At 44.1% G+C, this 144,179-nt stretch overlaps 4 protein-coding genes and 1 pseudogene across 6 annotated transcripts in view; 3 read left to right on the top strand and 2 right to left on the bottom strand.

The window, feature by feature from the left end:
• The window catches only part of LOC137676035 (urea transporter 2-like), a 16,589-nt gene extending 5,619 nt beyond the window's left edge, over positions 1-10,970 (top strand). The window contains exons 4-8 of the mRNA XM_068422498.1: positions 592-784; positions 1,635-1,782; positions 7,596-7,730; positions 9,241-9,290; positions 10,701-10,970. Of these exons, the coding sequence (XP_068278599.1) occupies positions 592-784; positions 1,635-1,782; positions 7,596-7,730; positions 9,241-9,290; positions 10,701-10,970 (796 nt within the window). The remainder of the gene's footprint in view (positions 1-591; positions 785-1,634; positions 1,783-7,595; positions 7,731-9,240; positions 9,291-10,700) is intronic.
• Positions 3,354-6,135, bottom strand: LOC137676674 (uncharacterized; annotated as a pseudogene).
• A 13,387-nt stretch (positions 10,971-24,357) lies between the features above and the next one.
• LOC137676036 (urea transporter 2-like) lies at positions 24,358-37,587 on the top strand. The gene is made up of 9 exons (XM_068422499.1): positions 24,358-24,444; positions 30,378-30,540; positions 31,249-31,438; positions 31,796-31,924; positions 32,987-33,179; positions 34,513-34,660; positions 35,262-35,396; positions 36,352-36,401; positions 37,376-37,587. Exons 2-9 carry the CDS (start codon positions 30,387-30,389, stop codon positions 37,550-37,552), a joined length of 1,176 nt encoding a protein of 391 aa, XP_068278600.1. The 5' UTR covers positions 24,358-24,444; positions 30,378-30,386; the 3' UTR covers positions 37,553-37,587.
• Positions 37,588-57,403: 19,816 nt separating this feature from the next.
• Positions 57,404-68,844, top strand: SIGLEC15 (sialic acid binding Ig like lectin 15). The gene is made up of 5 exons (XM_068423971.1): positions 57,404-57,455; positions 60,546-60,929; positions 66,005-66,364; positions 67,391-67,421; positions 68,748-68,844. The coding sequence occupies exons 1-5, from the start codon at positions 57,404-57,406 to the stop codon at positions 68,842-68,844; spliced, it is 924 nt and encodes a 307-aa protein (XP_068280072.1).
• Positions 68,845-73,840: 4,996 nt separating this feature from the next.
• On the bottom strand, positions 73,841-141,004 carry EPG5 (ectopic P-granules 5 autophagy tethering factor). Of its 3 annotated transcripts, none has more exons than XM_068423307.1 (44): positions 140,929-141,004; positions 135,655-136,593; positions 133,339-133,582; positions 132,500-132,636; positions 131,822-131,929; positions 130,728-130,801; positions 128,957-129,065; positions 128,319-128,433; positions 127,228-127,378; positions 126,152-126,307; positions 125,664-125,821; positions 120,399-120,553; positions 119,670-119,810; positions 119,291-119,455; positions 117,941-118,063; positions 116,141-116,400; positions 113,862-114,002; positions 112,974-113,118; positions 111,575-111,772; positions 110,927-111,037; positions 110,028-110,147; positions 108,321-108,487; positions 107,904-108,131; positions 101,394-101,517; positions 100,341-100,482; positions 99,094-99,265; positions 97,951-98,113; positions 97,218-97,360; positions 95,474-95,630; positions 94,313-94,507; positions 93,318-93,531; positions 92,346-92,506; positions 92,016-92,223; positions 91,267-91,342; positions 90,250-90,353; positions 88,173-88,348; positions 87,269-87,454; positions 84,310-84,519; positions 84,033-84,177; positions 80,689-80,931; positions 79,672-79,891; positions 77,950-78,165; positions 76,857-76,971; positions 73,841-75,759 (listed from the first exon to the last, which is right to left on the bottom strand). In XM_068423307.1, exons 1-44 carry the CDS (start codon positions 140,980-140,982, stop codon positions 75,577-75,579), a joined length of 7,752 nt encoding a protein of 2,583 aa, XP_068279408.1. In that variant the 5' UTR covers positions 140,983-141,004; the 3' UTR covers positions 73,841-75,576. The 3 variants fall into 3 exon arrangements, with proteins under 3 accessions (XP_068279408.1, XP_068279409.1, XP_068279410.1); XM_068423308.1 differs by having other exon boundaries at positions 117,941-118,060; XM_068423309.1 differs by lacking the exons at positions 73,841-75,759; positions 76,857-76,971 and having other exon boundaries at positions 77,990-78,160.
• Positions 141,005-144,179: the final 3,175 nt, after the last annotated feature.

Genomic DNA, 144,179 nt, shown 5'->3' with positions numbered 1-144,179 from the left:
TCTGTCAGGCTCCATAGGTCCTAACGACTCCTCATTAACCAAAAATAGTGTCTAACATAGTAAATATTTTACATCTTTCTTAACGGAAGATTTTCCATTCTCTTTGATCACCTCTTCTCCTTTATTTCTCTTCCAGAACCATCTTCTGATAGTCTTCAAACTATTTAAACAAACAAACAAAAAAACACAAAGTAGGTAATTTCCAACTCCCTCTTGCCTCCTCAAGACAGCAGCTCTTTAAGACCATCTGAAGTTCTCCACAGTTCTTCATGTGCCATTCCCAAAATTTGCTCTTCTGTTTCTTGTTAGATTTTTCTACTGAATAAGAAGCCAGACTACCTTTCTCCATCTGTGCCTAAATGCTGTACTGGATGCATTTCTTCATTGACTCCCTGAGCTCAGCATAGCTGGCAGAGCACTTGCACACTAGCCAACTGTCCTGAGGGAAGGGTGTGGAGTTTACACCATCCATGAATGGATGTGGTAGTTGTTGCAAAAAGATGAACATCATTCTGCAACTATTTGTCTGATGCAGGCTAATACATTAAAGGTATTCACTACCTGATGTTTCTCTTCTCCTTCTTTTCTCAGTCCAGTCTTGTCAAGTGCTTTGGGATCCATCTTCAGTAAATGGGACCTTCCTGTTTTCACTCTTCCCTTCAATATTGCCATCACTTTGTACTTGGCAGCCACAGGACACTACAACCCCTTCTTTCCTACAATTCTCATCAAGCCTGTAGCATCAGTGTCCAATATCACCTGGTCTGCAATCAATGTGCCACTGGTAAGCTTCACTCCATGAAGTTTATGCTCCTTCATTAAAAAGGTGAGCGTGAAAGCGGGATGACAATTTCACATGGGCCAGAATGGCTGTATGATAGGTACAGCCAGTAGCAATTCACAGAAATACATGGCTCAGTTCAGTCCATAGAGGACAGTGCCATAAAAGCCCCAGGGGCAGTCCTGGCTGATCCAGCAGAAAGGCTGATCGAGCCTGAGGGAACAGAGCTGCTGAACCTCGCACTTCACCTAAAATTGGACCGCCCCAAAACAAGTTTTGAGTGCTGTCAACACAGAAGCACATCTGGATGTGCACTCCTGCTGTTCAGATGTGGCTAAAAGAACATTTGCAAGATAGTCAGTAACAATATGAGAAGACAGAAGAAACATCGGGATCCCGAAGGGACAGAAACTGGTTTATACTTAGTCCTCTCAGGACTAGATCTAGCTCTGGAGGATCACCTTCCCAAAGTAGAATAAGGGTATCTGATATGCTTCATATAATATATAAAAATTAACCAGGCCCACCATAGTATTATTGCCTAGGAAGGTTACCATTTTTCTTCCTCACTAAAGTCACGTAAAAAAAAAAAAATCACAAAAAAACACCCTCCCCCCCACCTCCACCATATTACCATCTCAAAAGAAATAAAAGTCCATCTTGGACTGCTGAAGTTCAAACCAGTGAACTAAGTTTGGTTCGAAGGTTATGAGTGTCCACTTTTACCCACCAGTCCCACTCAGAGCCAGGGCTGATTCCTTCCTTTCTAACCAATAAGCTTGGACAAAATAACTGCTGTGGCCTTCTGAGTACAGAGATACAATAACATGCCCTTTTCTACTGGCTGCTGCAGCTCTTGCAATCCATCCCAGTTGGTGTTGGTCAAGTGTATGGTTGTGAAAACCCCTGGACTGGAGGCATCTTCCTTGTTGCTTTACTTATCTCCTCCCCACTCATTTGTTTACATGCTGCAATTGGATCGACAGTGGGGATGTTTGCAGGTAAGAACTGTTTACCAAAGTCATTTTTTAACTATGAGAGCCATTATACAACTCTCTCCAGAGTTTAGAGTACCATAGGCTTGGATATACTTGGGACAACCGTCAGGGCCCGAGTTAGATTGCTACTTCGTCTCAGGTCGCTGTCTTCAGGATCCTGTGGTGGTGGGAGAAGAAAAGGATAGTAAAGTAGGAAAAGAGCATTTAAACATACAACTTTTTACAATCAGTTGGCTAGAATCCTAAAATTGTAAACAATCAACCAGTTCAAACAATTTATACAACAGATGGCTTCGGTTGGCATATCCGATGCCACCCGGTGATGAGGTAGGTACAAGTTGCATAGTATTAACAGTGACAATACACAATAAGAACAACAACATTACACAACCGCATAACATATTAAAACAGAATGTGCTTAATCCACTGGGCACTTGGAAGTCATGAAAAGAATACTACACGAAGGTAATGCCTCTTTGTTTCATCATTTAACAACTTAAATATGTCAATCGACAATTTGTCAGAAATAAATTCACACAAAATTAGTCTTCAGACTTTAGTTTAAAATACTGCTTTCTGCTTTTTCAAACAGAAAGTTGTAGGCAAACATAGTATTTATCTCTCTCATGGAAGTTAGTATTGAAAAATGTTGCAGCCCTCATACGGAAATTTGTATTTTAACAATAAAGCAAACTTAAAAATATTGTTTCACCCAACGAATAAAACAGGACATGCTTACATCGCAGGTGGACGTCTTCGTCCACCATCTTGATATGTATCTTAACAGTCTTGGCAAATATTTAACAATATCTTAACAATCTAAAGAGCAACAATCCAAAGAGAACAGAAACTTAACAATATAAACGTATCCCAGGCCATGTTGGAGGTTTTTGACTCTGAGGGATCAGAAGAAGGAGGTGATTGTCCACAATTGCAAATACAAGGCCAATGACAATTACAGGATAAATTATAACCATAAAAAAAAAACAGAAGATCAAGTATTCCAATAATGATTAAAATAATAATTAAAAGGAAGAGTGTGATCAGAATCATAATTGCAGCTCCCGGTGCCAACCACATTCTGTCCTTTTTTTAATTCTTACGATTCGTTTGGCTATTCGCAGATGAGTTCGCTGCCTGCGTCACGACAGGGAGACTGGTGGCCACGCCGCCCTGGTCTGCTGGAGTTGGGGTCTGCATACACAGTAGGAAAATGGATTTCCACACCCCCAGCCCAGTAAGGAATGTTCCAGCACCTTCTCCTGGAAGGGCTGGAAGGCGCATGTGTGGTTTGGGGAAAAAAAAAATCTGTGCAATGAGACCTAACAGATATATTCTTTAGATTTGTCTTTTATGTCTAGCAATGTTACTTTGATCACCAAGGATACCTGCAAGTAAGTATAGGACCCTGACAATCAGGAGGATCTGTATTTTACTAATGTATCCATTTCACTCAAAGCTGTCAACTTGTGGTGCATTTCTTAGTTGGTTTAGCAACACAACAAACAAAAAAAAACCAACCAAACAATTTGGTAAGGTAGTTAATGTTTTTCATAGTATTGGAGAATTAAGCTTCAATATTCACCATTACTAGAAAGTTCAATAATTCCTTGTTTTGATGACAAACTAAAAATTGTCCATAAAGCGGAAGGGTCTTCACAATTATGATGATTCTGCCAATGGTTACAAAGATCCTCTTTTCTTTCAAATAACTGTTTACATAAGATGCAGTTATAGCCTGCTTTGGTTGCCAGCTTTTCGGGCCACCCCGAGAACAATTCCTCTAGCCTGTCTGTGGGTAACCCGTCCCTGAGGTCCCTAGGGACACCTTTCTGCTGTCCCAGAGACCATAAGCCGTTTCGCCTATTTGGTATGCTTCTCCCACTAGAAGATCTAGGGGGAGGGAGCCTTGTGCTGCTGCCGGGGGATTTTATCTATCTCAGTACTCCGCAAGCCCTTTGATTCCGATCTCACCGACGAGGTATTAACTGGGCCATATTTCCACCCATAGTTAATTAATTCCTGGGCGACCTCCCCCCATGTCCACACTTTTTGTCCCAGGGTATAGCGATCTGGGGTTACAGCTCCGGTTAAAGCAGCTGTCACCCGTGCACTCTGAGGGGTATTTCTGATAGTGCCTTGTAATTGAATTCCTAAGGGTTTCAATGAATCAGGCAAACCTCTAATCAGGGGAGTCATCCTCTCGGGATCTACCAGTATCATCATTGGGGATTCCTGCCTAAACTTCAGTTCCCCATCATACATCATCTGCAAACAAGCCGCGTTGTGCACATTCTCCACAAGCTGATCCACCGATCCTGTAAGCACAAGAGGATCTCCCCTTTCCAAGGGATTTAAACCTCCAGCCCAATAAGTTGCTCTCTGGGTGAGAGACCAAGGGTCTCTATGATCACGAGTAGTCAAGAACACTCCAGGTCCCCAATATCCCTCAGCTTCTCTTTCACTCAACATAATCTGATCTCCGCCAGTTAACAACACTCTCTACACATACTCTGTCTCAGACTCCGTCGGATTGCGCGAATATTCTTTTTTCAACTTGGCCAATTCACTTGCTCTATACGGCACCTCCTTAGTGACCATTCGAGGGTTATTGTCCTCACTATGCTCGTAAGCATATCCCACCTTGACCAGCGGCCAAAGGGGTTGCGGAGGACCCTGAAGTAAATCATATCACCTCCTCGCTTCCTCTAGTTCTCCATGGGGGTACAAACCATCCCTTTTGTGACCATCACCCCGGGACAGGGCTGCATCAGTTCCCTGTTGACGATTCCGTCCCCCCTTGCAGTCACAAACAAGTAACTTTTCTACAAAAGCCTTCTGCAAACACTTCACATTCTCTTGTTCGTTCCCTGCTTCATTTTGCAGAGTTTTAACCTGTTCCTCCCATTCCCCGTTTTTTATCTTTAAACCTGCCACCTGCTCCTGCAGCAACTGCACCAAAAGCTTTAGTGCCTGCGGCGTGTGTGGCAGGTCTTCTAGTTCCTGATTTCTAGCTTCAACAGCCGCAGCCAGACTTGCAACCAAGACGACGCAGATCAGGGCTTCCCCCTTCCCAGACCGACATCTCCCATCCTTAAGCAGGACGCGGATTCGGTCGGTGACCGCCTGCGAATGGCACCAATTCTCGCACGCCCACTCGGTACCAGGTACCGAGGGCCGTGTCTCATACCCCTCCAAAAAGTCAAACAATACATTAGTCTCCTCCACGCTCAGAGCATGGCTCTCGACAACAAAAGGAAAAAAAAATCAGCAAGCGTTTTCCAGTACACAAACGGTTTCACTACAAACCCCCCAATCCACACACAAGCTTCCAAAAAAAACCCTAATGCACAAACAGGTTTCACACAAGATCCTCATTATCAAGCGATTTTTCCACACAGAATTCAGATGCACAAGTTACAAAGTTCTGATAAAGTTCTGGTCTACGAACACAACAAGCGGGAGGGTGATCGTCTCAGGGAGGTGGCACGTGAATCTTCACAAGGCTCTGGTTAAACAGGGATTGTCGTCACACAACCCCCACCCCGACCGTCCCCGAGAGGCACACACAGAAACCAAAACTCCACATACAAGAACTCCCACCCCATACGTCCCTGAGAGGTGAACATGTAACACAGACACATGAACAGATCAGACCAATCCGGGGTACACGGGAGAAACGAGGCAAAGTTAAAGCAGACTAGAAGCGTGCGAGACGGAGTTAGAGCAGGCGAAGGGCGTGAGACAAAGGTTAGAGCGGGCTGGAGGGCGACACTGTCGCTGTAAGGGATCCTGCCAACTGCGCCGTTAATGTCAGGGCCCGAGTTAGATTCTGGGCTCTGAGAAGGTTTTTTGCGACCCCAGAGAGCAACATTAAGACACAAACGAGGTCAGATGCTGCCGCTCAGACCACTTTATTGAACGAGAGGGCAGAGAGAAAATGGAGCGATAGGAAAGGTAGGAAGTGAGAGGAGAAAACTAAGCAAAAGAGCGGAGAGAGCAGCAGGGTTAGTCACCACCATGGACCCACCGGTGTGCCCTTGGTCCCCGTTGATTCTCAGCAGTTGGGGGTGGGCACACGTGTGGTGGGGCAAAACGGCCTCTTTTATAGAGAATTTTTGCAGAGTCCTGCTGATGTGGAGCCGCCAGTCACAGTTCGCACCACTCACTGTCCCGAGGGCGGGACAGGTCTGGTTCCCCTGCCGTAGGGTTGTCTCATTGCCAGGCTGTCATCCGATATCCCGGATGGGTCTCTCCGGAGGGGGTGGAGACGTCACTCACCCCTAGTCGGCGACTAACTTCTTGCCTCAGACAATGTCGTACACGATTGCAAACTTTGAGACATTCATCTGCCATTTTGTGGTCCCCCACAACAACACTCTCATTTTTGAAACTGTCTCTAAATTTGGAAGGTTTTACTGAAGGTCACACAACATGGTGAAGGCAAGAACAGAAGCAGATTTTCTTTAAGCTTTGAATTTGTTATTAGATTTGTAACTCAGGCAAGTGGTTTGTTCCACCTTGCTTAATCCTCCTGCCATCGGATGTGATGAATCCCACGGAGATAATGATAAAGAAACCTAGAGAAATTGTTTCAGAACTGATCTCTTGCCACCACAAGTGTTTTAAATTACCACCCCATGCAGATGTCTACCTCAGAGCTGATCAGTCAATGAAAAGAAACAGACTTCTCTGAGATGCAGGTCATTCTATCCTGCTGCAGATTTGTAAAAATAGCTAAATGAATGTCACTCAAAATGGCCTGTCTCACCATTAACGAGAGACACACTCTTAAGTTAAGAGAGACAAACCAGACCTTCGAAGTTAGACAAGATTAATGCCACTTATGTGTCCAACTGTAATAAAAAAATATGATGGAATAAGTGTAGTCTGAGACAACCTTGGAAAAGGCACAGTCATCCAACAATAAGTTCTCTGTGCTCTGAAGCACTTTGTACGAGGTGTGAGCTGCCTTATATTTGTTTTTCTAAACAAAACTATCCACGATTTGTATGGTTAAGAGCAACTGCCAAGATTTGTACAGGTCTGACATTTAATCTAGAAGAGAAAGGTCAGGGGAAAGTATCTGGGAATAAGCATGGCGATGAGACAGCAGAAAAATGAGGACACTATAGCAGAAAATGTATTAATCTTAAGAGTGACATGAAGGTGGCCTGTGCACTACATACTGTGCTCCTTTTTTTACTGGTACTCCTGAAGCCTCTGAGAAATCCTGCAGAAGTACCTATGAGGTCAGGTTTGGAGCAGACACTCAGCTCCCGACCCAGTGGAGAATTTCTACGGCAATGATGGAGTGACTGCATCTAGTATCTAGACCACAGCTAGCAAAGGTCACTAGGAAGAGACGGAAAACCCTGCTTACTTCCACAAAAGATGCTCAGCTGTGCCTCTGATATTCAAGATCAGGGTACATATGAGGTTTAAACAGTACATGTGAGCACGGGTTTCTACAAGAAGGACACCCAGGTGAGAAGGTTCTCCTACGCTCTGGCTCAATCCTCCCTCTCATCATCTGGAGGACTAACAACACATTCAGTGCATATGCAGAAAGCTTTACCTGAAAGAAACCTATGAGACTGGGCCAAATTCCAACTCCAGGGGTATTATCAGAGCTCCAAAATAATGAACTTAATTAGATTTCATCTTTTTCCTGCACATGGGTGTTATGCAGGTGTGAACACAGTTAAATTTGTCTAGATGTCACAGGGAAGAGATGATGCATTTGCAGCAAGTGACAGGTCTTCCTGCAGGTACCTCTCATACCTGACCTCACAGCCCTGCCTTTTGTCTTGCAGCACTGAGCATTGCATCGCCATTTGACGGCATCTACCTTGGCTCACACAATTACAACTGCGCACTCGCGTGCATTGCGATTGGGGGCATGTTCTATGCCTTGACCTGGCAGGCTCATGTGCTGTCACTTGCCTGTGGTATGTATCTTTTACATGAAGGTAAAGCAAAAAATTATGCAAGAGCTATTTCTGTGATGTCATCAGAGTTGAGGTTGGATGTGCAAGCTGCAAGTGCAGAGAGAAGGGCCTTTAGGCCCTGAGAACACAAAAACATCTAGAAAGGGTGTGAGTACTGTTTGTGAAAGGAGCACAAGCTATGCCATGAGCAGAAGTTTAACAAATTAGCAACTCAACAGATTCACAGAAGCAGCCTTTTCATAACTATACAGATCATTAGAGGAAGTGTATCATAAGAAAAAAGCTGTTGCACAAGGTCAGTTTAAAAACTATCTGCCAAAAGACCCCCATCTCCAGCAACAACCAAATACAGACTCTATGGGAAGAGTTTAAGAAGAGTGTAGCATACGTGAAATTCCCATGAAGAATCACCCATCCTCCAACCATTTGCATTTCAGTAGTTTTCTGTCCTAACCACAGTTTGATGATTGCTCAGCAGCTTTCCGTTCCCTAACTTTGCCCTTGGGTGCCTTGTCTCCTGCTTTACCACCTCTGACATCCTGGGGCAAGGAGGCCAACAGCTAACTGCTTGTGGTTTGAGGCCACACGACAGACACTCATGGAGAATTTCACAGAACTATAGAATAGAATCATAGAATTATTTTGGTTGGAAAAGACCTTTAAGATCATCGAGTCCAACTGTAAACCTAACAACACTGCCAAGTCCACCACTAAACCATGTCCCTAAGCACCACATCTACACGGCTTTTAAATCCCTCCAGGGATGGGGACTCCACCACTGCCCTGGGCAGCCTGTTCCAGTGCTTGACAACCCTTTCCATGAAGAAATTGTCCCTGATATCCAATCTAAACCTCCCCTGGCACAACTTGAGGCTGTTTCCTCTCATCCTATTACTTGTTACCTGGGAGAAGAGACCAACACCCACCTCACTACACCCTCCTTTCAGGTAGTTGTAGAGAGTGAGAAGGTCTCCCCTCAGCCTCCTTTTCTCCAGACTAAACACCCCCAGCTCCCTCAGCCGCTCCTCATCACACTTGTGCTCCAGACCCTTCACCAGCTTCGTTGCCCTTCTCTGGACTCACTCCAGCACCTCAAGGTCTTTCTTGTAGTGAGGGGCCCAAAACTGAACACAGGATTCGAGGTGCGGCCTCACCAGTGCTGAGTACAGGGGGATATCTGTAATTTTCCACTGTATACAGGTCAAGTTGTGCCAATTAAAAAGAAAATAAAGATAAAAGAAATACCACCGTCACTTGCTCTTGACAAAATCACATTCTTCATTCACCATCCATCTCTACCGAGCAGATAGGACCAAATGTAGTCCACATGCCCAGATGCAGCATTGGGGCATTTTAACTAATTGTTGAATTTTAACATTAATCCTCACATCAGGTAGCTGGCAGGATACTTTACTGTGCATTTGGACAATATTACTGTTTCTGATTATTTCTTTGGAGAGATGAGCAAGATTTTCCTCATCTTCAGCTGTCTTTGGTCTTCTTTTCTCAGCATTATTTTGTGCCTACTCTGGAGCAGCTCTTGCTAATGCCCTGTCTGTGGTAAGTTTGAGTGTTTTTTAATGAGGTTTTGGTTTGTTTGTTTTAGCTGTATTTTGATTTGTTATGATATAATGCTAAGGAAGTGCCCCAAAATTCTCTATGTCAGTTTTGACAATATTGAAATGAGAATGCTGCAGCCAATGGCAGGTCTTGTACAGATTCTCCATCAGTTAAATTGTGCACTTGCAGACTCTGCAGGTGATAATAAGACTTCAAAGACCTTTGGAGCATGTCATCCACAGCAGGATTGTGCATGCATATGTGAATTCCAGCAACAGACAGTGGTTTGAGATGCAACACTTAGTTGCAGGCAATATTTTTGAACAAGTCCCAGTGGTCTAAATTTTTCCTTGCTGCCTCTGAGATCTTTCTCCCACCTTACCCACAGATACTATTTAAGTTTGATCTGGATATGAGAACTAAAGTGGGAGGGGGACTGTTCTCTTAAAATCAAAAACATTTTATCTGGACAGATCAAGAAAGAGGTGAAGACAGAAATGCCAAGCTTTGTTTCTTCTTTAAGATCTGAGAGATTAAAGCAAAACCTTATTTTAATAAAATTTATTTAGTAACTTTAAAGAAAAAAAAATAGAACTAGCAGCTTCATTCATTAAATGTATTCATCTGTCATCCACTCAGTACCATGTAGGTCCCTGCAGATGGGTTGCTTTGTTAAACACACCTGCTTTTGGGATGCATCAGAAAAAAAGGACATCTACTTTTTCTCCTTGTGAACTTGTTTTTGACAGACCCCAAGTCAGGTCAAGAGGTGGGGTCACAGAGCAGGACTGAGGGTTGGATGTAATGCCAGTAACACATGGGCATTGAGGATGGTGAATATGTGTATAGCACCCTCAGCACATGACATTTTACAGGACAGTGAGGGGAGGATTTGGCTCATTTATTGGAGAATTTAAATGTCTGTGTGTGAGCTGGGTGTCTTGGCTTTCATTACAGTCAGCAGAGCTCTGGAGCCTGGTTCAGTTTCTTCAATATTGGTGCCAAGTGCCATTCAGCATCAACTGCTGCATCACTGAAAGGACTGAGGTCTCCAGTGTGGGATGCCTTACATAGCCCTGTACATTTCAGATAAACTAGATACCTCTGTGTGAGCAGCTGAATTGACACTTGGTAGCAGAGGGGCTTCCCAGACCTCCAGTGACCAGCATGAACCTAGCTCACAAGTAGTGCCCTGCCATGTAGCCACCTCCATCCTCCTCTGGATCTGAATGGGGGACCCTGTATGGGGGAGTTCAGGAAGACATTTCCTCCATCACATTGTCCTCAGGGAAAGCACAGGCTCTCCCAGCTTCTCAAACACAAGAATTTAGCAACAGGTAGAAGTAAGCAAAGGAAACATGCAAAAAGAGGAACCAAAATGCACCATCTGTCTGTCCTTTCCCCCCCTAGCTTGGGCTGCCACTCTGCACCTGGCCTTTTTGTTTCTCTGCACTTCTCTTTTTGCTGATAAATTCAGACAACCCAGCCATCTACAAAATCCCCCTCTGCAAAGTCACCTACCCAGAAGCCAACCGGATCTACTACCTGAGAATGAAGAGAAGAGCATCAGAGAGCAGGAGAGAAGAGCAGAAACGAATGGAGCAGAAACCCTCCGGCGACTCAAAAATAAGCACAGGAGGGACCCCCCTGTGCACCCCCAAAAACCGCCACGCTTACTGATTTCAAATACCCACGACTGTACAGTTTTGGGGCAGTTTTTCAGATGCTAGCCAAGCACACCATAGCCACAAATATCACCTTTGGCAGCAGTCTGTGGGCTGGGGATTCGGCATCCCACTTTCCAAGGGAAACACGATTTGCCCTTGAGCTAAGCTTTCCAAAGAGCCCTCAGGTAACAAAATCAATCCATGTGCTGTTAACTTGAAAGTCACCTCTTAATAATAATTATAAGAACAGGGAGAAGAACACTGACAAGAGGCTGTACTTAATTTCAGATGTGTAATTTAACAAAATAAATATGCTGAGGAGGACTTGGTATCTAATAATAATAAATAATGTAAGAACTACTTCAAGAGCTGCACTTCAAACTAAGAACATATATATTTGAAAGTGGAATAAACAGACTGATCTCTTCCTTTCTTGTGTCCCATCAATGTCTAACACTCTAAATCCCTCTTGACAGCTACAACATACACAGGTAAATATTCTTGCAGAGTGCATATTATTTTTGGTGCCATCTCCTGACTCCTCATCAAGCATCAAGACAGTGAAGGTATGAATATATATGCTTTAATCAGACTAGAAAAGTGACTAGCTAGCAATGATCAAACATTTTTCTTTTCCTTGCATAATATTCTGTCTTACAAATAGAAGATCTCTCTCCTGCTGAATGCAGGATAGCAGGTCTGAGTCCCTACATGCATCCAGTGGGAAATAGGAAAACACGTAAAGAATGAGATAAACATTTACTGCTGGTGGCAGTTACTGCAGTTCTTTCTCTCCCCTTCCTAAGGGAACGGTGCCCTTGCATCAAGCCATGAGCAATGAACAAGTCAAAGGCTCCCCTTGATGTTTGTTGGGTGTCAGACTGGGATCTTCACATGGGTCATCAGTGTCTTGCCTGTCCCAGAGAAACTGCATGAGGCATCATCAGAGTTAGTCATGGGAAACTGAGGACCCTCTCGCTGCTCTTCTCCCCAGGAGGTTGGTTTCTAACAAGCGTAAGGTGCAAGAAGAACACAGCCACTTTATGCTTCCTCCAAGTCCTAACAACAGGGAAGGGCCAAGTGCCCTAAAGAGGACTTTCCTTGGGAACATTTTCCAAAACCTCTGCAAAACAAGTCTGACAGAAAGGCTTCCTCATTCTAAAGTCATTTCACATGATCAGTTAAAAATCACAAACCCAAAGGGCTTGAAGGTTTAAAATGCAAAGAGACTATGCAACCACAAACATTCACATCAGATGGTGTCCTTTCTGCCTCTTGATGCAGGTCTGTTTTGCACATTCATTTGAGGGTCTTTGAGGAGGTGAGAGTCCAGCTCTCACACAGAACTTGGACTGTTTTGAAAGAGGTGAGCCTGGGTGTTGCTCATGGGACCATTTGTGCCTTTATAAGCAAAAGACCAGCAGCATGAGCAACTCCAACTCCTCTAAAAGTCTCCTAGAAGGAGCATCCAAGATTGAAGTCAGTCTGGGAGACAAAAAAATGGTGCTATATAAGCATGTTGAGATGCTTTTTAAACAGCTTAGGCCATCCCAGGAACTTTAGTAAAATTTAGATCCTACTTCCTCCCCTATCTGGATGACAACAGATTTGAGATTCCACCTGGCAGGACAGCCTCATGCATGCAGATGAGTCCAAACTTCAGTAGCTAAGATAACTCTGTCATTGAAAAACGTAGAGATCCAGAGAGCTTTGCAGCCGTTATAACCTGGTCCATCCTCAGACCTGAGCACCTGTGTTATACCTCTGTCCCATTTTAGACCTCAGGCTAACCTCTGAACCTAGCCTTACAAATGCCCTCCAGGAAAGCACCGAGGGAATGAGCTGTCATTCCCACATGCCACAAGTCTTCTGGCACATTAATAAAAGATCAAGCATCCCAGCAGCCTGCCTGACATGTCAGCCGTGGGACTTTTGTTGGCCCAGGGCAAACTGGCCCAGGTTGGATGGGGCTTTGAGCGTCCTGGTCTAGTGGAAGATGTCCCTGCCCGTGGCAGGAGGATGGAACTAGATGGTCTTTAAGGTCCCTTCCAAACCAAACCATTCTGTGATTCTATGATTCTAAATTAAGAGGGATGGGACTGACCACGGCTCAATACCTGACCTATCTCTGTTAGAGGGAGGAAGATCTGACAGATGCACAACTGCAGCAAGCAGGAAAGCAAACACACTATAGTGGTTAAAATCTCCCATGCAAATCCCAGCAGCCTGCTGGAGATGCTGAGCTCTGACAAGCAGCAGGAGCCCAGAGGCACAGATGTATTCCTGTAACACAAGAGCAAGGGATGAAAACCACTAATTTAGGAGAACAGATTGTTTGCAAAAATCAACCCATGACCCAGGCACCGGACAAAGGCAATCGAGCCTTTAAGCTATCACAGAGGGCTTCTGCAGATGGATCTATGATCTCAGCCAGCGTTAAAGGGCGTTTGTAGGCTGCACATGCAGCTGCTTATTCTTGCATGGTGACTCCAGAAAAGGCAACAGGGGACAAAGACACCATCAGGAAAGGTGTCAGCAAGCAAGGAGGAAAGTGGAGAGCTGCAGAAGAACAGGCTGCCAAGCTGCCCTTCGAACCATGATGCCAGCAAACCAATGCTAGTAAAAAAAGCAGTCTGGTGTGGTCAGTACTGACTGCAAGATCAGGGACATCCCAAAGTTTCTGCTTCTGTAGAGAAACAAAGAAAGGCAGAATAACACATGAGGTGATACATAGCTGTCTGAACACCTTCCTTCCATAGCAGTCAATGAAATATTAAGCACATGAAAACTAGCAGGACCCGTTCATCTGCTCTGCACAGTTTAATTTATAGACAATCCAGCATGAGAGAAAGATTTAAATAATAGCAACACAAAGTTACCAAAATGCTATAACAGAGCCAGCTAAAATAATGCTAGAAACTTATTTTTTTAAGAAAACCTCAACTGTGGTTAGCTATGCCAAGCATATTATTTGTTTTCTCAAAAATAAGAATGAAGTCCAACCGCAATGTGGCTATTGGAAAGAATTTGTCATGTAAGAGCCATTGCAGATATTAATTCCTCAGCCACAAGCAAATCCATCCTGAAATCAATTAGTAAAGCAATTTCTAGAGTTGAAGCCATCCATAAAAAATAGGGTATAAACAGCTTTATTAAGTCTCTAGCTAATCAAAAGATTTGAGTAACTATAGCCAGCACTAATAATTCTTGAAAACAGCCAAGACAAATCAAATGTCTCATGGAAGGGAGTAGGAGGCAATAAAAGCTCTATCTGAAGTTATCAGCGATAGCCCCAACAGCCTGCTGTCTATTGAGTTCTGTAGAAAATTTTCATTAAGAGAAATAAAATGTACAGTTTTCAGTGGGACTAATAATTTTTAGACAGTTCCCAGAGAGCTGACATAACACAAATGTCATTTTTCTTACTCTTCTATTTCCTCCTTAACCCCTAAAAAAAAAAAAAACAAAAAACAAAACCAACTTTGCTCTTTGAGAGGACATTCCCAGCTCTTCTCACATAGACATAGGTGCTTCTGTCGATAAGATCGATCACAGAACCTCTTACAGATAAAGCTGAGGCAGGAGCTTTAGATATCCTGGCTTGGGTATTGATGACTCCAGAATGACTTACCTGTTAATTACTCTTCATGAACAATTAGCAAAGCTGCTCTGAGGGAATGTGGAGGGGAGGGGTTTGCCTTCTCAGTGGATATTATTGCAGCAGAGGTCAGAGCCATGCTGCCATCCACACTGGAGCATCCTAGTTGCTGGAGCATGATGTTTACCACCTGATTCCTTCATCGGATAACTGATGAAGGTCTCATCTTTTTTGAGACCCAACAACACCCTCACGTACTACTGGGGTCCAGAGCAGACAGAAAGAGCAGTACAGGGAAGACCACGATAGGAGATGGTGACACCTCTCAGCCCAGGGAGGACACTCAAAGCTGTAGGACTGGAAAATCTGCTGCTGTGCTTTCAAACACTGAGGGGGAGAAGCGGCTGCAGCGCTGTATGGGAAGTAAGAGCCAGGCAAAGCGTGATGGGTTAAAGTCTGCTGCCACCGAGCAGGTGTTCTTGTTGGCCTCCACTCCTAAGCTGCCAGAGCTGCTCGGCAGCAGAGCCTTGGCCCTTCTCTCCCTGCTCCATTCAATACTGCTGTGAGATTAAAATAAATATTGCAGTTTTTTCAGCCCCTCTGCAATGTCAACACCTCTTCTTTCCATACCTGCAACTACAGACCAGTGTCTCTGTGCAAATAGGGGTGTGAAGTGTTCAGATGGGGAGGGCAAATGCCCCCCTCCCAACTCCTAGGCAGCCTGTGCGTGGAGCCAGCCAGCACCCAGGCAGCCACCAGCAAATATCAGGAAGGGCTTTATTCTCCAGAAGGGTACTCCAGCAGCACGGGGCCTCACCACAAGCTGAAAAACCCAAAACTTTACAACGTGTCCAATAAGATAAGCCCCTAAAACTTCCAGCTGCTGGGAAGTTGCTCTGTGCTTTGTCCACATCAGATATCTCTGGTCTGCAATGATAGACATATTCCCCAGCACTGCAGGCTGACTCAGTTTTTTTTGTAGATCACATCTGCCAGGGTTACTGAAATACCACCGCTCTGAGGGTGAGACCTGTTCACCCAACACTGTCCCCTCGCTGTCCCTTCAACAGACGGGTGTGTTTTGGTTTGGAAGATGGAAGGAGTTCAAACAGGAAACAAAGCCTTGACTACAGTTGATTTTACAGTTCTCAGGGGGTCTTTTACAAACCTCTCCAGCTGTTGCCACAGCTGGAATTCACACATCTCTGTGACGGGATGAGAAGACCAGGGATAGCTCCGTGGGAAGCAAAGGTTTCTTCCACCACATTTTCCCTGGGAATGAATTTGGGGACCTCCAACTACAGCTCAGCAGCTCCTGAGCACACTCAATTACCTCGGTGCACTTAGTGGCTTAAGCTGTCGTGGAGCTGCATCCTCACATCCTTCTCCAGGGACAGCCCTTTGCATAGACAGTTGAAGTAGTCCCAAATTCATGCTCCCAAAATGTGCAAGCTTCACTCAGCACAGCAGGGTTGAAGCACCAAGTACGTGCAGGAGCCCTTCCAAAAACATCCAACTACTTCTCCCACCCAAACTGTGCAGGGGTGCAGGCTGCTTAGCACATCTCAGCAGCTGCAAATGAAATTGTGCCGTGTACTGATCTGCAAAAGGCAAAGACACAGAGACATCCCTGACCTGTGCAACTAGGGTGATCTGGAGTCGTCTTCCCTTCACTCCAGGGCACTTCAGCCTGCACCTGACCCCGCTTCTCTGCACTTCCCTCCTTTCAACTAAGTGCTGACAGCTCTGTTGCTCTGTCATCCACAAATCTCTGCTCTGCAAAATCACTCAGCCAGAAACCAGGCAGCAAGTTCCTGGCTGGAGAGAAAACCAGAAAGGCAAAGATGATGACAAACTATCAGCCCGTGGTGGTTTCTTACTGTAGCTGAGTGAGTTTATTATTTCACTTGTGTAAATTAAATCCTGTTTAGGGCATTTTCCATTCCCAGAAATTGAGTTATTCAGCATCCTGTATCCACAATGCTACAGGAGACCAGAAAAAAAAAAAAGCAGACTCAGGGTTCAGACTCGTGGCGTGAAGTGGAGAGGACTAGATGACCCTTACCATTCTGAGAGCTTTGCTTGCCACCAGCTCCTTGATCCCAGAGCAAAGAAAGGAACAGGATCATGCTGAGTGCCAGGCAGAACTGGTACTCCCTCCTCTAAAGCAGATGCACACACAGGGAGAGAGGAGAGGACCTGAAAGTGTCTGAAGCTGAAGACGACCATACCAGAGGTCAGTGTCTTCCAGCAAAAGTGTACATTATCTTGGGAGCCAATTGACCTTAGTAAGTAATTGGAGTTAGGAGCATGATGGTGAAAAGAACGATTTCCAGTGGCAGTACCATGGGTGCTTGTGACTCAGTCTCATTTCCACAGGCATCCAGGCCAGCCTGGAGAAATGGCCATTGCTGATAAGAAAAGTGATAGTGCTGCCTGGAAAAAGGGCAGGGAACACAAGTCCAAACAAGGAGAAAGAGCCAGATGAATGCACTTGGCTTTTCTTTGACCTGCATTTCATTGGGTTTCATAAGAGATATGACTACCTGATCTTTCTTGGCGTCTCAGAGACATTTCCTGTGCTGGACATCACGGCCACCTCTACACTAATGAATGGAATGGTGCGAGGTGGCAGCTCATCATCACCTAGATGCTGAACAACCAGCATAGTCCTTGGCATGTGTTGGTCTTGGCCAGCTAGCTCACTTCCAAGCAATTCTTCACTCCCACTAGCAGCAACGTTTTAAACAAGTATCTTGAAAATTCTGCAGCTACAAGAGATGAGGTGAGTTGTTTGCTAACCCAGCACTCCAGTATTCAGAGCATCAGCCTACAGGAAGAGAGTCTGAACCTCTGCCTGAAGTTGGCACCTAATTGCCATGAGAGCATAGAGCTTTTTACACTTTCCAGTTCTGGGCCCCTCAGTTCAAGAAGGACAGGGAACTGCTAGAGAGAGTCCAGCGCAGAGCCACGAAGATGATTAAGGGAGTGGAACATCTCCCTTATGAGGAGAGGCTGAGGGAGCTGGGTCTCTTTAGCTTAGAGAAGAGGAGACTGAGGGGTGACCTCATTAATGTTTATAAATATGTAAAGGGCAAGTGTCAAGAGGATGGAGCCAGGCTTTTCTCAGTGACATCCCTTGACAGGACAAGGGGCAATGGGTGCAAGCTGGAGCACAGGAGGTTCCACTTAAATTTGAGGAAAAACTTCTTTACTGTAAGGGTGACTGAACACTGGAACAGGCTGCCCAGAGAGGTTGTGGAGTCTCCTTCTCTGGAGACATTCAAAACCCGCCTGAACGCGTTCCTGTGTGATATGGTCTAGGCAATCCTGCCCCGGCAGGGGGATTGGACTAGATGATCTTTCGAGGTCCCTTCCAATCCCTAACATTCTGTGATTCTGTGATTCTGTGACATAAAACATATACAACCAGCTCTTCACAAAGTCATGCCCCACTCCTATTCCAGGAGACAGAGACTATGGATCTTCATCTGTAAGGGGGTTTCCAGATACAAGTCAAGCATTCTTGCAGCTGCATGGACTGAGAAAGTGAGTCCCAGGAGCAGGTCGTGATGGACAGAAAGGCCAGTGTGTCTCCAGAGCAGTGGGCAGAGGAGAGAAGTGATGTGCATGCATCAGGGAAACCATTTATTTTGGGAGTGTACACCAGCAGCAATACCCAGGACCTTACACAAGCTCAGAGCACAGGGAGTTTTGAGTGTGCCAGGGCCAAGGAACTGCTGTTTATGAGCTCTCTAAAAATGCTCTGATTTCTGTAACTGCACATGTGGCTGTGCCGGACACAAACCACGAGAGGGAGCCGGACACCGGAGCCGGACGGCAGGGAAATGCCATCCAGTTGTCACACAGAGGAATGTCAAATAGCAACTTTCTCTAGAGAATTTTTACAGGCCAAAATGAAGGGATAGAAGCTGCCCGCACCAGCTTGGCTTTTGGTCCACTCCGTATAAACCCAAAATTGCTTCCCTGAGCAAACAAGGGCAAGATTGTGACAGACCCCTTGGTGCTCTGTGCTGAAACAAGTTTCCCCACTCCGCATTTGCTCATAAAAACAAGATGACAAAAAGCAACACGGCCACAGATGCCAACAGACTTGCAGATGTTGCTCCTCCAGGAACCCTGCCTCCAGGATGGCTCAGCCCTTACCTGGCCAGAGGAGCTGCCTCCTCAGCCAGGACATGGGCTGAGGATCACCCTCCCTGAACACACCATGTGGTTATCTATCTCCCCCTCCTGTCATACCTTCACTTCCATTGCCACCCCTCCAGAGAAGCCACAGATTGGGAAAAATTCTGAAAGTGAAATGGTGGGTTCGGTCATAGTCAGCCTTACAGCAGGAGGCCAGATGAGCTGCACAAGTCCTTTCCAACCTGAGTTATCATACAGTCTTGAGTAACTGGAGCAGTTTTGGAGCATCATTTGGTTTTGACACTGTCTCCCATAACATCCTCATAGACAAGTTAATGAAGTATGGGCTAGACAAGTGGACAGAGAGGTGGACTGAAAACCAACTGAATGGTTGGGCTTAAAGGGTTGTAATCAGTGGCATAAATTCCAGCCAGTCATTAGTAGTGTAACCCAGGGATTATACTGGAATCAAAACTGTTTAATGTCTTAATTAATGACCAGGGCGATGGGGTAGAGTGCACACTCAGCAAGTTTGGGAAAGACACAAAACCGGGAGTAGTGTCTGATACACCAGAGGGCTGTGCTGCCATCCAGCATGTCCTCAACAGGCTGGAAAAATGGGTTGACAAGAACCTCATGAAGTTCAACAAGGAGAAGAGCAAAGTCCTGCACCTGGGGAGGAACAATTCCATGCACTAGTTAATGCTGGGAGACACCCAGATGGAAAGCACCTTGGTAGAAAAGGCCCTGGGGATCTTGGTGGACACCGAGTTCATCATGATCCAGCAATGTGCCCTTGCAGCAAACAAGGCCAACAGCCTCCCGGGCTGCATTAGGAGGAACATTGCCAGCAGGTCAAGGGAGGCAATCCTTTATTTCCTTCCCCTTTACTATGCACTGGTGAGACACATCTGGGATACTCTGTCCAGTTTGGGGCTCCCCAGTACAGGAGAAATGAGGACATACCAACTGAGGTCAGTAAAGGGACACAAAGATGATTAAAGGATTAGAGTACCTGTCACTTGAGGAGAGGTTGAGAGAGCTGGGACTGTTCAGCCTGGAGAAGAGAAGGCTCAGGGATATCTTCTCAATGTGTACAAATATCTGGTGGGGAGAGAAAAGAAGGCAGAGCCAGACTCTTCTCAGTGGTGCCCAGTGGCAGGAGCTCAGCCCCTAGGAGTGATTTCCCCACCAATGAGGCATGACAAGGAGCCCACAAACATTGGCTACGTTTCACACATTCACAGCCCAATCTAGCAAAGGCAGACCAGGACTTGAGTTTTAGCATACGTCGATTTACGTCAGTTTAAAGCACCTGCTGGAGTCCAAGAGCTGATGCAGCTCCCTGTGCAGACCTAATCCAGCACAACCCGAATCGAGGAGCACAGCCAAAACCAGCAGTATAATGTCAGTCTGCTACCAACTGGTTTTCAGTGCACTCCTTGAAGGCCACTGAGCCTTGAGAGAGGCGTGGAGATAGAGCGTGTGAAGCTGGATTAGGGCCATAAGAGTCTTTCCTGGCAGAGCTGACAGGTTCAAGCACTGTAACCAGCTAACACAGCTAGATAGCTCCTGCTTGGCAAGTTAACACAGTCAGGGGTCGTTCAGGCATTTTTCTGGGACAGCTCAGATATTAAGTCTGGTTGGGATCCAACCACCAACCCATTCTTCCTTAGTAGGAAGAGAGTGGCCAGCAGGTTGAGGGAGGTTATCCTCGGCCCCTACTCTGCCCTGGTGAGGTCACACCTGGAGTAACTGTGTGCAGTTCTGGGCCCCCCAGTTCAAGACAGACAAGGAACTACTGGAGACAGTCCAGCGGAGGGGTACAGAATCACAGAATCACAGAATCACAGAATGTCAGGGATTGGAAGGGACCTCGAAAGATCATCTAGTCCAATCCCCCTGCCGGAGCAGGATTGCCTAGACCATATCACACAGGAACGCGTCCAGGCGGGTTTTGAATGTCTCCAGAGAAGGAGACTCCACAACCTCTCTGGGCAGCCTGTTCCAGTGTTCGGTCACCCTCACCGTAAAGAAGTTTTTCCTCATATTTATGTGGAACCTCCTGTGTTCCAGCTTGCACCCATTGCCCCTTGTCTTGTCAAGGCATGTCACTGAGAAGAGCCTGGCTCCATCCTCATGACACTTGCCCTTTACATATTTATAAACATTCATGAGGTCACCCCTCAGTCTCCTCTTCTCTAAGCTAAAGAGACCCAGCTCCCTCAGCCTCTCCTCATAAGGGAGATGTTCCACTCCCTTAATCAACTTCGTGGCTCTGTGCTGGACTCTCTCTAGCAGTTCCCTGTCCTTCTTGAACTGAGGGGCCCAGAACTCAACACAGTATTCCAGATGCGACCTCACCAGGGCAGAGTAGAGGGGGAGGAGAACCTCTCTTGACCTGCTAACCACACCCCTTCTAATACACCCCAGGGTGCCATTGGCCTTCTTGGCCACAAGGGCACATTGTTGGCTCATGGTCATCCTGCTGTCCACCAGGACCCCCAGGTCCCTTCCCCCTGCGCTGATCTCCAACAGGTCTGTCCCCAACTTGTACTCATACATGGGGTTGTTCTTGCCCAGGTGCAGGACTCTACACTTGCCCTTGTTATATTTCATTAAATTTCTCCCCGCCCAACTCTCCAGCCTGTCCAGGTCTCTCTGAATGGCTGCGCAGCCTTCCGGCGCATCAGCCACTCCTCCCAGTTTTGTGTCATCAGCGAACTTGCTGACAGTGCACTCTATTCCCTCATCCAAGTCATTAATGAATATATTGAATAGAACTGGTCCCAGTACCAACCCTTGAGGGACTCCACTAGATACAGGCCTCCAACTGGACTGTGTCCCATTGACCACCACTCTCTGGCTTCTTTCCTTCAGCCAGTTCACAATCAGAGATGTGAACTGAGCCAGTTCACAATTACAGAGATGATCAGAGGACTGGAGTATCTCTCCCACAAGAAGAGGCTGAGGGAGCTGGGTCTGTTTAGCCTGGAGAAGAGAAGACTGAGGGGGGATCTTATCAATACTTACAAATACCTTAGGGGCAGGTGTCAAAGGGATGAGGCCAGACTCTTCTCAGTGGTGCCCAGTGACAGGACATGGGAAGTTCCACCTCAATATGAGAAAAAACTTCTTTCCTTTGAGGGTGCCAGAGCCCTGGCACAGGCTGCCCAGGGAAGGTGGGGAGTCTCCTTCTCTGGAGATATTCAAAACCTGCCTGGACACGACCCTGTGCAACGTGCTCTGAGTGACCCTGCTTTGGCAGGGGGTTGGACTGGATGATCTCCAGAGGTCGCTTCCAACCCCAGCCAGTCTGTGATTCTTCTGACCCTGCCAATCACTGGGCTCAGTCCAAGGGGCATTCTCAGAGCCACCTTCCCACAGAGCACAGCAGGCAGAAAAAAAAAACGCATCAACCAGCTTCACCAGCAGAGGACTGATGAGTTAAGCCATGGATTCAGCTCTCCTGAGTGATGCACGACTTAGGTGCTAGACACCAAGCCCAGCTGCCTTGTCCTCAGCACCAAGTGGTCTTCACACGTGGCTAAAATCAAGAGGCAACTCACTAGTCACCTGTAAGTGTTACCTGCGTGCTCAGTTTGCACATCATTACATGGTTACCCAAAGCTCACCCAGAGCTGGCGGCCCACTCCCAGGCAGGTGGTACCTGACAGCTACATAACAAGCACATGGCACATCTCAATCCTGTTGATGAGGAATGGCCTCTGCTGTTTCAGTCTCCCTACCTTGAGTCCTAAAGACCAAAAGACAGGAGTAGATACCTACACCGTTGAGTGCTCAGCACTGGAGGTTAGTGGTGGGCATCTGACTTGGCGTGGACTCAGTTACACCTAGGAGGTTTCTACCATTCCCACACTTCTGCACCAGTCCTGTAGGGAATCTCAATACTCAGGCAACCAGGACTGCTATGGCTGGCTAAGGCATACAGTCCTGCACCTGACTCCAGCACCCAGACTGGGATCTGGTCCAGACTTTTGTGAAAGGTAATTGTTGGAGACTTAGGGATTCTCTAAGGCAATTGCTGCAGTAGTTAAACCCTCCCCATAGCTGACTGCACCTATGATCCAATGAACCCATCACATGGCAGGGGAGAACATCACTCCTCTGCCTCTAGTTCAGAGAGCAGGCTGCTGCCAGAGACCTCATTCCCACGTAGACATCAGCAGACTGTGATCGTGTTACTTATTAATCAGCTCTTTGATAAACTAAACAAAGCATCACTCCAAGACATCCATCACAGACCTGCAATCTGGTGGCTTTTTGTGAATCCCCTTCCTAGGTGCCAACCACCTCATTAAAGCACCAGAATCGGACAGGGCAATCCCAAATCTGGTTTCCTGGAGGGGGAAGAAGGCTGCTGAGCCTGCAAAGCCACTCCACTGCCTTGTTCATGCAGCAATGTTCAGCTGACAACTGCTATCAGAAACCCTGCTCTTAGGGGGAAAAAAAATCCAGTCTCCTGTTAAAAACATCTCCATCAAAAGAGAGACACCCTGGGAATGAATAGAGTGAGAATAACATCACTCCAGCTCATGGAGATGCTGAGGGTATTTCCGCAGAGCTGGAGGAAGCAAACCCACAAAGCTAGATGGGTTCTGGTTCAACAACGATTCATTCGCTCCAGCACTCAGGTGAAGTTGCAGGGTTGCTTCTCTAAACCGCCACTATAAAAAGGTCCTAATGTGAATTAAACCATGGTTTAAATTAGCCTAACAGGTTCCTTAGGTTCACTAGCTTTTTCTCTGTCCTTTCTCCTATAATTCACAGAATCAGGGAATGGTTTGGGTTGGAAGGGACCTTAAAGGTCATCTAGTTCCAACCCCCTGCCACGGGCAGGGACACCTTCCACTAGACCAGGTTGCTCCAAGCCCCATCCAACCTGGCCTTGAACACTGCCAGGGAGGGGGCAGCCACAGCTTCTCTGGGCAGCCTGGGCCAGGGTCTCACCACCCTCACAGTACTCTCAAGACTTCCCTCTCCAGCCTCTTCTCTGCCTTTCACAGCAATTTCACAGCCTTATAAACCTCTCAAATACGCCACACTTCTGATATTCCAGATTCCTCCAGCGAGCCAGGGACACAAGATTAAAAAAAGAAGAAGGAAAAGTACCCCTTGAATTTCTCAAATAACTGATAAAAAGCAATTAAACAACGGAAAGTCACCAGGTCCTTCGCTCCAGTGTGTTAACAGAATAGTGCCTCCGAAAACTACCCAGAAACAGGAAAACTTGACAGGCTGCTGAACGCAACACACTGCAATGTGCACTCCTGGGTCAGTGTTTTGAGAGGGAGGGTGCTGAGCTGTCTTGGATAAGGAGGATAACGCTGGAGAGGTTGAGCTCAGGTATACAGAGAGTTCGCTTTGAAGCCTTGAGTCCTTTTAAGTGGTGGAGGAGGAGAAAGGACAGAGTTAAAGGAGAGTTAGTTTAAAAACAATCAAAAAAAAACCAGCAGGGAAGAGGACATTTGGAGAGGCTGTTGGCAAGAGACCACGGACAGAGCAAGAGGAAAGGTGGAGAATTCAGGAGGGAACCTTCTTGACATTTGCTTGGAGCTCACCGAGTGGGAGGAGAAACAAACTAATTAGTAATATCAGGATAGGAGCTGTACTAGCCTATATAAGCTGGTGGGGCATTTTCTTTTTCCCACTCTCTTAGCCCTGCTTTCCTTCCTTCCTAGCCAGCAAAGCAACAGCTGCCCCTCAACTCATCGGAGAGGTAAGAGCACTTTCTTTGTTCCTTTTCATGCACGGCAATAAACGTGCACCGTGTTACTGATTTACTGACTTACCTGGATCTTTCTTCTCCCCAAATTTGAACAGTCCTCTTGAGTGAGAGCAGCAAAGGCTCAAGAGGAACACAGAGGCTGGGGAATGTCACAAGAATTTCAATTATTGAGAATTTTCTAGCAGAGTGAGGATTTATTAGCACTGCTTAGCCTAGTTGGCTGAACCTTTGAGAAAAAGGGAAAAAAAGACCCTGGAACTCTTTAACATCTCCTTTTACTGCCTTTCTATTCTGCAAAATGAGAAATACCCAGGTAGTAATAATATACAGTTAATGTGATAGTATCTCTGTATTTCTCTGTCCCCGAGAGACAGATCTCCAAAAATTGAATTGCGAATGGGCTTAATGAATATATGAATCTGAGGGATGAGCTTTCTTTTGAACTAATGCTTTGAAATGTGTCTTCTATGGGAAAGTGTGAAATTTTTTTTTCAGCGAGAGTCAAGTGCATTATAATCTCTCTGTTTTGAGGAGTGTGCTTGTGCATGTGTGTGTTCCTACACCTAACGCTGTACTTATCCAGCTTTACTAAACCCCTGGTAACATCACACAGGCTATGCTGGAATCAGAGTTGCTGAGAATCTGGCCCTTTCCTCCTATTGTGCTTGGATGCAGGAATTCCTCTAAAAACACAGAGCTGGCTGCCCGCACACTTCACAGCAACAATTCAGAGAATGCAAGATACAATGACTGTAATTGTGCAGTAGCAGTTCCTTGGACAAACAAATTCCACACCGTAATTTAAACCCTCTTGATTTACAGAGTAACTTGAATTTTTGTCAGGGAGAGAGGAAAATTCCCAAAAGAAGAGAAAGTACTAGATAATTTTGCTGCATTTTCAGAGATAGAAACCCAACACCTAGCAACACAGGCACCAGCTTGGCAATCACTATTACCTGGGAGTATTAAAACAATTAGCCAAATAAAAGCCTCCGTTCCTTTCCCAGCTGCAAGCACAGCACCACTCTTACCATGCATAACACATAATGAATGTGTGACCGGGCTCGTCTCGATTTCAGAACGTGAATAAAAAAGTATTTGCAGGCCAGATGTTGCAAGAGCGCAGCACCAGCACGGAGCCTGCTGCGCTGCAGCTTTAACGAGGCATTACTGAGATGCCGTAGGCATGGCGTGACGTGGAAGAAGTGTACACAAGTGGAAGAGAAATTGATTTCGGGAGACATGAAGTTGCATAACATCGGTGCTTTGCTACAGGACATTTATTAACTCTGAAAAGATGATTAAAAAAAACAACAGATTGGCTTCTTGGCCCCGTGATTATTTCATTTTCGTGCAAAAGAAACATCTTTTTTTTTTCTTTTCTATTCTCACGGGTTCCATTTCATAGCTGATACAAAAATATTTGGATACTTTTAGCTACAAAACTTTCCTTCTTGTTTACGTGAGCATTCTTAGCGAGGATAGCAGAGAGATATTATCCAACAGCACGAAGATTTCCAGCCAAGGGGAGGCAGCAAACGTGTTTAAGAAAAGACTGGACACGGCACTTAGTGCCATGGTCTAGTTGCCATGGTGGTGTCAGGGCAATGGTTGGACTCGATGATCCCAGAGGTCTCTTCCAACCTGGTTGATTCTGTGATTCTGTGATCTAGAACAACTGGGGGAAAGCAGCAGTGCCCCAAATCTAGCTCTCACTTTCCACCATGGGAAAATAGTTGTGAATAGTTCCTCTGCACTTACAGCAGAGGAACTTATATATCAGTATATATCAGATATATCAGTACTTGCGCCACAGAGATGAAAATCACATTTCAGACTTGCTCTGCCTGGGTCCTGCTGCTGCTCCTGTATCACACCAGTTACACACCAGCGTCGTGAGCCCACACTGCATCTCCTACCGAACGCACCTCCCCAGAGCGTACACGAGATCAGGCAGCACACTTCAAGCTCTGTGTCCAAGAGCAGCACTGACACAGTCTTTAGTTAAGAATCTGAGATCAAATAACACTTTCTGAGACTAATAGAAATAAGGAATAAAAAAAAACAATTCAAAAATCCTTGGCAGAAGCCAAGCAGTCTGTTCCAGCAGAACAGTCCTTTCACAATTGTTTCCATTTCCCTCCTTCCTGCACTAAGAAAAAAAGCCCACTTTGACTGAAAACCGCATGTTAACTTAACTGCATGTTAACTAAGTCTTTTGAAGACCTGCTGTAGACTGGCCTTCGTGCAATCCCCATCAGAACATGCACACTTCAGCTTGAATTAAAATTCAGACATCACTGTCTTAAAATTCTCTGAGCATCCCCATTATTCTGGGATGAGACACTTTTTGTCTTCTTTCTTAAATAGCTGCTATCGCCTGTTCCCTAAAACAAGGTAATGTGTTAGCAGATCATTAATCTGAGCGTATATGGCAGGTACTGCTTCTTACAAAGCCAAATATTATTAAAAATGCCCCAAAAATTCTATGCTGGTGTTGGTTTCCAAGTGGTTCACTACTTCATTATACTTTCTTTGGATTACTAAGTAGAAGTAGTGCAAGTCCTCCCTGCTCTGCATTTCTGGACAGATGGGACCAGCCTCACGGCTGTGGTGACAGCCGAACCACCGCGCACAGGAGGCAGCCCTCACGTGGCACCTGGGATGTGATTTGGGGTGGCAGTGATGCCAATGGGGCTGGATCTGGGTCTTTACAGTGTCACGAAGATCCCACCTGAAACCAAGGGTGCTCTCAGCCTACCCATTACATTGCAGGCTGCTCTGCAGGTGGTGGGGGCGTTTCGTAATGATTTCCTTCTCCTTCAGCAGATATAAGCTGATAGGAAAGAGGAACCAAAGTTCATGTGATCCCTCTCTAGAGATACACATCACTTGATAAACAGGGACATAATGAACGTGAGTTTGACCAGCGCTGCGGCCAGAAGGTACCTATGATCACCCCCCAGTCACTGTGATTTTCAGTATTCTGGAAGAACAGGTATGCAGGGCACTCGCACAGCCTTCATCAGGGGTGAAGTTCAAGCCAGGTTGGAGGAAATGACTCATCTGGTCACCTGGTCTTTTTGCTGTGCCAAGAGCTTTGAGCTGACTTCATTTGTTGGTTGGACTCGATGATCCCAGAGGTCTCTTCCAACCTGGTTGATTCTGTGATTCCATGATTTCTGGCCATGAAAACCCAGAGCACAGGAGTTCTCCAGTCTCAGACTTGCACAGTGTAGTACTGCCTTACACAGCTGCCGTGCCAGCAGCACAGCCCACACACTGCCAAATAGCCCCAAGAGCACATACAAGGATTCACATCTCACAGTGTCTTACAGCATGTAATTATTATACATCCCAGGGTAAAAACTACCTTACACAAGAATCAAAACTCCACTCAGTTACTCGCTACAGGAGAAGTCTTTTCCCTTTCATCCTGGTCCTGATTCAGCAAAGCACTGGAATCCACATAGCTTCACTGGGAAGTTAAGTATGCACTTAAGTGCCTTCCTATGGCAAAGAAATTCAAGTTTTGATGAATTAGGGCTCCAGCTTGACCCGTTTTCTTCTCCACCACGTGAGTGGGCCAGAAAGTGACTCTGACAAGTCACACGCATGTTACACCCTATGCTGCAGGACATCTTCACACTCCTGTGATGCAAACAGCTCCTCACTCAGCATGCAGGGAAACATATCAGGCATGCTAGCACAGGACACACAGCATCACTCTGCAAATGCAAATGCAACAGTCCTTGACTTTATGGATTAGCAACAGAGAAAGCCTAAGCTGCATAAAGAGGAAGATTCTCTAAATTGAAAATGTAAATGCACTTTCACCAAATGAAGAGCATTTATCTTGGCTGGAAATTTTGATTTAACTGAAAGTGCATCCAATTCACTTACTCCATTATTTCAGAATAAAAGATGAGAAAAGCAAAGGTTAATGAATCAAGGTAATGTATTATAACTGAGCCAGGAAAAAGCCTTCCAGCACCGAGACACCATCCCTAGCAACACTCTCATCCTTTTCTTTTCTTCCTCCTCTTGTTCAGCTCCTTCCCTTTGTGTCCTACACAAAGTCAAATTCAACACTCTTCTATGTACTGGTCTATGTTCAGCCTCTTTAATGTGGAACCTATCCTTGGATTAGCTGAGCCCTTCCAGAAGGCAAAAAAAATATATTTATTATTTGTGCAAATATTTACTACTTCCTGAAATGTCACCATCAGCCCTCCAATAACATAGAGTAAGAAACTGGCCAGGATGTACATTAACCAGCCATTCCCCTACACAGACTCAGAGCTGCTCAACCACGTGTCTGGGGCTGCAAGTGTAATGCCCAGTGGTGAGGCTGCTTTAGCTTAAGTACTCAGCACCTCTGGTTCTGGGGTGTGGATTCTCTTCCCCAGCTGCCAACAAGGCTTTTATTGAAGTTGCAAGTGAGTCAAGGACTAACTCCAACACTTACGTGTTTGGATCATACTATTTGGACTACTAACTCCCAACCTGAATTCCTTACTTCTTGCACAAGCTGCTACTCACCAGTGAGACCTGAAGCAGCTCTGGTTCTGTATTCACTCAACAACGTACCTTGTCTTGTGTTTTCTTTGTCTTGACAATTACCAGGAATTAGTCCTACTCTTCAGGAAACTGAGTGTACTCCAGGGAAAGGTTCGGCTGTTTTTAATTTGCTGATTTCATATTGAGAATTGGCCCTTAGACAAATAATTAATTTGCTATAGGACATAGTTTCTTAAATCCAGTGTTTACAGCTAGGTGTAATTCTCTGATCCATGTGCCTGAACGAAGCTGCCTAGAGCTGTATGAGGTGCCAAAGGGCACTCCAGCAGCTCCTAATCCAAAGTGTATGTCTCCCACAGGGAAACTTGTCTCTGCCAGCCCAGTGTGGATGCCCCAAACACCTTATTCAGGTCTAAACACCTTTGTTTGGTCCATAATGCTCCCCTACCTTATTTAAGTCTTGATATAATGCCTGCTAAACTTAATAAGAGTCTTTTCATTAGTCCCTGAGGGTTTCTTACCACAGATTCCAACACGTGGTCACATATCTCATCTTATGCTGAAGAACAATGGCCAGTGCAGACCATCTAACACCCTACCGGGCAGCTGGCAGAGAGACAAAGGCAACATGACTAAGGCAGGATGGAAAGCAAGCATTCTGAATTTGGCCTTTAATTTCCTAAATTGGTGCTGGGTACTTCTAAAGATGAGGCGGCTAAAAGTAAAATTCAATAGCAAAAAAAATAATGTATGTATGCATGTGAGTAGTGGAGTAAGGCACCATGAACAGCCCTCAGGCTAAGCCCACGCTCATGAGGAAGGTTAAACTGATCCCAACAGGTGACAGTATAGAGAACTATAAACCTAACTTCAGGTACCTATCATTGATGGCTGATGGATAAATTCAAACTGGAAATATGGGTTAAGCAGCAGAGGAAACTTCATCATTGAAGCAGCTTCCTAGATGTGGTGGATCTCTATCAAGTTGAAACTTGAGGTAAGCTTCAACTTCTGTGAAGCTAGTGTCCTCTAATGCTGTTTTGCTTTTCTTGAAGACACCCTCTAAATCAAGAGCTGCTTGATTTCTAGAAAGCATGGTACAGATGAGCAGGGTGTTAAAATCAGGTAAAATACTGTGACACAAGGCTCAGTGGTTCCTTGTGGTGTTCAAATCTATGACTGCATGAAAGTCTGGAAGGACAGCACAGGGTCCCAAGAGCACATGAAGAGGGAATGTGCTCATGGAGACATGAGAATCAGGTATGCAGAACAAGGATTTTCCAGTTTCTGGTTCCAAAATAACACGTGGTGAACAATAATATGTGGTAGAGAGAATAAACAGGCATCAGTAAGAGGCATTATAATGAACTGTCTTTTTTTTTCCCCCTTGAATTTCACCGAAGGATCAGAACATGAACATGGAAAACAGTGCTGATGTCAAGATAGAAACCAAGGGGGAAAGGAAGCCAATAAAGCAGAATGCATTGAACAAAGCTGGGAAGAGGGTCTGCAGAGCTGTTGGGTACATCACTGGAGACATGAAGGAATTTGGAGCCTGGCTAAAAGGTAAAGCTACTTCATCATGACTAATTAGGGGATTCCAAGAAGAATTATATCAAAGGAGTAATAACTAACTTCTCAGTAATGTGATTCAAGCTAGAGTAGTACACAAACTACCTCTGCCCTGATTTATTTCTGTTTTGTAGGGAAAAAATCAGCTTTGTGCAGAAATCCACATAAATCTTGAGGATGACTGAGATGACATTTACCGCCCAACATGCCATGTACAAAGCGAATTTAGTCCCACAGAACATAGCCCGGGATGGTTATTCTGTGCTCTGCCATTCTTCATAACACTCCTTGTCCTTTCAGCTGAGCAGTTTCTGTCAAGCCTAATGCCACTGTGAAGTTAAATTACACATAGGTAGGTGTGTTTGGTCCCCATAATAAATCAGCAATGGGATACACATATAATTTGCCATCTGAGGCACAGACATCATAAATTAGCTGGTTCATACGAAACCATTCCAGGGTACTTTATAACAGGGGACTCTGGCAACCACACTGTTCATCTCAGCTTTCCAGCTGTAAGACTTCAGTATAGACCATAATAAATCCCAGTCAAGTTTTATGGTCTTGTTGATTCATTGCTTCGGTTGTGCTGCCAAGTTCCGCTGCCAAAACTCTTCCTGAGTTTCAAAAACCCCGTCCCAAATCAGTAACATCTGCATATTTGGCGGGGGGGGGGATATTATTTACTTTGATCCCTTCCAGATAAACCTCTCATGATCCAGTTTATTGACTGGGTGCTGCGTGGGATATCCCAGGTGATGTTCGTCAACAATCCCCTCAGTGGGCTTATCGTAGTTGCTGGCTTCCTGGTGCAGAACCCATGGTGGACACTCACAGGCTGTTTAGGAACAGTTGTCTCAACTTTAACAGCACTTATTCTGGGTCAAGACAGGTAAGTCCATCCTTTCCCCCTTCAAAACCAGACTATCACTTCAATGCTGACATGTGTTAAACAAGCAACATGGATGAAAAGCATATATCTAGCCTTCTGTGGCTATGTATCTGCTCTGGTAGGGCCAGACAAATCTTCCCACCACCTGCATCTGGTGCAAAGGGACACTGGATGTAACTGCAGCAAGGGTAGTTGCTGGGAGGACATGGGACTCAAGCATGTGAAATTGAAGGTTGATGAGTGAGCCTTGGCAGGTCTTCATCACACAGATTCACAACTGCATGGGGAGGGAGGCGGTGATGTGAGCTAAGCACCTGCAGGGGAGAAGATTTCAAGATGGTTGTTTCCTTCACACAGATCAGCCATAGCAGCAGGCCTGTACGGCTATAACGGAGTTTTGGTGGGATTGCTCATGGCCGTCTTCTCTGCCAAGGGAGACTACCACTGGTGGCTTCTACAGCCGGTAGCACTGGTGTCTATGATGTGGTAAGCCAGATGGCTCCTCTGCTTCTTTTTCCAGCCCCAGTGTCCCCACATTGAGACTGAGCCGTTGTATTTTTATGCACTATACAGACTACAGTGGGAAAGAAACACAACTGGCACATATGTGCTACTAAGTCTGTGTCATTATTTCCACTTTTAAACTCAAATGTAATCCCAAAACAAATAAAATACCCACACAATCACAAATAAACCCAATGGGCAAAAGGAAAATCGATCGTTGATCGTATGTAATTCAATGCTCTAAATGTTAGCCGTATTGCTGTGATGCATCAATCCATTTTTGTCTCAAGAGGAACATTATTTTCATCATTCCCCACCACCATCAACCACAAGTGTTTCATCTATTTAAGTCATCATATAAAAACGTCAAGAAAATTTACCTCTCCAGGCACAGAAGCTGTTCAGTGGTCTCAAGACGTGATGGTTGATGCTAATGAAAACAAACAATAATACTTTACTCATATATATGACACCATAATCTCCTAGGTATTTGGACAGCAAAAATTTTGAAAGCTGGTCTTTGGCCCCTAAATGTCTAGTTGGAGATTGCTAAAACCACGCATATCATCTGTCTGCCTGAAGTTCATGCAGTGTTATACTCACTTTAATAAGCACAACGTTGATGTCAGCCTTTACTTCTGATCCATAAGCTTGAACAAGGACACAGCCACCCTCAGAGTTCACTCAGACCTGGCACAGGTGTCTTAAATTCAGTCCACTTCAAGTACTAAAAAGAAAAGAGTAAACACTGAGACTGAGCTGGAGAATAACTCCATTAAATCACAGCTCCTTCATGGTCACCAAATTCACCACATATATTGCACAACACAACAGGAATCTATACATTGTTAACTGCCCTGGAAAGGGTAGGAAATGTACTGAGTGACCCTAGCATATCTCTGATTTTATCAGAAAGATTGAAGAAATTAAACAGCTTTCTTTAAAAAATAGAGTGAATTCCTGCAGTTGTTTTTTTTTTGTTGGGTTTGGGTATTTTTTCCTAGCTGACAAGCTCCTGGTGAGACCATTTTGTTCTTCTTTCAGCCCTGTCTTCACCAGCGCTTTAGGCTCAGTCTTCTGTAAGTGGGATCTGCCTGTTTTCACCTTGCCTTTCAACCTGGCCTTGACCTTCTATATGGCTGCATCAGGACCCCATAACCTCTTCTTCCCTACAACTGTCATTCAGCCTGCAACAGCAACACCAAACATCACCTGGACAGATGCTGAAATGCCAATGGTAGGATACCTTGAATATAACAACCTTCTCAATTTACAAAGAAAACCACTCTAGAATCATATTATCTTCCTTTATGTTACTGCATGATGGCCTGGTAACACAAAATTGCATTTATAAGACAGCTGTAATCCAAAACGCAAAGGTTTACTCTAGGAATTGACATTTTTGATAGCTTTAAAATTAGGATCTTTTCGGTATCTTTTATTTGCAGTTGTATCTAAATGTATATATTATAATCTTCAAAGCATCTCTAAAATCTAATTAGCCATTACTATGCATATACTGGTCAGCGCCCCTTAGCTAATGTTGTGCTGAGACTGTCAGCTAACTCACAGGTTAATTTCAGTTTTCCAGGTACAGAGTTCTGTGTTTTTAAAATTGCATCTTTTTGATTAGAATTGAGCAAGCAGATACTACTATGGAAGAATGACTACAAATTTGGGTGTAGGCACATGCTCGCTTATTTTTAGTTAATATTCAAGTGGGACCTTTCCAAAGAAACATTTAATTCTCCTGCACAGAGCCGTAAACAATATAGATACTAGTGTAATAACTTCCCCTAAGGCTCAGTGGACTATTTTGAGGGGTTCCCAGGGAATCATTAAGGAAGTTAATTGACACTAAATAGCAATCCACACAAGTGATTAATTCCTCCAAAATATTTACCATTGCATAATTTTATAGGGACCTTAAATGGACTGTTCCATGTTGAGGAACACAACATTTTGAGGAAAAGTGTCTCAAAACCATCTCTAAGCTGTGACCAAGTTGGGCTCTGTCCCACCAGCTCTCATTCGTATTCCTAGTAAATCCCAAGGGAATTTCAGGTACATATAGATCAGGGATACAACCTTACCTGAGTAAAGTCTTGTAATTCTGGCCAAGACATTACTGGCTATTTCACCTTTGGGTCTGCCCACTCAGAGGCGAATATCTTCTCAAAAGCATCATCAGCCTGAGCACTTCCATTTCCTAGATTCACTGTCATGGTCCATAACAGCATGCAAAAATGGCCAAGTCAGCAGCACGTGTAAAGATGATGAGCAAACCCTTTCTCAAAAGACATTTACCTTTGATATTAGAGCAAAAAACCTGGCAGAGGAGCTCATGGCTAGGGAACAAGGCATGACTCTAATTCATTGAAGGGGAAACCCTATGGAAATGCCCTTCTCTCTCCCAAGAAGTGTCCAAACTTTCCACTTACAGTCTAGAATGAGAGACTGCATCCAACAAATGCTGAACACGAACCTGACCAAGAAAAATAGGTTTAAAAAAAATGAAATTACAAAGCCAATAACAAATTGGGCTTTTTTTTTTTTTTAAATTTCTGCAGCTCCTGCAATCCATTCCAGTTGGGGTGGGTCAGGTTTATGGCTGTGATAACCCCTGGACTGGGGGAATTTTCCTGATTGCTTTATTTATCTCCTCTCCGCTCATTTGTCTGCATGCAGCAATTGGATCAGCGGTGGGAATGCTGGCAGGTAAGGATTTGACTTGTGTCATAGATTTATATAAAAGCATGGAGAATAAAAGGGGAACCACAAGGAGTGGAGCACCTACAGTCACAAATGTTTCTTCCATCGGAGAATGACTGCTTGAAAAAAAATACACATACACTTCTGTTTTAAGGATTCTTTTGATTGACTTCCCCATTCTCTTACCTCATTTTATGATGGTGGAAATCTTTAGAAGAGAGAAGCATATTTTTGACTGCAATGAATTTTTATCACGAAATACTTCGTTTCTGGATATATTCTGATGGGTTTAGGAGCGGCTTAATAAAAGTCATAGCCATCAGTCTGAATGTGCAGGCCTCAGGGATGCATTTAAGGTTCACACGTACACTCATTCACTCATATATCTTCTTCTTAAATCACATGGCCAAAATCAGCTCAGCAGCACCAGGACAATTCTGCCGCAATTGCATTAGATTAAAGTGGCTTTAGACTTAGACCATAACAACACAATTACAAATAGGAACTCTGTGTACATACGCAGGCTAAAGCCCTTAAAAAGCTGTTTTTCTCAGCTGCTTTTATCTCTTTGGCCAAGGAATGACACATCTTTGACTTTTTTTTCCAGCACTGAGCTTAGCAACACCTTTTAGCAAAATCTACTCCGGCTTGTGGGGCTACAACAGCTCCCTCTCATGCGTTGCGATTGGAGGCATGTTCTACGCTTTCACCTGGCAGACACATTTGCTGGCAATTGCCTGTGGTACGTACCCTATGGATTTTCACTACTGCCACGTTTCCTTTTGAAGTGAGACAAGATGCATTTATACAGGAGGTGGGCTGAAGCCAGGTGGCCATCTCTAGACAGGCAGGTGGATTTAAGCAAGACTGACGAATGATTGAGCCCAATGTTGGAGACATTGCTCTAATGTACCCTAACAAAATAAAAGCAGTGCTTTCACTTTCAGACAAGAATTGTGTTCAAAACAAGAGATGTGATCAGTGGACGCTGATTAACTAAGGTATCTGAAATTAGATGCTTAGTTTTGAGGCATTAATTGTGTTTGTTCAACACTGCTGGATGAATCATTGTTCCAATCATAGATACCAGCTTAAATTTCTTCTTTGGAGAAGGACATATCTGAACTTTGAGAAAACTGGAGCTCAGGATCAGTCTGCACCTGTAGTTAGACAGTACAGTTTCCCCGGTCCGTTGAAATGGATACCAAAGGCATGAGCTATGCAATACAGAATGATTGAAGAATTATTTATAAGGCAATTCCATATGAAATTTCAATATCACAGTGAGCTGGGAGTGAAACTATTGCTCATTCAGTGCTCATATAAAAAAGATTTAGCTTTGCATCTCATTGACCCACCTTCAAGCCCTAGAGGCAGGAGAGACGGGGGTGGAAGGGTTATTTTCCTATTTAACCCCATCCATCAAGCTACATACTTTCCACATCAATGCATTTTTCAAAGGCCCCTGTTTCCACAGTCATATTTTTCATCACTCCACTTCTTTTTTTGTTTTGCCCTTTCCATGAGGTCGAGGTTAGAGGGGGGACAGTGCAAAGGAAAGAGCTTTAAGAGAGGGGTGTCCAGGCATGTCCACAAACATTGGTTGAGCTACCCAAGGCAGTGTGAGAGATGTTTGTCCTTGCTGGTCTCTTCCGTGAGCAACTGAACTCACCAGGAATTACCTTTCTTTTTCACAGCGCTCTTCAGTGCCTACCTGGGAGCTACAATGACTAACATGTTGGCTGTGGTAAGTAGTGTATTAGATAAGGCCTTTTTTCCCAAGACAGTTTTGAACACTATTTTCCTGGCTTGTGAAGCAAAACACCAAGACTCAGAGAACAATTCAGCCAAAGGCAGAATTGGTCTAGGAAAGGAGACACAGTCCGGCCAGGGGGTTGGTGTGGTTCCCACTGAAACAGTCCACTTTTACAATCATTACCATGTTTCATGCCTTGAGCTTGCGTGAACTTCCACAGCTCAGCACTCAACACCTCTGAGGTAATTACATGTCTACACTTCATGCCTGAAGCAATTGAGAAAAGGGCCCTGTGCACATATAAAGAAACCTCAAATTTGGTTTAATTGCTTCCCCCGAGTGCCAAAAGGCAGTCAATACAACAGCCCAGGGAAAAGCTGAATGCTTCTGGTATCCATTCCTGTCTCATCTCCATCCACTCCTTTCTCAACTGCATGCAAGACCACTGCAGATGCACAAAGAGAATCACAGAATCAATCAGGTTGGAAGAGACCTCTGGGATCATCGAGTCCAACCATTGCCCCGACACCACCATGTCAACTAGATCATGGCACTAAGTGCCATGTCCAGTCTTTTCTTAAACACATCCAGAGATGGTGACTCCACCACCTCCCTGGGCAGCCCATTCCAGTGTCTAATGACCCTTTCTGAGAAGAAATGCTTCCTAATGTCTAACCTGAACCCCCCGGTGAAGCTTGAGGCTGTGTCCTCTTGTCCTATCGCTAGTTGCCTGGGAGAAGGCAGCTTTCTCACCAGAGCTGGTAGATGTTGCAGGTTAATGCACAATGTCAAGATCTCATAAAGAAATTCTGCCTCTCCAGGGAGAGACTCCATGCAAAACCAAGTCAAGACTTCATTGAGAAAGATTGTTCCAAGCTGCTTGGCTCTGAGTTTTATTCAAGGGCTGGGGGATCAAATGAAAGAAAGACACACAGTAAATAGGTGGTTTGTATTTTTCTTTGCAGTTTGGGGTGCCATCAGGAACCTGGTCTTTTTGCTTGTCTGCGCTGACCTTCCTGTTAATAAGCACGAACAACTGTGCCATCTACAAGCTGCCACTCTCCAAAGTCACCTATCCAGAAGCCAACCGAGCTTATTATCTGAAGATGAAGAAACACCAGAGGTCTTGCTGTGATGTATGAAGACCCAAGAAGAGAGATACTTTGCAGATATTAAGGCAAGAGCACAAGGTGTTTCCCCGAAAATCATTATTTGTGTGCTACAAAGTCAAAAGACCAAAAAAAATTGCCACCTTCTGAGTGGAGAGACTTTTTCCACCACATTCATTTTTCTATCCTGATTAGATAGGACTGGGCTGTGTTGGAAGAGCCTTTCCCAATACCAATCTATAATGATTTAAAAGCACATATACCTGAAAAGACACTTGAATTTTAAGTAGTGGGGAAATGACTTAGAAGTTGAAGAGAAAAAACTGTTTGTGAAATCCAAGTCACAGCAATCGGACGTAACGCAATAAAGAGCAGAGCATCTCTCAGCATCTGATGGGACTCCTAATTATTGGCAAAAACATGCTTACAACAGCAATAGAATATATCCTAGAGAGCTTCATAGCAGCTGAGAAGTGGAATAAAGAGTACCCTTTGCTAAGCAGAAAATAGGTGGAGAAGAATTCTACCTGGAGGATCTCTCAAAGCCGGTGGAGAGAGATGTGCGTTAGCAATCATTACACACAAGATGAACACAGATAAATTGCAGGCAGCATTGCTAACACTTGCAAGACCTGTGGTAAAAATCACAATAATGGCAGGGAGGGGGTGCCTGTCAGCCGCAGCTTCTGGGTGTTTTAGTTTGCACTGGGCTCTAACATTTCATGAAAAAAAAATGTTTCAGGTCTATCCAGCTGCAGAGAAAAGTCTGTAAACCCAAGGCCAAGAAAGAAAATGCCAGTGAAAACAATCCTTTTCTACCAAAAAAAAAAAAAGTAATGTTTCATGATTTTATGCTAATCTCATTATTTTTTCTTAATACTTGAACTTGGTCATGGGTTAGCAAAGGAGGGGGGAGCAGCTAAGTCATTGCTGTTCCTTTCCTATGCAATAAAATGGCTCTGTTCAGTCTGCGTACAAGTAGAACTAATTTGAGCTGATCTTCTTGACCTCTCTCCCTACACCGTCCCACTCAGCCCACAAATACCAAGCAGCAAAATGCTGCACTGTCCCAGCCTCCTGCTGAAGCCTGCTCTGCCATTTCACTCCACCTTGCGATGGGAAGGGGATGGTTGGGGGACTGGTGGATGTAGCAGACCTCTGCAGCAGACCAGCCTTGTGCCACCTCTGCACAGGCTCCCAGGGTCTGCAGGTAGGGAAGGAGGAAGCTGACCTTGCACCCAACAGGCTGGTCACCTCTGTGGGTGTTAACTCAGCCATGTTTCTGTCTGGTTTATTGAGATACATCATCTCATGATGAAGCTGACATCTTCACCACAAATACTCCATATGCTCAGGTCCTTGGTGTTAACCTATGTGCAGTAATGTCATAGAATGATTTGGGCGGGAAGGGACCTTTAAAGGTCGTCTAGTCCAACCCCCCTGCCATGAGCGGGGACATCTTCAACAAGATCAGGTTGTTGCTCGTGGGAAAATAGATCAAAACCTGCTCCTCTTGTGACACAGGAAATAAAAAGTAGCCTGTGAATGGTGCTGCTGTTGATTTTTGAGGTTGGGGGAAAAAAACATGCCTTTTTACAATGACCAAAAAAAGATCTGAGTGAAAAATATTTGGGATAAACTGCTGGCAGGGTTTTCTGGTGAAGTGTTAGGTTTTCAGATGTTTGACAGTATTTCTGTATGACTGACACTCCAGAGATCGCTTGTAAAATGTACCATTTGTTGTGCTATACTTGGTAAATATCTTCATAGTATTGTGTGGAGTTGATTTTTAAAACAAATATTCATACTTTTTTGACTTTGGTATATATTTTCCTCTATTTGTCACCACTAAGCTCTTCCAAAGACAGGTTGTGTCTTAAATAAGTAGTCTAGAAGACATTGGAAAATAAAATAATGAAATCAGTGTATAGGGGATATTTGGGAAACTTCTAGCTTCTGCTCTTTGTACTTCTGGAGTTTTGCTACATCAATAACTTATTAAATGTGCAAGTGAAAAGTCTGCTTCTCTACAGGAGGCACGATCAGCCGAAAGCACAGTGTTGTGCCTGCAGAGCTACAGTTGGAGCTGGAAAACTTCTCGAGACCAGATGAGGACTTCTTCCTAGGGGAGATGCTGGATGGGCCCCCAATATGGGGTTAGACGAGGTCATATTCTGTCCAGAGGATGCACCTCTCCGTTTGTCAAACTGTGATCGAAAAGGATATCTTCTGGTGTCGGAACTGACTTCTCCCCACCCAGGGCTATGTGTACCCAAGAGAGGCAAATCTAGAAAGGCTAGGTTTCGCTCTCACATCAAAATCTGTACTCAGGTAAAAGCACACACTTTATGACCTGTGTAAATCAGCAGATTTCCTCCGACTGGTGCTATTTCAGCTTTCTGTTGCTGAGCAACAGGGACATTTTGGCAGTACCGTAAAGAAACCATATACACAGAACAGAAAAACAACAAACGATGAAGGCCATATCTCAGCCATTAGAAAGACTTTGCACATCATTCAGAATGAATTCTTCATTTTATGCTACCCAGAGAGTTCATTCTTCCCATCACCCCACGCAAAACAACAGTTATTTGGTAGCTTGACATGTGTATCAGTCAGAATATGCATATCATGCTTTTTGCCATTATCATTCGTAATGCAGTCTTTGCTAACAGGACTAATTTATATTATTATTGAAACTGTTCTTTTTTCTTTTTTTTTTTTCTCTTTACATCAAATAAATGTTATTAAAGCCAGAAACTTTTTTAAAGCACACTTCTTCCATTCTTGTGTTTGGCACACAGGTGGTATCAGACTCATAAGAAACGTTTATGCAGGGCAGGAGTTTTGGGACTCTTTCCTGGACTACTTCCCTCCCAGCGCCAGCATAACATAGCAAAAGAGATGTCACTGCATTTACGTTTCTAAAATTAAAATAAAATAAAATAAAATAAAATAAAATAAAATAAAATAAAATAAAATAAAATTTAGAACAAAAAAAACACCACTACAACACCAAACCACTTGAAAACAATGACATCTGCTTGGAAAACAGGTTTCATCCTAAAGTCTAACTCAAATGAACTGCCTCACTGCCATTCCCTAAGCCACTCTCATTGCTTCTGTCTGACGGGCATAATTCTCTCCAAGGCTCCCAGTTCCATGTCAGGCAACTGCCTCAGTCTCCACCACTTGACACTGGCATGTCTCCTGCCACCAGTACCCTCTGCTGTGGTTCAGCTGCCCGCTAGCCCTGGCTGCAGCCACACCCCTCGCAGTCCTGCGTGGGGTTTGCTGTTGGGGGTCAGGGGAGGGAAAGCATGAATGACAATTTAAGACAAGAAATCGCTGGATGCTGAGCATGGAGCCACAGATTTTTGTCAGCAGAGCCTGCTCCTCTCCCTTCCCAAAGCAGTGCTGCTTCCTCAGAGCCCGAGGCATGCTGGCAACACCAACAGTGGTACCAAGATGTGGACTACAGCCTTCATTTCCCTTTCCCCCAACAAACCAGTATCTGGGCAAGTGCAGAAGAGGCCAATATTTAGTTGTGCAGCGAAGACAATACATCGTTGGTGGTGCTGAATTGGGAGGAGGAAACATCCAGCCCAGGTCACCTGAGGACCTGGACTCGAGTCAGTTGCAGAAGCAGGACCAAAAGCAGAAGGTATGAGTGCAGCACAGCAGCATTCTAGATGCTCAAATGTGGGGACATGCAACAATACAATCTCCTTTATCTTATCCTCCAGGACTGTTGAGGGGTTGGTTTGGTTTTACCGTGTTGTACATGAAATATGAACAGTATAAAGAATGCTCGTGTTGATAATTATTTAATCTAATTTCTTGTTACCAGTAGTTCAGCTTATGATTTTGAATAAGATGGGGAAGCAGTATAACTCTCAAATCAAAAACACCCCAATGACTCAAGACCCTCACTCTGCTTATTCTCAAAGGCACAGATAGACCATGGTAATGAGTTTCCCATGTATAGAAATTGAAAGTGTTTAAGCAGGAGTTGGAAGCCTTAATATCTCCTAGAACCAGGCCAGAAGACTTGGCCTTATGTCCCAAAGGCTACGTCCATACTGGTAAATTAAAAGGATCAGGTGCTGGCACACAGACATTCACCCTGCTTGACTGAGCACACACACCCTGGCACAGTCCCAGCCATTGTCAACCAGTATCCCCCAGACAGTGCCCAGACACAGCTCAGCAGGCAGCATGGACTTCTCTTGGCTCCTCAGCACTTCCTACACCAGCTAATATTTAAAGATGTTTCACTTGCAAAGGGGCTCTGAAGGTTAAATTACCTACTTAAGGCTGAGCCCTCCTGACTTGCTGTTGCATTTCAATGCAAATTAAAACATCTTTGCTGCACAGTGTTCCTTCCTACACTTTTCATCACTGAAACCCCTTTCATGTCTAAATGCTTGCAAGTGCAGCCTCCTGGTCCTGCACAGGCTGGGGTTTAGCTCCTGCGCTGAGGGGCTGCTGCCCACCCTGCCTCGATCACCGCGGCCAAAGACGTCTTTGGCACACATGAGGTGCAGACCATAGGAGACAGTAGAGTTGAAGTCCTGCCCTTTACCTGACACAGAAGCACTCACCTGGGGTAGAAAGAGGAACAGAAATAAAGAGGGAAAGGGAACACAAGTAACTCTGCAACCTGGTGGTTCTGGGCTTCACACAAGGGTGTTGCTGAAGAAGGATGCCACCAAGAAGAGAAGGCTCCAGGGAGACCTTCTAGCACCTTCCAGTACCTGAAGGGGCTACAGGAAAGTGGGAGAGGGACTTTTGACGAGGGCATGGAGTGATAGGATGAGGGGGAATGTTTTAAACTGAAAGAGGGGAGATTTAGATTAGATATTAGGAAGAAATTCTTTGCTGTGAGGGTGGTGAGACACTGGCCCAGGTTGCCCAGAGAAGCTGTGGCTGCCCCCTCCCTGGCAGCGTTCAAGGCCAGGTTGGATGGGGCTCTGAGCAACCTGGTCTAGTGGAAGGTGTCCCTGCCCATGGCAGGGGGGTTGGAACTGAATGGTCTTTAAGGACCCTTCCAACCCAAACCATTCTGTGATTCTATGAGAATCAGCAAAAGGGAGGCTGGAAGAACAGACATGTGACAGAGGAGCTCATGTTGCTTCATGTGCTACGGCAAGGGCCTCAGATACTGGGGCAATGAGACCCAGTCTGAGACCAGATGAAATCCTGCCAACAATACCAGTATTTCAAACTGCCCTAAGGAGCGAGGCAGCTTGAAAGCTCGCCCCAAACGCGGAGCATATTCAACTGCCATGAGAAGGATTTCTCGCAACAAATTCAAATGGCTAGAAGTGAGCAAAGAAATCAATCCTTATGATCACGCAGAAGTACCTGTGTGGGAAAATGTTGTTCAGTTGCACTTGTGACATCGGAGCAGTTGCTTCCACTTTTAGGCCCTGTGAGGTCAATGAGATTATTTTTTTTGAGTAAAATAAAACTGCATGTGCACATGATTGCAAATTGAGAGTTCAAATGCAAACTCTTTCTAGGAAAATATATGTTTTCCTTTCTTTTGCCTCCCATGAAAATATATAGGTTAGACAATGGATGGGAACCATGGGCTTGGAAAATTGACAAATTACACAACCCTCCACTTTAGATTAAACATTCTTGGATCGATCATCAGTTTAATTGGATAAGGCTAAAAGATCCGTGGGAGGTTAAGGATCAGATTTGCTAATTAGTATAATTAAAGAAATAATACTAGGAAAAGCACACACCTGGCATGGCGCACTGGGGAGGAAAATAGGGAAACGTCCCGGTGCCTCAGCCATAAAGCAGATATAAAACACATTGCAGTATATAGTTTTCGTGGGGGAGGATGTGATACTCTATAGGAAAATCAGCCACTCTGGACTCCATCACTGCACAAAGGATTTGCTACAGGTGAAGGCACTATTCACAGCGTCATACTGCACTGACTGTGCTCTCTTACCACATAGACATGACAAAGTGTAGGACAACCTAGAAGAGTAGTTTCCAACTTTATAGAAAAATCTTTTGATGGTTTCCTAACAATAGATTATTATTTTTACTTTAAAACAAATTAAATGAACGGAAGTAAGGGTCATGTCTCTAACAGAAAAGGAAGTTCAAGGATAAAGCGGCCATTCTAATAATCTCATGCTACTTTCCCTTTCCATATTTACTGCTTGTGAGACACAGAAAGAGCAGGTTATTTTAAGAGATAAGAAAACTCGAATACAGCTTCTAAGAAACAGAGAGGGAAGTTACAAGCTGATGTGAGTAGGAGTAACCTCCCTGGTCCCTTCCTGCACTGTCATTGCAAGTTGTGCTAGAATTCACTCTTGTACATAGGGTGTGATGTTCTGCCCTGTTGTCAGGTTACGTTCTGCATGTGTATTGCAGAGGCTGCAATGTGTATGAAAGGCTCTACACTTGCCGATCAAATGTGCAGGGCAAGACAATTACACACATCTAGGAAAAAGACCAGGGAAGAGCAGATACATCCCTAGATTGCAGAAAAAATGGTTCAGAACACTAGTGAGCTACAAATTTAACAGCCTGACTATCATTAAGGATCTGTGCATAAAGCTCTTGGTACTTATACTGAAAAAAATGAGGATGGAAACATGACTTTGTACTGAACACCCTGCATAAGAATCTAACATATGTGCCTCTGACTACACACTTACTGGGAAAACCCTGTGTGTTTTTCGTTCTCATGTCTAAAAGGAAGATATATCAACCTCTTTTTTAACTTGCTTTGCCTGTCTTTACCCTTTAGATTTCTCTGTAGTCAGGTGGCGCTTCAATCCTGCTGTGCCCCCTGTGATAACAGTGCCTGGCACTCACCACACACTGCCCCAGTAAGGCCCAGACGCGTCCTGTTTAACTCCAGAGACTCTCTCCAAACTTTGGAGTCTGGTAGTCACAAACACGTCATACAATTCATGTAGAGAGAGAGGGGGAGAGAGATGTTCAAGGCAGAGAGAAGCACTTCAGTAAAATAATACAACCCTTTCTGAAATAGCTAGCTAAGCAGGAGCAGCTTATCTTTCTCTATTGACCACAGAAGGGGCTGAGAGCAACTAGACACCCACTTTCATGACAACCAGGTTAGGTGGGACAAATTTGGGCTGTAAGTGTAGATCCATAAATGGTCTAGGCCCACAACGAAACAGCTCCTAAGAGTTACCTCAGGACTCTGTATTGGCTAACAGCCAGCTTAAGCCTAAACTCAAGATTAGATCCTCAAAACCCCTGCCTAACTGTGCTTTACCCATAAAGTATCCAGAAGACCACATACTAAGAAAACTAAATTGAGGTGTCTACCTATTGGCATATCGTATTAAGTGTCCAAGTCCTACTCTAGCCAATGGAGATCAAGTCAATGCAATTCATGGAGTCCAGACAGCAATTCAGCTGGCCAGATGTGGGGGGCAATTTTACGGTATGCTGAATCACCCTCTAGACCCCATGGACAATATTGACTAGAACTACACTGATCCTAACGAAAGCATGGATAACTACTCACATGTAGATAAACCAAGAGTAGGTTTATCATCTTGGGAGATGACCGCACTCCACACGCACAGCTCCTTGCTCTTGGATGTGTCTAGAACCATCTGCATCCTGAGCCACTCATGCCTGGCCAATAACCCTCTTGAATGATGTGCTCCTTCCACTTAACTTGCCTGAAGGGTCTAATCCAGCAAGAAGCATGAGCATCTCAGAGCGTCCTCACAGAGCCACATACACAAGAGGAGGAAGAAGTGGTGATCCTTTCTCTGTCCTGAACTGGTACCTGTATTCAGCATCACACCACGTAGACATATAATACCCTTATCTACCTTGCTATATGCTCTAATTATCTCACATTATGCAGTCATTTGAACAGACTGGAATCTCTACCCTACTGTGTCATGAGTGTTGGAAGATTTTTGAGGAAACACGAAAAAACTTATTGGCCTAATTCTAGATGGGCAAAGTCTCTGAGGGACTTACCTGAATCTTATGCCACATCTTCCACAAAGCCTTCCTACTGGGTAGTCCAGGCAGCTCCCTGCCCATCATGCTGCTCTCTTGGATCCCTGGTCATGCCAGTGAATCGCGAGCAAAGCACTTAGTGGCTAAGAGGTGGACCAGTGAGGATCCCAGAATTTCTGCCCTGCTGGGAACAGAGCCTTCATATGATAAATAGCACCACAATCTAGGGAGTTAGATCCTATGGAGTAGAGCAGAATCCATCTAGTTTTGTTTCTGGTTGCGATTCTGAACCCTGGTTTCTCACACAAGGAAAGAGGGAGGTGAAAAGTCACGTTACTTTGGAGAAAGCAAGAACAACACTTATAGATGGGAAATGCGTATTCTCTAAATAAAAGTGGGTGTGAAAAGGAATGGATCTTTACTACTCTTCAAAAAACCAGACTGGAATTACACACTGAAAATATGACATTTTCTGGGGTTTAACTTTTTGTGGGAGAAGAAAATACAACATTGATATCTTTGTGTTCAGATGCTAAAACACAAATAGGACTCTTGGCAAGTAGCCAGGGTGCATCTGTCTAAGGCCTCTTCACTGCTAGTCTGTGGAAATGCTGTCCCCTCATCTGACAGCCCTAGTGAACTGCTCACTCACCTCATTAGCCATCCTGATGCTGAACACCTTTCCTGTAGGTAAAAAAGGCAGATGAGGTTTTGTTAGAGATGACAAACAGGCCACATAAGTAGCAGCTTGTGTTACATTACCTGAACCTTCTCTCTTCTGCAGGACAAGAAAATAAGAACATTTCTTGTATCTGGAATCACTATATATTTTTCATTACACATTCCCAGCTCATCCCCATCTTCCCTTTGCTCTCTGTTGTTTTCCTCTACTCACATGACAAAGAACACCTACAGCAAGTGGCAGCATCTGACAGCAAATGCAGGATCCTCAGTCACCTCCTGCTGCCTGAAGTGTCCTGGCTTTACTCTCAGCCAGAGGAAGATACAACCCTTCCCCATGTTCATGCACCCCCTGCATACAAAGCAGCAGTTTTCACCTGAATAGGAAGATCCAGGATGATAACCCCCTTGACACATCTCTCCGATTCACTTCGGCATAATCCAAGAGACCACTTATCTTCAACCTACCCTTATCTAAACTGCATAGGTGACTCAACCCTATGTACAGAAGGTCTTAAAAATACAAACTCTCCCTCCCTAGAGAGAGAAATCCCACTTAACAGCAAGTGTTGTGCAGTGGTGGATTGGCAACAAGATGCACTTCTGTGTGTAACTTCTCTGCCAGGCACTGTGAGCAGCTACCAAGCTTGCTTTGTCTAATAAACCCAAGTTTTATCCAAGAGATAAGGAACACAGTAATAATTTGGAAGAACTGCAAGTTCAAAATAATTCCCCTAAGGAGATATTGATCTTTTCTCCTCCACCCCAAGAAACCCCTTCCTATTTTGGACATCCCACCATGAATCGTTCTTTGAGCCCTCACTGCCTTTTCCACTTCCCCATTCCTAGTTTGCTTGCCGTGTGTTGGTGGTGATGGATATCACCACCAGCTCCTCTGGGGAAGTATTCTAGCTTCTCCAGCACCACCAACCACTTTGACTTCACTAACCCTTGAATACCCTCAGCCATAAGCCCCTCCAGTTGCTTCCAGAGCTTGCTCTGGGACTCTCCCTGCACCCACATTCTTGCCACAGCAGTGTCCATCCACAGGCGTCCACAAGCAGGATTCTCGCTGTAGTTCACCCAACTCTTGCTGCCCTCTGCAGCTCATTGGAAAGTACATACCGTTCATTTCTCTCCTGAAACACCTAAAGGCACAGGATTTCACCACTATGGGGTGGAGAATGATGAAAAAAAGTGTGACCTGGCAAGAGAGTCCACAGCACCAGAGGCTTGCTCCATCCAGGTACAAGAGCAGTGCTCCTGGAGGGCTAGGACAGCAACAAAACTATTACAGAGGCATTCAGTTAAGATTTTTGCAGGCAGATTACATGCTATTTGATCCTCCTTCATCCACACGATACAGAAGACACTGTTTGATTACACTAGTTTAACTGGAAAAGACCAAAAAATGGATTCAGGAAAGAGAGGATCCACGCTGCAGTGCAGCAGACAGACCAGCCCATCCAAAACACAGCTGGGACTTTACATAAGGCAGCATGAGATTACATTTAGCCAAAACACCAGTGATACAGCTTTGGGATGAATTTGTCACATTATAATTTTTTATTTTACTAAGCCAAAGCTGAAAGCTGATACAAAGCAGAGAGAAGAACTAGATCAGTTTTGAAAGAGCAAATGTCAACTAACATACCAAATGATAGATGTTGTGAACTGAAAGTCATATTGGGGATTAAGAGCAGAATAGCAGGAACAGAGCAGAAAAGGAGATCTATTGTTATCCCCGAGATATTTGCAGATGTGTTGAAAAGAAGCAGAGGTGTGTCACAGAAATAAGTTACACCAAATGTGTTCAGTTGGATTGAGACATCCAGACTTTCTCCACGGAATACCAAAAGCTTCTTTTTTCCTTTAGTACAAAAATGTTTGTGTTTTATATTTTGTCTGAAATGAAAATTCCAGAAAAAAACCTTTCCCCTGACTGATACCTCCTGGAAGCTGAAGTTGTCTGTCATCTTCAGCCCAAGCAATGCTGAGGAGCAGCAGGTGCCAAAGAAGGGAATCACACAAGAGGGATGAGTATTCATAGCTCCATCCTAAACTCTGCTGGGACTTTGTGGATCAGTCCTTCTCAGCAAGTCAAACCATCCATCAGCTGCTTTCCGTTACAGCTGAAAGTCACAGTTGTAAGCATTTTGCTGCCTCCCAGGGTGGCAATTCTGCAAACAAGCAGGAATCCACAAGACTCGTCTAGACCAGCCAGGCAAAACCAGTGCCACCCTTCAAGCTAGAGCACATGGTAGGCCAAGGACTTCTGGAGCCGACGATAGCAGAGGAGGAATGTCAGCAAGAATGCCGTGCAGGAAAGTCACATTGTCCTTACAACAATCCTTCTTCCAGAGGAGGCAGCTAACCTGCATGCTGCAGACTTACGTAATAAAGCTCAGGAGGGTAACAGAGGCCCTGTTCGCAATGTGACCGATAATCACACTGGCGAGTTTTGCACGTTCATTCGTTCCATTGTCCTTTCAAAGAATGACGGCTGTTTGTAAGACTTGCAGAAACCTGTGCTTTTAGATGAAGCTCTGAGCAAGCCACGAAAGTAATGCATCCAAACAGCTCTGACTTCAGACACGTGGGGTTGTTCATGTGCTCCTCAGATACACATAGCCAGATCTCTCCTGATCACAGGAGAGGTAACCACATACCGGTGCTGGAGAAGACAGCTGCTTTCAGACATGTCACAAAGCCACCCAGGATTGAAGTTCTTCTGGGAACACATCCAAAAGCATTCAAAGGATAGCTGAGAATCGTTTATACACTCAGAGAAAAAGGGCCAAAAGCCTGATTATTCAAAATAATCGAGACTGACAGGCAAATGAGTGATTGTACCTCAGAGAATGCACATGTCTGTGCTTCCTTCCCTGGTTAAATCATGGGCTAATCTTTCTACAGCATAATTGTTTGTAACAAAGTAATGCCTTTTGCCTACAAGAACTTGGCTCTGTTTCATCAACAAGAGCTGGATCAAAACCCGTCTGTATGACAACGCTGGCACGGGTTGCCCAGCGAAGCTGTAGGTGCCCCATCCCCGGAAACATTCCAGCTCAGGTTGGACAGAGCTCTGAGCAACCTGATCTAGTTGAAGATGTCCCTGCTTATGGCAGGGGGTTGGACTAGATGACCTTTAAAGGTCCCTTCCAACCCAAACCATTCTGTGATTCTACAACAGAGTCACCTGCAGTCTATTCCTCAAAAGCCTACCTGTGGATGGCCTTAGTCATCCAGCTCCCTAACAGAGAGAGAAACCTCCTTTCCCCTCCTACTGCTGGAAACTACAACACGGGCAATCTCAGTCACGTATTTTTAACTCTTTACATACTTAAGAACATGCTGCAACAAGGCTAAGTGATTTTCAAACACACCAAGATAAACTCACACCCAATCCAACAGATTGTGTAAACCCCAGGAAGAGTTTGCCTTTGGGGACTGAAGAGCCTCTCTAGTTAGCTAAGGTCTTTGAGGACGTCACGTGAGAAGCAGGGATTTGTGAGAAACCTGCCTGCCAAAAAGTGCCATTAACTGCTCGTTCCATTCATCATGTCCACTCCTAACCAGCACGTTCCCCTCCCCACCTGCTTTACCTGATTCACAGCTTTAGACTACCAGTATTTTATTTACCCTGCAGCATGACCAAATTTCATCTTGCTGATGCCCTGGTTCCATCCTACTGTGCTTTAAGGCAATCTCTTTGCAAAAGGGACCATGACCAAAGGTCACAATCTGTAAAGGGGATTCAAGGTTGGAGAGGACAGAAACGACTGTACGGAAATGTCCACCTCACGGAAGGGCCATCCTCCCCTCATCTCCCAGGCTCTGCTGTTCTCTGACACTGTAGCATCATCTTTGCCCAACGCCAAGTTGCATCTCTTCTTCACCCCAATTTCCCACCATGCTCCCTCAGGTTCCCTCACTTTGCTACCTCTGCGTCAAGCAGCTTCCCTCCTCCTGTTCAACTTTCTAATCCTGCCTGGACAGGAACTCTGAGCTTTCAACAAGGTCCTGCCGGTGAGTCAACAGCCACTTGCACACATGGTTGTGAGCAGGGTATATTGAGTGATGTAAATTGGTCTATTGTTTGCTTCAACCCCATGTGTGGTGAGAACTGATAAGAACAATGCATTCCCCATAACACTTCTCCTCCACATTATCAGCCTCTGATCTTAATCCCAGGAGTCAATGTCATAATCCATCACTGTTAATGAGTGTGAGCTCCCCTAGGCAGGGGCCTTATCTCGCTTGGTATCTAAAGGGCCATATGAGGTTATGGCAATAGTGCAATTAAGTAAAGGTTACCTTGGCCTAAAAGTGTTAGCACTGGCTCTTTGGAAACACTTCTGTGTTATCAGAGACCAGAGGAAGCAAAAGTCAACGCCTTTATATGCTAAAACTCACATGCCTCTTCCTGGCACTTCCATCACTGAGACCTTCCAACCCAGCAGATCCCAGTACCAACAGCACGGAAAGAGAAACTGCCAGCTTTGGGCACCTACAAACAGAGACACGTGCAAGTGTTGTGGTTTGAAGGCAAGATTGAGCACGCTGGAGAAGTGGTGAAAACACTTTGCCATTTGTTGCCACTACATGTTCCATTTACTACCAGAAATGTTTTCTGAGGTGAAGGCAAAGAGTAAAGACACAGGCATCAATCCTTCATCAGTATGTCTTATTTAGCCCTGTTGCCTGCATCAATCAAAATATCACACCCATTGAGCAAACTGAACTCTAGAAGAACAACCCCAAATAAGATAAAACAGCAACACAATCCCATCTTCAACCTGTCTTCTGGGGAACCTCTGCCACGGACAGCAAAAACGATTCCTTCTCCTGGCTCTTCCAGGGACAGATCACTCCATCATGGCAAGGAAAGTTGCTGCCTTCATCTCACCTAATTCCTGTCCCAGCTAGAAAGGAGCTGATCCTACACTGACAGGCTGTCTGTCAAGAATTCAAGTAAAGGTCTCTTATTTCAGTAGTACCTACACAGCCTGGCCTTCATAGAGGTCATGAGTTACCTACAAAAATTATGCGCAGTGGTTTCCTTAAAGGGAAAAGTGTCTACAATGCCCTTAAAACACACTTGCCTCTGCCCATGACTCACCTGCAGATTTAACTGCAACGTAGCCAATCCTGGGACAATCAGATCAAGGCTGTCAAAGAATATTGCCTCTGGACACACTTCATTGGAAAGAGTGATCACTCAGCCTTGCCTCATTTATTACCTCAACAGCTTCACATCTGCAACTCACCTTTCCTCCCATGCTTGCCCAGTGTAGCTGGGCAGGGGCTGTGGGCGCTGTGCCTTCCCTCACTCCTTCCTACTACACATGGTAACTCGGTACCTAGGTCAAATCCAAGTTTGGGAATTCATTTCAGGAGACAATGGATGAAAAAGAAAATCTATTTTACACCAGAAGTTATATATCAGGTCAGATTAGATGGTGCAGTGGTCTCCTCTGGCCATTCAATCCACACTTGAAAGCCATCACTTCCAAACACACGTTGGGCTATATCTAAGATCAAGTATGATGGCAAGATATCCATGCAAGATGGAGAACCTATGGTTGACACTTACAGGTGGGTGAGCTGAGGAGCAATCAAAGCAATTCTGGAGCTGCACAGCAGCAGCTAATGCCAAGAGGAAAAATTCAGCTGAAGTTTGCCAGTGAGCAAGAAGAAATGGCTGAACAGTCCACGCCTTAATCACGTTACAGATGCATGGCAGCTTGGGCACCAAGGTTAAAAAAAAAGACAAAAAAAACCAAAAACCAAACCACCACCAACAGCATTATGGTAACATTTTGCGTTTCAGTCAATGAAACACTATAGGCTATCAGACATTAGGAAGGACAAAGGACAAAGGACAACAGAATGATATGTTTCTTGGTGAAGATACCACACTAAACTTCAGTCAAGAGAGGTTGGGTGCAGGATCTCAGGCAAGGCAGAGTGTGAGTAAAAACAAGAGGTGGAGAGGTATTCTTCAGAGGCACTACCTACCTATTCATTGCTGCAGACCTAAGTCTACTTTTGAATCCGCTTTGAGCCTGTAAAGTAAGACAGCACAGAGGTTGTGGTGGCCAGAGCTCAGACCATGCAACAGCCCCATAGCTTCACTGGCCAAGAGCATTGTGTCATGGGAAAGATCAGGACCTCAGATATCATCTGGACTGATGGATATAATCAGCCCACACTCCTTCCCAAGCTGCAGTGTAAGGGAGTGCATCTCATCCCAGAGAAGGGCTATGAAACCTACAGCTAAAGGAGCATAAAACTCTTAAATCACAAGCTACGCTCATTCGGCAGGGAAAGACACAGCATATAAATCTTCACAGGCTCACTTTCAGTAGGAAGAGTAGGCAGGGACTTCTTTTCTGGTGGCATTTCCAATGCCTTTATTCAGGCACACATTTGGATTAGGCTAAAGGACAGGTTTAGCGTCTCTCTTTTGCCAGCTGGCTCACCCTCCTGCCCAGGTTAATCCCAGGTCACACGGAGACCAGAACTTCAGTACTTATTTGGATGACAGGATGACCAGGGCAGAAGAGGACAGTTGGTGGTTGGTAAGCTTACATGGGTCCAAGGAACATTGGGTTCAGTCCTAAAACTTTCCTTTGCTATCATTAAGCAAGTCCATATACATCCCTTGCGAGTCAAAGGTCTCTTAGGGTTGCCATTCTGAATGGCCGCATCAGGCATTTCAGGGCAAAGCAGTGATGAAATCAGGTGTATCTACACTGTTGGTTAAGCTTGGGACCAAGCCCAGTGCTGAGATAAGACAACCCCACTGTAAACTCTGCAAGCCTATAATAAACTGATGCCCTATCCTGAGCTCTAGTGCTGCCTGGAGAAGGTGGGAACTAGCATTATCATGGCCCCAGGCTCATTTTCTCAATGGCTTTGACCTACCTTGATACGGGCAAAGTTGAGCATACCACATCTCTCCCTGTCCACAGGTGTCCCAAACCCAGTTCTTCCTGCTCAGAGCAGAGGCTTTGTACAGGCAGCAGTAGGGACAGAAACACACGGGTCTGGGAGATCAGACCTGTTCTTCATCTCAATACATGGATGTGACTGCAGAAGTCAACAGACAACAAGCTACTAGAGAGACGCTTCCTTGCAGATTTGGTGACGGAACAGCCCAAGACCTTGCAGCAGGAGAGTTTCCCAGGTCAGGAACATTTGTAAGGGGCTAAGCAAACACCACAGATGAGTGATTGAACCTGCAGACATTCAAATTGGATCAGCAGGAGCTTGATGCAGTGGTGACCGTGTTCTGCAGTGGCACTTGGTGCCAGAAAGCAGTGTCACCTGCAGGAACGGTGTCTGATTTAGACATCCTCCATCCCTCCCATCCCTCTGCTTCCCTTGCACTGTCGGTATGCCTGTTGATTTTTTTCTCCCTACAGCTCGGTGAGGATGAAGTAGACTCACAGGGGAGACTGGCAGCCCACAGCCTCTCCCCAAGAAGCTCAGCGTCACTCAGCTTTCTCCTGCTCAGCTGACAGAGACCAGGCGGAGGGAAAATTCCTCCCAGCTTCACCTCCCAGCTACTTCACAGACCCAGTCCCTTCAGGGAAGAGTGTCAGATTTGACAAAACATAAGGGTTTTGTGTCAAACATGTGCAGACTGGCACACTCGAAGGACTAGGGGCAGGACTTACACATGCCGCTGAAGTAATTGAAGTAGTTGAAGCTGGAATTAAGACCCAAACGAAGGGAGGGGGAACAACCAGCTCTGCTCTGGTCCTTGAATAAGCAGATGCATTATCAGCACAGGTACACACACACAGAAAAGCCTATTGCTTAGGTCCTCAGCAACAAACCTCGGACCAGGAGACACAAGCTCCGTCATGCTCATGTCCAGCTACACGTTGCAACCTGGGTGCACATCACCACCCCCCAGGACCAGAGGGATGCTCAGATCACGGCAGTTTAACACAGTGGTCAGTGGAGAAGCATGCAAGGTGGCATGGAGGAGCTTCTGACAAGTCCAAAGGGCTTAGATAACAAGTTGCTGTCTGCCAATGCATGTGGTGGAAAGGATATCACTGAAGGGATGGCATATCTGCTAAGAAATCATCCTGACATGCTTCTGGGTCGCCCTGCAAATTTGTCAACTCTCCATCACAAAACGCTGTGGGAATTTCTCAGGGAGTTAGGAGAGGTGAACACTCTACAAGAGGCCAAGCTCTACAAGAAGTCAGCCAACTAGGAAAGGTTAAAAGGAGCTGGGAAACGCTGCAGGTCCAGTAAAACAGTCATGTTAGAAAGGTAAAGCCACTGACCACCTTAATTAGTTTATTGCAACATTATTCTCTCCTTCTTCTGTTCTTTCTCCATCAGATCATGCTTTTAAATTGCAACCTATATGATATGGCATATAATTTCTTACAGTGCCACTAACACATAGTTACTGTAGTCAAAGCACCACCCAGACATCATACGTCTCTCGCCTCATGAGTGCCTCATGAGGCCATCACCTGGACTCAGGGCAGACAGAGGAGGTGTTCACGAAGCAAAGGCTTATGTTGGCCTTCAAAACCCCAGCCTGCTATTCACAGGACCAGACGCAGCCAAGAAGGTGATGGGGACATGAGATACTCCCCTTCAGCTGCCAAAGAGCATGCCATGAACTGGCCATACCACTGGCAGGATGGGCAGATGTCTCCCCGTCCTTGGCTGAAAATTTGCCACTGGCCTACACTTGATTGCTACTTACTTGTATTTACAGGTTCCTCTAATTTTTATTTACAGGTTCTTTTTATTTAAATGTGTTCATCTGTTTTCTGAGTGGGAAAACCCACAAATTTCCATTCCCTTCTCTTTCTCCAGATTCCATGTATTTTCATAGCACAAGAAAGCACCAGAACCTGAGGTATCTCTGGGACCAGACCTGTGATTGTTGCTCAGTGTACAAGCACTGAGGGAAGATATTAGTAAAGTAGCATAACAACTGCTGTCATTACCTACAGCCCTTAAAAAAGGTCTACCAGGAAGGAAAAACAGAATTTGATGAATATGGAAGGCATTTTGGTCTTGGTGTTGGACCAGAAGCAGCCTTCCTTACAGAAATCTTAGGTACAATTTAAGCACAGAACTGGGAAAAAAGGTCACAAATAAAAGCGTCTGTGGATCATACAGCCATGGATGGTTTTGTTTATAAAATTTTTTGGCTGATTCAAATAGTTTGCAAACATTTTCAGCCACTCTGCATTTTCAAACATTAAAATGCTTCTTTGCAAATAGCTGTCTCATGGTCTGAAAATAAAATCAGTTTAGAGATAAAACTGGAAGAATTCATACTTCTGCATTGATTTACCAGATATTTGTCTAGGAGATGCTGGAGTAAAACGTTAGAGAGGGAGAGGTTCATATTAACTGTTAACTGCAGCTGTTCTTTACATTGATCATTTGTGCTTCACTGTAACATGTTTTAAGCATGGATTTCACTTTAATCTTTTACTTCAATCCACTGAGACCCGCTGGGCCAAGAAGGGTGAAATGCTTAGAGACAGTCACAACACCAAAAAGTTTACACCACAGATAGGTAAAATTAAACAGTATATGGAGGAAAATGGGGAAGGTACACAGAAAAGACATAACACAGGTGGGATAAGGGTATAGGTCTCTTTTTCACTGTTCCCACCACCCATGCCCTCAGGCTTCTCTGCTGACAATGGCATGTATTATTAAGGACAGTTTACAAAGTAGTTAGAGCACTGGGTCCTGATCCTCATGTTCCAGGAGGACACACATAGGGACTGAGCAGGGCTCTAAGTCATTAGTTGAAATAATACCACACTCTGATGAGTAGCAACAGGTCCAAGCCACCATAAATAATAGCTAGGTACTCTCAGAGCCTCCTCCAAAGAGTCTGGGAAAACAGAAATCCCTCCCTTCCAGACACTTTGACCAGAAGGGGTTTTGACCCAAAGAAAGGCTTTAGAAAGCAGCTAACACAATTAATACTACCAATCTCCAAGTTCCTCCTTTAGGAGCACAGCAAGTTAAGAAGGGAACACATGCGGAGGGTTGAAGGAGAAGAGGTGAGGAGCAAAAGGGAGCCCTGGCATCACTGCTGGGGGAAGGCACTGGCTCTTGGCACAGCGACAGTGGCAGCAGCATCTTATGTTGGCTCTGGGAGCCCTCCAGTGGCTGCACACCCGTCGCTGCCTAAAATTGGAATCGTGTGGGTGCTCCTGTCCCCAAACAAGAGAGAGGCAGCAGGGCCCCATAGCGACATAGCTGCCAAGATGAGAAGAGGGAGCCGGACATCAGCCCTCCCTCTGGCCTGAAGCAAAAGCAGCAAACCTCAAGCTAAGCCCTGACAGGGAATACATGCTCCAAGGTTAAACTTAACAAGGTCACGGGATCACTGTATGGGAGATGACGTGGAGGGGAGCACGGTCAGCTCTCCACAGGCCCTGAGCTCTGCAGGTTAGCATACTGCACGGTCAGTTTGCTAAAGCTAAACCCAGAAGGAAAGAGCAAGAGTTTGTGCAGGGATTCTGGGCAAAAGCTGGAGCTCAGCTGATTTCAAACACAGGTTAACAACAAGGAGGTGAACCACTCATGATTCGTCAGGGTCATGGGAGTCTGGACAGAGGAGGGTACCAGGGGACACCAGAGCACTCTTCCACCACTGAACCTTGGCACAAGGTGCTCAGTTGTTTTTGAAAGAAGAAGGTTGTTTTTTTTTTCTTTTTACACCTAGAAATGACAACAAAAGTGAGCACAAGGGGTAAAGCACAGTTGGCTTGCAGGCTCCAGGTTCAGGAGGATGAACTGCCTCAAGCCAGGAGAGCAAGGGTCTCATTTGTCCACTGCTTAGGCAGATTGCAGGGTCTTCCTCCAGATCAGTGAGCTGGCAGCACTTGAAAGCCGTCCCCCTCTTGCACCATCACACACATGGAATGGATGTTTGCAGCCCCAATCTGCAGTCCTCTTCCTTTAGATGGAAAAATGGTAATACTCTGATTCCCTCTGTTGGATTTTTCACATGACTGACCACAAAACTATTAATATCTGAATCCAGCGCTGCTTCAGCTAGACAACTCATTCCCTCCAGGGAGAGAAAAACCACAACTTCTTCCATCCCTGGAAAAACCTTTTGTGACTGCAAGACTAGCAGCTCAGATGTAGTGGAGACGGCTCTGGTTTGCTGATACACCTCAGTGGAGAACATCAACCAGTATGAGAGAATTCGGTTTCTTTCTTCTGTGCCTCCTTCGCATCTCCAGGAAGGGTGAGTTCCCTATCTGATCAGGGCTTTTCTTCTTGCTCTAGTCAAAGTGCCAGAGGAATTGCCTGGTACAATAAACTCTCCAAGAATTGCACCACCGATCGCATTGCTTAAAAGGATCATGAAATTCCACGTGCATGTGGGAATACTGGAAAAAACTCCAAGGCTTGACTCTGTAATTGTCAGAAGTCTTTAGTTTGGGGTTTTTTGCATTTTTTTGCTTTTTTAATCCTTGCAGGGAGTTCTTCTTCATCTAGCTTTTCCCCTGCATTGTCAGTTGGATGTAGCATGACCATCACCACCCAGAAGCACTGTTTCATGTGCCTTGGAGTTATTATGCAATGGACACAATTTGCTCCAGTTCAACTGAGCACTGAAGTTCACGTTTAACTTCAAGTATGCACTTAAGTTCCATTAAAGTCAATGGGATTTGCTTAGATGTACTGTCAAATAGTGTTTGCTAGAGCAAGGCTAGTGTCTGCAATGGTCTCCAGCTCTTGATCTTATTATCTTCATGACCTTTCCATTGACAATTAGCAGATACACGGTCCTGACAACTCCTTTCAGGAGTTACCTCTTCTAAGATGTGTAGGCTGTTTGCCCATGACCTTCTCTATTGCTTGTGAGAGTTTCAATGCCAGGAATAAATGAAGGCTGGATATTAGCAAGACGAAGCCATGGAAGACCTACCAAGCTGAAGTTTTAAGGTTAAATTATACACAAGATGCTGACAACTCCCTCCACTCATAAGCTAGGCAAACCGTGTTTCCTTAAAAATGGGTGGAGCTGGTAACATTAGAAGCAGTTATTTTTTACATTATTTCCCGTGTGGAAGGCAAGGGGATGTTTATGTGCTAAAGATAATGTTCTTTGCTTATGATTTTAAAAAAAGGCAAACCAAAAAGGTGGCAGAGAAAAGCAAGTCGTACTCAGAAGCACGTGATCTGCAGTTCTCCAAAAGTAAGGGGTTACAGTGACATGCTGTAAAATAAACAAAATAATATCACATAAACTAGAAAGCAATAGCATTTTCTGTTTTCATTGCCAGGTCTTTGTGCTCAAAGGCCATGAGCTTCCTGGAGCTCCTGTGGCCATGTACCCTTGTATTTTAAATTACCTAGACTGCAAAAGGTACTTGTACCATTGTAATGAATGACAAGGCAGCCTGACTCAGATCTCAGTAATCAAAACACTGGCTTGGGCATGATTCCAGATAAAAAATGGCAGAGAACTGGTCCTACGTTGGCCTTTGTCCATTGTGCAGCGCACAATAGATTAATACGAGCTGCACCGCCACTGAGGTATTTGACAAATACTACAGAGAAGAGATATATGAACAAGCAAGAACTCTTCTCTTAGAGTTTACACGAGTTACCCGACAGCTGAATGCCCACAGACCACAGTGAAGTCAGATAGACCAGGGATGGGTGGCAATTATTTACAGGATGCCTTTACATTTTTTGCAGTTTTCTGTTATTGAGCGGAAAGTTCCTGATTTTAATGAAGCCATCAAGTGAGTTTTATAAGACAGGAACATAGACACAGATGTTCCTGAAGCCACAATCTGCTGCCTCAGCTGTTGCAATTAGCAAGACAGTGGATAGTTACACATATCTATATGGAAAGCACTGCCTACAGGTGCTGTTTCTTGATGCTGTTCGTTCCTGGGGAAGGGAAACAGATGAGACGTTGAATTTTCCCTATGTACTTCAGAGGTGGGGAGCAACCAGTCAGGTGAAGGCTGTTTTCGTCACTGGACAGAAATCATAGAATCACAGAATGGTTTGGGTTGGAAGGGACATTAAAGAGCATCTAGCTCCAACCCCCCTGCCACGGGCAGAGACACCTTCCACTAGACCAGGTTGCTCTAAGCCCCATCCAACGTGGCCTTGAGCACTGCCAGGGAGGGGGCAGCCACAGCTTCTCTGGGCAGCCTGGGCCAGGGTCTTACCACCCTCACAGCAAAGAATTTCTTCCCAATATCTAATCTGAATCTCCCCTCTTTCAGTTTAAAACTGTTTCCCCTTGTCCTGTCATTCCATGCCCTTGTCAAAAGTCCCTCTCCAGCTTTCCTGTAGCCCCTTCAGGTACTGGAAGGCTGCTGTAGAGTGATCAGATCAGAGTGATGATCCAAGTGGGTCTGGTGGCAGTGAGGCTCACCTCCCCAGACTGTACTAAGATTTACTGTAATCAAATTTGACCAAGAGAGCAAAATCCCAACCCATTTGTGACATCTCAGCCAGAAAATTCAGGATTTCCCTCACCGTGACACCAGGACAAGGCCTGTCTGGGAAGATACTGGCAGCTAGAGTCCACGTAGTAACAACCTCCTCTGCTAACAGGGAGATGCTTTCTTCACTGTCAAGGGCATCCTCCTTCCTACGACAGGAGGTGATACTGGGAACTTGCCTGTTCTCAACAGCCCGTGTAAGATGAGTATCTCCAAGTCTTTTTTCAGATCCTGTCGTGACTTGCAAACAAGATGCTACTTGGTGGTGATAGCAGCACTGATCGTTAGAGATGTCAGCTGTTACCACCTTCCCCAAGGGTAATGCAACCACCAACCAATTAGTGTAACAAATACTACAATGTACATGGCGGGGGGGTGTGCACGCACTCAGACACAGGGCTGCTGCACTTAACTGCATTTCAGTGACTAAAGCCACCAGATCTCTGAATACAGGCAAAACTCTTTTATTTTTAGCTTTTTTTTTTTAATAAAAAAGAAGTCTGTTCCTCCAAGCACACGAAAGTCTGTTAACTGCAAAAGACTGTGTTAAACAACTTAAGATGCTATTATTCACTTTATAAACAAGAGGCCTACTCAGGAATTAAATCACTTTCAACTTGACCTAGCCAGTACCCTGAGCTCTGCTGCAGACTGGTACCATATCTAGCCACTATAATTGGGCTATGTAATCATAGAATGGTTTGGGTTGGAAGGGACCTCAGCAAGAAGGACAGCCCAGGGCCCACCAACGGAACAGAGCATCCATTTTCTGAGCAACACCACAGCAGGGGCAGGAAGGGTGCCCAATTTCCCTCTTAAACACTCCAGATAAATCAGTCTTGATCATCTCTTTTTGCTTCTAGGTGTGCAGTCCAATAGCTGGTCTGTTCATGTCCCATCTGATGTTACTGGTGAACTTGGGAAGATGGTTATTCTGCCCTGTACTTTCACACACCCCTACAAAACATTTGACCGGACCCTCACTGCCATTTGGAGGATCAAGGAACCTTACAACGGCACGATAGTTTTCAAGTGCATTAGTCAGAGCACCAGCGAGCTCTGTAAGACTGCTGTCAGCTACAAAAACAAATACAAACTGCTTGGCAACCCCCGGCACAAGGACCTTTCCATCAGGATTGACAACCTGACCTGGAGCGACAGCGAGAGATACTTCTGCCGGGTGGAGTTGTCCGGAGATATCCACGACAAGTACGAAAGCAGGAATGGGATAAAGCTGCACTTGGTTGGTAAGAGGGCACGACAGCCAAAAGAGGCAAAGCCACCCTGTAGGGAAGTGAGAGCCACAAGATGTGGAAAGTGATGAGGTGGTAACAGAAAATGACCTGGGATGGTCTTCCAAAGGGTTGGCTATTCCAGTTCTGGGGATAATTTATGACATTTGGGCAGGGAATACTCATGGCCTTCTGCAGCCTTCCAGTATGAGGACATGTGCACAATGCAGGGAAGGGAACAGTAACAAAAGTGGTAAGGACACAGCCAGGCTCTGGCTGCTGGGCTAACAGCTAGTCAAGTCTTCAGCATCCCTTCTCATTGCAAAGAGGTTGGACCAGATGACCTTTAAAGGTTCCTTCCAACTCAAACCATTCTGTGATTCTATGATCCCACTTTGCCCCTGCAGCACAGGATCTGTGCAGACAGCAGAGAGGCAAGCTGGGGTCAGCAGTCCCTGGGGTGGGGTTAAAGATGTCCTTGTTATCAACTTATCCGGGAACTTGTATAGTTCCCGGGTAACTATAGACCAGTCAGCCTCACCTCCATCCCTGGAAAGGTGATGGAGCAACTTGTTCTTGGTGCTGTCTCTAGGCACATCAAGGATAGGGGGATCATTAGGGGCACTCAGCATGGCTTCACCAACGGGAAGTCTTGCTCAACCAACTTGATAGCCTTTTATGAGGATGTTACCCGGTGGATAGATGATGGTAAAGCTGTGGATGTGGTCTATCTCGATTTCAGTAAAGCGTTTGACACGGTCTCCCACAGCATCCTCGCAGCTAAACTGGGGAAGTGTGGTCTGGATGATCGGGTAGTGAGGTGGATTGTGAACTGGCTGAAGGAAAGAAGCCAGAGAGTAGTGGTCAGCGGGACAGAGTCCAGTTGGAGGTCTGTGTCTAGCGGAGTTCCGCAAGGGTCGGTTCTGGGACCAGTTCTATTCAATATATTCATTAATGACTTGGATGAGGGATTAGAGTGCGCTGTCAGCAAGTTCGCTGATGACACAAAACTGGGAGGAGTGGCTGACACACCGGAAGGCTGCGCAGCCATTCAGAGAGACCTGGACAGGCTGGAGAGTTGGGCGGGGAGAAATTTAATGAAATATAACAAGGGCAAGTGTAGAGTCCTGCATCTGGGCAAGAACAACCCCATGTACCAGTACAAGTTGGGGACAGAGCTGTTGGAGAGCAGCGTAGGGGAAAGGGACCTGGGGGTCCTAGTGGACAACAGGATGACCATGAGCCAGCAGTGTGCCCTTGTGGCCAAGAAGGCCAATGGCATCCTGGGGTGTATTAGAAGGGGTGTGGTCAGCAGGTCGAGAGAGGTTCTCCTCCCCCTCTACTCTGCCCTGGTGAGGCCGCATCTGGAGTATTGTGTCCAGTTCTGGGCCCCTCAGTTCAAGAAGGACAGGGAACTGCTAGAGAGAGTCCAGCGCAGAGCCACGAAGATGATTAAGGGAGTGGAACATCTCCCTTATGAGGAGAGGCTGAGGGAGCTGGGTCTCTTTAGCTTAGAGAAGAGGAGACTGAGGGGTGACCTCATTAATGTTTCTAAATATGTAAAGGGCAAGTGTCAAGAGGATGGAGCCAGGCTCTTCTCAGTGACATCCCTTGACAGGACAAGGGGCAATGGGTGCAAGCTGGAGCACAGGAGGTTCCACTTAAATTTGAGGAAAAACTTCTTTACTGTAAGGGTGACCGAACACTGGAACAGGCTGCCCAGAGAGGTTGTGGAGTCTCCTTCTCTGGAGACATTCAAAACCCGCCTGGACGCGTTCCTGTGTGATATGGTCTAGGCAGTCCTGCCCCGGCAGGGGGATTGGACTAGATGATCTTTCGAGGTCCCTTCCAATCCCTAACATTCTGTGATTCTGTGATTCTGTGATCAGGATTTAAACTGGAGAGCCTGACTGCTAAGTACGTGTTAGTGACTGTAAGCACAAGCACGCCTGGATGGTAACAGGGTCTTGGGAAGACAAGATACCCATCTCCCACGTGCCATAGGTCTAAACTCCACTGGAGCAGGAAATGTTAAGCACAAACAGCCTGAAAAACAGCTCTGATCAACAAATGTCAAACCTGGGGAGCTGGCAGTCTCTATTAACCCCTAAAGCTCCTTGGGCTCACCTGACCATTGAGCTGCACCCAGATTAGAGGACACAAGGAGGAGCTTCACAGCTTCTTGAAGGTTCTCACTACCTCCAGCTTGGGCTGAAACACTGTTTTGAATCCTGAGGAAAAAAAAGCCTGAGCTCTTACCCATATCTGGCTAGAAGTAGCATCTCCAGCTGCCATGGTCACACTTAGCTAAGCACACCCAATCCTGTCCCTCTGGAGAGCATGCAGTCCCAGGTTCCTCCAGTCTTTGCCAAAGGGTTACTTAGAAACCATAGGGGCAACAAGCACAAGGCAAAGCAACTTTGAGGCAACACCAGACAACAGTTGCATAAGGCAAGAAGTCCACCCACGGGGTGGATGTCTGCATGGAAGTGACATTTGAATCCCCAAATGAGCTTGGGATCCATTGCGATAGCTGTTGGATGGACGTATGTGGCGCATTGCTCCTTCCTGTGGAGGCTGCAGTCTGAATAGACACAGGGAAGGAGAGAAACACAGAGAGGTGGACCACACAGCAGCCAAAACCTGAGCCTCAAAGTCACACACTGCCCATCAGCTCCCACTGAAGCCCGCACACTGCTCATGGTACAGAAACCCAATGCAGGAGCCCACCACCGCAGCAGGACTCATTTGCTCTGTCAAATGAATAATACAGCTGAAAAACACCTTATTTTAGGGCTGCTCAGCACAGCAGAGACACAGCAGGGCAAGCAGAGGTGAGTCTCCAGCACAGACCACACAGACCCAGCTGTGCCTCTCCATGCCCGGGGCTCCCGCAGCGCCTGTGCCAAACACACCCCAGGCTGCGACGTGCTTTGTTCAGACCCCACGTTCAGTTCTAAGGAGACCTGGTTCAGGAAAGCGCTAATCCCACCTCCCCAGGTACGCTTGCAGATCGATGGAGCTCTAAGAGACCCAGGTGGCCTTGGGAACAGACTCAGACCTTACCTGAAAGTACAGAGGTGCCACGTGTTGGGTGATGTTGCCTGTGAAGTGAAACTGCCTTACACCTGCTATGCTCTATGGGCATCCAGATGGGACTTGAGGATGAGCTCAGTTACTTCTTGGGAACGTCTGGGTAGTTGAGTCACTTGGAGCAGCTCCTAAGCACACACACACAGAGCATGACCAAGGCTCTCCTTCACTTGAAGCAGTTCCTAAGCACACACACAGCATGACCAGGGCACGATGGCAGTAAAATCTGTCTCTCAGGGGCTGTCTGGACCTTAACATCAGAGGAATGATAACATAAGCAGATAAGGTACCCAGGCTGCACCCCGCTTTGGGAGTGGGCCCTGACAGTATGAATGGGAGAGGTTAAATAGCGCTTAGAAGGTTAATTTAAACACCAAAACATGCAGACACATAACAACTAACACAGCTAGCTTTCTTACAGATGAGTCCTCCAGCCTCAAACCCCTCCTGCATTACAAAGGCAAGGGGGAAGACGTGCTGTAGGCAGCTGCAAGCTATGCATTTGCTGTCCAGCCTGACAAAAAATAAGATAAATATTGAACTCCTGTTTTTCCTCCGTGAGGACACTCATTTAGGCCCCTTCAAGTTTTCACAATGACTTTAGGAACCAAATGCACAAAATGGGCCAATGGGTCCAAGAGCAGAGGACCAACGGGTAAGACAAGATTGGTCATATCAGCTATGCTTCCTTGTCAGACTAGATCAAAGATGACACATTCAGCAGCGCCTCTCTTAACATTTTGCATTCCCCAAATGATCTTTACTACTGTTCATTCAGTCACACAGTTTCATATGCTACAAATACAGGATATAAAGTTAGTGGTTCTATCTTGGTATTGGCGTGCTACCCCAAAGCAACCGGGAACCTACACCAGCTATTGGGTGGTCACTACAGAGTTGGAAGAAAACACCAAAACCAGGTTGTAGCAAAGAGTGGAAATGTTCCCTGTCAATAATTCACCAAATCTGGCAAGTTTCAGGCACTGAGCAAAGGGCTCGCACAAACAGATCCCTCCATCTGTGTTCTGGAGTTCGGAGACCAAGGGAACAGCCACAAGATGGTTGCAGGAGAGCACCATGGTTGCCTTGTCCTGGACCACGTGCAGATGCAGTGGGTGCAAAAAGGTCACCAGCAGCACCCATGTTTACATCATGGATGGCACTGGGCTACAATTCACGGCGCAACTGCAGAAACTAACCCATCTTCACGGATGATTGCCCTGCTACAGCACAGTGCCTCTGCCTTCTGCCACCATGGAAGGTCACAGCAGCTGATGTTGGCCAAAGCTCACAGAATCACAGAATCAACCAGGTTGGAAGAGACCTCTGGATCATCGAGTCCAACCGTTGCCCTGACACCACCATGTCAACTAGATCATGGCACTAAGTGCCATGGCCAGTCTTTTCTTAAACACCTCCAGAGATGGTGACTCCACCACCTCCCTGGGCAGCCCCTTCCAATGTCTAATGACCCCTTGTGAGAAGAAAGGCTTCCCAATGTCCAACCTGAACCTCCCCTGGCGAAGCTTGAGGCTGTGTCCTCTTGTCCTATCGCTAGTTGCCCGGGAGAAGAGGCCGACTCCCACTCTGCTACAACCTCCCTTCAGGTAGCTGTAGACTGCAATAAGGTCACCTCTGAGTCTCCTCTTCTCCAGGCTAAACAACCCCAGCTCCCTCAGCCGTTCCTCGCAGGTCAGACCCTACGAGGGTCAGAAAACTGCGCAAGGCATTACAGGGAAAGTACACAAACAGAGTACAGACCCTTGCACCCAGGCTTTGCTGGGTGAAGCCCTTTGCTGCTCTACACAACACAAGCAGGGTGGGGAAATTTAGGGAAAGAAAGTGCCAAGAAAAAGGAGGAAGGGGAGTTTTGATCCCAGTGTCACCCTGATAAAACATGCTGAGGGTCCACCAAGACCAAGCGCTCATTCCAGGTGTTGCGTTAGACTTGCCTTTGAATCCTGACACGCTTTCCCTCCCCGTTGCCATTTCTGCAGCTGCCCCCAGGATCATCAACATCACTGTCAGCTCCAATGGGGACCACGCCTTCCAGGCACGCTGCACCGCCGAGGGGGAGCCAGCGCCCACTCTGACCTGGACTGGCCCACCCTACAGCAACCTCACCTCCATCACCAGCATGAACCACCGTGTCACCAAGGAGCTCCGGTACCTGACCCACGACGGAAAATACACCTGTACCGCTGTCAACAGCCACGGGAGAGCAGAGGGGGCTGTGTACTTCTATAAATTCAAAGCATCCAACAGCTCCTTCTTCCTGATCCTGATCTTTGTGCCACTGGGAATTAAAGCGCTCATTTTGCTGGTGATACTGGGCTTCATGGTTTTCTCGAGAGGAGGTATGTATCGCTGTTTCCCTCAGTAGTCCTCCTCCACCAAACTGGTAACCAGCGATGGGATACAGCAGATAAAGTCAGGCAGGAGGGGCTGGGTTTGGTTTGGGGTTTTTTAAATGATTTTATGATTTTCCACCCTAGGAGAAGGACATTTCTAATGGGAAATCTGAGAGCAAGAGGGACCTCCTGGCTGGCTGGTCGCAGCCTGCAGACAGGAGGTCTCCTTCAGGAAGGGACCTTGGAAAAGACAGAAGGAGCAGGAGTTTCCCTGTGCCCAAGGAGAATGGTTAATAAACCAACAGATGGGCAATTAGCAGAGAACCTGCTGCCTACACAAACAGATTTTTAATTGTTTTTCTTTTCTTGAACCAGACTAATTGCTCTCTCTTCCCACGTAGCCCATGGGCAGGATTTACCTTTGCTGCATTCCACACAACAGCTTAATCTCCTGGGGTGGGCATCCTTGTTTCACAGACCACCCCTCTCGGTCCTTCGGGCCTCGCTACCCCAGTGCTTCCCCATCATCAGTGAAATCCCATCTTCCAGCCACACCAAGGCCATGAGAGCAGGGAAACCCTCCGCTCATAGGAGACAAGCATCAGCTCATGGACTGAGGGATGAGACCTCCCAAGAAGCCTGGAGGCCGCTGGCCCCCAGCCCACCATCCCTGCTGTGCACTGGCATGGGGAGGAGGGGACCAGGAGGGACTCCAGGCTTGGCCTCTCAGGCTGGACGAGGTGTCACATCACCGTGACTCATCTGTAGAGACAGTCTGATGTCAACACCTTGCAAAAGCCACCGCTTGCCTCAAAGTGTCGAGGCTGCAAGACATGCTTTGCTCCTTATATTCCAATCTCAAATTCCCACCCTCGTGAACAGGACCACATGCTTGACAAAAGGTCTTCTCCCCATTTCCTGGGGTGTCACAACCACCCTCCAGTGCAGTTTCCCAACAGCTTTAGGTCAGTCCTGGCTCCCCAGCTCACTCCAACCACATTGCTAACCCATGTCTTCCTTCCCACTTCACAGGTCCCTTCTCTGCCCCATCCAGCCTGGCCCGGTAAGGACATCCTGCCTTCTACTCATGTTATCCAGCAGGAGGGTGGAGATGGCTAAGGAGAAAAATGCAATGTGTCCTTGGTCTTGGCAACAACCTTCTGGCCTATGAGCAGGCTCCTGGGATGAGGACAGGGTTGGGCTGATGGCCAGGCGAACTGGTGTGAGGGACCAAGCCTTGGGCACTACTGGGAGGAAGCTCTGGCTTGGGTACAGCTGAGAAGAGACCCCACTGATGAGAGGACAAGGGAATGGGGCAACAGATTGGAGAGACCATGGCACACGGATGCTGCAGAAGGGGCCAGGAGAAGTTTAGGTAGGCTGTAGGCCCAGAGGGTGGTAGAAAGCCCTGTTAAACTAGCAAAAAAACCACCCACCCAGGGGACAGGTCAGGGGAACAGGCGGGGATAGGGTCTGTGGCAGGCTGATGAATGATGAACAAGAGAGGGAACCTCTGTGCAACAGAAACCTTCCCCCCTCGTCTGCACCCCAGTCTCTAATGGGGCAGAAAAAGGGCCCAGGTCAAAGCTGATGAGCTCTGCCAAGTGTGGAAGAAGGTATGGAGATGCCAAACAGCCCACCATGGAGGCAGCTCGGGTGTGACAGGGCCCGATTCTTTGGCTGGTATCCATACGACGCTCCCACAGTACCCTTGGCATTTCTCATTACCCAGCACACCCCCATCCTTGGACACTCCTGACAGCCATGGTGGCCAAGCTAGAAAGGGATGGGGTAAAAAAACCCAAGTCAAACCCAAAAAGAACCCTTAGGCTAAACCTAAAGAAGCTGCACCTGAGGTCAGTATAATTACATCTGCCTGGGGCTGCTCCCTTGCAACCTGGGTCATCCTCATGCAATGTCTCCTTCCCCCACCTTACCCAAGATGGGCATTTCAGCAGGACAGTCAAGCGTACAGTTAAAATTTGTAACAATTATTTGCAAAAGCATGTTTTTTGCTGATTTAACAGTGTCTAAACCATACTGCACCCTTGGTAATATTTGCATAGATACATACACAGATGAAAGCTTAAAAACCAAGATCCTCCGCGCTCTACACGAGAAGATCCTTCTCAGGAGAGGTTTGCACAATCTCCTGAGGCTCTGAGCAGCAGGACAGAAGTAGGAGTTAATGCTAATGGTGTAGGAGATCAGTCTGGGTGTTTTAAGATGCAACTCAAACACTTAAAAACTACCTGCTGCAGAGGGGAGGATCCGTATCAGAGAGCATTGCACTTACTCTGACACTCCTTAAACCACTAGTTGAAGCCACTTATAAAACCTAGAGCAGCCAGAAATGTGTCTTCACCTCATTCACTTCTTCCACTGCCAGGCCACAGCTGCAAGACTCCACCTACGAGAACTTTGACCGCAGACACGGCGGTGGCCAGACTTTGCCGACAGAAAGAACGGCATCGAGACGGAGCTGAGGCCCTGGGGGGGCTCATCCACACCCGCTTGCACAGGGCAAATCCCCATCTGCTCCGTGCCAGGGTGCCTTTCCCCAGCGAACGCAAGACTGCCCGTTGACTGATGCACAGAAGGTCCAACAGGCCTTGCAGGTGCACGACCCATCCCTGCTGCTGCTTACAAGCAAGAGAAGCACTTAAAGGGAAAACAGAAGAAAGAAAAGAGAGAACAAAGAGGGACGGAGCTGGAAGAGCAGAAGAGGATCTACGTAAGACATCAGTTCTAACCAACCTGTGTGGTTTTAGTCCATATCAGATAGTGTTTAGCAAGCAGATAACAGGCTACCGTTTTCTCGCACCTTTTTGCTTTGGCATTTTTCAAATGGTACTCCACAAAGCAGTTTTCACCACTCCACTTGTCAAACCACACGCAGCTTCCTAGAGCCAGCAAGTGAACTGTTTTCATGTTTCAAATACCAGCTGTGAAAAAAACACTACTGGAATATCTGCTGGCTTCTATTATTATTATTATTATTATTATTATTATTATTATTATTATTAACATTATCACAGAATTACAGAATCAATCAGGTTGGAAGAGACCTCAGGGATCATCGAGTCCAACCGTTGCCCTTACACCACCATGTCAACTAGATCATGGCACTAAGTGCCATGGCCAGTCTTTTCTTAAACACATCCAGAGATGGTGACTCCACCACCTCCCTGGGCAGCCCATTCCAGTGTCTAATAACCCTTTCTGAAAAGAAATTCTTCCTGATGTCCAACCTGAACCTCCCCTGGCGAAGCTTGAGGCTGTGTCCTCTTGTCCTATCGCTAGTTGCCCGGGAGAAGAGGCCAACTCCCATTATCATTATTATTATTCTTTAACTTCCAGAAGAGTTAATTTAAGAGTTTAACAGAAATCTTAACTTTCAAGAGGAGTCCTAGCAAAAAGGTAAAGAGGTTTTCCAAAAGCTAGTAGAGCTGAAAGTCAGACATGTGAAGGGTGCTCTGTACTGTAACTCTATTGCAGCTCCTACTGCCCGTATGCGCACACAAGCAGAACCTCAGAGCTTTGTGATAAATAACCATAGAATGGTTTGGGTTGGAAGGGACCTTAAAGACCATCTAGTTCCAACCCCCCTGCCATGGGCAGGGACACCTTCCACCAGACCAGGTTGCTCCAAGCCCCATCCAGCCTGGCCTTGAACACTGCCAGGGAGGGGGCAGCCACAGCTTCTCTGGGCAGCCTGGGCCAGGGTCTCACCACCCTCACAGCAAAGAATTTCTTCCTAAGATCTCATCTAAATCTCCCCTCTTTCAGTTTAGAACTGTTCCCCCTCATCCTATCACTCCATGCCCTTGTAAAAAGTCCCTCTCCAGCTTTCCTGTAGGCCCTTCAGGTACTGGAAGGCTGCTGGAAGGTCTCCCCAGAGCCTTCTCTTCTCCAGGCTAAAAATATGAAAATGTTCCAATAAACTAAACTGCCATTTTAAGAAAAAAAAATCAAGAAAATTATTTCTAAACCATTTCTACCTCTGTGTTACATGAAAAAGTTCCTTTACGGCCTGACTACTCATCTCAAATTCTTCTGAGATGAAGTCCCTACTACAGAGTCACTAGCCATCCACAGACAAGACTCTAATCCAACTGTGAATGTGCTCAAGACCAGGTGAATAGACCCAGCTTATGGTACAGGATGACACAAGTCAGCCTGGAGTCTTGGTCAGGCAGGCAAAGGTCCAGGAGAGGGCTGTGAAGAGTGACGGGCTGGCGTAGAGGAGGAGAGGAAAGAATGAAAAGTGAAGTGATGAGAACCTGCTTTCAGGTTTATGTCACTAGATTCGATGCTCTGTGCAATGGTTCCAGTGTAGCAGCTCCAAAACTCTTCTCCTAACGATCCTGCTTCTGGTAGCAACCACCACTGGCCAGGAGCCCAAGCTGCTACTGAATTACCATCAGGCCTGTGATCCTGCTTGCAAGCTCACCCCCAGCCTGGGAATCATTAAAGTTCACCTCTTCATAACATCTGTGCTGGGAAAGTAAATGACTTGGCCAGGATAACAAGAGGAAAAAAAAAAAAAGGGGAAAAAAAAAATGCAAGGAAATATTTGAACCTGATTTTTAAATCCCAGTTTAAAACATCAGCAGTGGCAAAGTCAGGTTTCATAAGAATAGGAAAAGATGCAAAGAGAAAAAGGAAGCTAGAGCAGACAATGTAGTCATGGACGAGTAAGCTCAGTTTCACAGGAAGAGAGAGATTTCAGAGATATTAACTGGGCAAACTGAATTGAATTTCTGAGCCATTATGATTTATAGACATACATTAGAGTAACGAGAACCCATTTCTACCCATGTATGGGATTCAAGCTTGGCTTACTGGATTTTTCTCTTGGAAACTACTTCTTTACCTCAAGTAGTTTGGGTCCAAATAGAAGTATCAGGCCTCATACCCCAAAACCACCTGGGAATCCACCAAGTGTGCCCTGTTGCGTGTTGTCAGCACCCTACACTCAGAGGGCTGCCAGCAAGTGCATGTCACAAGATCGCTGCAGCAATTTAGATGTGAGGAAACTCACGGATCAGCACTGTTTGACTTTTACTTACTTGGCTTCCAGAGCACAGCCCACATTAGCACAGCAAATGGGAGAACAAGGACATCCAGGTACAGGAACCCACCACACTCCTGGACACCGGGAAAAGCACAGAAATGAGTTTGCCTGAACCCTGGCTCCTCTCCCCAGTGAGGGACCTCTTTAACCCATCCCTGCAAGATTGCTCCTCAATGGGAAGAGTCTGCTCTCAACGTTTCTCTCTTGCTACCTGCTGTTTCATCCTCTGGAAAGCAAAAGGTGTGGGGTGATGTGCAGAGGAGAGACCTCATAATCAACAAAATGAGGTGGAAGGAGCTCACTTCAGTGTACATGCACAATAAAGAGGTACCTACAGGACAATGTTGTGAGGAAAGCTCTCATATCTTTTCTGAGGAATCAGCACAACCAGGTGCCTCTCAAGTGGGAGAACAAGCAGAAGGAATCACAGAATGGTTGTGGTTGGAAGGGACCTCTGGAGATCATCTAGTCCAACCCCTGCCAAAGAAGGGTCACCCACAGCACGTTGCACAGGGTCGTGTCCAGGCGGGTTTGAATATCTCCAGAGAAGGAGACTCCCCACCCTCCCTGGGCAGCCTGTCCCAGGGCTCTGGCACCCTCACAGCAAAGTTGTTTTTCCTCATGCTCAGACGGAAGTTCCCATGTTTCAGTTTGTGCCCATTGCCCCTTGTCCTGTCGCTGGGCACCACTGAGAAGAGTCTGGCCCCCTCCTCTTGACACCCACCCCTAAGCTATTTGTAAGCATTGATAAGATCCCCCCTCAATTTGCTCTTCTCCAGGCTGAACAGACCCAGCTCCCTCAGCCTCTCCTTGTAAGAGAGATGCTCCAGTTCTCTGATCATCTCTGTAGCCCTCCGCTGAAATCTCTCCAGTAGTTCCTTATCTTTCTTGAACTGGGGAGCCCAGAACTGGAGAGCCCAGAACTGGACACAGTTACTCCAGGTGTGGCCTCACCAGGGCAGTGTAGAGGTCCATGTCCTGTTGCAGGGCTACAATCTCACTGAGACCATGGAGATGCAGAAGGATAGCTCACAAGCCTAGAGTGCTGCCATGGATGGATACTGCCTCTTCAGGAAGGACAAGCTGGGACAGCGAGGACAAGGAGTTGTGCTTCATGTGAGAGTGCAGCGGGAACACACAGGGCACTGGCCAGGGGTGGATGATGAGCCAGCTGAGAACTTAGGGCTCAGGATCTAAATCTCCCCTCTTTCAGTTTAAAACCTTTCCCCCTCGTCCTGTCACTACATGCCCTTGCAAAAAGTTCCTCCCCAGCCTTATCCCAAAGGCACACTTGTTATTAAGTAGCTGATATTCCAATTTCAACTCTTTCCACTCCGATCTACAATGCTAAAACAACGCAAAACTGTTTTCCTTCTGAGATTACCTGGTTCCATTTATGATGTGAAAAAGAACATTGCAGTATGAGGTAGGAGGGAGGGCGGGAGATGCTGGGAACATGAAAGTCTTTCCAGGAAAACCAGAAGAAATGAAAAGTCAATCTGTTGAGCACCATTTGTAGAATGAGACTCCAAGCCCTGGAGTGAATATTTGTGACAGAGAACTGCCAGTGGATCTGTTAGTTCATAAAACTGCTCCCTTGTACTTGAGGAAAGCACAGGTTCAGATTTCTACAACTAGCATGCTCACCACAAAGCCAGCAGATGGGTTTGTGGGTGACACGTACAGCAAAAGAAGCAGCTCACGGTGAATTCTCCCTACTCCTTAGGACCTACCACAGCATGAATCAGAGAGTACTTTAACCATGATAAATCAAATCATTTTCATCACAATTTTTAGATTAAGAAATGGGAAAAGAGTCAACAGTACCATTTCTATTACATTTTCATCAGTAAGTTATTAAAGAAGCTGTTTCAATGGTCAGCACAGATGGACATGACGTTGGTGTCCATGGTGTTTGCTGACAGCACTGACCCCAGACTGGTGCTCCCCTGCCACCAGCAAAGCCCTCAGCAAGAACGTTGTACCACGAGCACCAGAGGCATAGTTTTCCCCTACTTCCATCCACACTACCAGCTTTCCCCTCATCTGGGGTAAGTACCATATTCCACAGTCTGGGTCAGTTGTGAGTGCTGAAAGACCTGAACCAGCGCATCATCCTGAGGTCACATTACTACAGAGGTCTGGGGAATTTTGCCAGGACAGAGAAGGGTTATTTCTGTCACTACATACATGAGAGCTTTCTCCTGAGCTCTGGGCATAAAAACAGGCTGTTGTGTCACACACATGTTAAATCCAGGATGTCAAAGAGAAGAGTCTCCAGACCTTCATCAACTGAGCAACTGCGTGGCATTCCCTCATCATATTTTTGTCTCCAAGATCAATTATCTGTTACCTGATGTAGATTCTTCCAGCAACTCGGAAAATATCACGGCATTCGTCACAAATTGATTTTTCATATTTATTTTGCATGGTCTTCGCAGACATAGCACGTTATAAATACAACATTTGTAAAAACTCAACAGGTGAAACATCTCATTTCAAAAGTGCATGTCCAACACACATATTTCTGACTTTTTCACATTTTTATGCAACTGATCAATAACACTGAATCTAACAAAACCAGTGCTTTTAAGTCTTTGGGGGAAAAAAAAGCAGCAGAATGTATTCTTCCAGATGCAAATTTTCCAAAAGAGTCTGTTAAAAAACATGCATCGGTGGTATCTGGTTAATATACAGAGGGATGTACACATGTGTGTATATATATGTATATATATTTATAGGCTCGCAGATAGAGCAAAGAACTCTAAGACCACATTAAGATGAAGGTGATCTACTGACCCAGCTGGCATAGTTAGCAGAATCTGTCAAGAAGAAAATCATGATTTGTTCTCCAGCACTGGAACCACAATTAAGAGCAACACTTCAAAGCATTATTGACCAGACAGTAGGTAGCACATTTCCTTCCCCTAGTGACCAGAACTAATGTTTTAGCATGTAACCATGTTCTAAACATAAAGGCACAATTAATGGAGGAAGAGAAGAAGTGATCATTGTTCCTTTATACAGGTGCACAGATTGGGAGTGCAGGACCTTGGGCCACCTCAAATAGATCAGTGATAAAAGGGACAACGCTAGACAAGCAACTGGGGGAACTCACCTTCTGCCTTCCCTGAACAAAGGTGCATCTTATGATCAGACAAGGCAACAAAACCAGTGATCATTCAGCTGAAACAATAGATTTACAGGCTCACGGTTCATGCTTTGGCAATAGAATTTTAACAAGCGATCACCAAATTTAATACAAGATAAATACCTTTTCACAGTGTCATCTACAATCCTGTCGTGTCATGCCCAGCTAGCAAAAAAAGAATAAACTCAGGTGGTGGGTGTCCACTTGTTAAATCAGTATTTCCTAAAAAAGTAGACTTTCAGAATTAAAGAATCCTATCTAACATGAATATCCCCCTCCCAGACATGTCTGGATTTAAATCACCTGACTTAGAACTTGGCTAGAAATTACTTGCATTTAATCAAGCAATAGGGATGCAGACTCACTAATGCTTCGAAAATAGGAAAAAAACAAAGTTCTTTAGTTCAAATTTTAGTTTGTATTTACAGAAGTGGGAAATGACTACAAGCATGCCTTTCAACTACAGATTTCTGTGCAATATCAAAAAAAGCTCAAAATTTAAAATACTATCTTTCCAAACACAGGGATTTCACAAGTCTCCGGACACACACTCACATAAGACTCAGAGGTATCCTGGTTAAGAAAGTCAAAACCTCTTTTATACACAATCCCCAACTCACTTGGAACTGGCCTGAGCGATGGCACATTGGAAAATAAAAAAGGCACAACGCAAAAACTTAAGATGCTACAGGATGAGCTTTGCTGTCTAATGATTTGTACACCTATTCTCAGGTATCCTCCTCCCAGATGTGCACCATAGACAGGAAGATACTCAAGTGTTTTCAGTCAACAAAAACTAAGCAATTCCACAGGTCTACAAATCAAAAGAAAAGAAAGCAAACCTTAGAGTACAAAACTTGCCAGTGTGCAGTTCCCATTCACACTTCTGACTTAATTACAGGGGAACTCTGAAGGTGAAAATTACTTGTGCGACAACAACATTATATGTAAACCAGAGTAATCAACGTTACGTGATGGTTCTCAGTGCTGCTATCGTATGCTGTCCAAATAATGCACTTCTGGGTACAGAGTGTTAATAAGGAGAGCCAAGAGATTATTGCCATCTCGAAGACAATGTTCTGGATGCTTGATGAACTGAGAAGCCTGGGAGAGCTGCTCTTGATAATCCATATATTGTTTGTTTGATGCCATAGATTCAAGAGCATTCAGCGCCTATAGAGACAAGGGAAAATTCTGTCAGCTGTGTGTACTTCGGTCAGCAACAAACTGGTTCGTGAGCCACCATAGTCAAAATTCCCCTAAAAGATCCTTATTTACTAGAGAACCCAAAATATTTGGAACAAAACATTTGTAAAATACCATCACATAACAGTGTTTGAAGTCAACTCATATTTTTCAAGCTGGTTTCTCCCCGAGATCAACACAACTGTTCTACCAAGGCTTTCTAGGATTCTGTAACCCAAAATATTGTCAAATATTTACTTCATGAGCTCAAGACATGGTTTCAAGGAAATTACACTGAACTACAAACTGCAACACACTTCACTATTCACTTCAGGCTGTTCTTATGAGCATCTTGACTTTCATAGAAGTATTATTTGGCTCCCATTAATAATATTACAGAGACAATGTCAAGTTAGAAATTATATGTAAAAGAGCCTATGCTGGCAGTACCAGCCAGGGAAAATGTTGGAAATATATCTGAACAAGTTTCATTCATTTCTTAGAGAAGAGAAGCAAGTTGTACCAAGTTAAGTTACTTTGCTTTGGTTTCTAATCAACTCCTCCTTTCTCCCCTCATGCACTTACTGAAACAACAACACGGTCAGGGCAGGTGCTAAAGAAGGAACGTTTATTTGTCATGGGGCTTTTAAGCCCTGATCTCACACAACCAAAACGTTAGTGTGAACGCAGTCCTGCTTTATCACTGAAAAGCAGTGCTTTATCACAGTAGCATTTTTTTTCCTGTTTAAATTCCTTCTACCTGTGCTGCACCTGGCCTTGTCTCGGACAAGTTCCAAGATGGTGTTTTGACGTACAACAAAACAGTACACAAGTTTGTTATACACCCCCTCCCCTGAGAAGGCAAATGACAGCAACAAGCTGCTTCTGAAATTCAGCATTTAGATCCAGATGTAAAGCAGTAGCAAAAACAAATTGAGGGCATTCAGCACCAAATAAAATCAACAAATTGAGAGTAGGATTTAGCTTAAAGCAATGCTTGCAGTGACTCTTACAGGCCTCAGCCCACAAACTGAGCAAGCATGCAAAGAGGGCATGTCAAGAAGCCGGCAACTGGCACACATTACCTGCTGGGCCTTCTGCGACAGCTTTGGCTCTGACCCCGCTTTCAGGCGGACTTGACTCTCTGCAGGAATCTGCACCAAGAGGAAGGCAGACAAACTGCGGGCAACCACCCGAAACCTTGCACAGGGAAAAGGATGGAGAGACAAGGTGGTATCAATTTTGCAAGTCCTCAACAGCAAATAAAACTAGAAGTTCTAACCCATGACATATGTCTTGCATGAGGAACATAGTGAAGACTTTAGAGGACCTTTTTCAATGCATTAGAAAAAGAAATCACTTTAATACATACATTATAGTATATCATACATACTAGAGGATAATACAATACTATACATATGAAATGTTACATCTGTTCCAAGCTTAGCTGAAGCCTTGACGTCACATCTGAAATGCCCCTTCATTTCACAGCCTTTGAGAAACATCCTTATCACCCAAATCAAAGAATGAGTTGAACAAGACTAAGATGTCAGAGCAATTTCACAGGATTGCATCCCAGGTGGTCTTTATAATAAACACAACGTTATGTTTAGGTACTGTGTTGAACTGGTGTTCCACAAACATTTACGTATTTTTTCTCGTCATTTGATGACGTCAGGGTGAATTTGATTTTAATACCCAACGGCCAAATCTGGTGTCTCTCTTTAGAAGGGAAAGTGAACACTAAGCAAGCACATATTTATTTGAGCTTCTCTTAACATTTCCAATACCTCAAGGTTAAGATGAAAAAGGCAACAAGATCATGCAAAATTCTTGTGATGTCAACAGGAACGGTCTTCTACAGACCACGTGAAAGTATTTTCCTCTTATGAACAGCCTTCCTACAAACTTCACTGGAGATGGACATTAAGCCAGAATCACAACAGTATTTTCTTTCCTTTTCCACCACAAACTCTGCAGAAGTTCATATTCACTACTTAACCAGACTCAAACACTTCCTACAATTTTTCTGTGGTTGGCCCAAGCAACTTTATAGGTTTAGGGACAGTCTGGATTCAAAACATCTTTTGACATTGCACTGTGCAGACTAGATCCAGGCTGCAGCTTTTTTAACATGATGACTCAAATCAATTGATTTACTGCACCTTCAACTCTTACCTGGGTGACAAAGGAGACCTCCTGCCTAGCCCGATAGCACCAAGTATTCCTGAACTCAGTCTCTCCTCAGCCAGCTGACTCTGCCTGCCCTGGATTGATAGCAGTGTCCGAATGACAGATTCAATCAGAATGGTGTCATCTTGCTCCATCTGGATCAAGGATAACTGCATGGCTTTGTGCCACCAAAGAAACAGCTTTGCCTCTTCCTTTGCTGAGCTTTAGGTAAGATTTAAAGAATAAAACAGAACGAAATATAAATTAAAAAAAGAGTCAGATGCATAGGTTAAGAAGTTTGTATCTCTCCCCATTAGGCCCATGAAGAATTCAGAGGGTTAATTAACGACAGCTAATCTTACTATATGAGGATAGCATAACTATACTACCCCACCAGTTATGATACTGCTGTAACTGCTGTTGTTATAGATTTGATGCAGACATCAGCTAGCAGGTTTTAGAGGCCTGTAAGAGGACAAAGAACAATACTTCCTTTCAAGCTTTACAACTGAGAATAAATGATATTGCAGTCATAAGTGGATTTAAACTTGTCTAGGACTTGGCATAAAAGGAATGAAGCTGTATCTCTACTCTTTTTTTTTTGCTTTACTTACAAATAAAACACTTTAGGAAGCACTAGCTGTTGTTTCCACAACAATTTATACTTTTAATATGATCTTCCAGAAGAGGAAACATTGAAGTTTTTTGTTGAGCAAAGCGCAAAGTGAAGTTCCCCCTATGATATTTTTAATCTTTCCCCAAACAGTTTGCAGTTTAAGTTAACAAGCTCAGATTTTCCACATAAAGCACCAGCACGAGTTTCCTGCACCAGACTACCCTCACATTACTCCACCCAGTCATTTCCCACCCCAGGCACCCTCAGCTTTGATGTTTAGAGCAAGGTTTAATTTACTGTGTATGCTGCCTTTGCTGTCTTCCTTCACATTTTGGCAATCAAATTACTATGGCACCCACAAAAGTGAAAGTATTTTTTGAATTCCAACAGTGGGAACGTGCATTTCCCCAAAATATTCTTTCACAGAAAATATGAACATTATCAACATTAATATGGAAAAAATATTCACCACATTTGCTAAATTCTGGCAATTTCAGCAGCAACTGTAAATACAGTTGTTACATACTTTAAGTACAAAGTATTATTACTTTAATCCCAAAGCTATCCATCCTTTCCCACCAGAACCCCGTTATCTAGTAAGTTATTTTATAGCAATAAGAGGCCACCAACTCTGGGCACCCCACCAGATTCACTGGGTTCAGATTTGGTTCAGAGCTGCTGACAGTCCCCACTGAGCAGCTTTGAACACCAGGTCTCTCAGACCGTCAAATTGAATATTTAGCACACAACTCATCCCATCTAGTGGACATTTTGGAAAGTGGAATCCACAGCAATTTAGGGTTTGCTTAAAGTAATTTTAATTGAGCGCAAATCCAGGCTGCCGTTGAAATCAGGCTTCTCTGACTGAAAACTGACCAAAACTGCACCAGAAGTGTTCAAGTAAATAAAATTCCCTCTTCTGTTTAACCACAACAACTATTAGCGTGGGCACTGGGGTTGGGCAGACTCCATAATAGTGGATATAGAAGGACTGGCCGTTTCATGCAGTAGCCTAGTGAAATTAAATTAACCTGGCCACCTAATTATACCAGCTATACAACTACAGCCTTATTTAAAAGTCAAAGCAGATTCAGAAGCCTTGAGTTTTGTACCTTGGGTACACTTGCTCCAACCATTTGTTGATGGTTAGCAGGATTTTCATTTCATTGGGAAGAGTTTGGTCAGTGTTTAGGCATTGCAGCAGATAGACATAGAGAGTCAAATAGCTTCCTAAAGACAGACACTCCTGCAGGAATTCTTCCATGGTTAGCTCAGGAACTTGAAGGGAGGCAAGTATAGGGCCCCAGCCTAAATCCTGGTGGTGAGGACAATCTATAAAGAAAACAAAATGACAGAATTTGGTTACAGTTACAGAATTTGGGCTGGTTTAGCTGTTTTCCAGGTGATCAGTTTGTCATACAACTCTGACTGAGAGAAAATCTAAACTCCACTATCATAGGGCATCTCCTTGAGGTCAAGGTGAGATATTTTCCCAGCATTCAGTCAGGATTAAATTTGAAAATTTTAGCAATGGAATTTTACATATTTCCTTCAGGTGTACTGAAATCTGATCCACACAGAATGTGGACGGAATCGAAACATAGTTCCACTAGGATTACATACACAGAAAGAAAAAAAACACCACACCAAAAAAACTCCACACCACAGAATTTCACAGTTTTACCGATCGAGAGTATTTTTTCTTAAATTAGCCTACAGAACACTACAGGAGGGGACAAACATCTGGTTTGTTCTCTTGGAATGATTTCTTTTTTTTTTTTTAAAAAAAAAACTCTTTCCCTGTAGCTGGAAAAATGGCAACCACTACACAGAGCAAACTGGTCTTACCAGAGACATATATAGTGCTTGGGAAAACACATGATTAGAGCAGTTGAAAATCCCAAACCACCATGGCTTAACTTTTCTATGTCTAGTTACTACAGCACATACATGTGACAGTTGGGAGCCATCAGATACAAAGAAAGGAGCTCTGATTATGGAAACCAGATTAAAACCCAGTTCCAGTACTGAGCAGCGTGAAGCTGTAAGGATTCCAGACGTTTCGTATTTGATGGGCATCCACGACTGATCAAAGCTTTTGAGACAAGCAGCAGCAGACAGGCTCCTACCTTCATTGAAGTAAGCAGTGATACAGGCTTCTGTTGTCTCTGCCATGTGTCGCACAGAGGCCAGGCTCTGACACGCTGCCGTGAGAAGGGGCATTGCTAGCAACCCGTGCACTTTGCTGTCGATCCACCTTCGTAAGCTCCCCCGTAGCGACTCAGCTGTTGTCACGCTAGAATTGTTCATCATCATCAGTGTTTCTGTAAAGAGACTGCTGAGAGCCATGTGACGGGTTTGCAGACCCATATCTGAAAGTCAGAAATAAGAGAGCCAGTTCAGTAAATAGACGCTACAACCCAAATTCAACTTCATCACTGAACCCCTTCTGTAGGTACTGGGAAAAGCCTCTTGCTCGTTACACTCCTCAGGTCCTTGTCTGTACTTATGACACTGCAGTAAGACCCTGTTCCTCACAGACTCTTCCCTTGATGAGATAGTTCATCATTCATTAAACAGAGAGAAAGCTGATAAGACTGCAGAGCAGAGTACATTGGAGTCCATCTTTCACCTAGGGCCTTTTACCATGACTACAGTGCAAATAAATTGAATGATAAAGCACATTTACAGTCTCCATGAAAACTTAGAATCACAGAATGGTTTGGGTTGGAAGGAACCTTAAAGACCATTCAGTTCCAACACCCCTGCCATGGGCAGGGACACCTTCCACTAGACCAGGTTGCTCCAAGCCCCATCCAACCTGGCCTTGAACACTGCCAGGGAGGGGGCAGCCACAGCTTCTCTGGGCAACCTGGGCCAGTGTCTCACCACCTCACAGGAAAGGATTTCTTCCTAAGATCTCATCTACATCTCCCCTCCTTCCATTTAAAACCATTCCCCCTCATCCTATCACTCCATGCCCTTGTCAAAAGCCCCTCTCCAGCTTTCCTGTAGCCCCTTCAGGTACTGGAAGGTGCTAGAAGGTCTCCCCGGAGCCTTCTCTTCTCCAGGCTGAACAGCCCCAGCTCTCTCAGCCTGTCTCCATAGCAGAGGTGCTCCAGCCCTCGGAGCATCTTCGTGGCCTCCTCTGGACTCACTCCAACAGCTCCATGTCCTTCTCCTGTTGGGGTACCCAGAGCTGGACACAGCACTGCAGGTGGGGTCTCACGAGAGCGGAGCGGAGGGGCAGAATCCCCTCCCTCGCCCTGCTGGCCACGCTGCTGGGGATGCAGCCCAGGACACGGGTGGCTTTCTGGGCTGCCAGCGCACGTTGCCGGCTCATGGTGAGCTTCTCGTCACCCATCACCCCTAAGTCCTTCTCCTTGGGGCTGCTCTCAATCCATTCTCCACCCAGCCTGTGTTTGTGCTTGGGATTGCCCTGACCCACGTGCAGGTCCTTGCACTTGGCCTTGTTGAACTTCATGCGGCTCGCACAGGCCCAGCTCTCAAGCCTGTCAAGGTCCTTGAGTATTAAGAACTTGAGTATTAAAACACAGTTTAAGTACTTTAAGTACTTATAGTGATACAACCAAGATTTTAGATTATTCAATTTGAAATATGACTGAGATGAGCCCTGAAATGTTGCAATCCCCTCATGCATTTCCAGGATTCTAGATTTCCTGCTAATCCCAGTGTTCAGCCCCGCAGTATTTTTTTGAAACCATCTCTTGGCATTGCCTGAACACGTTATCATGGGCCACCTGAACAGTACCCTCAAAGCACAAACTTTTCCTGCGCTTGGCTCTTAGAAGTCTAACTACAAAGTAGACTTTTGCACATATTGATGAAAAAAAGCCACCATTGTTAGAAAAGAAATTTTTCAAGAGTCAGGGATAAGGAAAAGTTTCAACTGGTTATGAAGAAAAGTTGCACACAAAGAGGGACTACTCACTGGAAAAACATCAACCAAAGAGGCTGAGACCTCTACACTTGCAGATACTTGGAAGCTCACTGGACAAGGCCCTGAACAACCTGGTTTGACTTGGAAGCTAGCCCTATTTTGACGAGGAGGTTGGACTACAGGCCTCCAGAGGTCCCTTCCAAAGTAAGCTATTCTTTAAGATGTTTGTATCATCTACCTACTAAGAAAAAAAAAAAGAAAAAAAAAGCCCCAAAAGTCATCTGTCATGGCACAGCTCCCCAGTAAGGTAAACACCTTATCACAGACAAATGAGAAAGACAATGCCAGGAGGTTAACTGACTCATCTCAGGTCAAAACTAGTTTTACAGCCAAGTCCCACTTCACAAGGCTGCAGACCACTGAGCAGGACCACCACCAGACACGTGACACCTGGGCCCATCAGATCCCCTGGGACAAGTCCAGCTTCCTCCTCTCCAGCTGTTGTCAACAGAAGGCGATGCCCCAGAGGCTCTTCCAAAAAGTTCTGCCAGCCCCCTCCTAACCTCAGAGAAGCTAAATCTGATACACACCATCCCTTTCCTGCCACTCTGCATGAGTGACCCTCTTGTACTTCACAGCCTGGTTGAGCAACATGGAGCATTTTCTCTTTCAGCCCTTTAACACATACGAGCATGCACAGGGGTTCATAAAACAGAGCTACTCCTCTTACACTGGAGCTCCTGTCTCCTCCAAAATTTCTCAGCTACAAGGAGTGACAGCAGCAACAAGCAAGCCTTCACTTCTCTTCAACTCACAAAGAATTCTGCTGACTATGGGGCTGTCCTACAGAGCTTCCCCAAGCAGCAATACAAGTACTGAGAGACATTTATCACTCTCAGTGTCTTTCAGACACTTTCTGTTCACTCTTGCTAACACATCTGTGCAGGTCATGGACAGGAAGAGACACAACTCCTGACAAGTATTTCTGTGTAGTACAGTGAGATGACTGATTTCACCTGAAGTTTCAGTTTGAGAGAGGAAGCTCAGGATGGTACTAGTGCTAAAACTGAGATCAATACAAATGCTGAGGGTATGGGCACACAGTACTACTAGCGTACACCATGTAATTCCCTTACTTCAATATAGTCATTTTTCCCAATTGCACAACAGTTCAGAATCCTTTCTTAGAACCCAATCACTCAGGACCAAGGGAGTGTATTTGTGTCATCCTTGCTTTTGAAAAACATAAAAGCCAAGTAAAATAAAAAAAAATATTAAAAAACTAGACAGCAAAGAAAATAATCCCTTAAGTTCCTGTACATTGGCCAGTTTTACTCACAACATAACCCCTGTTTGTTTCTGTTGGTCCTGTCGCTCTTGACAGCTCTTTGGGGTAATGTTCATATTTTTGTTTTATGCTAATAAACCACCCATATATACATCACCAAACCAACATGCCCTGCTGCCCATAATGGAGACTTTATAGTAATGAAAGTAATTACAGAGTCACAGTCTTCATTCTAGAAGTATCTTGACAGCTTTGAAGTAATTTGCCACTTCATTAACACAAACCTGGAGGATTAAAGATGACTACATCATCTAGCAACTTGGACATTTCTTGTTCCAAAACTGCAAGAGTAATCTTTCCGCTTTGTTCTAAGGTGCTGAGAAACTGAACCACCTGGTGAATGTATGCTTGGCACTTCAGCGTTGCATCCTGGTAATCAAAATTAAAATCGATTAGAAAAAAAATCATGCCTAGAACTTTCTGCACTCCGTAATACACACAAGCAGAACACCACATATGACAAGAACAGCTCAGAGACACTGCAAAACCAGTTCAACTTACAAGGTGCATGTGACTATCCGAAGATGCACCAAAGCCTGCTGAGATTTTCAGGAGCTTCACTATCAGTTCAGCTGCAGCATCCTTAGCAAGGATAACAGAGGGAGGGTAGTGACTGTTGCAGTAGCTGATGATACTCTGATAAGATGAAATGCCCACAAGCTGCCAAGGAAGCGAGCTGGTCTGTCCAAGAAGATTTATGAGTGGTGATTCCTGAAGATTTAAAGACATCAGTCTAAGCTCCACCTTCTTCATTGTTTAAAATTAATATTCACAGTACTCAATACTGGAAGGAAGCCCAGACTCCAAAATTTGAAGGAGACTGAGCAGAAGCTCCACAGAAATAGATGACCACTGCGAATCCAGCTGAAAAGCAGCTCCTCATTTAAGCAGCAAGCTGACACATGAATACTAGAAATGACATACGTGTAACAGTACTCAGACTGCTGCAGCAGCTCTAACCAACCACAAAAATCAGTGAGAGACATTAAAATTTGACATGTAAACATGTATAGACAACTACAAAGAAATTGAGATGCTACAAGGTAAAGTCACTTCAGTAGAGGTTTATTAAAACACATTAAAAATTATTAAAAAAAATATAATAATATAAGTTCACAGTAGAACCAGGGACAGAAGCTGTGTTCCTCAATATTCTCTTCAATGAATCATCTACCAGTCTGGGGAACTCCTCAAGTGCTTATTCTCATAAATACCATCCTGAACAGTACAGCAGCCTACAGCGTCCACAACTCACACAGGCAGTGCAAGCACGCAGATGGCAAAGCCTCTCTGTCAATAAGCAGCAGAGTCTAGCCTCAGTTACCGCCATCCTCCTCTCACGGGTCCTCATCTGCCACACAGAAGGGCCCACCCCCGGACACTGAGAAGCACCAAATTTCTACATGTTACAGAATGAACAAATACTGGAATTGCGTTGATGGCCAACACAACCTAAAGATTTAAGGATCCAGAACTAACCCAAATTAGACTACATCAACAAGAACGTGACACTGGTACATCAAGTACTTCTTAAGTTGCTCGTGCACTGGAACACAGAGCTGAGAAAGTTTGAGATTCAGGTCAAGATGTCACAGGAGTGTTCTGGGAAGTAAAAAACAAGTGACGGCTTGTCAGTTTAACACATCGCTGGAGGCTAGGAGGGAATTCCTGAGGCTGACTCATACAATGTACAAACAGGTATCTTTTGAAGCTTGAGAAGCTTCAGATAAGCAAATACATTCAGGTCAAAGCACATGAACTCCAGTAATTTTCCTAAGCTGGAATACAATGTTGATCAAAAGTTGCTGGTGCCATCTTGACACAGCATCATGTAATGCCTCAGAGGAAATGACAAGTGGAAGATGCTGCAAGTGGGAGAAAGATGGCAGATGTGAGATGGGACTTCTTGAAGATTACTCAGCCCCTCTGGACGAGTCCTCCAGAAGCAACAGACTGAATAAGACAGTCAAGATTTACCCACAGAAAGCTCTTAGCAAAAATAGGGTTTGGAAGGTTCATCCTAACACCCAGTGTTTCTCTTTCCTATTCCAACAATTCAGAAATATTGGAATGCAACCATAAATGGGAAAAGTTACATCATTGTGACTCGTCACCACATCATATGGAGTTAGGAAGGGAGCATTTTATGGTAAGAAATAAATGTTTGCAAAAGCAGTTCTGAGTGAGGACTGAACTGCTTTCAGTCCTCATTTATAACTTTCTGAGAAAACATGTTCAGGCAGATGAATAAATATTTTCCTTTTAGACAGCTATGAAAGTACAAAGCATGATTTGAACCATGTCAGACTGAGGGACAGATATTCACATGTTTATTGGTTTATAGTCCTGAGTGAGTGGAGCTGAAAGCCTGCACCAGTGGAACGCAGCTCTGATTCAGGTCCTTAGTTAAAGCATCAGCTATCCTGACCCTGCTTTGGAAACAGGTAAAGAGCAGCATCAGACTAGTTGCTCTTAAAAACACAGGGACAGAAAGAAGATTTTGCATGTTCTTGGGGAAAGCTGAGGGCTACTGCAGAACCTGGAAAAGCAGCACTGACCAGCAGACAGAAGACTCATTTGTGGAGCCTGGTGATGTCACGATTCAGACTTACGTAGGAAAACTACACTCTGATCAAGTGCTACTCCTAACTTCACAAGGACTAATCCCATTGCTGAGCTGTGCTTAACACAACTAACCTTAAGTGTGACCAGTACTGAAGATCAAGTTGGGAAACATCACAAACATGCACAGTAAGAGACAGAGCCAGGCACGAGCTTTTCACAAATGAATGATTCCTTACCATTCCTCCACATATTCACGTTTGCCACTCAGGAAAAACGTGTGTAATACCTATGTAGGTGCACGTAACATACACCTGTATGTACATGCACATGTATTATAGGTGCATATGTAAATTTTTGCTAATACTACCTCTGCTTTGCATGTGCTTATAACTAAGGCTCTCCAAAACCAAGCAAGAGAAAAGGAAACAGACATTTTAATTCAGGGCTGGCCTAAGAGACAAGAAAGCTATACTATGCAGTATCCCATACTTAATGAAAGGAAAAACAATGGCACAGTAGCCTTATATGACAACAATAATTTTTTAAACACTGATGAAACTAACATAAATATTTGTTGTTTCCAAAACCCAGTGTGTTATTTTGTAAATCCAAGAAACTGTCTCTATTTATTTGCTTACTCTTTACAATACTACTGGATCACAGAACCTACAGAAGCTTCTTAAAATGATGAGCAGTTCTTTTTTCACCCAAGTTATACAAAATGCCTCACATAAGGAATTAGTCTTGGTCATGTCTGGAATAATATTCGGAGTATTTTACCTATGCAAAAACCACTTCTGAGTTAATCATTCTGCAAGTGAGAAAGCCACATCCTGTGCCCTTGATAGTGAAGGGCTATTATTCTACTAAGACAGACATTTTTTCCAAAAATTACCTCTTTGCCTATAAGTTGTTCCTCCTTTGCCAACAGGACCATCATATACAGCAAACAGACAATCATGTTCTGAGTCTGAGGATGAGGGTTGGGATTCCAGGCATCAGAGAGGACACTGACCCAGTTTATTTCACATAAAACATAACCCAAGAATAAGAAACAACTCTTGGGGCTGCCTCTTTCAATCTAGGAAGGAGAAAGGAAAAAAGACAGGCACATAAAACGTGAGATATAAATACTTTCAAACTTTTCAGTTCCTTAGCCAACCATAAATCCACAGCAGCATTTTAGGTCAGGAGAGGAGTAGACAGATGCCACTTCTCCATCATTTTGCCCCCACCAGAAGAGTTGCACATATAACTTTCTAAGCCTCTCAAACAACCAGTACAAAATACCAAGCTACAGCGAACCATAAAGGAATAATCTATTACAAACTCTTAGCTGCATGATTGCATCAATTTCTCCTCACTCTAAGAGAAACGTAAGAAACTCTAAGCCTGTTTAGGACTGCAAGAAGAACCCATCCCAAACAGATAAGCAGTAAACCCTGGAGCGTTTCCACACCTATCTGCAGGTTTACGTTGTCTCAGACAACTTGAAAGTGAGAACATGGCAACAGTAAAATATATTAACTCTAACTAAATACAATTAAATATATATGTAATAAACGAGACATCAGATAGAGTGATGACAGATTACAAAGACTGCCAGCTTTACAGCTCCCCACAACTTTGTCCAAGACTCAACAGCACTGCTTCACAAAAATCAATCCCAAAATGAGCAGCTGTGAATGCTACACAGAAACTTTAAAAACTTACTTGCTAAAAGAACTGTCTCTAGCTCCCCAGTTATTTCTAGGGCAACACTGACTGTGAACTTAATTCAACAGATGCCATGTACTCACTTTAAAGAATTCTTCCATAAGCATCTGGTCTGGATGCATTTCCTTCCATGGAAGCCTTTTGAACTCAGTATGGAAAGTATAGAGAATAAACTCTGGCATTTTGGGGGCTGTGCAACATTCACAGTAATGCATTAGATGTAACCAGAGAGCCCCATGGTGGCTTGGCAACAGCTTATCTAGATTCAAAGAAAATATCTGAATTAACAACAGAAAAAAAATTAGGAAAAGCTTGATTATAGAAGGAAGTCCAGTTTTAAAGATGAAAAACCATAAATGCAACTTACACTAAAATACATTTGTCAAAGAAAAAAAAATGCACATTAAGCTTTTAGGGTTTTTTTACCTCCAAATCAACATGTAGAACTTCATTGCTTTTATGTTGGGTTGGCTTAGGGGTTTTTTTTGGTTGATTGGGGTTTTTTTTCCTTGTTTTCCTTCTTTTTTTTCTTTTAGAAGGATCTAGAGCACAAGTCTGTTGACAAGTGGCTGAGGGAACTGGGGGTGTTTAGTCTGGAGTAAAGGAGGCTCAGGGGAGACCTTATCACTCTCTACAACTGCCTGAAAGGAGGGTGTAGTGAGGGGGCGTCAGTCTCTTCTCCCAGGTAACAAGTGATAGGACGAGAGGAAACAGCCTCAAGTTGTGCCAGGGGAGGTTTAGATTGGAGATCAGGAAAAATGTCTTCACAGAAAGGGTTGTCAAGCACTGGAACAGGCTGCCCAGGGCAGTGATGGAGTCACCATCCCTGGAGGGATTTAAAAGACGAGCAGATGCGGTGCTGAGGGACATGGTTTAGTGGTGGGCTTGGCAGTGATAGGTTAGTGGTTGGACTTGATCTTAAAGGTCCTTTCCAACCAAAATGATTCTATGATCCTATTCTATGATCTCGTGTATCTCAAATTTTATAAAACACACAATAATATGTTATTTTTTATTATTTATTTTTACAGGATAAGTTTGAATCTAGTTCATTCCTAGAAGTTGTTAAGAGGTATTGTGAAATCAACTTTTTCCACTCCTATGTCTAACTACACATTAGGCACAACAATCAACACTAAATAGGAGCTCAAAACGATCAGTCCTGGAGATTAAATTACCCCCAAGACGAGCTGCTGTTGAGACACACATATCGGTCATAGTTGACACACTACTGCATATGTTGTATGGGAACAACATATAGACTGGGAATGAAGCTCATGACAGCTCATTTTGTTTTACTTTCCTTTGCATTAACTTTGTTACCTGACAGATATCCATTTATCAATCACATTATCTACACGTGCCAAGGAAAAAAGCTGTCTTTTCAGGATTAAATAAATAAATGCTCCAGGTATCACTGCAGTGATCATCTTGGCAAAAAGTTCATAACAAACCAAATCCCCTCATGTCCCACATTTCAATCAAAAATCTTTTTTGGCCTGATAGAACAGAAACTGCAGGTGCCCAGAAAGCCAACCGTATCCTGGGCTGCATCCCCAGCAGCGTGGCCAGCAGGGCGAGGGAGGGGATTCTGCCCCTCTGCTCCGCTCTCGGGAGACCCCCCCTGCAGTGCTGCGTCCAGCTCTGGGGGCCCCAACAGAAGAAGGACACGGAGCTGTTGGAGTGAGTCCAGAGGAGGCCACGAAGATGCTCAGAGGGCTGGAGCACCTCTGCTCTGGAGACAGGCTGAGAGAGTTGGGGCTGTTCAGCCTGGAGAAGAGAAGGCTCTAGGGAGACCTTCTAGCACCTTCCAGTACCTGAAGGGGCTACAGGAAAGCTGGAGAGGGGCTTTTTACAAGGGCATGGAGTGACAGGATGAGGGGGAATGGTTTTAAACTGAAAGAGGGGAGATTTAGATGAGATATTAGGAAGAAATTCTTTGCTGTAAGGGTGGTGAGACACTGGCCCAGGTTGCCCAGAGAAGCTGTGGCTGCCCCCTCCCTGGCAGTGTTCAAGGCCAGGCTGGATGGGGCTTGGAGCAACCTGGTCTAGCGGAAGGTGTCCCTGCCTGTGGTAGGGGATTGGAACTAGATGATCTTTAAGGTCCCTTCCAACACAAACCATTCTGTGATACATTAAAACAGTGTGGACTTCACCCACCTTTTAAGCTCTCATGCAAAAGCTTGATGCAATCTGTAAACAGACAGACCACACTGGATGCCACAGGAGTGTCACTCTCTAACCAAGGGTAGCAGGGCTGGTTACTTAAAAGAAGTGAAGCAACACAAATTTCAGTGCTGAGCTACCAGACCATAAACAGATCATAAACACTTAAAACTATTTAAATATTCTAAAGCAGAGTAAATCAATGTAGTAGGTAGTACACAGTAAATCAATACAGAAGGTATCAGCAGTCCTTTCATTCAAACTCAACTCTTTAGGACTGCCTGTTTCTTCCTCAGAAGAGGTACATATTTTAACGTCACACTGAAGATCCACGATACCACTGAGTAAGCCGAGATTACTTGTTTGATATTGCATAAGTGAACTGAATACCAAAACACAGGAATTTCTCAATGAGAGCACATACCATCTGCAATCAACCTTCTAATTAAATGCTGGAGATGCCCTCACAGTTCAAGAAGCTTTTGGCTTTGGAAGAAAGTCAAATTTAAGTGTATAATATTACAAATAACTCTCCATGTGAAGACAGAGGTACACAAGACGGTAGCTCATCATAGGACTGATTTGGTCTAAGGTTGCTTTATGTACCACTGGCATTTGGGGTTGTATTTGTATGGCTTTTTTGTTTTGTTTTAAACTAAGGAGTTATCAGTATTATGGAAGCTAAAAAAAGGAATCTAAAATTTAAATTTGAGTGTTTCCAGAACTAAATGCCATCTGCATTTTTCTCATTTCTGCTTCCTGACCAGACCTTGGTTATATTTCTTGTATCTAAAACAATTACTCAATCTAAGTCTTGGAAAATTTGACTTAAGGAACTCGTGAATTAGTTCTGTAATTGTTAAGGATATGATCAAGTCACAGCTATTTAATGGAGGGTCACAATACAGTCACGAGTTAGAAAAAAAAACAGATAACCATGAAAACCATTCTTATAGGGTTGAAGTCCTTACTTTAGCAAAACTTCATTTAATTTTGTAATCAAATATATACCTTGCATCTTCCTTATCCAAGACCAGTATCCATGGTTTAAAGAGTCCGGCAATGACTGAATACAAGGACTGCAATGCTAGAAGAAAATAAAACTCAGAAGTTGCTTTTTTTTCCCCCCCTCAAACTAGCAACAGTGAACATATTACAATTTTCCAAACTTGAATAAAAGGTCCTTTGTTTATTCCAACATTAAATCAGTTCTTTCTGGTCAAATAAAAATTTAAAATACAATATGCTTATTAGTAACTTTGGTTAACAATATGATTGTTTTAACAACAATCATAAGCACTTTGCATTGCTTAGATGTTTTATTAATATCACATTAACACATGTGAGATTTTGGGGGTAATACTGATTCACACTTAAAAGCTGCATATACTAAAACAAAAGGTGCTTTGGTGATCTTCTCCAAATCAAAAACACATCATGATGAAATTCTGTAGTCACCTCCTTCCCAAACCTCTGCTCAGTGTAAAAGATCGTATTTTTCTTTGAAGAAGTATGATCTCTTCACGAAATAATTTTAAAGCAAGCTTAAGTGTAAAGAGGTTTCCTCCAACAAACATAAAGCATAAAGTTCCACATGGCCACTAAGTAGCATCAACATATCCCGTCTGTATTTTAATGTTCTCATCACTGTACAAACGCAGAGCAAGAGGATTTTACTGTACATTTAAATGGTCTTTAAAAGAGGAAATTAGAGAAACTGAGTACCTGTTCTCAAGAAATTGGCTTTTAAGACACGTTACCTGCTAGAATTCTGCTACTGCCAACAGGCTCTTGGGCTAAATTGGCAACTTCGGTGTCAATAAGTCGTTTAATAAGATATTCTAGAAATTTATTCACTTCAGCCACGTAAGGACTCCATTTTGAAAACAGGCCAAAAGTCCTGAAGTCCATCAGAGCTAGCCGGAGTTTGCAGAAAGATGTGGAAAGCCATTCTATTGTCTCTCTAACCTGTGAAGGTGAGAAGGAAGCTATTAATCAGCTACAGAAAGGATGCACAGCAGTGTTATTTGTCACTGGTGGGCATCTGTTTCAGCTGCATAACATAATAAATCAACCAGAGAGGCACCCACCTGTTCTGCAGAGAGGAGAATTTTTGCAGCGTCCTGCAATATGGGACTTTCAGTAGAATCGCTTTTCTTGAAGCTTCCCTGTTCAGTCACTGATGAACCACATCCCAAAGCTTTAAGTGATGCCTTCCAACAGTCAGGGCTTAGAAGCTGCTCTGAGGAGCCTTAGGAGAAAGAGATGGGAATGGATTTGTGAAAATCAGAAGGGTATCAGCCTCTTTCTCAGTGAGAGCCAGAAAAGGTTGATATTAGAGCTCCCTACTATATAAAAAAAAATCAGACAAGGCTTGAGTTTGAAAGCCCCAAGTTTAAGGGTGAGAGATATCTCTAATTCCCAAACATAAGTAATTTAACACTCCCTTTTGGCATCTACATGCTCTCTTCTTAGAGAGTTTCCGAGGTACTTAGTATACCCCTGGCTACATATGCATATTAAGAGACAGTTGCTGCCTCAGCACATGTGATTTGACAGAAAGGAAGTACTTTTGTTCTCGTCTTAGAGGCACAGCAGATTATAGGTAGCATTTAATGTCATCCAGGACATTTTCAGCAGATTTCAGTACCAGTCCCAGGTCTCCCTAATTCCAGTTCTCAGTTTGACATTGAAGGGTGCTCAATAACAAGGATGCTGCATTACAGATAGTGGCATAATTATCAATTAATAAGTGCTTCTATTAATAGAAACCTCTCTTCCGTCCTTCTCCTATAATAAGGCTGAAAATCTGTTGTCACTGGTGTGTGTACTTTGATCTACAGAAGAGTGTTTCTTTCTAGTAAAGCTAAAATACTAGAAAGAAAAAACGTCTAAGAAAAACATATCACACAGCATACACATAAATGTGCATATAGGAACTTTGTTTTAAGTTTTAAATCATTCTGTATTTGTTGCTATGTAAGTCTACTGCATCCAGTTCATATCTTTAAGCCAGAAGAGCTCCTACAAAAGTCTTAGTATGCATCAATTCAGATACTCACTTTGCACAAACAATCTTAGGAAATCACTATAGTGATCAGGGAACTGATACTGGAGAATGTTAGTCCAATGCTTGCAGAAGATATTAAATGGCATCAAAATATCTTCTTCAGGTTCAAGGCCACATGCATTGAGAGCCAAGTGAATAGACTCCAGAAGCTTGGTACGTTCAGATAGAGGTGGCTTAGCAACGTTTAACCACTGTGTAAGGTCAAACTAGAATAGAGGACAGGAAGCATTTGTAAGTAGAAGCTTTAACAGATGCATCACCTTTAGGAGAAGGGAGAAATTGTCAGGGGGAAAAAAAAATCTGGAAGTTTTTATATATTTAAGAAAAAAAATATGAATTTGCACCTCATTAAGCCTAGCTCAAAACCAAGGTAACACTCTCTAAAGGTTACGATTCAGCATATCACAGAAGTCTCTGAATTTATGAAATAGCCCTGAGGAGGGGTTCTCAGATTCACAAAAACACGTATAAATTTCCACGCTTCAGTACCACCACCAAACAAACAATAACAAGCACTAGATGGGCTAATCTCTGTAGCCCATACATTTTCAGGTGGAGGTGCAAAGCTTTTGTAGTCTCTAGGCCACCTGTTCAGACCTAGGTCAGCAGGGACAAGGCTGATCATTGCCACTAAGGACAGCTCAGAGTCATGCCCAAAACAGACCACCTGAGACATCCAGAGCCTGCTTTCATTTCAAGAGTAAGAGTGCACTGAAGAGGAAGCCCTAAGAAGCACATACTGATACCATCTGGGCTAGGATAGGGTAGTTTAAGCTTCCTATTTGCTTTTGCCTCCAGCCCCTCTTGAGCTTAAATACAACACATACCATTCAGGTTGAGCAACATAGATCTACAGAACCTGTCAATGTTATTTTAAAGTACCAGATCTGCATCTCTTTCCTCCTTAGCATAAAGTCACAGTCTTTAGTGAAAGAACACCCACGAAAGCAACCCACAAACCAGACACAGTATTCACGAGTACTTTACCTTTGTCAGCAGCATGAAGACAACATCACTGTTATCCTCACTCAGAAAGACCACGACTTTTTCATATAAAGCCACAAATTCACTGGGAGAGGCAACAGGAGTGAAATAAGGAGAAAGGAGAGTACAGAGCCTTCGATTCTGCAGAATTGTCTGGAGGAGACGTTTGCACTCTGACTTGGTCCCACTGATGAACACCTGAGGAAATTGGGAATGGTGAGAAAAATGGCCCAGTATGAATCTGCTGGAAGACACACCTCTTAGAGCTTTTTGTCGAGACAAGCACAATTTTGGTCCTTTTTTTAAAAAGGAAAGTTTTCTTAAAAACAACAGGCTGTATGAGATCAACATCAACTAAATACTGTTCTTCTACAAGATATAATGTAAAATAAACATGTTTCCCTATCACACTTAAGAACAGCACTTGTGATCACACGTGTTGTCTAAAAACACCTAGAAATACAATTTTTCTGATGGGATGGCAAAAGAAAATGAATCCAGATTTCAGCAGCCCTGCCTGATATTAGGAAAAAATTAAACAGAACTACGGCTATGAAGAGCTCTTCAGCACCTCAGCTGTTAGAGGCGCTTAAGGTCAGCTGCACATGGAAACAAAATGTATCTAAGAGATGAAAATAAATACCTGGACCAACGCTTTTTGTCAGAGCACCCACATAATGTGTTCCCCACAGCAATCATTACCACCACCACCAAGCACTTCTCTACCAGCAAACTTCTGGCTAACTCTCTACACAAAGAATACAGCAAGGCTGTAGAAGAGAGGTGTCTAAACACAGATGTTGACAAGATATAGATCAGCTAGAAAGTGATCAGTAACAGCAAAATACATGCCAAAACACTCCTTTATTCACTGGAAGCACCCAAACTTTAGTTACCTGCCCAAAAATGCAGCCTACCTTAGCATTTAACTAACACAGTGAGCATTTATTAGCACTAAGCAAGCATCTCAGAGCAATAGTTTTTATTTTGCTCGTATGCAAGCTTAAACTCTCCTAAAGACTGTGTATGTTACAAAATTAGTTGAAAAGGAAATGGGATAGAAGCTAGAAGTTGATTTTCAGGCTTCTGAATGTGTTAGACCCCCAGTATCAGCAGGCAATTGGGATACACATTAGGCAGCCACAAGTCAGAGAATAAACTCACTTGGCCTAGAATCTCAATGCAGGATGTGAAGAACTGCCTTGTGGGAGGATTGCGTTGAGTGTCATCACACACATACTCCACTAATGTAAAAAACAAACTAATTCCGACTTTCTTAATTGCAGGCATAGGCTGCACCTTGTAGATATTTATTAAGGCCCTGCAAAAAAAAAAAAGGGTAGATTAAATTTACATATAGAAAATAATCTGTGACAATAAAGAAGGGGTTTTTGCCAATATATAGCCTTGAGATGGGTATTTCTGGCTTACATGATAATCAAACATGGTTTCACAGAATCAGACTATGGTTGAGGTTGGGAGGGACCTCTGAAGGACATCTGGACCAACACACTCCTGCTCAAGCAGGGCCACCTACAGCTAGCTGCCCAGGACTATGTCTAGATGGCTTTTGAGTATCTCCAAGGATGGATACTCCACAACCTCTCTGGACAGCCTGTGTCACTGCTCACAGTAAAAGAGTGTTTCCTGATGTTCAGAGGAAACCTCCTGTGTCTCAGTTTGTGCCCATTGCTTCTTGTCCTGTCACTGAGCACCCCTGAAAAGAGCCTGGGTCCATCTTCTTTGCACCCTCCTGTCAGGTATTTCTATACATCGACAAGAACTCCCTGAGCCTTCTCATATCCAGGCTGAACAATCCCAGGTTTAGCTCAAGTAATTTTGCTGCCTGAAATGGGTACTTCCAAACCTCAGGAAGTCTCCACAATCAGAGTCAGAAAGTGATCATCAAAAGATTTTTCACAGTTCCAACAGATTATTTCTCCCTCAAATTGTGTGTTCGTCATGTTCTTAGGCCATCTCAACTACATTTGTACTGCAAGAAAATTTACCTCATTTTACTTAACAGGCTCAGCAATAAAAGAATTAAAACAGAATAAATCTTTTATTGTGTATTGCCAAATAAATCTTTTATTGAGCTCAAACCCCCATCTTCACTGAGTCTGAATTAAAACATCTGAAGAACATGCAATTCCACAGATAGAAGTCCAAAGAACTAGCTCATCCACAGAATTTTTCAGATTAATGATCAAGAATGAATGTGTAGAAATAGTAACCAAATATTGTTACTTATACAGTGAGTACACTCTGTAGGAAATCAAATACACCAAAAGAATCCCAGCAGAAATCTGAAGAGATTGAGAATGGTGTTGCAAAACTGGACTTCTGGGATGAACTCTAAAATGCCTTCAAGAGGAAGGTGGCCTTGGACTAATCCACTTATTCACCTCCCCCAAAAAAGTGGTATTATATAGTCCTCTTCCACTGCACAATTTTGTTTCACATACTGAAAAGCTACTTCAATCATAACTCTTTATGAAAGAACTATGTCCTGCACTATAACAGGGAAAAACCTACAGAGAGAGATATTAAAAACATATAAGTTAGCCTATGGCTGAGACAGTTGTGGGACAAGTTTGCCACTTCCTAAAGTTTAACACAGCACCCCTGTCATCACTTAACGTGCTTTTGCAGGGTTAGAAGGGCTATTCTAATACACAGGACGATAAATTAAAGTAGAAAACAACACTGTGTGCCCTGTTGAGGCTCAATGACCTCCTGAGAATAGTTACTCCCTTAGAGGTCTGTGTCACAAACACACAGGTCTCAGGACTCCAGCTCTGCTGTTGACCCAAGATGATAAGCATTAAACAGGTTCCACATTTAACTCTAACATACAGAAAAAGAAATATAAAACATCACTACCTAAAACAGTGTCTGAACAACCTACGTTATAAAATTTTCCACATGTACTGCTGCTTCCACAACACCCAGAGAAGGTGGCTTCGTAGCTTCTGCCTGCAGTTGTCTCACTTCTTTACGCAAAGCATGAAGCTGCTGGCTCACTGCTTCATTTTTATGTTTCCCTTCAAACTAAATGACAAAAAGACACATATTCATTTCAGAATAATATTTTTTGCTGAAACTCTTCAATGTTGCACCTACTTGTAAAAATGAAGCAGAGCCCAGTAAGAGAACTCTGAATATAGATGGTTTTCCCCTGAGAGCTTTGATCAGATTTAAGTACATCATGCCAAAGCACACATCCTTGGTCATGTTTCTATTTAATTATCACACACTAACATAATTCATGACTTTTATGTAAGGCTTATAATCCACAAGAACTGAAACTTAGAGAGGATCAAGAAATTCATATACCAAGCAACATGGGATTATTTCTATAAACATTTTCATGCTTTTATTCCTATCGGTGGGCATATTCCCACATTCACACATTGGGAAGCAGTTTAGAATGGACACCACGAGCAGAACAAACTTTATGCAACAGCTTATTCTCCAGCTGTTGATCTGCACGTCCTTTTGAGCATTACCTATCAGGTAATTCAGGTAACTATTACGGATTTATTTGGTCAGCTGCTACCATTCTTGTCACCATTCACTCATTTCACTTCCATTATCCACACCCAAGAGCCCCGAAACAGAAGTGATACCATGTCTCTAACCTGGATTGTGAGAAGAGCTGCTCCCTGGCAGCCTTTATTAGCAGTTCCCCGGCACTCCAAATGGAGGGTGACCTGCTCTTCCCGATTGACGTAGAGCTTAGGTACTGTGTCCAATATTTCACTATTGAGTGCAACATGCTGAGATTCCCAGAGAGCCGCAGTTCTGAAAAGCATTTATTAACAAAGTTATCAAAATCTTTACTGAAAAAAGTAATGCTAAGAATTTATAAGCAAGAGATGAGACTTCAATTTAATGTGCTGTACAACGACTTGTGACACTTTCTTAGAAAACATGAAAGGTTGTTAAATGAAACTGAGTTAAAACTTCCAAGTAATAGCACTTCAAAGCAATAAAGAAATAGGTTCACAAGAACAAAACTACTCACGTCTGCATGAGTTCTTTTTAATTATTCTATATGACATCCTGGAAGGAAATTAAATAGATCACCCTCTGTAGGAAATGCAATTTTCTAACAGCCAAAAAAAGCTGGACTGTGGGATGATTCAGTCAACAAAAAGCCCACCTAAAATTGCTGCTGGAATTGTTTAGACAGATCCTCTCTTGGGCTTAGCGAGTTTTGGGGTTTTTTTCTTTATTTATATTTTTTTCTAATAATAATATTTCTATTAAATTACTACATTGGGCAAGAACAGCTATAGATTCGTCAGCTGTGTTTGAAAATACTTCAGCTGGATTCTCTTAGGAGGAATACCAAAACCAGAAAGTCTCTTTCACACACAAAGCTAACAGTCCCAGAAATCAGATTTCTCTCTTGGGGATTCCAGTGCTTCACACTTCAGCTACTACATTAGTGCAAAAGAGTTAACTAACTTATTGCCAACAAATCTAGGCTAAAGGGAGGCTTTATTTTAAGAAGTATGCCAAAGGAGAAAAGAAACTGGAGAATTTAGATGTCAGCTGATGTAATCTCAGTCACTAGATCAGACTTGTGTAGTCTTAACTTAGTTAAAGGATTGAAATAACAACATGATAGTCAAGAAGAAAGAGAAAAAAAATGGGACAAGAAGCAGAAGTCAAGTACTGAGAGTCTTATGCCAACACCACAAATGAGACTGCTGTAAAGGGTACCCAAAGTCACTGCTAGATATGCTAGTGAGGCAGAAGGAAAGAAGCTGTCTTACTTGGCATGTCGCTGCAAGATGTTAAGGTCCTTGCGCATGAGCTGAATTGCTTCTTTCTGACTTACTAGACTGGCAGAGGAAATAACTGCCACAGGAGCTTTCATCGTCTGGAGAGGAAGAGGGGGCTGGGGAGTATCAAACTTCTTCAAATTATTCATTATCCTCTCTTTGGCTAGAAAAGAAAGCAGAAGGAAATTTTGTCAATAAGCAAAGTTTAGGAGAAACTGAACAAAACCTTTTTTTTTTTCCATGAAACTTTTTTAGCAGCAGATAAATATTTCTCAGGATTCCTTCCTTTTAAAAAAAAAAAAAATCACTTAATTAATCTTCCTATTTTTGTTGACAAAGTTTATATCACACAGATAACTTTCACAACCAGCTCCATCACACAAACATTAGGATCCAAGGCCCCATTGCTCTCCTTGTTCCCCCCAGCCACTTCTACCTTCCACCCTTCCAATTTTTCTCTTATCACCCCATTTATTCCCCTCATCTGACAGAGGCTCGCAGACCCAGTCTAAGCCAACTTCATCTTCCTTTCCCTACAATTTATCTTTGCCTCCAGTCTTGTCAGTTCCAATTCCTCCCCAAAGCACAGCCTCTCTCCAGGTCAGCTCTCTCCTCCTACTGATTCCCAGCTCAGTTCCTTTGCCCACACAGTGCCAATTTATCTATGAAACTATTCCAGTTTCCTTCTATTCCCTCCCTCCCCTTTTTTTAAAGAGCCCCCCAAAAATCCAATCTCACCATAACCTTAATATACCCGCCATGACTATTATCCCCTTCTGTGCTAGAACAACCCTTTGACTGTGCCAAAATTCCAGGGAAAGGCATTGGGAAAAACAACAACAAAAAAAACAAGAGACAATCTTTCTGTTTTCAGTTACAGTGGTTTTGCCTTTGCTTGCAGCTGTCTCTATCTAAACTTCAGGAAAATTCAGCCTGCCTGGAGCACGTTCTGTGTAGAAGAATCATTGGGGAGCTCACCCATGAAGCTCTAGGCACAACATGACCTGCTGTTTTGTGATGTGGCAAACCTTAAGCCAAAAACATCGATGTTAGCCTCTCACATGAGCATCTTAGTGAGAACACCATGAAAACTTCATGCAAAATACTGTACCCATAGAAAATAAACTGTATTAACACCTTTATTCACAGACATCGTTATGTTCCTAAAGAAACCAGGGCTTCAACATGCTAATAATTCTTTCTGGCCCAGTTTCATCAACAATATTCTTCTCTCTTACCTGATAAAGGGTTGGTGAAATCTGTTTGCCGTGCAGAAACACAGGTTGTATGTGATTCAAGCTGAACCTGCAGCCAAAGGTTTAGAGCTTCCTGAAACTCATGGTGTATGAGTTCAACATTGACATACTCCATCCACAAATCCTAAAGCACAAGAGAATTAAATTATCATTCCCGTTTTGGTCAGTACCATATACTGTGCATCCATCCCAGTAGCTGGGGAACTAAAGCACGTAGAACTAGACCTAGCAGTTTTAAATCATAGGAAAATTATTACCAGGGGAAAAAAAAAAATGTACTGAAGAAAAGTTGCAGAATTTTTATCACATATACAGGTAAGTCACTGAAAAGCATTCATGACACTTAGAGAAGTAATCTGACAAGCACACGTGGCATAATTTCTAACAAATAAGAGGGAAAGGGTACAGATTATTAAAACTCTGTTCCTAAAAAAGGAACACAGGAAACCAAGACAGTCTAAAACATCATGGCATGATTAATTGTAATCAGGCTAAAGCAGGCTGCATTTCCAGTAGTCACATACACTGGAGGAATAAAAACAGAGCAGGAATGAGGAAATGCCCTTCCAAAATCTTCCCTCTCACAGGTTTTTTTAATTATGCTAACTTTTTAGGCTTACTGGGCAGAATAATATACACCTCCCACTTGCTAACTTATATTTGAACTGGACATATTACAGACAACCAACATGAGCAGACTTTGGCTTCCAGTCTTTTGTCATTTAAAATTCCAACTTCAATAATTCTCTGAAGTTATTTTAGAACATAAAAAGAATTACAGAACAGTACAGAATAAGACTGTGTTCTCATTAAGACGGACAAGAAATCTACTCATGAGTCCTCGCTCAAATATAAAGGAAAGTAGTTTGGGATAGCACAGGATTTTTAGGAGAAAGGTTAGAGCTATGAAGTTATCATACATGCTGTACGTGTATTAAGACCAGTGACACCAAGTCTCTCACTACTTTAGAGGTCCCATTTTAACAAGTGAAGTGAATTTTGGATCCCAGATCGCCAGTGTCATTAGCATTTCACCTGTTGATTCTGCATGACTTTAGCAAGTCTATGTGCATCGTATTGCTTCGGTAAAGAAGGAATGTATGTGTCTCCTTTCTGGAAACTCTCTTCTTCCAACCACAAAACAAAAACATTACAAAGCCTGAGAAGAAAAACAAAAAAAAAAAGGAAAAAAATAAATCAATGTGAACTTTAATTGTATACATAGCATGTCGTACAGAGCAGTCTCATTCTGGGGTTTAGAGTTAAGGCAACAAATAATGCTACAAGGTGACACAGCTCAAAAGGTACATGTTTCAGATGCTTTGTGACTAGTTTACTACGTGTCAGTTCAAAGACCAGCAGTGGAAAGAAGCTATCCAGAAAAATATGAAGGGCAATAACAAAGAGTAACAGAATAAATTTTGAAAGAAAAATATTTATGCAAATTAGCAAACATGACCCAGGACTGGGAGTGTCTCTGATGTCAGGGAATCATATTGACAACCCCATTCAAAAGACCAACGAAGAAAAAGAGTACATCTGAGCAAGTTCAGCTTCTCACCCCATGACTTCTCTAGAGTGCCTGCTCTAAAAGCGCTCTGTGCTTTAACATAAATATACTTTTTTTCAACTGGCATCACTCTACTGAGGGAGATCCTTTTTATAATCATACCATCCAAGTTTTCCTGATTAAAAACAAGGGAGAACTAGAATACCATTAAACCTTTGCACTGTGCTATTAAATACCACTAGCCAACTCTTGTTTTCTGTATCAGTGTCACTGGTGAAAAAACAGAAGCAGTCTAGTTCCAAGAGTGGCTCTGATGAACTCTACCAATGTTTTCCCTCTGTCTAGGCAGTCTTAATCTTCCTGAGCATAAGATTTACCTGGCTGTAGAGCAGCCTGGTTGTATGTTGGAGTGAGGAACTCCTTTGAAATGAAAGACTGAAAACATTAATCAAGTTACACCCACTGAGCATCTCTGGATTATTTTTTCTCTCAATGACTGTCCTGTTTGACCCAAACTGACCCAAGGGATATTCCACACCATATGAAGTCATGCTCAGTATATAAACTGGGAGGAGTTGGCCGGGGGGCGGATCGTGGCTTGGGAACTAGCTGGACATCAGTCAGCAGGTGGTGAGCAACTGTGCTGTGCATCACTTGTTTTGTGTATTCTATTATTATTTTATTCTTTTTGTTCTATTAAACTGCCTTTATCTCAACCCACAAGTTTTACTTTTTTTTTTCCCCCCCAATCTTCCTCCCCATCCCACCAGGGCAAGTGGGGGAATGAGTGAGTGACTGCATGGTTCTTAGTTATGGGCTAAGGTTAAACCACGACAGTCTTTTTTGGCACCCAACATGGGGCCCAAAGGGATGAGATAACAACAGATCTGACCAGAGTGTGTTAAAACAAATTTGTTGTAAGTATTCACTGTATCAGGTTAATAGTTGCTGGTCACGGAGCTGATTTGTTTGCTCTCAGAGTTATTAGATCTGTGAGATGTAACACCTTACTTGCTCCCTGTTGTGCTGGTTATCAGCTCTGGGGTCTGGATCACGGGGATCATTTGGCTGTACTGTGTAACCCCGATCGTGAGACTAATCCAGCAGTTGTAGTCAGCATTGCCATCATCTCCGTACCTCGTGTGCCATCCCCTGGAGACTACTAATAATTACAGTTTTTACCATGTATGGAGGAGACATCCACGTCTCCACAAAGCTAATTACAGTAGCGTTTGAGAATTCTGAATATCCCTTGAACCAGCATGTTCCTATTGCTATGTCTCCTGAATGCGGTACAGGTCTTGTTTAGGGTTAAACAATTATTTAACACCACCACTCAGAGACTGACCCGGGCGACAGGCACTGTGGCTACTCCGCCCCCGGCGATGGGTGATGCAGCTGAACAAGAAGTAACCACTTGATCATTAACCACTTAATCATCCCCAAATGAGCTGCAGGATACGTGAAAAGATTTCAGCTGTCGTCCAGGTAAGCACATTATCACCTGGCTGCTCCGATGCTGGGATAACGGGGCTAGCAGCCTGGAATTAGAGGGTAGGGAAGGCAAGCAGCTTGGATTACTTTCTAGGGAAGGGGACAGTGACAAGGCAATTGGAAAAGGGACACAAGTCTTCAGCCTCTGGCGGCAAATCCTGTCAGGTGTGAAGGAAAGGCATCCCTTCAGGAAGATGTTATATGTCATTCAGGCAAGTGGACCACCATGGAGAGAGGTATCCATTACCTGAGGGACTTAGCTGTGCTGGAGAGGATTTATTATGACCCAGACAACACGCAATTACCCACAGATCCAGACAAAGTCCAATGCACATGACCCATGTGGCAGAAATTTGTATGGAGCACACCATCACTGTATGCCAACTCATTGGCAGTACTGGCCTGGAAAGACAGAGAGGCACTGATAGTAGATGAAGTGGCTGACCAACTCCAGCAATACAAAGAATAGACTGTCTTCCTCCCTACAGGCCTGTGTCTCAGCTGTGGAAAAACTGTCCCAAAAGTTCAAGAAACTGATGGAAAAGTCTGAAAACCTATTTGAAAAACTGTTCCAGGAGTTCCAGCAACTCAAAGAGGACAGGTCCTACACCCCACCTGTACGGACCAGGATCTCAGCTATTAAAAGAGTTCTTCTGCTCAAGAGGATACAGAGGGTACACACCACAGGCTACCCTGTGGTTTTAAGCAGCAGGACCATGGAGAGGACATGAGTAAGTGGGATGGAAAATCTGCCTCAACCCTAGAGGCATGGGTACGTGAATTGCAAGGAAAAACAATGACAAACAGGGGTTCTTCCAGGAAAATTTCATCAGTCTCCAGTGAACAGTTCACCAGACACAGCAGAAGGGTTGATCTTACTCCTGATCCTACGGAAAGGACTTGTAATCCATTTCTACAAGAAGTGAGCAGCAAATCCTATGATCAGAACTAGAGGGGCCCTGCCTCCAGACAGGTGGAGGAGAGGGACAACCGGGTTTACCAGACTGCATGGATTTGATGGCCTGGCACGTCAGACCCACAGGAGTATAAGGCTCTAGTGGACACCGGTGCATGGCGTACCCTAATGCCATCAAGCTACAAAGGGCTAGAACCCATTTGTACTTCTGGAGTGACAAAGGGATCCCAACAGCTAACTCTACTGGAGGCTGACGTAAGCCTAACTGGAACAAGTGGCAGAAACATCCCATTGTGACTGGCCCAGATTCTCCATGTATCCTTGGCATACACTACCTCAGGAGAGGGTATTTCAGGGACCCAAAAGGGTGCTGGTGGGCTTTTGGTGCCTTGGAGATGGAAGGAATGAAGCAGCTGTCTACCCTGCCCAGTCTCTCAGAAGACCTCTCCATTGTGGGATTGCTGAGGGTTGAAGAATAACAGGTGCCAATCGCTACCACAACAGTGCACTGGCGGCAATATCACACCAACCGAGGCTCCGATTCCCATCCATAAGCTGATCCATCAACTGGAGAGCCAAGGGGTGATCAGCAGGACTCATTCACCCTTTAACAGCCCCATATGGCCAGTGGAAAAGTCTAAAGGAGAATGGAAAGTAACAGTAGACTATTGTGGCCTGGATGAAGGGAAGAAAATAGTCCAAATCCTTCTAAAACCCAGTTTTGTCACAGAACACAGTAAGGTCAAGGGACCTGCACAGGAGATCCAGTTTTTAGGAATAAAATGGCAAGATGGACGTCGTCAGATCCCAATGGATGCGGTCAACAACATAACAGCTATGTCTCCATCAACTGATAAAAAGGAAACACAAGCTTTCTTAGGTGTTGTGCTTTTTTTGGAGAATGCACATTCCAAACTACAGTCTGATTGTAAACCCTCTCTATCAACTGACCCAGAAGAAGAATGATTTCAAATGGTGCCCTGAGCAACAACAAGCCTTTGAACAAATTAAACAGTTCATGTAGTAGCCCTTGCACCAGTCTGGACAGGGCAAGATGCAAAAAATGTGCTCTGCACCGCAGCCAGTGAGAATGGCCCCACTTGGAACCTCTGGCAGAAAGCACCAAGGGAGACTCGAGGTTGACCCTCAGGGTTTTGGAGTTGGGGATACAGAGGATCCAAGGCCTGCCAAACTCCAGCTGAAAAAGAGATACTGGTAGCTTAAGAAGGGGTTTGAGCTGCTTTGGAAGGGGTCGGTACTGAAGCACAGCTCCTCCTGGCACACTGGCTGCAGGTGCTGGGCTGGATGTTTAAAGGGAGGGTCTCCTCTACACATCACGCAACTGATGCTACATGGAGTAAGTGAGTTGCACTGATCACACAACGAGCTCAAACAAGAAACTCCAGACGTCCAGGGATCCTGGTAGTGATCATGGACTGGCCAGAAGGCAAAGATTTTGGTATATTGCCAGAGGAGGAGGCGATGCACACTGAAAGTCCCCACTGTATAATAAATTACCAGAAAATGAGAAGCAACGTGCCCTGTTTACTGACGGGTCCTGCCATATTGTAGGAAAGCATCGGAGGTGGAAGGTGGCTGTATGTAGTCCCTTACAATAACAGAAACTGCTGGCAGAGAAGGTGAATCAAGTCAAGTTTCAGAGGTAAAAGCCATCCAGCTGGCTTTAGACATTGCTGAATGAGAAAAGCGGCCAAAGGCTTTATCTCTATACTGACTAATGGATGGTGGCAAATGCCCTGTGGGGGTGGTTGCAGCAATGGAAGCAGAGGAACTGGCAGCACAAAGGCAAACCCATCTGGGCTACTGCATTGTGGCAAGATATTGCTGCCCGGGTAGAGAACCTGACTGTGAAAGTACATCACATAGATGCTCATGTACCCAAGAGTTGGGCCACTGAAGAACATCAAAACAACCAACACGTGGATCACACTGCAAAGACTGAAATGGCTTAGGTGGATCTGGATTGGCAACATAAAGATGAATTACTTCTAGCTTGGTGGGCCCATGACACCTCAGGTCACCAGGGAAGAGATACAACATGGCATTGAGTGGGTATTTCTCATTCCCTATCATGCACCAGCCTCTGGAAAAATCGAATGAGACAGTGGACTGTTAAAGCCTCCACTGAGAGCAATGGGTGGTGGGACCTTCAAACATGGGGATACACATTTAGCAAAGGCCACCTGGTTAATTAACGCTAGGGGATCTACCAAGCAGGCTGGTTGTAGGTCAAAACTCTCATGTACTGTAGAAGGGGATAAAGTCCCTGTAGTGCACATGAAGAATACGTTAGGGAAGACAGTCTGGGTTATTCCTGCCTCGGGCAAAGGCAAACCCACTCGTGGGATTGCTTTTGCTCAAGGACCTGGGTACACTCTGTGGGTGATGTGGAAAGATGGGAAATTCCGATGCGTACTTCAAGGGGATTTGATTTTGGGCGAGAACAGCCAATGAATTAAATTGTATGATGTTAATTGCTTTATAACCCTGCCACTATATGTCATCACTACTACAGTTGTTGCTAGATTAATCAAGAATGAACTTTGATGAAACTGAGCGAAGTGCAGCAGTGATGGAACCAGAACTGACTTCAGTATGCAACAGTCCAACACTACACACTGGGGGGGTTACATAGAGCTGGGGTTAAAACATGACAACGACCAAGGAGGATTTATGATCTCCCTTCTTTGCTTGTACAGTACCTACTGATTGCCGGGGGTGAAGCACTTAAAAGAAGCTCAGATCCCATATGCCCAAACCCCCTGAACAAGGGACTCTTTCCAAATAAGTGTTTCAACTAGTTTCTGGGAATATTCAGATACTGTAATACTGCAAATATTTCTTAAGGTAGACTTCTCAGACCAAAAGTCTCTGTGTAACACAACCACGGACTTCTGAACAGCCTAGCTACATTTTCAGTGTGCATGAGATGTAGCTCTTAGAAGTTACCACCCGTTACAAAAGTGAGCGTTCATCAGCTGCACCACAGTGAGCAACCGTGCCCATCTCCTTGGCCTACTCCAACACAAGAAGACAGCCTTGTGCTAAGGTTTTGGTTAAGCAGATGTATCACTTTCCAGCTGGCACAGAACACTCTTGTCACAGATCAACTTTAGCATGCTAACTGGGTAAACTGCACTAACTGAATCATGTATTGTGGTCCCCAGTGAATTCCCTGGTGAAGTAACCTTACTCAGACATAAATTTTGTCACAGACCAGGGCCTAATAGATGTATACACACAAAGTAGCATTTTATGTTTATAGATAGTGACGTACATACCAGTAGCAGGTACGTCTAAAAACCAAATGTTTTACCAGAATGGGGATACCATTAATTAAAAAGCACAGCTCACCCCTGAGGGGATCGACAACTCTATCAACATTTTATTTTTAGTAGTAAAATCAGCTCCTCCTCAAACAAAACAAGTTGTATCAAGAGGAAGAGATTTGACCACAACTATACATATAAGAAGTGCCTGTGGCACATCTAGGTCAGCCAAGAGTCACATCCCTTCAAGTCTCCCACAGCTAAGACTGTGCTCTAGTAATTGCTCAGGTGGTTGCACTGAATAATAAGATTGAACTGGGCAGGCTTTTTTTTACCTGACAAGTTCCTTATGCAGTTCTGGTGAAGTCAGGTAAGATGGTGAGCAGCTTGTCTTCTCTGGTGATCTGTCTCTGCCCTCTGCAGGACTCTCCACTCTTAGTGCTTTACTGGCAGCATGGTGGAAGTCTGCTACCTCTATTAAGCGCTGCTTCATTTCACTTAGCAAGTTAACATGAGCTGCGCTCTGGAAAAAACGTCTTCCAATACAGCCATCTACAGGTAATCTAAAAATGAACAAAAAAGCACAACAAAGTCTTGTTGCAAGTGTCAAATCAGCATCTCTGCAAATAAACTGACTCTTCAGAGAAGTTGCTGGTACGCACTGCTTTCAGGTGCAGTCTTAGTGTGTGGCACTTAATCTCACTTGCGGTGCAAACTTGCTAATCTGCAAGAGTCCTTATGATCAGACTCACCCATATTGTGGTCCTGGTCGGTGAAGGTAAAGGAGGAAGAATTTCTGCCAGATTAGTGGCATTAGAGGGTGATCAGCAGGGGTAGCAAGGGCCTGGTGAGCCCAGCGGTAAATCATGAGCCTCTGAAGGGAAGGTACGATGGGCAGCTTCAGCTGGGTCTGTGCTTTCTGCAAAAAGAACAATACTCAGACAAATGTTCTATTGCTGTTCCCTGTAAAGGGCTGTCATAGCTTAACCCAACAGGTTAACACAGCATGAAAACTCAGCAATTACGAAGGAGAAAACTTTGGGAACATTCACACATCTACTACAGGTCTTAGAGGAAGAGCTGCCCAGCTCATAGCTGTGTTGAACAGCGCAGCGCTGCACCTCTGATGCTTAAAAAAAGAGTAGCATGAATGGAGGGGCTAGTGTGATGCCAGACCAACATATGGGCCATTGCTGTTAACTACAGTGAATTACTGATTTTCCTCACAGAGGTAGATGTTCCTGGTTTAAGCTTCCATAAGACCAGTGCTGACAAGAGAGAGAGAACAAAGCAGCCTATTGAAAATCTAAAACGTAAAGTAAAACTAACACAAAGAAAGAATAGAGAAGGAAAAAATTTGTTTTTCCTCTTGCAAAAGGAGAACAAAGGCAATGCAACATATGAGCAGCAGCACTCTGTATTAGCAACACAGAGCACTACTCCACAGACCTACTAAGTCATTAGAAGTCACACACCAAGCTCTCATGGACTGTGCCCAAAGCAGTGGAACAGGAGGTTTTTCTCAGTTCCCATGTCTCGGTGCAGACCCTGGCACTACCTCATCCCCCACACTAGACCTTGGGAACCCTCAGCACCCTTTTCCACACACTCCTCACATACTATCTCACTGTTTTCCAGGTAAAGCAAGACATGCAAGCCAAGGGACAAATGTTTTCCAGACTAGTCTCCAAGGATGCAAGACATGTACCAGTCTGGACACAGCCAGACCTATTTTCTTAGAGCTTCATAGAGCACAGAGAAAATAGACTATTTCCACAGAGCTTCTAGACTATCTTGTTCATTAAACACACTGAAATAGTTGAGATGAAGGATGTATGAAAGGCTACACTTTGAGACTGGACAGTTTTGGTTTCCACTTGCTTCATTGCAGAATTTCTAACTGAATTTGGGCAAAGAACCTGGAAAAGGGTGCAACATGGCTTAAAGCACACCTGACTAAGTGCCTTGTTAAGGGGGGACCTAAACAGTTCTGAAAGTCTTGGAAAATAATTCAGCAAATACAGAGAAAAGTAAAGCCCAGACTCCTGCAAAATTCAAATCATCTGAGAAATGCTCTTTGAAATACAGACACCTTTTCCCACCTGTAAAATAAGAGTATCTGCACTGCCCATCTCAGTGGTATAGATAAGTCCACTGAAGATCATGAGGCATTGAAATGACCCAGAAAAACCATGCAAGAGCACTTATTAGTGATTGAAGTTTTCTGTAAATAATGGTATACTAAAAACCAGATATTTACATGGTAGTTTTCAAATGTTGAACTCAAAATGTACAAAAAGCTTCCCTGATGTGTATTTTTCTCCTGGAAAGCCAGACAGAGCATTAGTTATGCTTTTATCCTGGTATGAAAAAGCATGTAAGATAAAAACTAAACAATACAAGAGAACACTTTTCTCCAGTATTTCTGTCTAATAAAAGCAGATGAAGAGTTCTCTCACCTTCAAAGCTTGGTCAGGAGTTGAAGCATTAATAACCAGCTCTCCCTCCACAACTCTGCGCAGCTGTGAATCTTCTTCAAATATTGACTCCACATTTAACACCATCCACGAAAACCAGACCTTTTAAAAACAGTAATAACAGAAACATTGATAATAAAATGGCAGGGGTAGGATTAGGAAGCTTGATATTTTCTTAAGAGGAATATGTCTTTGCCAGATTCTCATTACAAAGTTGCAAAAGCAATATCATACCTCAGCAAGAAAACTGAGAATCAGTTTCCTCCTTATCTACATTCCAAAATCCTCTTTGTACTCTGTACAATCTTGGGAAAGAAGGGGGAAACCAGGGAAAACCAACAGAATTATCCAGGGAGTTCTGGAGGAAACAACCTACTCAAACCCTGTAAAATGAGACGATCTCACTCCCACCTGCACTACACATCTCCAGTTGGGGTACTGTAGGTTTTTTTTTCTTTTTGCTCGAATGAGGAACTTGCTTAAGCAGAGAGAAAGCAACTAGTATTCCAAATATCTACCAGAAAAAGACTGATCTAATAGAAGGGTCAGGCTTTACATATTTTCTCTCATTAAATATACTAAGAACAATTGAAGATTAAAAGAAAACTTTACTAATAAATCCTATTATATTAATTCTTGGACACAGATCAGACAAGCTTTCTCTGTGCAAAATATCCATGTTCCCTTTAGCATAATAAGTCCATAGCATTCTCTTAGGCTAAATTAGGACTTTATCACAAGAAAACTCACAAACACAGGGACAGGAAGAAAGAGGGAACAGAGAAAAATCTGCAAAAACCTGCAAAAGCAGAAAAATAACCCTAAACACCTGTATATTGCTTATCCCAGAGTTGTTCATACAACACCACCATAACACTTACCTGAGAGGAATTGGCATTGCCCTCAACAAAGGAAGGTGTCACGTTGCCTGCCACGATCCAGCTGACAAGCGAAGACAGCAGACCTTTGTCACAATGATAGCCCAAAGCATTCTGCATGGAGACAGAAAACATTTGGGGTTTTTTTGTAAGCAGCCTAACAGATGATCTACAAGCTACAGGTATGTCACTCTGCCTTTAACCAGGTTCCTTTCTGCCTCATGTTGCTACTTCCCAACCTTAGCTCAACCAGCTACCACTGAAATGCCTACTTATACTTTCTTTTTTGCTGAAAAGATTGTGTTACAGTGACAGCATCTGTTTTTTCAGAAGAGGATGCTCTATCTTTGTTCTAAATACACTATCAAACATTTGAAATGCAAAGACCACAGAGTAGAATACTATGATAGAACTCATGAGACGTGTTCTAAACACACTTTAATTATTATTATTATTATTATTCAAATATCAGATATTTCACTAATCTTGACCTACTCAGAAACAAATCAGGTGACATAACCCCATTATCACTCATCATTACGACTGTTCTTTTAACATTTCAGGAAAACACATTCATATCAAAATTAGAATGAGCAATACATGAACTGACCATTTACTCAACTGCCACACCATTACACCACACCCATTTACCTTGTGTTGTTGGTAAAGCAGCTTTTGTACACAGTCCTCTTGACTATATTGAAAAGCAGCTTTACATAAGTCATCCAGCAAGAAGAGTGTTGCCCGGTCCCTGTGCCACAGCTGCTGGCTGGTGAGGACCTGCACCCAGAACTCCAGCACAGCAGCTGGCCCTACTCCATTTGGCTGGTCACTTAGAAAAATGTGAGTCTGCCAAATTAAAGGGCAAAATTATTCAAGAGATTGCAGCTTCAATTAAAGGATAAGAGTTTGTTGAAGAACTGTTTAACTTGCATAAGGCTGTGGGCCTATCCTTAAAAGAAATAATTTACCATGATGCTCTCTATGCTTATGTAAAAACAGCTTTGTCATCTCCAACCTCCAAAAGAGATGCTGCAGCCTGGAGAGCTGAGCATCTCATGCAATCAGCAAAAACAGATGCAAAAGCTGTAAGCGGGACCCCTGTGACCTGCAGGCATAAACTAGACCTACTTCTGAAGGGTAGCCTGCTGTTCCTGCAAAAGGACTTCCCGGAGTAGGTCTGTTTCCCTCTAGTCCTTACCCCTCTCTAATGTTAGCGGGCCTCGGTTCTCGACCTCTCTGCACTTAGAAAAAAGTACTAGTTTCCTAACACAGGAACATTTTTTCCTAGCGAAGCCATAAAACAATGGTCAAAAGCAAAGCTTTCAAACTTTAATATAAGTAAGATTGTTCAGCCTGGAGAAGGCTCCAGAGAGACCTTCTAGCAGCCTTCCAGTGCCTGAAGGGGCTACAGGAAAGCTGGAGAGGGGCTTTTTACAACATGGAGTGATAGGATGAGGGGGAACGGTTTTAAACTGAAAGAGGGGAGATTTAGATGAGATATTGGGAAGAAATTCTTCCCTGTGAGGGTGGTGAGACACTGGCCCAGGTTGCCCAGAGAAGCTGTGGCTGCCCCCTCCCTGGCAGTGTTCAAGGCCACGTTGGATGGGGCTTGGAGCAAGCTGGTCTAGCGGAAGGTGTCCTGCCCGTGGCAGGGGGGTTGGAACGAGATGATCTTTAACGTCCCTTCCAGCCCAAACCATTCTATGATGATTCTATATCTGCTGCATTCCTCAACCAACACAAGCGAGAAAGTAGTGCTGTGTGTTACATTCCCTTTTTAGGCAGTTTTGACCTGGTAGTAGAAAATGCGTTTTCCAAGAAGTCTGGAAGGCACATATTGTTGTTATGTCCAGCATCACATGTGTTGCCAGATTTAGGCAAGTTTAAGTGGAAGTATTTCAGGAAACCAAACCCAACTATTCATACTGCATGGCTGCATTAACTGCCAGATTCAGTATCCTTTCTAACTTTAAGAACTAACTCAGTCAAAAAATCCTACACCTGTTTTTAAACACACACCCCCTTTTTTTCTTAATAATGTTCTTACCTGTATCATACTACTGAGCAGCTTAACATTTTCTCCATAGCTCACTCCTGTCAAGTGCTGTGTTACTTTATGGGTAACCTGCTGGGTCACGCCTTGAGGGACTCCACTATCCAGATGAAGGAACAGTTGGACGTAAGATAAAAACCTAGGGATGTCAACAAATTAAATTAATTCTTAAATTAATTCTAAAATTTCTCCTACAACATAATATACAGAAAAGCTACTTCTAGGAAATTTAAAACCAGCTCAGCAGCACTGCTGACACCCGTATACAAGGATTTTGATTCACAACCCTGCTGCAGGTTTAATTGCTCCATTTTAACCATATCATGGGCATAGTATGAGCAGTTCACGGCAGACTGTAATTCCAGGCAGCTCATCAGGACTGAATACAGTTCTTGATCCACATCAGCACCCAAATCTAGTCCAGGAATTGTTTGGGAGACTACCAGGTGGTCAGTGGGAGCACCCCAGGGACCACATTATTAATTTACTAGGACAGACAGCTGAGGTCCAGCACTTGAGTACACTCCCAGCTGCTCGACTTACCAGTTAGAACACAATTAAGCAGTATTGCCTGCTTATCTATCTTGTTCATCTAAACACAACAGCTACTTGTCAATACAGCTGTCTGAAGACCACTTCTGTGCCACAGCAGCAGCAGTGATGACTGTACACATGAGGTCAGTAGGAGACACTTCAACTACTTCCTCAACCACAGTCAATGTCAAAAAGCAACTCGGCAATTAAACCAGATGTACTTCCCCATCGTCTGCATCACACTCCCACTGGATGCAAAACCCAGAATGAAGCCTGATAAATTTAACAGTTAAGATTAACTTCTATTGTTCTTCATCAATAAATGCATTAGGAACATATAATGCTTACTGTTCATTCTTCAGGAGATAATACTGGCAAGAATAATATAAGGGCAAAATTTTATCCAGCACATGGACCACTGTTCTCAGATATCTGGACTGGACGAGTACACCCAAAAGAGGGATCCCTTCAGCACAGAACTTCTCAATGCTGTCAAAAAAAAAAAAAAAAACAAAACCAAAAATAAATAAAGAAAAAACACATTGACTACCAGCAGAAAGGGAGACAGTGTTGATTTTTTTTTGTGAACTGAGATGTAAAGACATTCATATCTTTGTACTTCATCTTTGAAATTCTAAACAGCAAAATCCACATTTTTTTCTTCAGCTGTAGGAGTCACTCAATTGCTGACAAATTTGCTACGTATTTCCTGCCCTTCTGCGGGTTTGTGAGCTGTCTTCCAAACATCACTGGGGATGGGGGTTTTCATCCATCAAGTTTCAATCAGTTTGAAGCTCCAGGTTCTTGCCTAACCCAGCCAACTAGCCTCCCTCTCGAGGCAAAGGAAGAACCTACAGAGGGAGTTTCATATCACCTAGCTTTGCCACCTCCTCAGGATGGATGATGCTCTCGACATCCTTCTTCCCTACCTACCGATGGAGCTCAGAGGGTTTCCTTACTGTAGGTACTTAGATGGTTGCAGTTACCTGACCTGAATCCTACTCTCAATGTCCAGAAAACTCACTAGCGGCAACTTATTTGGTACGTTGCTCTGCATCAAGTTTTGCTAACTGAGAAAGGCTGCACATTAGAAAAGATGTAAAACATTAATCCCATGTCTACTCTGAGCTCATGAAAATGAAATACTGTATTAAGTCGCTAACATACAGTACAGCACTTCGTTTCTTCTGCTCTTTAACATAACTGGCCTTGAACTTTTGCATGTGATAAATACCAGTGTTATTGTTTAGATACAAGACAGATATCAAATGGTTCTTTGCAAGGACAAACAGAGTGTTTGGGGGGAAAAAAAAAGCCACACTCAGAAGTAAAGAGGTTCCTTGATTTTCATTCCATGCTCAAACTCATGTAAAAACTTCCACTCTCCAATCAGAATACCTTCATATCAGTCTCAAATTACTCTAGTGCTTTGAAGAAGCACGTATGTATCTATGGCATAACCTTAGCATCAAGCAATGGCTGGGTGAAGGAAAAGGAACCCAAGACAATTTCTCTTTAAAGTATACTATATGCAGAAAACAAGTTAGTCAAAATTTTGAATATGAGTAAGGGATAATTAAAGGGATGGCAGATTCAGGGAAAATAGACCTGGGAGAGATTGATTAATCTATGCATGGCTCTGTACTTTAATGAACTAGTACATCTGATTATGTCCAAGAACCTTATCTACAAACCAGCTGAAAGCAGTGGAAAAGACTGTGTTGGAACACAGTCAGGGTTAGGAGGTTCAGTATCAAGGTTATAAAGCTCTCTGTGTATCATTACCAGCATGAGTGTTTTTTTCCTCCTTGCTATTTTCTGAATGCTTTGCTGCAACCCTGCTAAAAAAAAAACTACTCATAGAACAACGCCTTCAGTAAGTGTGGTCAGAAGTTATTCCTGTCCGTAGCAATCATGCTAATCCCTCAGTTTCAATACTATTTCTAATTACTATTTTGGTGCTAACATGCAGAAGGCAAAAAATAGTATTAGCAAAGTAAAGGAAATGGCACGTTGTTTGAAACTACAGTCCCTGAGAGACAGCTCGATCCTTTGCATCAGAAGTCCTTTATTCTTTAAACATGCATGAAGATGTTAATAGCCCTTAGTTCATCATTAGAGTTCACAGAAGTGCAAGGAAGCTGATAAGGGTCTGGAGAACGAGTCTGATAAGGAGCAGCTGAGGGAACTGGGGGTGTTTAGTCTGGAGAAAAGGAGGCTGAGGGGAGACCTTATCACTCTCTACAACTGCCTGAAAGGAGGGTGTAGTGAGGTGGGGATCGGTCTCTTCTCCCAGGTAACAAGTGATAGGATGAGAGGAAACGGCCTCAAGTTGGGCCAGGGGAGGTTTAGATTGGAGATTAGGAACAATGTCTTCACCGAAAGGGTTCAAGCATTGGAACAGGCTGCCCAGGGCAGTGGTGGAGTCCCCATCCCTGGAGGGATTTAAAAGCCGTGTAGATGTGGTGCTGAGGGACATGGTTTAGTGGTGGGCTTGGCAGTGCTGGGTTAACGGTTGGACTTGATGATCTTAAAGGCCCTTTCCAACCAAAACGATTCTGTGATTAGGTAGGTTTTTCAGTCACTGAGGCCATCCATCCAAGGCAAACATGAAAAAGCACACTTACCTGTGACCCAGAGTGGTCATCGCCAGTGCCAGGTAACAGCCGACAGGGATGCCTGCTTTAACAGCCTTCAGGAGGGGGTGAAGTGTGACTGACTCCATCATGTCGAGCACGCTGTCAGACACAGGGAGTGCCGGCCAGCCATGCTGCATGCCACGGTCATTTCTGTGAAGCTTTAACCTCAACATCAAACCCCATGCCCACTGATTAAAGGAAGTCTCTGGTGTTTCTCCGTATCGAACAATGCTGGCTAAGTAGGAGACCTGGAACAAAGCAGCAGGAACAGGAATGAGAGGAAACACAGCCCTACTGCAGAGCGTATGGCACTGGTCTACGACTTAGATCAGCTTGGATGACTTTCTTCTTCTATCACAATACCTTGACATGAGATCAGAGCAACAGCAGTTATTTCTCAGACATACCATGTAGCACCACCAATTAAGTTTATCCAAAATCTCTGTTCCTGTCGCCTTGATTTCCACCTCTCTTCTCTCCCCACCTCATCTCTTTTGGTAAAGGCTATCAACTTACACTGTTTGCTTAAAGTTTTCCAAACTAAATATTGGTCTCAGATTAAATTTTATTTTTACTACTTAAAAAGCCACATTAAGACTGCTAGTGAAAGGAAAACAAAAAATATATATACAAAAGTAACATCTGTCAACAAAAAGCCCAAAACCTGGCAGCTTCTCCTTAGAAAGAAGTCTGTAATGTGGACAGGCAGAGTCTCTGTGTCATGTACATGTGTCCATTGTCATGAAGACCCTGTCTAGATCAGAAGGAATTATAAATCTTTGGGGAAAAAATATTGCACATGCTCTGACAGACCAGTGTAAATTGCAGAGCTGGGAGTCAATGCAGATATTTCATCCTCTCTGAGTGGGGGTACAAGAACCTAAGCATTATTTTCTCTCAAGTTCCAGTTACAAGTTCACGCAAGTCAGGACGGATTCACCAATACAAGTGGCAACCAAGGCTGAAATAGGCTTAAAAAGAGAACTCATCTAGCTGGCACAAAACAACAAACCATGATTAAGTAGTGCAGAGAAGCAAGTTAGAAAAGAGCAGAGACAACAAGGAACATTCAGAATGTGGGAAGAAAATACTAGGGGAAAAAGCACTGTATAAGAAATACTGAGAAGACAAAGCACAGCACAATGCTAAAAGCTCTGAATAAATAAATAGAAGCATCTTGGATTGAATATCCAAAAAAAAGGGATTTTTAACCTTGATCTTTCTATCCTTCCATTCCCCTTCTGTAACTTGGAGCCATACCTTCCTCAGTCACCAGCGTGCTGTAAAATCAATATAGTAAATGTTTGTAGGGTGTTCAGGTAACACAGCACTGATCACTACTGAAAAGCTCCTAAAGAGATTAACACTTGAGTGTTCAAATAAGGTAAGACTAAGAGCTGGAGACACAGGAAGGATGTCTCTTATGTTCACCAGTAATAATAAGTAGCCTTTCATTATGTAAGTGCTGTCCAACTCTGAATGAGTAAAGGATGCTTTGTAAGAACAGTTGGCAACTATTCAGCTACGGGCTGGATAATAACACAAACCTACACGGGGGTCATATTTAAAATGTCTGTTTCTCATGGAGATGTTCAACATAAGCCTAATCGTATTTTCAAATAGCTCTGTGGGTGTAAAAAATACTGAGAGGTGGTATATTATGATCTTCTAGTAGTATGAAGATAACATAGCTTTCAAAAAAGAAGAAAGAAAACAAGGTCTTGGCCTGAAGTTTTCCCTGTCTATCACTATCATAAGCTATTCCCTGTAATTCTGAAGAAGGAATACCTGTTTTATGCTTTCAGAAAGCAGCCCAGCATACGGTTTCTGGGAGAGATATTTCTGATACGCTTCCAGGACCATCAATGCAACTTCAGAATGGACAGCTGGATCCAGATGAAGAGCGTCCTGCTAAAAAAAGAACTGCATCACAAAACTTCACCTCATTTAAAAGGTCTCTACAACTGTATCATTCAGTTGCACTACAGAGAAATAAATCTTAATTTGAACTGCCAGAAAGAGATTTAAGTATTGTAATACCTAGGCAAAATCTTGGCCAGTAAGAAAAATTTCAGCCCAACATTGAAGAATAATGAGCTTTCATTCCACAATACAAAGCTCAACAGCTAGACTATTTCCAGAAAAGAGTGACCATAACCACTTCCCATGTGCATTTTGTGAATTTATAGCAATTAAAGATCCATAGCTGGCATTTTAAATTACATAGTACAGACCCTGGAAATCTTGCCTTTAAAAACAAAGCCAAACCAAAAAACATATAGTGGTTTTTGTATCAAAACATAGTAATTCCTCTTAAAAATTGCCACATTAAAGAACTATTTTTCCCCATATCAAAGGGTACAGACATGACACTGTTATTGCACACCAAAGACCTCACAGTTAATTTTCCCTATCATTCCTTTGTTTTCACGTGTCATCAAGAAACGGGGAGAAAAAGTAAAGCAATCTTCATGCACAAGCATCAGCACAGGAGAGAAGAGTTCAGTATGACCAAATGCACATTAGATTACAATGCTAAAATGGATCACTGAACACAGGCAACAGGATTTTTTCCCCCCAATCTATTTCTGTTTCTCTCTGAAAAAGCATTCACCCTTGATTGGATCCTGAACTGATGGAGCTCCTGGAGTAACTCGTTCTATGGAATATCTTCCAATCATATAAATAATGCTCAGGGCTTTAGAATCTATTATTTCAATCATTAGTTTTCTTGCATTGTGAAAAATGTACCTGGATACCAGCCTGCAAACTACAGTCACACCAGTCTCATACACACTTCTTGGAGGATTTCTCTATTTCTGCAGCCACACACATCTTAATCAAGTGACTCACAAAAATTGTCCTGTCAGCTGTTTCTTCTTGTTTAGAGAGAGGAAATTCCTGCTTAAATACCTCTTTTAATCTCAGCTGCAGTACTACAGGAAAGTAATACAAGCAAAACCTCAGACAGAATGCTGTAAAATCATTGTGAAGTTCCCATCCTATGCCATCAAGTGTACAGCCATCATATAAAAGCATGTAATTAACTGTTTTCAAATTCAATTATAGTCCCAGGTTAAGTAAAACTTCTGCTCTGAAAAACCGACCAGGTTCAGGCCTCCTGTTTTTAATACATACATGCTCACCAAATCCCCAGTTTAGCCCTTCCAAGATAATGCAGGCTAGTTTATTCTCCACTGTCGTTAGACTGTAATTTAATAACCAGTCACGGATCAGTGCTATCTCAGATGAAGAAGGCTTCCACAGGTACAACGGCAGTTCTTTAAACAGATATAAAGAAACCTTTGAGGACAGAAAACAGAAAGGCTAATCAGTACTCAGTATGGAACAACAATCAGCATTATGCCCTTCTATCTTAAACACTGATATGATCAAAAAAACATGGACAGGTCTTTAACACGATCCATTCATACCAAGCTGTACCTTATAACACAGTCTGGTATGGTCTCTAGTTTTAACTGAGTGCCTGCTTTAAATGACGGACATTAGCACTTACCATCCCAACTTTCTCTATGGTCTCTCTAATTCGATCCAGCAGTACAGAAATAATCTGTGTATGGACACCAGCGATTGCTCCCAAGAGTTCTCGACCAACTTTTGAAAATGTCTCTCTTGTGGAAAGACTAACATAAGAGACCTGAGAAGATGAGTAGAGAGAAGTTACTGGTTATGGCTGATCTTCACTAACACCGCAATAAAACATCTTTTGGAAAATACAGAACCAAACTGTTCTTGGTGATCCTGGACAAGGTTGATAAATGCCAATAATAAAACTGAAACTGATTGCCCTAGAAGATAAGGAAATTATTATGTCACAGTGCCAAAAACAAAGTCCAAAACTAAACATCGGAAGAACACCACCACACACACTAAAAAAAAAAACAAACCAAACCAAAAAAACTACACACCACAACAGAAAAAACACCACATAAGGCATTTCAGAGCTACAAGTTAGACCTGCACAGGAAAAATAAAGCAAAAGACATATATTTTTGTTCATTTGTTTCGTTCTGGCTTAGTCTACAGAAAGCTATTTTTTCTCCCAGAAAAACGTGCGCTTCAGGATATTTTAATTCAGTATTAGTTTATAAACCTCACAAGTAGCACTATCTTAGTTCCATGGTAGAACAAACTACAGAAGCCATGAGTGTTTCACACCTTTGACTGTTAGAAAGAAAAAGAGCACATTCATCCTTTTCCTGAATGGACCACTAAGGTTACTCGCCTCATATATCTCAAGAACAATGATTTTGATAAAATCCTCATCAACATCAGCCCGCTTGGTTTGTGCCATCTGAGCAAATGTGGTGAGTAGACAAATTTCTTCTGAGCAGTTCATTGATTTGAGGTACTTTTCAAAATTTTCAAGGTGTTCTGGGTCTATAAAAAATGTCACATCAAAGAAACATGATAAAAGAAGTGTCACAGGACATACATCATCAACATTTATACATTTATTCACAGCCCAGTCTCAGAGAAGTAATTAGTGACAAAGGAAATCTCATCACTGGATGCTTGCTAAATAGTATCCTCTCTTCAGAAGTGGCTGGTACTAGCTGCTTTAAAATACGGTGCAAGAAACACCATAATATGCAGTGAGCCCGTATGATTCAGTAAATACGCTAGTAATTCACAATGAAAGCTAAAACTGCCTCAAGAAGAGATGGAATTCAGTTTTTGATATTATTTTAACAACGCAATGTCAATCATCCACAGGAAGAACTGCTTGTTTCTTTTTGCTTTTTAAAAACATTATCACAGTTTTGGCTTCCATTACATATTGGAGCAATTAATTCCGCAGATTAAGTCCAAATTATATGAAAGGATTCTAGTTTTAATCAGCACACTGTCAAAAGAAGACTAAAACTAAGCCCATCCAAGCACAGCAGAGAGGTTTTGATCAAGTTGAGAGACTCAGCCCGTTCCACATACCATGATCTTAGGCAGCAATTAAACTGGGGAGATCATTCTATGCTGATTACAAATAAAAATACTTCAAGCGTCTAGCCCTGGGTCAATTCCAGTTTCTCAAACTCAATACAAGAAAATCACTGTATGCACTTGTTTAGAAAATATCTCTGAAAACAGAGAACTGAAGTTGCACAAGACAGGAAGGCTAAGAGATGAATTCAAGGCAGGCTTCCTCTTTAAACCCAATAGTGAGATGTTGACAAATACAAATAAACATTTCATTCCTCGGGGGTGGGGGACAACAGGAAGGTAAGGGTGCAAAGAAACCTGCACAGGACTTTAAAATGATTTTTATTTCTTCCAAATAACTTTAAAGAGAATCTGTGCAGCAACACAAGCATTGAAAGCTGCATTTGAGCTGTAAAATGGTTTGGAGAATGGTCTGCTTCCTCTGAAGCATAACATGCCAATAAACACTGTTCACAGTGATCTTATCATAGTAGTTGAATATACTGAAAAAGCACTCATTGTGGCACTCAACTGCTTCATCTGCACAGGCATGTGCTCAGCACGCTTGTGATTAAACACTTCCACTTAGGTTACGTTCTATTTTAAGGGCTTTCAAGAATTCTGCAACTGTACTTCAACCCGAGAAGGTCAGGCTTGTACAGCCAAAACATGTCATGAACAGTGTGCTGGAGGATTGTGCAATTTAAGCAAAGAGTTTTTCCATGTAGTAAGATAAGCTGGAGAGGGACTTTTTACGAGGGCATGGAGTGATAGGACGAGGGGGAATGGTTTTAAACTGGAAGAGGGGAGATTGAGATTAGATATTAGGGAGAAATTCTTTGCTACGAGGGTGGTGAGACACTGGCCCAGGTTGCCCAGAGAAGCTGTGGCTGCCCCCTCCCTGGCAGTGCTCAATGCCAGGTTGGATGGGGCTTGGAGCAACCTGGTCTAGTTGTCAGGGGGCAGGGGGTTGGAACTAGATGATCTTTAAGGTCCCTTCCAACCCAAACCATTCTTTGATAAACTACACTCTTGATACATACAATAGGCATAAAGGGGATGTCGCATTCATTCATAGAATCATAGAACGTTAGGGGTTGGAAGGGACCTCTGGACATCAAGTCCAACCCCCCTGCCAGAGCAGGACCAGTCTAGGGCAGGTTACACAGGAACGCATCCAGACAGGTCTGGAAAGTCTCCAGAGGAGTAGACTCCACAACCTCTCTGGGGAGCCTGTTCCAGTGCTCTGTAACCCTTACAGTAAAGAAGTTCTCCCTCATGTTGAGGTTGAACTTCCTGTGCTCTAGCTTGCATCCACAGCCCCTTGTCCTATCGCAGGGCACAAGTGAAAAGAGGTTGCACCTTTCCTCTTGACACCCAGCCCTCACATATTTATACACATTAATCAGATCCCCTCTCAGTCTTCTCTTCTCCAGACTAAAAAGCCCCAGGTCTCTCAACCTTTCCTCATAAGGCGTGTGTTCCAGTCCCTTACTCATCCTCATAGCCCTCCGTTGGACTCTCTCCAGTAGATCTCTGTCCCTCTTGAACTGGGGAGCCCAGAACTGATCGCAATACTCCAGGTGAGGTGTCACCAGGGTAGAGTAGAGGGGGAGGAGGACCTCCCTCGATCTGCTGGACACACTCAATGCACCCCAGGATACCATTCATCTCCCTTTCCTAATGCTACCTTTCATCCTTACAGTAGAAGTTACAGAGCACGGTGGGTTTTGTTGTTGTTTGGTTGTTGGTTGTTTTTAAGGTAATGCAGAAGGACAGGAAAAAGACTATGACATTACTATATATAAAGGCATAGCAGAATGATCTACAGCACAGGGAAGGGGTAGGACACGCAAGTAACAAATGACTCTGTGACAGCAACTGTCTTATTAGCACCGTGATGTGTGCATCTCTGTTTCATTATACATAGACCAGCTGAGCAACAGAGAAGGGGTTTGGAGTGGGACAGAAGAGAAAAACAGGATCTGGTAAAGTTAAGAGAAAAGACCATAAATGGAAGGAGGAGGGCTGGTGCCAGCCGCTGAGCACATGTGCTCTAGACCTTCTCTGCTGCAAGTCACAGCTCTGCAATCTCCCAGCTTCCTGCTTCAGCTGCACCTTCCTCTTCACCGTACCTGGGGCTGCCTGCGGGCTCTGCACGCTGCAGACCCCACACCAACCTCAAACCCACACCAAGCCATAGCTTGGGACTGAAGGATGGGGACAAGGAAAACGGGAAGAGAGACTCCACCTAAATCCTATCATCTCACAGTGGAGCAATGACATCTTCACCACAGGGCTGCTACTTGAGCCAGTTCCTTTCCTCTGCACATTTGGTCACACTGCAATTCAAGTTCAGAAAGACCCTAAAAATCAGTGTCTCCTCAAATCTTGATAATGGCAGTAAAAAAATTGTAACCAGAACCGTTGTTCAGCAGGTTCTCATTGCCAACTGCAATGGAAGCAAAGACAAAACTGTTGATCCTATATTTATAAAACTTAGAGGACACATGCTTGTACTCACACAGGTATCCAACATCAAGAAGAAACTACTAGGTCATTGCTTGTCAGTGAAAATGTGTGTTCCACAGTAAATTTATTAACATTTGGTCCATTCAAGACTACTTCAAGTAACCAGACTTCCCATATTTCTCCAGGGGGTTATTTTGTATCTCATAGCCCTCATAGTCCAGAGTTCATCCTAGGAAGTGCAGCCCCATCACTGCACTCTGTTTTACCATGCTATTTCTACCCATCCCTTAAAAGTGACTATGTTCCCACCTCTGTATGTGCAAGCCTAAAGCTTCCATCAGTTACCAAGGCTTGCTACCACGTGTAGATTTACCACTGTTAACATTTCTCAAACTTAATTTGGGAAGAGAAATCAATAAAAAAGGTTCTCTCCCAAGAGAATGTTAATGCCATAGTCTTCTAGGATATGAATTACAGGAAATTAAGTCAGCATTATACTGGTGTCACCCAAAGAAGCTATTTCAGAAGATTAGATGGATTTCACTGAAAGAACTGTTGATACTATCTAGACATTTGTGAAAATTAGCACTGTGCTGACATAACCCATTGAGGAGAATGAAGAGGCTAAAAATATCCTGCATCAGCATACCAGGGACTTTAAAACATAAAAGTTAGCTAGAAACAAAACAAAGCCTGAACAAAGAAAAACAAAACAAAACAAACAAAAAAAATCAGTGTTTGTTACTGTCAGAGCTGCAACCCACTGCATATCATCACATTCTCTTTGTTTGAGATGCAGTAAAAATTTGTTGAAAAAATAAAAATAAAAAAGTGGAACTGAAACTGTAACTGTTACTGTTTTGGCTAGCAAGTGCTAATCAGATCAGCACTTCATAAAGCATACACAGCTACAGCCTTCATATCCCTTTCCCACTCTGCGTAAATGGCCTTAAATATTAGCTGAGCTTGCACAGAGTCAAGACACTCAGTAACCTCTCAAGACTGCAATTTTCTTCTGTTTCTCCATCAAAAGACTTGGGTGATGTGGTGACAGCTACCTGGGCTACCAGCTCGCTGAAAAGTAAAACTGAGAGTGGAATTTGCTCTCCCTAAAGACAGCAAAGAGGCTGTGAAGTAGGGAGTTACTGCTTTGTTTACCTGTCTCCCTGTCAATCAAGTCCTGAAATATTTTCCATGAAGGCAGCAGCAAAGGGAAAGTAGCATTCCAGCTGGCTTCTAAATAACTGTGCTATAGCTGAAGCCACCACAATCCCTGTGGAGATCAACACGGGAGAGAAGTCAACGGGAAATAGAAAGAAAAGGTGGCATACAGGACAAGAAAAGCATCAAAAGAAGGCTTGAGATAAAGGAAACATCTGTAGTTGTGGAAGATAAGCAGATCTTCCACAATGTACATTCCTGAAGCCAAAGCTATCAAGTTGGGGGGGTGTGGGGAAGGAGGACTGGGGTGTTTATAAAAATATCAACAGCTCACAAAAAATCTTAAGTGATACAAAAATCTTTATTTCAGGATTTAAATCTCACTTACTATTAGGGAGAAATTCTTTCCTGTGATGGTGGTGAGACCCTGGCCCAGGTTGCCCAGAGAAGCTGTGGCTGCCCCCTCCCTGGCAGTGTTCAAGGCCAGGTTGGATGGAGCTTGGAGCAACCTGGTCTGGTGGAAGGTGTCCCTGCCCATGACAGGGGCGTTGGAGCTAGATGATCTTTAAGGTCCCTTCCAACCCAAACCAGTCTATGATTCTGATTCTCCAAATACTATCAAAGGTCAAGATGGGATCTGATATGAGAATACACAAGATGTACCTACTGCATGGTGCTTTTGCAGCTCTCTGAAGCAGCCAGCAGCAGTCACTGGCAGAGAAAAAACTAAAAGCACTGTAGATACAACAATTCCTGTTAAAATGAGAATTTGATGAAACAAGTACTGGAATCCCATGAACTGCCCAAAACATTTCTGAGGCCTTTGGACCAGTTGTGCTGCTGCTGAGGGCGTATTTAACAATGAAACAATTAAACCTGTAGCAGATGCAGCAGTAGCTGAATCTACGAGAATTGGTTCTGAGTGAAGGAATTTTACCTTTGAGTCTTTGTTTGCAGTCAGCAGGTTGCAGAGTAGAGCAGAGCTTTTCCAGGTGCTCGTTCTCTGCACAGTGCATGACAAAGAAGAGCCTCCAAAGCATGTTGCTGGACAAGGTTCCGTAAGGCATTTCGGACATGAACAACCAGACTCCCAACCTGTTGGATTTGAAGAGGCAGATGGAAACATTTTCAGCCTGATAAATCCCAATATTTGAAAAGGAGACATATGCCCACATCTCTGCCATATAACAGAATTAGGAATGTGAGGATGTGTCTTAGCATCTCAGATTCTGAGTTAACCTCACTCCGAGAGGTTAGAATTCAATGTGCAATTCCTCACCATCTTAATACTACCAACATGCTGAGAAATCCCGCATATTGCAGTCTTGTTTAAACCATTAAGTATCTAAAGCTACTGCAATTCCCAGTTTCAAATACCTAACTCCTCCAAGATGAAGCCAGTATCAGCCACACTGGACAACCTACCTTTTTGCCTTCAGAACATGTAGAACAGCTCTAAAAAACAGCTCATCAAACTCCAGTTGCAATTTTTCCACAGAGTAGGGATGTGCTACTGATCCATATTGTTTATTGCCACTGACATACTGGGCCCAGTGGTCACTCACATGGCAAAGTGTCATCCTACACAGCAGAACAAATAAGTCAAAGAAGGATCATTAACTATATCATCACCATATAAAAACACAGACTAGTGCAACTAGATCAAAGTCTAGTCACAAGAGACATGTTCAACCCTTTTTCCTCTGTTTTCCAGATATTACCATATAAATAGCGTTTCCCTCCCCTCTTCAGACAGGTTTAGTCTAAAATTCCTGTGTTATCCTTCCTTGGTTTTGCAACCAAACTATGCATAATATTATCTTACACCAAATTAGCTTGTGTATGAACTTCAGAGTCTAAAGATAGTCTTACATTATGAAGTGGCAGTACATGCAAAGAGCTTATACAGGAAATAATTACACCAAGAAAGTTACTGCTCTGATAACATAAAGAAAAACATGGATTTTGTTTCTGATTTAACTGTACCCCCCTTTAAAGCACTCATAGAAGCCACATAAAGTGACTGCTAGAGATTTAAAAATAAAGAGCAACTTTTAGATTTCAATTACATTTGCTTACTGCAACAATATGAGGATTTTCAAGGAGCAAATTAAAAACCCTAAAACAATTCTAGAAAACAATAAGAAAGTAGTAACACTAGTTATAAATAGGAGTGATTTGAGAAACTGTTCGTTGGATTTCAGTGACTTTCCAAGACAAGCCTAAGCACATGCCTGATGGAAGTCAGCCAGGTGTTCCACAGCTCATCTGGCTCCTTTGTACCCACAGCATTTAGCAAAATCTACCCAAGAACTGTTTGGGTTTTTTGTTTTGGTGTGGTTGTTTTGGTTGGTGGAGTTTGGGTTTTTTTTTTGGTTGGTTGGTGGTTTGTTTTTTTTGTGTGGTTTTTGGGGTTTTTTGTTTTTGTTTTAGCAGCTCTGACCTTAGACCAGATTGTATGAAAAATATTTAATCATATCACAGAGAAAATATTCTCTTACTTGATCAGCTGACCAATTCGCTTCACAAACTGCCGGTACCGGGCTCTGTTAAATGTTTCTAACCCCGCAGACAGAAGTTCCACTAAGGAGTTTGCAAAAGCAAAAATCTTCATCATCTCCTGGGGAGTTGTTTTTTCAGGAAAATAAGCACCTAAGACAGACAAAAAAAAAAAAAAAGTAAGTCTCAAAAAAATGTGTGAATTCTGGATTTTTTTAAGTAACTTAATAAGCACTTAAAGCAACAGTTCACCATATAGCTGGCAAACAGTCCATTATTTTCCAGCTATACAGTGAGCTGAACTTTATGTTTTGTTTATGAAATGAACAATAAATACCTGTTAAGTATGAAAGTATAAATCATCTAATGCATGTTGTAAGACCTCTAGCAAGCAGCTATCTTCATGTACTTGTCCACAGATTTAACAAAATAAAGAATGAATACATAATCAGAGAAAAGGAGGTTGTAGCAAGGTGGGGGTTGGTCTCTTCTCCCAAGCAACAAGTGATAGGATGAGAGGAAACAGCCTCAGGTTGTGCCAGGAGAGGTTTAGATTGGAGATCAGGAACAATTTCTTCACCAAAAGGGTTGTCAAGCATTGGAACAGGCTGCCCAGGGCAGTGGTGGAGTCACCATCCCTGGAGGGATTTAAAAGCCGTGTAGATGTGGTGCTGAGGGACATGGGTTAGTGGTGGCCTTGGCAGTGCTGGGTTAACGGTTGGACTTGGTGATCTTAAAGGTCCTTTCCAACCAAAATGATTCTGTGATTCTAGACATCACAGTAACATTACAGCTCTTGCCTCTTGCAAGAGGGTAAGTTCTGAAAGCACATCTGTGAGTATAACTACTGAGCAGATCAAAACTAAGGGAAAGGACTCTTAACATTTTGCATGCCAGTATTGCTGTAAGTTTTTAAGTTAGCCCATACACAGGGAATACACTTTCACCTCATCTATTCCATCTGTGAGCTGTTGCAGAGGTTCCTTATTACTTCACTCAGACTCTCATAATGCAGTAGCATTCTTGGCAGTTTTAGTCAATAATACAATTAGCATAAGCAAAATGAAGAATAACTCTTTAGTAGCTGATTTACCTCCAGGCTTAAACCCAAGAAACTGCTGAAAGAGTTCATGAAATGGAAACTGTGACAACAGAGCAATCAAGTCATCTTCCAAAAGCATAATCCAGCTTGTTTCAGGATCCTCATCCTAGGGACAAAATCAAACAATCCCTTTTAATAGCTTTCCAACAAAACACACAGTAGAAGAGGTTCAGTATTGTACTGTTTGCTTGTACGAGGAAAACAAAGAAAGTACAAATGAACTCTCCTTCCCACACACCCACAAGCTGCTGAATTCCTCTTCTGTGCGTTTTTCTATAAAAGCCCCCATCAGCTAGGAAACAGAAGCAGAGGCAACGCTATGCTAGTCCAACAGAGCTTCTGAAGGGAAGCAGCTATTCAAACACATCTATCTCCATGCTCCTTTTACGTGCAATAGTTCAAATGAGTTTCATTTCTATCTGTTAATACTCATTCCTGGAAACTCCCATTATCTACAGTTATATCTCAGAGATAAAAGGACAGTAAAATAGATCTAAGTTTTAAATGCTGCTTTTTAACTGAACAAGTCAGCTTGTCTTCCTCCGTTTCACAAAAATCAATACAATAAGCTTGAGCAAAAGCATAAAGGGAAAAAAAGAAAAAAAAAAAAAAGAGTCATTTCACTGTACCTCTTCTCCTCCTTCATCTACCAGGGTCCAGTTTCCAGATTCTTTACCAGATGAAGAGGAACTTTTCCTTTCACTTGGTTTCATATGGCACATGAAGTCCATCCTGTTTCTGATTTAAAGTGAAAAAATCAAGTTTACAAAAAATAGAAAATCAAAGATTCTGAATTTAATCATCTTTTAGTTAAGAGCAGATATTGAGAAACAGATAGAAGAAGAAGAAATTAACAAGTTTCTTAAATAACCTGATGTCCTACAAGACTCACATCAGTCTGCTGTATTCAGTAAATGATCTTCCAAGCAATATTCTGAACAACGAAAACTGCTATCAGCCTGTGTATCGAGCACATATAAACATGCAAGAAATAACACTATTCTTGTCCATGTGTAAGAAAAATCCTTTTTAAAAAAAATAAAAGAGTCATATTTCAGAAGAGGTGCTCTACAACAACCCTTTAAGGCTATAATCCAGCAAGTCAACAACGAACAGGGTAAGTGCAGGCCAGCTCTACTATACAACTTTCATAGCTGCATTAGCTGGACACATCAATGTTAGTAAGACTGGTCTTAGGTCGCTGAGCTACCACAACTAAAGACCTCCCAGGAAAGAGTTGCCTCAAATCAAGCCAGCTCCAGCTCCATGTATCACATCACCTTAAGTCTGGGATACTAGTTTTCAGGTTCTGTACCATACAAATCCTTAGATGTTCAGACATATACCAGCAAGTTAAACAAACGTGCAGAAAGGTTATACAATAAGTTGAAATCATAACATCCAACTTCCTTCTAACTAGGAATGTTCCAGCAGAACTGCACACAGTGCCACAAAACTCCAGCATAACACCACTCTCCTGACCTCCTTGAACTTGTACTCTGATAACATGAACATATTACAAACGAAATACCAGTTTTAAGGTACTGATTTCACAAATCAAATTCAAAATTCAAACGTGCTCCTGACATGCAGCAGCTGTAACAGACAAGTGTCAGCTCTTTTAACAGAAAGTACAGCCATCGTGGATGCACGTTCTTGTATCAATAGTGAGAGCACGACTCCAGACACCTTCAAGCATCAAAATTCACTGGCAACACGCACGCCCTCAGGATACACTTGTTTCCCCAAGCAGCTCTAGACAGGAAATGTAAAAACAAAATCCTTTAAAATAATAGCCTTCAATAAATAGGACTCCCACTTAACTCAGGCTCACACTATGAAGATGACCGTGACAACCCTAAATACCAGCAGTTTAATTCTTTGACATGAAAATTTGGGGGGGAGGCAAGTTATATATTTTATCTGAAGCACCTAACAGTTTTCACTAATGATTGATTTCATTAACTAGCTTCTCCAAGCACCACATATTCCTTCTAGATAAAAAAAGGATGAAAAACCAAGAAGCACAACCAGCGTATACACCAACTTAAGAAACCCTTTACTCAAGGGCTTCTGTTGCAGAGACAATATACAATACATCGTGCAAGGCAAGAACTTTATTTCAGAAGCCACAGTAACAAAACACGTGGGTATGTCAGTCTTCACAAGCTATTTGACAACTGAAAGAAAGCTGCATCATACCATGCACAGCAGGAGAATGTACTGTATTTGAGGATGAATAAGTAAAAAGAGTTTGAATTAAGCTCTGAATCTCTTATTTATGCCTGCATTTATGACTTCACCTGCAATGAACTTTCAGGATTTTACAAGTAGATCTAGTGTCATGTTTTCTCCTCTTAAATAACCAGAACATATTTACAAAACCGTATTCATACTTACTTGACAGGAGACATAAGCAAGGCAAGAGATTGCATGAAATGAAAGACACCTGATGGGTTATCCAAGACTTTGATCTGAAATTAAATGCAAAATTGTAAGTAAATATCAATCAGTAAAACAAAGGGTAAATTAGTTTTATCACAGAAATTCAAATTCTGAGTTTCACACTTTTCACTAACTTTTTGTTCAGACTAAAGAGTACCCATAAAAGACAGTACCCACACCTTGGAGAAAGTATTACTATGGCAAAATATTGGGAGTTGCCCAAAAGAAGTACTTACAGAAATTAAAGGAGGGGGGAAAAAAAAAAAACCATCAAAAGCTCCACAAAAAGACAACTTCTCTCTTTGTTTCACATGTACTTCTGGGCACCAGGGGAACTGGAATGTTGAGGGGGAAGTTAGGATCCTACCATGTTACATTAACAGTTGGACTCAATGATCTTAAGGGTCTTTTCCAACCTAAATGATTCTATGATTCCCATCAGTGTAATTGCAATCCTTTTCCTACGGCTAGATTCCCAACATCTTCGCCTCTTGGAGGAGCAAAAATGTTCTTAGCAAGAACGCCCTGGTGCCTTTGGATATCTGCACTTCCTCTGATCTATATGAAGCAAACCCTTGCCCTTGAAATTACCTAACTAATAAACTTTCCATGAAAACCAGTCCCATTTCAACATGCAGGATATAAAAATCTTTCTTCCTCATCCCTTATACATCACGGAGCTGCCTCCAATCTCACTTGTCTCATATACAGCTGCTGCTTCAAGGCTAAATATTATTTCCTTTCTTGGAGAGCACTCCCAACACCTGCTGCTGCATGAGGCCTTCTGAGTCACACCACGAGTCCTTGACTCCCTTTCGTGGAGTCTCTCTAGTCAAGAATGAGACGCGCATTTCCCTGTCAACCTGCTCATGGATGGGCTAACATGGGTAAATACATCCCTTGACAAACCCCTCACTTTTACTATGATTCCACGCACCTGGAAACATGGTGTCAGTCATGAGGGATTGACTAGGCACAAGAGACTCTCCTCTCCTACGCACTCCACTCCCACTCCAACATTCTGACAATAAAAAGTTAAACATTCACACCTGAATGAACGGAACAGCCCATTTGCTGATGCCAGCTGGACACCGAAGGATGTGGTTGAAGAGGAAGAGATGGTCACCTGGACAGCCAATTCTTTGCAACACTGACACCTAAAGAGAAGTATATTGGAAACTTGTAAATAATTTCAAGGTTCGTTTTTATGTCTTGCTAACTAGAGTAATACTGTTTTTTTCATTTCTCTTCCCATGCTTTATAACACGCCTCAATTTTCAGAGCAAGTTACAGGAGAACAATATTTAGAAGCCTGCTTGCTTGGCTTATGAGCCACAAACCATTTACTTTGAAAAATTAATTACTTTACAATTGCATCAAAAATTATTTTATTTAGAAATCGGCAAGAATAGAAGTTTCTCAAAAATGAGAAGTCTGAATAGTTTTACTTTCAAAATAAGTAGAAGCATAATGACAATTAAGTCCACTTTGAGCAGTGTTGGCTGCTCTGGTGCCAGTCCTTATTAATGCTGTTGACCTCCATTGACTTCATTAGACAAGGGAATTCATTCTAGATTCACTAACAGATTCTGTTCCTCAAGTAGAACAAACCTCGAAAAAATCATTGCATGTGGGACAGTGAGAGAAACAGTACCACACTCAGAAATTACTCCCAAATTCATCCCATGTGTTGGCTCAAACTGATGTACCCATGCTTACTCCCTCACCAGTCTCTGCAGCCACATGAGAAGGTCACTCTGAAACTGAGGATCTTCGATAACTCTGCGAGTGAAACTGAAAAGGACGCTGATACATTCCTTCAAGTGGCCCAAGTCTGAAGAAAGATTTTCTGACTGCTTTGAAACTGTAAATTAAAAACAAAATTAAGGAACTTTGATGAGCAGCTCTCTGAGTAGTAGCATAAGTAGTGGTTTTGGGGCTATATAGAAAACTTGCTCTCTGTATCTATAGATACCAAGATATTTCAACACAGCTGCTTGCTAAATCTGACAGAGAAGGACATTTATTTAGAGCACTTTATTTAATCTTATAATCAAGCACTGGATGCTAATTACAAGAAGAATATACTATGGTTATTCTCATAAAAGGCTTTGCCTCAACATAAACTTTGTAAGAACCACCATTTACTATGCATATGAACTATCTGGGAGGTGAGGGGCAAAGGGAAGAGGACTAGGAAGGATAAATAACCAGAGCTGGACGGGGAGGAACACTTTAGCTAAAAGATTATATTGGCACAAACCCAAGTAAGCAATACACCTAGCACGAAAACCAGAAAGATTTCTAAGTATTATAACTGCGAGATTTCAAATGGCCTTCCAAGAGGAAGTAAATCAGGAAAAACATCCAGCTGGTTTTAGAATTGTGCATAATCAGTTTGGAAAAGGGACTGTATTATACGTTGCCTTTGACAACAAAAGGTGTCCCATCCCACCCATTGAAACATTCCAACATACAAATTCCACCACAAGACACCAAAACTGCAGGTGAACAAGGCGCTGGGCACCCTGAACAGCATGGGCAGCGCTCCAGACCACCAACACACCTTGTTCTTGCTGCTGAAGAGCCACTGATCTCAGTAGGGATGAGCTGCTGAGCAACCTGTAGACATATGACTCCACTTGCAACCGAGACAACACGGAAGTGTACGAGTGCAGCGCCAGAGTCTGATGCACGTGCTCTGCTTTGGCTTCAAACAGCTTTTTCAGTTCCCCCAACACACTTTCATTCAGCTCCACTGTCTGGTAGCGATGGTGACCTGTCACTTTGCACTGATCTGCACAGACACCCTGAAAAGAAAGCAATTATTTTATGTAAGTGGTTTTGTCATTTTGTTGGGTCAAGTGTGCTTGCAGAAATTAACCTCGATATAACCCTCCCCTCAACAGATTTCAAAGCTTTCACAGAAGGGGCCACTTCACAGGTGGAATAGACAAAATGTTAGAACATCCTACATACTTCTTAGAGCTGCTGATTACTGCAGATTCATATCCCTGCCTTCTGAAAAAAAAACTCAATAAATCCTCAATAACTCAGATCTAGAAACAGACATGAAGTGACTTGTCTGTGTCACTGACAGATGTGAACAAAATCAGGTCTCTCTACTCCCAGTGAGCACAACTGCTTCTCAGTTTATAAATTTCCATAAATATTTGGATCTGCTATTTTAAACCTAAAATACCTACTGAAACAAGATAAATATTTTTCTAGGCTCCCAGAACTGAATAGTTATAGCAATTTCCCATTGCACATTTAAAATTTTCAGAAATGAACTGTACTCTAACTTCTTCCCAAACTGCAATTAAAAGCTGAGGCCAGTCTTCCTCTGTCCTATCTCTAATTCTTCAGCACAAGAAAACCACAATAGATAACATCCCTGTTATTCTTTCATGCAACCAGGAAACATGCTACAGAGCCAGCACTTTGGAAGCTTAGCTTGAAAGTATCCAGTGAGGTTCAGTGTTATTCCCTAGTAAAAAGGAAAAGGTTTAAATCTGTTCAGCGGATGTCTCTCAACGTCTCAGCTTTGAGGAACTGCACAGGAGAGGCACTGCACCCACAGAAACAACAGTAAAAGCCACCACATACATAGATACTTCACACCCTTGGACGATTTTGATGATGTGTTGGCTACAGACAGCATCAGAGTGCCAGAACAATTTCATTCGTTCCCACTGTAACGTCCAGCTCCAAAAACAAGTTACATAAATTTTCCCCCAAACTCATTCTTTCTGATGCTTGCACCAGAGAGCTCCCCAGACCCCTCTAGTTTGCAGACAGAAATGCTGCAGAGTACCATGACCACGCTGGAAGTCATATCATAGAATCACAGAATGGTTTGGGTTGGAAAAGACCTTAAAGATCATCTAGTTCCAACCCCCTGCCACGGGCAGGGACACCTTCCCTAGACCAGGTTGCTCCAAGCCCCATCCAACCTGGCCTTGAACACTGCCAGGGAGGGGGCAGCCACAGCTTCTCTGGGCAACCTGGGCCAGTGTCTCACCACCCTCACAGCAAAGAATTTCTTCCTAATATCTCATCTAAACCTCCCCTCCTTCAGTTTAAAACCGTTCCCCCTCATCCTGTCACTCCAGGCCCTCATAAAAAGCCCCTCTCCAGCTTTCCTGTAGCCCCTTCAGGTGCTGGAAGGTGCTAGAAGGTCTCCCTGGAGCCTTCTCTTCCCCAGGCTGAACAGCGCCAACTCTCTCAGCCTGTCTCCATAGCAGAGGGGCTCCAGCCCTCTGAGCATCTTCTGGCCCTCCTCTGGACTCGCTAAAACCACTGCACCACTTACGGAGCGACAGTTACTGGAAGTGGACGGACCTTGCACTCCCTACACTTTGAGCAACAAGGTCGCCCACGAGCACAACTCGAGTTCCTCTGCAGCTGCCACCTCTGACAGCAGGACATTCAGGAATGATGTCAAGGGAAACTATCACTATAGGCCACAGGCCAGATGGGCCATCACAGCCACAGTCATTTTGAAGTCCTACTCCACCACACATCCCCTGCATCTACTTGGAGTACCGCCATATAAACTTCACCTGACACTAGAGGCAGAACTGGCTTTACACAGCTCATTCTGACCAACTATAAACACAAGTGTAACTCCAAGAGATCACTAACAAAGATCCCACTACCCTACACTCGTCAGAGTTCAAAAATCAAACATCAAACTGTCTTAAATATCAACAAGATGATACTCTGAAGTACTGGGGGTCACTACAGAGACAGAAAGCAAAGGCAATAATCTCTTTTAGAACAAAACAGCTTAAATATGATAAATTTGACAGCAAGCAAAACTGATGTCTGGAATCACATCCAACTAGCTTGGGTTCAAAAGTAGCTGCAGCAACAGCACCTGCACAGTTTTCTGTTCTTCTTTAAAAGTCCATAATCTCCCCTTAACATTTTGGCAGTCTGTCGCCATAGCCTGCAGCTCTGCCTCAGCCAGCAGCAGCTGCTTCCTGCAGCGCATGTAGTTCAGGAGCAGTTCATAAAATTCGTGCCTGTCCTGATGAGCAACGCTTTCGAATTCCTCCACATAGGAGTCAACATTCTCCAACCATGAACACGGCTCAAAAATTTTCAGCTGTTCTCTGGTAAATGGCACCAGTTCTGGTTCGGTTGGGAGCTCTGGATACAGCCTTTCATTGTGCAACAGCGGCTTAACTGCTATTACAGTTGGTCTCTCATAGGACAATTCAGTCGACAAGTCTGGATAAACTGGTTTCAATCCCGAACGCTGAATACGAGTTTTGGATTTCTCAGAGAGCTGTGAGACACTAAGAGGAGGCTTCTCTGAAAGACGGACAAGAGGATTTTTAACATCTTGTATGTTTTCAATTCCTTTGTCCCGTACAAAGCCCACTGCTGTCTGAGAGCCAGCAGCACTGGAATGAAGGGTACTACTCAATAAATCAGAGTATCCTGATCTGCTAGCAACCACCTCCACAGGGCCATGAGGTTTGTCCGACTTGCTTTTTCCACTCTTCTCAACATCCCCCTCACGTTCCTCATGGGAAGGATCAGCTTTGAACTCTTCTGTATCTGTGGAAGGCTCTAGAGTCACCGTTGAAGACCCCTCATTTGCTGAAGTTAAATTACTCTGGGGGATGTCACACACATCGTTTATTGTTTTTCCATCCCCTGTTTCATCACTGAGCTGAATTTCTGTAAATTCTCCAGGATGTTCCACTCGCACTTCTCTGGCTTGAGAAGACACTTCTGACACAGGAGCGAGGAAGACATCATCAGACTCTTGTACCTGGGACTCCTCACTACTTTTTTTCTTTTTTTCCTAGGAAAATAAGAAAAATTAACAGTGTCACTACCAAGTGAGTCTCTCCCCCTTGCATCCCCCACCATCACCAAAACTAGTATTTGTCAACATCAGAACTCCAAAAGCCCCTCTTAACACATTAATTTTCAAAATATTAAAGGTAAAACCAAATGAACCAGACAGATCCTTGTTCTTTAGCTGCCCTTTAAAGACTGTCTATTAGTGCCTATTTTCTTGGTCAGTTCTTGAACAATGCTTCAATGTTTCTACGTTAAAAGCTACAAATTGCTTTTGAGGTGATGGAGAGAGTCCACAGAAGGGCAACAAAGCTGGTGAAGGGTCTAGAGGGTATGTCCTATGGGGAGTGGCTGAGGGAACTGGGATTATTTAGCCTGGAGAAAAGGAGGCTGAGGGGAGACCTTATTGCTCTCTACAACTGCCTGAGGGGAGGTTGTAGGGAGGTGGGGGTCAGCCTCTTCTCCCAGGCAACTAGCAACAGGACTAGAGGACATAGCCTCAAGCTGCGCCAGGGGAGGTTCAGGTTAGACATTAGGAAAAATTTCTTCACAGAAAGGGTTATTAGGCATTGGAATGGTCTGCCCAGGGAGGTGGTGGAGTCACCATCTCTTGATGTGTTTAAGAAAAGCCTGGACGTGGCACTTAGTGCCATGGTCTAGTTGACATGGTGGTGTCAGGGCAATGGTTGGACTTGATGATCCCAGAGGGCTCTTCCAACCTGGTCGATTCTGTGATTCTGTGAAATACCACAGGACAGAGTGCTTCGTTAACATATAAAATAATCAAAATAACAGGACCCTGACCTCTAAAAAGTCACCAGATTCCACCATATTACAAAAAAAAAAGTTACTTCGCAATTCATCTTAAGTTTTACAGAAATATTCTAATGAATGGAAAATTATTTTCAATAAAGTAATTTCAGAACACGGAAAGTCTGGAACACATCCCCTAATTACATTCTAAAACCATCACAACATCTGTACAATTGCTGAAATACATATTTTCAAAAGGTATTACAGACTAGAGATGTAGAAAAACTTAGCAGTGACATTAAAATGCTAAACTGCTTATCCACTTTTAATTTAAGATGGGTTTGGGGGTAAATAGTTCCCATAAACCTAGCCTAAGGTGTAGATTAGCCTCCTTCCCAAAGCACAGCTTGGGAAATAACGCTGCACAGGAAACCAACAAAGCTTTTGTCAATTTGTAAATCATTTGCCAATTTGTAAAACAAAAAAATTGGCAAAGTGTTTTGCCGATTTGTAAGTTGTTTGTGTGTACCTACCAGTTTATTAGAAGCGAGACTGAGAAAAGTTAGGTTACAGCGCTCCAGTTCTGGGTGACCCAGATAATATAACAAAGAACACAGCTGAAACTAGGAAAAGCTCTCAACACTCCTGCATGACTGGGGAAAAGATGATAGTTTTGGAAATCTGCTGATAGTATCACATGTGCTTTCACTAAACATCTGACATGACTCTGCCTAATGAGTGAAACACATGAAAGCAGCTCAAATCAAGGCCCTAGCTAACCTCGACCTCAAACCTAATTTTGCTTTGAACATACACTCACAGCTTCTTTATACAATGGCAACACACTGGCTTTGCTTCCAGACTGTGCTTCCCAGACTGCTAAAACCTGTAAATATTTCTGATCACAAAACACTCCTGACACACTCCAAGGCTAGCTAAAGCTACAGGTGAGAGCTTAAAAATATATCAGCACAATTCTTTAAACCAGGACTTGTCATTATAATAAACGTCTCCTGCCAATTAACTCAAAGTCAGTAATTTCCACCCGATACTGTATCACTAGAGAACATTTTTGACAGCGTACCGATCCGCATACTTTACAACACACACTGGTCCTTTCCCCTTCACAAAACTCCCATTATCTTTGAGTAGCATCCCGTATTCCTCCCAAACACTACTGTTAGATAAAATAGTTGTTTTTAAAATTTATGAAGAGCCTTTCAGTTCTCACTTCCCAAGGCAAAAAAAAAATGCCATAATCGTTAACAGGGATTTCATCTGAGAAAGGATGAGAGAAATCAGGTTATGAATTAATATAAAACCAAAACCTGCTGTTCTCTCTCCTGAGGGTTTAGCCTTTAAGCCGAAGATGATGCCTGCTCGTCAGCCTTGCGCCGTGCCTAACGATTCTCCTCTCCTAGTGTGCCAGTGAACAACACCTCAGGCTCTAAGGACACCTATTAATTTTCAGGAAACATCTCTGGAGTAACTGAGTGCTACCCACCGAGATGCACACAGCCTCATCTGCACCAGTTCCAGGTTCACTGGTTTTGCCACCTCACTGTGTTCGAATCAGTCTGGTGTTACTGGTGCTAGACAAGCCTAACTCTGGGGCTACTATTTTCAGACTGCCCTGGGCATCATTCCACTCCTTGGCAGCTCTGCAGCTGAGCCAGCTTTTCTCCAGTTCACGAGAATTTCAGCTTTTCAAAGGATTATGGCTGTTTATGAGGCATGGGAAAGGAAAAGTCCTTAATGTGACCAGGTCCCAAACTGCACCCTCAAACACGCCTGCGTATTAACAGAGCTGAGCGTAACAGCAACAAAAATATCAGGAATGGGTCATACGTAACACTGTAGGATTCTGGATTCTCACATGTGACATGGCCAGCGAATTGTTTCACAGTGAATTACACCTGGAATTACGGCCAAAGACGGCGGCCACTGGAGTCACCGTACACGTCGTTAATGAACTACCAGTTAATGAACTACCAGTGTCGTGACTCACTGCCTTCCTGCAGGGAACTGATTCTCTTAAGCAGCCTTGCGCATCCTATGGGGCTGAATCGAAACAAAAACAATGACACACTTCTGGGACTGCATTTCCCTCCAATCTTTACTTGCCTTGAGTTCAGGAATCACCCACAGCTGATACTTGGATATAACCCTTGCTTTACAAAACAGCAGTCAATTAATCTATTAATTTATTTTCAGAGGGCTTTTACAGCCACAGCTTCGATGCCTTTGCTCTATGCGGTGCAGTTTACAACATGAAAAAGGTTAAGCAATTAAGGGAAACGTGCCTAAAAGCTGTAGCACCAACTAAAGAAGAACAAACACTGTCGCCTGCTACACACAGCCTCACGTTTCGAGCATTTCAAAGCCAAACCGACGTGTATGAGACGTAGTAAGACTGTCATCCACGCTCTACTAAAACACTGCTAAATGCCAATAAGCTCTGCCGCTCTATGGCTTCACCACAGATGCAACTCCAGACATCTCACTGTGCAGAGCCATTCGAGAAGGATGTACACTAAAAGAATAAAAAGCTTGTTTACACCCATTTACAACACAGGGACTATCACCCCCTTCACCTGCCTATCAACTACTCCAAATCTTCTTACGTCGCTTCAGAAAAGCACAGACATTCAGAAGACTTTTTAGAGAAACAGCCCCCGCTCAACCTAACTGCTTTTGGCAGAAGAGGACAAATAGACTTGTATATTATTGGAAGGGGCTGCCCAGGGAGGTGGTGGAGCCACCTTCTCTGGAGGTGTTTAAGAAAAGCCTGGCCATGGCACTTAGTGCCCTGGTCTAGTTGTCATGGTGGTGTCAGGGCAATGGCTGGACTCGACGATCCCAGAGGGCTCTTCCAACCTGATTGATTCTGTCATTCTGTGATTCTGTATCTACAAACACCACCCAGGGCAGACACCCTTTCCACTGCTTTAAAAAACAAAGAAAGGAGTAACCCCAAATACGAGCCAAACCCCTCGACCAAAGTCCCACGGTGTGTAACAACACAACACAGATGCACCCCCCCACACACACTCCCCCACACATCCACACCCCTTCACACACACACCCCCCACACACACACCCCTTCACACACTCACCACCCAAAAACACCCCCCCACACACACACATACCCGCCCCCCACACACCCCACACACACACACCCAACCCCCCCAACACACACCCAACCCCCCAACACACACACACACACCCCTCACACACACACACCCCCCTCACACACACACACACCCCCCTACACACACACCCCCCACACACACACACCCCCAACACACACACACCCCCAACACACACACCCCCCCCAACACACACACCCCCCCAACACACACACACACACACACACACACACACACACACCCCCATACACACACACCCCCACACACACACCCCTCCCCCCACCCCCCACCCCCCCCCTCCCCGCCGCCCGGAGCCGCCACAAACGGGAGGCGGCGGTGACAGCCCCGCCGCTGGGCCGATGCCCCCCACCCCGGGACGGTGCAGAGACACCCCGAAGCGCTCCCCGCCACCCCCCAGCCCTGCCCCCCCCTACCTTGGGCCTGCTCTTGGCGCGGGCCTTGCGGGGGCCCCTCACGGCCTCAGCCATGGCCCCCGCCCGCTGCGGCGCTGCCCGGGCGGCCCGGGGCGGTGGCGGAAGTGGCGGAAGAGGCGGGCCCGCCCCCCGGGCTCTCTCGTCCAATCAGCAGCGCGGCAGGTACGGGAGGGACGGAGGGACATACCGGGACGCGGTGCGTCACGTGCGGGAGGCCGGGCGCCCCTACAGGGACCTGCGGGGAGGCCAGGCTCCTCCCTGGGGGCCTGGGGGGAGGACAGGGCCTTCTATAGGGACCTGTGGGGAGGCCAGGCTCCCCTATAGGGAGCTGTGGGGAGGCCAGGGCCTCCTATAAGGACCTCTGGAGAGGCCAGGCTCCCCTATAGGGACCTTGGGGAGGCCAGGGCCTCCTATAAGGACCTCTGGAGAGGCCAGGCTCCCCTATAGGGACCTATGGGGAGGCCTGGCTCCTCCATAGGGGTCTGGAAGGAGGCCAGGCTCCCCTTTAAGGACATATGGGGAGGCCAGGCTCCTCCACAGGGGCCTGGGAGGAGGCTAGGGTTTCCTATAAGGACCTGTGGGGAGGCTAGGCTCCTCCATAGGGGTCTGGAAGGAGGCCAGGCTCCCCTATAAGGACATATGGGGAGGACAGTCTCTTCCAAAACGGTCTGGAAGGAGGACAGGCTCCCCTATAAGCACCTGCAGGGAGGCCAGGCTCCTCCATAGGGACCTGGGAGAAGGCCATGGTTTCCTATAAGGACCTGTGTGGAGATTAGGTTCCTCCACAGATGCCTGGGAGGAGGACAGGATCTCCTATAAGGACCTGTGCAGAGGCCAGGCTCCCCTATAGGGACCTGTGGGGAGGCCAGGCTCCTCCATAGGGGTCTGGAAGGAGGCCAGGCTCTCCTATAGGGACCTGCAGAGAGGCCAGGCTCCGCCATAGGGGCCTAGGAGGAGGCCAGGATCCCCTATAAGGACCTGTGGGGAGGCCAGGCTGCTGCCATAGGGAACGTGGGGTGAGAAGCCAAGCCCCTACTACTGAGGATGGGGAGTGTGAGATCTGTTCTCTCTGCGCCATGGCAGGACCTGGAAGTGCCATTGGAGCAGGGCAGCCTGTCCTGCAGCGCCTCAGACACCTCCAGGCACAGCGGGGATGCTGGCTCAGCACGGGGGACCGGGTATCACTGCCCCTTCTGATCCCAGCCCTGGCACCCAGCCATCCCCAGGGAACCATGGCTGGAGCTGAGTCCAAGCCACACTGGGAGCAGAAGTGACTTCTCCCAGTCCCCAAATGGACGAGCCCCCATGGAGCTCAGGCCCACCTTGCAGAAGACATTGTAATTGAGGAGTTAATGATCTTGAAGGGGCAATGTCCATTCTGTTGGACCTTGTACCTAGGGCTTGAGGAGCTGTATGTTATTAACGTAATCTGTAATTTATAATCACTGTGAGAAAGGTAAACTGTACGTCAAGGTGGGGATGCATTGATCCTGACCGGGAGCCCATCGCACGTTCAAAAGCCAGCGATCCCCTCAGCAGGCACAGGGCTGTGCTGTGCTGTACAAGCCCCTCGGCCGCAGGATGAGCTCAGACAGCTGGTGGTAACAGGGGGCTTACGGGCAGCTCCCACCTGGTACTGGCTCTTACAGCACCCGCCTGGCCCTGCCTCTATCTGGAAATTCAGCAAGAAGTTCTCATGTGAGCTTCCCTTATGAACAAAGCTGTTTTCTTGTGATAATTTATGTATTAGCTTGCAGGACCCACAAGCGAGAGCTCTGTCTGATTCTGCCAGAAGGCGGGGTACCCAGCATCTGAAAGGACTTAAGATTTACTTCTGTCTGTATTCCTCTTCTTATTCTGCCTTATTAAAGCAGTGATCTTATTAAGGCATTGTTGTCTCATTCTCCCTGGGGAGCACCTGGGGAGGGAAGGCAGGAACTGCGCAGCTGGTTATCAGGGTCTGTAGGGGGGCCAGGCACTTCTGTAGGTGACTGGGAGGAGACCAGACCCCTCTATAGACGTCTGTGAGGAAGCCCAGCCCCACTATAGGGGCCCAGCAGGAGGCTGGGCTCCTCCACAGGGGCCTGGGGGAGACCAAAGTCTTCTGCACTGCTTGGAAGACAACCAGGCAAGGGAAGACACTGAAGATAAAGAGCCATTTCAGCGGTCATGGGCACACAGACTTGCTTTTCAGTAGCTCCATGTTTGGATACTCCTCTTCCAAGCCAGGGTTTGCTTGACTTTAGGTCTATTCAAACAGTTGGGTGTATTCAGAACCAGCACCCCTATTCTGGGATTACTTCTGTGCATTTAGTGAATGTACAAGCCAAGTTTCAGCCTCATTGGGGACCTCCACATCCAGAAAAGCCTAATACCATCTCTTGTGCTCAGTCAGCTGAAAAATCCCAATAAAGAAACAGTGCAATGTATTGTAGGGTAGATACTCTTCCAGGGGAAACAGCCTGATGTGGTCTGCAGTTCATGGCTAACCACAAGTACTCGTTCTCATGCCAGCCTTCCTTGGGGTGTTCTCTCCCACAGCTGTCTTGGTACTGAGCAAGTACTGAAATAAAGGCTGAGCAAGGATATGCTCTTGTGGGCTTCCTTCCAGGAGAGGCAACTCACACCACCCGAACACCCTAGGCTGCTTTGAAGGTGTACTTGCCCCAGCCCCGACAGAAAGTGAACGTGACAACCTTTAAAAAAAAACATATCCAGGACATGAGTCTCAAAACTTATTCTTAAAATATGTATTTAAAGAACTAAGACTACAGCAGGCTCCTTCAGAAGAATATTTGTACACTTGGTCTTTCAGAAATAAAGTAGTAGAACTGATTTCTTGACATGGGCACTTTGCATCGTCCACTATAATGCAGCAGGACAGATGTTAAAGCTCACCGTGATCTTTTCTGCACAAGGACATACAGTAAAAGCCCCGGGGACCGGTGGGCTTAGGCACACACTGAAGTCATTCAGATCCACCTTGAAGAACATTGTACAACTAGCAACTCCTGCTGCTCCAGAGTTAGTCACCTGGCACCAGGTTTAGAGAGCTAAATTGTGTCCTGGTCCCCATGTCCTGTGTCCCTGTGTCCAGTGCCGTAACGCACTGAGGAGCCGTTAAGCAACACTGCACACAGGGACTTCAGAGAGATCAGCAGCCATGAGGCATGTAAGCTTCCAAGTCAAAGCCGTAATCATATACAGGGTAACAAGAAGGGAATGAACTTTGAGGAGACCTGGTCAGAAAA

Source organism: Nyctibius grandis, chromosome Z, assembly GCF_013368605.1.
Source record: "Nyctibius grandis isolate bNycGra1 chromosome Z, bNycGra1.pri, whole genome shotgun sequence".
In the NCBI taxonomy this organism is placed as follows: domain Eukaryota; kingdom Metazoa; phylum Chordata; class Aves; order Nyctibiiformes; family Nyctibiidae; genus Nyctibius; species Nyctibius grandis.
The sequence above is the reverse complement of the archived record's forward strand: the minus strand, read 5'-3'. Positions and strand labels throughout refer to the sequence as shown.

What these genes read in the sequence shown, in the direction of transcription:
- SIGLEC15 (XM_068423971.1), top strand. Translation starts at nt 57,404, where the DNA reads ATGAGAGAATTCGGTTTCTTTCTTCTGTGCCTCCTTCGCATCTCCAGG. An exon ending in CATGGTTTTCTCGAGAGGAG is followed by an intron (nt 66,365 to 67,390) that starts GTATGTATCGCT and finishes CCCACTTCACAG; the next exon opens with GTCCCTTCTCTGCCCCATCC. An exon ending in GCCCCATCCAGCCTGGCCCG is followed by an intron (nt 67,422 to 68,747) that starts GTAAGGACATCC and finishes TTCCACTGCCAG; the next exon opens with GCCACAGCTGCAAGACTCCA.
- EPG5 (XM_068423307.1), bottom strand. Translation starts at nt 140,982, where the DNA reads ATGGCTGAGGCCGTGAGGGGCCCCCGCAAGGCCCGCGCCAAGAGCAGG. An exon ending in ACTGGGGATTTGGTGAGCAT is followed by an intron (nt 118,064 to 119,290) that starts GTATGTATTAAA and finishes TTCTTTTTTTAG; the next exon opens with CAGGACGCTCTTCATCTGGA. An exon ending in ATGACCACTCTGGGTCACAG is followed by an intron (nt 114,003 to 116,140) that starts GTAAGTGTGCTT and finishes TTTTTTTGACAG; the next exon opens with CATTGAGAAGTTCTGTGCTG.
- LOC137676036 (XM_068422499.1), top strand. Translation starts at nt 30,387, where the DNA reads ATGAACATGGAAAACAGTGCTGATGTCAAGATAGAAACCAAGGGGGAA. An exon ending in CTTATTCTGGGTCAAGACAG is followed by an intron (nt 31,439 to 31,795) that starts GTAAGTCCATCC and finishes TCCTTCACACAG; the next exon opens with ATCAGCCATAGCAGCAGGCC. An exon ending in GCACTGGTGTCTATGATGTG is followed by an intron (nt 31,925 to 32,986) that starts GTAAGCCAGATG and finishes TTCTTCTTTCAG; the next exon opens with CCCTGTCTTCACCAGCGCTT.